A 144,179-nucleotide genomic window follows, 5' to 3' on the forward strand; every position below is an offset into this window, starting at 1 on the left:
CTGATTGTGTGCTCTTTATATTTTAGTGTCCCTTTATCCCTCGCTGCTCTCAACACCTCTTCTTTCTGTCGATAGCTGAGGAACTTCATGATCAGAGTTCTCGGTCGAGGTGGAGTGGCTGTAGGCGGAGTAGCGTTGGTGTCACTCTCCGCCTGAGGTTGTGGGCCTATTCGGTGTGCTCGTTCCAGTGTTAGCGTGGTATCCTTCATCTCTAAGATTGAAGGGATCCAGCTTTCTAAGAATTTTAGCGCATCCCTTCCTTCTTCCTTTTCTGGAAAGCCTACAAGTCTCAGGTTGTTTCTACGACTGTAGTTGTTCATCCCATCAATTTTCTCAAGCAGTAATGCCACCTGCGATTCCAACGTGTTAATGCGAGTTTTGAGTTTGCTCACCTCGTCTTCCGTACCCGAAATACGTTCCTCAGCTTCTTCAACTCTTTCGGTTATTTCTTTCACTCTTTCCAATACTCCATCTATCTTATCTGCAATTCGCTTTTCCATCCCTTTAATTGCATTCATGACATCCGACGTGCTGGGGTTTGTTGCGGAGTTATCACTGGGTTCAGACTCACACTCTTCATCCCCCATCTCCTCGTGTTCAGATTCTGAAAGTCTTTCGGTATCTTTTTCATGTTTCTGCTGTTTTTGAGCAGTTTTTTTCCTCCTCGTCTGTGACATGGCCCAAAATCTGTCAAAATCACCGCTGAAAGTTCGGTTTAGAGTAAAAAATATAATTTTTCAAGGATTTTCTATCAGGAGGGTTGGTGTTACGCAGCCTCTCAGCACCCCGCCATTACCGGAAGTCCAAAGGGTTTTAATTTAAAAAAATTAAAAATAACAACAATAATAATCCTTTGGCCACAGACATATCACTGTAGCCCTGGACTGTACCGTATATGTCTCTATAAAGGTATTATCATTGGGGAACTAATAGATGTTTGAGGAAGCCATGGCCAAATGGTTAGAGAAACGGCTTTGGGACCAAAAAGTTACTGGTTTGATTCCCTGAACCGGCAGGACTGGCTCAAGTGCCCTTGAGCAAGGCACCTAACCCCCAACTGCTCCAGCAAGTCTTGTGGTGTACCTTGTGTCTGATTGGCCAAAGAAAAACTGATGATGTGATCATCAGTTTGGGCAGGAACCAGGCCATAACATAATAGATCTAATATCAAGGTAGTGCTTATCATGTCCTTATTGTAAAATCTAAGTGCTTTGTTTCAACATCACCACCCAAGTAAGAGTCACTCTTGTTTCATGTTTTGTCTTGTTATCTCTAATCTTGTGAGACATTGTCTTTCAGTGCCAGGATTACATCAGTGAAAGAGATTTCATATCAGGTAACAGTACAGCACAAATAGTCCGCAGATTTGTTCAGAGTATGAATGTTGACTGTATGTTCTGTCTCTTCATGTGGTATTTCATGTGGGTGCCAGCTGACCACCTTCAGCACTGCTGTTGGATTTTTTAACAAGTCTAATCCTGTGTGGCAAACCTCTGAGTGTGTGTGTGTGTGTGTGTGCGTGTGTGTGAGTGTGTGAGTGAGTGAAGTAAATATGCACTCCCATCCCATCCTACCCTAAAACACAAGAACTGTGTTGTATTTGTGTAAAAACACAGCAGCCGTGACTACATAGCATTCAGTCCTTTACCTCTCAAACACCTGCAACAGGGCGGCACGGTGGTGTAGTGGTTAGTGCTGTCGCCTCACAGCAAGAAGGTCCGGGTTCGAGCCCCGTGGCCGGCGAGGGCCTTTCTGTGCAGAGTTTGCATGTTCTCCCCGTGTCCGCGTGGGTTTCCTCCGGGTGCTCCGGTTTCCCCCACAGTCCAAAGACATGCAGGTTAGGTTAACTGGTGACTCTAAATTGACCGTAGGTGTGAATGTGAGTGTGAATGGTTGTCTGTGTCTATGTGTCAGCCCTGTGATGACCTGGCGACTTGTCCAGGGTGTACCCTGCCTTTTGCCCATAGTCAGCTGGGATAGGCTCCAGCTTGCCTGCGACCCTGTAGAACAGGATAAAGTGGCTAGAGATAATGAGATGAGATGACACCTGCAACAGATTAATTGGCACCTTGGTTATATTTGTGTGGACAATATTGCTGGGTAATCAGTTACATTGTAAAGATTGTTATAACAAATATTAGAATGTAAAGGTTTTTATTAACCTACTGAATTAGCTTGGGTTTTAATCCAACAGCTGTCAACTAGCCCTGTAATCCTGCACAATTTCTGCACATGCTTTAATCCCCGCTTTTGGCTGCTCTTTATTCACCTACACCTGGTTCTTTTCTTTAGTGTTGTATAAGGGCATATCGGTATAGCCTAGTATGCATAAATAATTTAATTATGCATTTTGGTGGGTTCTTATTTTATTTTTGTAGTAAAATATTTAAATAATATTGGCCGGCATTGAGTGATATATCAGATATGTTCCATTCAGCTAGCATTATACTGAACGAGTCAAAGACAAGTCATGCTAGCTGAATGGAATATGTCTGATACAGTGGGGCAAAAAAGTATTTAGTCAGCCACCAATTGTGCAAGTTCTCCCACTTAAAAAGATGAGAGAGGCCTGTAATTTTCATCATAGGTATACCTCAACTATGAGAGACAGAATGAGAAAAAAAATCCAGAAAATCACATTGTCTGATTTTTAAAGAATTTATTTTCAAATTATGGTGGAAAATAAGTATTTGGTCAATCACAAAAGTTCATCTCAATACTTTGTTATATACCCTTTGTTGGCAATGACAGAGGTCAAACGTTTTCTGTAAGTCTTCACAAGGTTTTCACACACTGTTGCTGGTATTTTGGCCCATTCCTCCATGCAGATCTCCTCTAGTGCAGTGATGTTTTGGGGCTGTCGCTGGGCAACACGGACTTTCAACTCCCTCCAAAGATTTTCTATGAGGTTGAGATCTGGAGACCGGCTAGGCCACTCCAGGACCTTGAAATGCTTCTTACGAAGCCACTCCTTTGTTGCCCGGGCGGTGTGTTTGGGATCATTGTCATGCTGAAAGATCCAACCACATTTCATCCTCAATGCCCTTGCTGATGGAAGGAGGTTTTCACTCAAAATCTCACGATGCATGGCCCCATTCATTCTTTCCTTTACACAGATCAGTCGTCCTGGTCCCTTTGCAGCCCCAAAGCATGATGTTTCCACCCCCATGTTTCACAGTAGGTATGGTGTTCTTTGGATGCAACTCAGCATTCTTTCTCCTCCAAACATGACAAGTTGAGTTTTTACCAAAAAGTTCTATTTTGGTTTCATCTGACCATATGACATTCTCCCAATCCTCTTCTGGATCATCCAAATGCTCTCTAGCAAACTTCAGACGGGCATGGACATGTACTGGCTTAAGCAGGGGGACACTTCTGGCACTGCAGGATTTGAGTCCCTGGCGGCATAGTGTGTTACTGATGGTAGCCTTTGTTACTTTGGTCCCAGCTCTCTGCAGGTCATTCACTAGGTCCCCCTGTGTGGTTCTGGGATTTTTGCTCACCGTTCTTGTGATCATTTTGACCCCACGGGGTGAGATCTTGCGTGGAGCCCCAGATCGAGGGAGATTATCAGTGGTCTTGTATGTCTTCCATTTTCTAATAATTGCTCCCACAGTTGATTTCTTCACACCAAGCTGCTTACCTATTGCAGATTCAGTCTTCCCAGCCTGGTGCAGGTCTACAATTTTGTTTCTGGTGTCCTTTGACAGCTCTTTGGTCTTGGCCATAGTGGAGTTTGGAGTGTGACTGTTTGAGGTTGTGGACAGGTGTCTTTTATACTGATAACGAGTTCAAACAGGTGCCATTAATACAGGTAACGAGTGGAGGACAGAGGAGCCTCTGAAAGAAGAAGTTACAGGTCTGTGAGAGCCAGAAATCTTGCTTGTTTGTAGGTGACCAAATACTTATTTTACCGAGGAATTTACCAATTAATTCATTAAAAATCCTACAATGTGATTTCCTGGATTCTTTCCCCCCATTCTGTCTCTCATAGTTGAAGTGTACCTATGATGAAAATTACAGGCCTCTCTCATCTTTTTAAGTGGGAGAACTTGCACAATTGGTGGCTGACTAAATACTTTTTTGCCCCACTGTATGTATGAGACACATCACAGTGACACACAGCCTTTAGACAGGTACATCCTAGCTACACTGAAATTCCAATCCCAACATCATGGCCTGTTTTACACTGCTTGTTTCTAGCTATGATTTCTCACATTGTGCCAATTGTGTAAACATGTTTTCAGTCCTCCTTGCTGGTATGTCACATCAGTAAGTTAGTGATGAGTCACCCTTTACATAGCCTTGATTATTACCCATCTCATCTCATCTCATTATCTCTAGCCGCTTTATCCTTCTACAGGGTCGCAGGCAAGCTGGAGCCTATCCCAGCTGACTACGGGCGAAAGGCGGGGTACACCCTGGACAAGTCGCCAGGTCATCACAGGGCTGACACATAGACACAGACAACCATTCACACTCACATTCACACCTACGGTCAATTTAGAGTCACCAGTTAACCTAACCTGCATGTCTTTGGACTGTGGGGGAAACCGGAGCACCCGGAGGAAACCCACGCGGACACGGGGAGAACATGCAAACTCCACACAGAAAGGCCCTCGCCGGCCCCGGGGCTCGAACCCAGGACCTTCTTGCTGTGAGGCGACAGCGCTAACCACTACACCACCGTGCCGCCGATTATTACCCATGTTCTTCATTATTCAAAATAAATCCAAATTACCCAATTTAATTTGAATTCACCCAAACAAATTACTTTCACAGAGCAATTTGTTTAGGTGAGTCAACAACTGGGTGGTTTTTAGCTTTTGCAACTCTCATAAATAAAACTTTTCTTTTTAGCTTTTTTTTAATCATTAAACATAAGAAAACTTACATTTGATTATTTAAAAAGTGTTAACCAATCTAACATAATATTTTCTCAATTTTATAAGGTTTCATTGCTGAAAAGGGTTGCATTTTGTTCTTAAATGAGTAACAGCATTGAAACCAAGCATGAGATTTTAGGTTTTATACATTTTACATCATTCACCTGAAACATGCACTTAGGTTGGTATGAAACACACTTTCCTTGTGTTTAAAATGCTTTTTATCGTTTAGCTTTATTTGACATAACATATTAGTTAATATAACATCAGTGAAAAACAAATGGCACCCTGATCATGGAATCACCCCAGTACCTAGCATAATTCACATACACAGACTGTCACTGTCACTATAAAGCTTGCCAGATAAATCAACCATACAGGAGGCCCATTTCGAGTGAACAGGTTTTTATTATATTCAATAGCCAAATAATTGAGCCATAATTTACCAATTAATTCATTAAAAATCCTACAATGTGATTTCCTGGATTCTTTCCCCCCATTCTGTCTCTCATAGTTGAAGTGTACCTACGGTATGATGAAAATTACAGGCCTCTCTCATCTTTTTAAGTGGGAGAACTTGCATAATTGGTGGCTAACTGAATACTTTTTTTCATGAAAAAGACAGCCAATATTATTATTATTATTATTATTATTATCCATCCATCCATTATCTGTAGCTGCTTATCCTGTTCTACAGGGTCACAGGCAAGCTGGAGCCTATCCCAGCTGACTATGGGTGAGAGGTGGGGTACACCCTGGACAAGTCTCCAGCTTATCGCAGGGCTGACACATAGACACAGACAACCATTCACACTCACATTCACACCTACGGTCAATTTAGAGTCACCAGTTAACCTAACTTGCATGTCTTTGGACTGTGGGGGAAACCGGAGCACCCGGAGGAAACCCCCACGGACACAGGGAGAACATGCAAATTCTGCACAGAAAGGCCCTCGTCGGCCACAGGGCTCGAACCCGGACCTTCTTGTTGTGAGGCGACAGCACTAACCACTACACCACCATGCCACCCCAACATCAACATTTATAAGAAATACTTGATAAAACAACACATTTTTAAACGCATTTATTTTTTTGTCTTCAATTATTTGGAGCTCCTGCTGTACAAGTCCCTGTGAATGAGCTGTTATTATAGAAACAATAACAGAACCAACACATTAATATTAATTGTTCATGTCATGGCCTTGTGCTGTTATATGAAAACAATAGTGAACCAGTGACAGGGTCAAACAGGGTCCGACAAACTGATGAAAAAGTTAACGCTGACACCTTTCTGTTTCAGACAGCATTAACATTTTCAGCAGTTTGTGCTACAGTAGCTCTTCTGTGGGATTGGACCATATGGGCTAGCCTTCGTGCTTCATACGAATCAATGAGCCTTTGACATCCATGACCCTTGGACCCTTGGACCACTTTTGGTCGGTACTAACCACTGCATACTGGGAACATCCCACAAGATGTGCCATTTTGGAGATGCTCAGACCCAGTCATCTAACCATCACAATTTGGCCCTTGTCGAAGTCGCTCAGATCCTTACGCTTGCCCATTTTTCCTGCTTCCAACACATCAACTTCAAGAACTGACTGTTCTCTTGCTGCCTAATATATCCCACCCACTGACAGGTGCCAATGTAATGAAATAATCAATGTAATTCACTTTATCTCTCAGTGTTTTAAATTTTATGGCTGGTCGGTGTATGTATTATTAAATGCCATTATAACTGCACCAGCCATGAACCCCTGTGACGTCAGAGGGGGACACAACCACTCACTTCTCACAGGAATAATATAAATACGGCACCAACCAACAACTTATCACAATAATGTCTAAGCACATCACAAATATTTCAATATGCAGATATTTAATGTGTGTTAGGGTGAAGATTTGCTTTAAAAGTATAATGCCGGCGACAAATAAAATATGAGAAGCGTCCCCTTTAAGAGGTGCTATGGCAACCGGGCAGCGCGTGTGACCGTTCACTGCGTTAGCTGTGGCTGAGAGAGCAGCGAGCGAGCGAGCGAGCGCGCGCGTCTCTGAGGGGAAGTGGCGCGCGCGGGGGAGTGAGTTGGTGAGTTTCGCTTCAGCTGTTGTTGTAAATCGGACCGAACCGGTACCGGAGGCTCGTGTTTCTGCCGGTGTACCGCAGTCAGTCGGGTGTTCTCTGACGGTAAATGTGTTGAGTGAGTGACCGTGCAGTGTATTAGCGCCGTAGCGGTGCTAACGGTCACAGCCCGGGGTTTAAACCGAGCCGCCGCTGTGAGGGGAATACTGTACCGGCTGAGCCCCGGACACGGTGAGTTCGGTGTGAGAGGAAGACACGGGGGGCGATGTGTCTCTCTCTCTGTGTTTTCCCAGAGCTCTAGCTTGCTGTGAACTGTATGAGTGAACTGTGTGAGTGCACCTGTTAAAACCCCGGATAGTGAGGGGGTGTAGGCGTGAGGGTGAGGGTGTGAGAGAGTGAGGGTGTGGGCGTGAGGATGAGGGTGTGGGGGTGTGAGAGCGTGAGGGTGTGGGCGTGGGGGTGTGAGAGAGTGAGGGTGTGGGCGTGAGGGTGTGGGGGTGTGAGAGAGTGAGGGTGTGGGCGTGAGGGTGTGGGGGTGTGAGAGAGTGAGGGTGTGGGCGTGAGGGTGTGGGGGTGTGAGAGAGTGAGGGTGTGGGCGTGGGGGTGTGAGAGAGTGAGGGTGTGGGCGTGGGGGTGTGAGAGAGTGAGGGTGTGGGCGTGGGGGTGTGAGAGAGTGAGGGTGTGGGCATGAGGGTGTGAGAGAGTGAGGGTGTGGGCGTGAGGGTGTGAGAGAGTGAGGGTGTGGGTGTGGGGGTGTGAGAGAGTGAGGGTGTGGGCGTGAGGGTGTGAGAGAGTGAGGGTGTGGGGGTGTGAGAGAGTGAGGGTGTGGGCGTGAGGGTGTGAGGGTGTGGGGGTGTGAGAGAGTGAGGGTGTGGGCGTGAGGATGAGGGGTTGTGAGAGGGTGAGGGTGTGGGTGTGGGCGTGGAGGTGAGGGGGTGAGAGAGTGAGGGCGTGAGGGTGTGGGTGTGAGAGAGTGAGGGTGTGGGCGTGAGGATGAGGGGGTGTGAGAGGGTGAGGGTGTGGGCGTGAGGATGAGGGGGTGTGAGAGGGTGAGGGCGTGGGTGTGAGTGTTGGTGTGAGGGTGTGAGGGTGAGGGGGTGAGCATTAGGGTGAGGGTGTGGGCATGAGGGTGAGGGTGTGAGCATTAGGTTGAGGGGGTGAGGGCGTGGGTGTGAGGGTGTGAACGTTAGGGTGTGGGCATGAGGGTGAGGGTGTGGGTGTGAGGGTGAGTGGGTGTGAGAGGGTGAGCGTTAGGGTGAGGGTGTGAGCGTTAGGGTGTGGGCATGAGGGTGTGGGCGTTAGGGTGTGGGCATGAGGGTGAGGGTGGTGAGGGCATGAGGGTGGTGAGGGGTGTGGGGGCATGAGGGTGGTGAGGGGTGTGGGGGCATGAGGGTGAGGGCGTGAGCATTAAAGAGAACTTAGTCAGTTCCTACTCATTCACAGGCTTTAACACCTGCTGTCTGAGACTCACTGTTAGCTGAAGTAGTCTGAGAATGCGTTCTCTCTCTCTCTCTCTCTCTGTTGCGCTCTCTCTCCCTCTGTCTGTTTGTCCTTCTCGGTCGGTCTCTCTGTCTGTCTCCCTCTCTCTCTGTGTGTCTCTCTCTGTCCATGTCTTTCTCTGTATGTGTATGTCTCTGTGTGTGTCTTTCTCTGTCTGTCTCTCTGCCTCTGTCTGTCTCTGTCTCTCTCTCTCTCTCTCTCTCTCTCTCTGTATGCGTCTCTCTCTCTCTCTCTCTCTCTCTCTCTCTCTCTCTCTGCCCCCTCTCTCTCTTTCTCCCCTGTCTGTGTGTGTGTGTCTCTCTCTCTGGGAATGAACAGTGTTCTCAGCTGCAGCTACACTTCCCTCAGAATTAGTATTAACACCCTTCAAAAGTTCAAGAATTCATTCATGTATATTCAGTAAGCACTTTATCCTGGACATGGTGGATCTGGAGTCCATGGTAGGAATGCTGGACATGAGGCAGGAATACAGCCTGGATGGAATGCCAGTCAATCTCGGGTCACACCCCCCCCCACACACACACCCCTACTTCCATGGTTAATGGAAAGTGGGATGAAATCACAGAACATTGAGGAAACCCAAGTGGACACTGGGAGAACATGTATCACACAGAAACCACATGCAGACAGTAAGCTGAGCTCATGATCAAACTGGAGACCCTGGAGCTGTGAGGTGGCTGTTCCACCTTCTGCAACACCATGGCCATCCGTATGGACCACAAAGATTATACAAAATAAACATGACACACAATGATTCATGTTTTCTAGTCCTATAATTGGAGAAATTACTCACTCCCTTTCTGTCACCGCTATTTCCCAGTCAGCATTGTGGCAACTCCAGAGCCAGTTCCAGAAACACTGGATGCCAGTCCATTGCAGGGCACTTGGCTTTCCTCCAGCAAAAACCAGTAAATACTGGAGTTCTGTGTTGTGGGCTGAGACCAGAACAGTTTTGGCTGTGTTGTAAAATATGGTAGTGAATCATTGATGCTTCAGGGCTGTTTTTTATCTAGTGGTCCATGTGCTAGAGTGAATATTAATAGCGCAGTGAATTCTTCTAGGTGCTGCTGTTATTTTCTCCAGGAAAGGCTTCACTCAAGAGTAATCGTTGGGTGCCAGTAATTTTGAAATGTTCTGAAAAAAAAAAACCCATTTAAATTCCTTTCTGCTGTTTTAAATAAAGGTAAATATGTTTAAGCTCAAAGTATCACTTGTGGGCGGCACGGTGGTGTAGTGGTTAGCGCTGTCGCCTCACAGCAAGAAGGTTCCAGGTTCAAACCCAGCGGCCGATGGGGGCCTTTCCGCGTGGAGTTTGCATGTTGTCCGGATGGGTTTCCTCCGGGTGCTCCGGTTGCTCCAAAGACATGCAGGTTAGGTTAACTGGTGGCTCTAAATTGACCGTAGGTGTGAATGTGAGTGCGAATGGTTGTCTGTGTCTATGTGTCAGCCCTGTGATGACCTGGTGACTTGTCCAGGGTGTACCCCGCCTTTCGCCCGTAGTCAGCTGGGATAGGCTCCAGCTTGCCTGCGACCCTGTAGAACAGGATAAAGCGGCTACAGATCATGAGATGAGATGTTTAAGCTCAAAGTGTCACTTGTGGGCGGCACGGTGGTGTAGTGGTTAGCGCTGTCGCCTCACAGCAAGAAGGTTCCGGGTTTGAACCCAGCGGCCGGCGAGGGCCTTTCTGTGTGGAGTTTGCATGTTCTCCCCGTGTCTGCGTGGGTTTCCTCTGGGTGCTCTGGTTTCCACCACAGTCCAAAGACATGCAGTTAGGGGCGGCCTTGGGCTGAAGTGCCCTTGAGCAAGGGCGCTCCCCGGGCGCTCTGGTGTGGCTGCCCACTGCTCTGGGTGTGTGTGCGTGTGTTCACTGCTTCAGATGGGTTAAACGCAGAGGATGAATTTCGCTGTGCTTGAAGTGTGCATGTGACAAATAAAGGTTTCTTCTTCGTCATACTTTTTGATGCAAGGGTGCCAATAATTCTGGAGCGGACCGTATAGTGAATTCTGTCCAGATGTATTGTATCTGATGGATGCACTGAACAGTGTTGGGTGTCTGGTGTTTTATTACATGATGTTGTGCCAGGCGCTGAGTAAGCAGTAGGACAAGATTAGTGTGGCTTAAAGAGAACAGGGAGGCAAAATGACGCATGCAGCTTATCTGTGTCCTGAAGACACAACAACATGGTAAATACGCAGGAGTCGGGGAGTGAAGGATGGGCAACACTCGGCTCGACTTATGATGCCGCTGATGTTTGACCTCATTCAGGCAATGCAGTGTTTGTCATTTTGATGGCTGCTTGGACTTACGATACGCGGGAGGATGAGTGATGAAACAGGCTCCACTGTAATCACTTGTCCTTATGGTTTCATCATCTTTATCTTCTGCTGATGCGTTTAGCTGTGCAGGCTTATTGCTACAGGTATGACCATTAAGGCCCGGTCCCACAATACCGATAACTATATAAATAAATCCGTCCCCTGCAGGTTATGTGGTTGGTGCTCACACCAGACCGATACAGATAACGATCCCCATAGCCCAGGCCTGGGTTTATCCGTATCGGTGACGTTGCTTCTGGAGAGATTTTTCCAGGCTTGGACCTGAGCCCATAAAACATCTGACCAATCAGGTAATTGTTTACATCTGATGTTGTCTGAGCACGTACTATTTTTCCTGGGCATCTTTCTACATCCTTGTCGCATCATGAAGTCACGGAATATGAATTCATGGAAAATCTCATCTCATCTCATTATCTCTAGCCGCTTTATCCTGTTCTACAGGGTCGCAGGCAAGCTGGAGCCTATCCCAGCTGACTACGGGCGAAAGGCGGGGTACACCCTGGACAAGTCGCCAGGTCATCACAGGGCTGACACATAGACACTGACAACCATTCACACTCACATTCACACCTACGGTCAATTTAGAGGGATTCATGGAAAATAAAAAATATAATACAAAGCAAGGCTGTTCTATAGACCCCTTGGCATGTTTGTAAACAAACCGACCGTTGCCAGGATGCGCGCGCAGCCTGGACCCAGAAACAATGGCGCTGCCCATAGACAGGCATTATGAGCTGTCAGATTATGCCAAACAATTGTCGTTACAAGATCGAGAATGCTACATAAATAAGTTAACTCTAACAAGCGGACATCGCCTACTGGATCCGCATTTAATTAAAGAGTGGACGGACGATGTTAGTAAGTTCCCTGGTATACAATGGCCAGATATATACTCGTACCTTATTGACAAGACTTCAGTGTACACCCACGAAAAACTTCGTGCCTTCAAGTCTTTAGACGCATATGATTGTTATGTGCGGGCATGTACAACTTGATTAACAATGGGACATTCATATTCATTTTGTTTTAATCAAATCATGCCAGTGATGTGATGGCAATGTGGCTTTAGCTCCAACAGCAAATCCCAACACTAAACAGCAATTTGCAGGAGGTAATGGCATGAAAAGAATGATAGTGTAAAGGGTGCAGCTAAGAGAAATCAGAGCTGCGTAAAAAGCGAGAGGCAGAGAGCAGAAATGAAACTGAACGGGGCGGGAGCTAGGTTAGAGCAGTCAGCGTAAGTTGGCATTTAGGCCAAGTTTACATTAGACCGTATCTGTCTCGTTTTCTTCGCGGATGCAATGTCCGTTTACATTAAAACGCCAGGAAACGGGAATCCGCCAGCGTCCACGTATTCAATCCAGATCGTGTCTGGTCCGGTGCTGTGTAAACATTGAGAATACGCGGATACGCTGTGCTGAGCTCTAGCTGGCGTCGTCATTGGACAACGTCACTGTGACATCCACCTTCCTGATTCGCTGGCGTTGGTCATGTGATGCGACTGCTGAAAAACGGCGCGGACTTCCGCCTTGTATCACCTTTCATTAAAGAGTATAAAAGTATGAAAATACTGCAAATACTGATGCAAATACTGCCCATTGTGTAGTTATGATTGTCTTTAGGCTTGCCATCCTTCCACTTGCAAGTGGTAAGTGATCTGCGCTGGGATCACACACACAGCGGCTCAGTCCCGAATCACTGCTCGTGCGCTCCACTCGCGCGCTCTGTGAGCTGCGCAGGGCCGGAGTGCGCACCCTCCAGAGGGCACTCGCTGTTCAGGGCGGAGTGATTTGGAGCGCAGGATGCCTGCGGAGCCGAGCGTATCCGTGTATTGGTGTTGCTATGTGCACGCGAATCGTGTATTGGTGTTGCTGTGTGCATGCTAATCGTTTTAAAAACGTTAATCTGATGATCTGCTGATACGGTCTAATGTAAACCCCACCTTAGAGTGAGGGCACACAATTTTACCTGTCCATCCTTGCTTTAAAATTGTGATTTTCGGCATACGCAAATAATGATGGCACAAAATCTGGACTGCTTGAGTCAAGCGAGACCTCTCCTACAAACAAAACTGCATGCAAAGCTAAGTTAACATGCTAACAATATTCATTACATTGTGTAACTATGACCCAGCTAATCAGACAAACGTTACCAAAGTGTTTTGCTACATCAATAAACGAAGACTAGAAAGAATAAAAAAGAAAGATTTAATAAATAGCCTGATCTTACCTGTGATGAAGTGGGCGCTGCAAACCCGCACATTTTTGATGGTGCTTTCATCCCAGTCTACACGTTTGATGGCTTGTAGCCAGAGACGTCGGCGATTTTTTTTTTCTTTTCTTTTTTTTTTCTTTTTTTTTTTTTTTGGAATGGGTGAGATCCTGCTGGAATTCTGTACATTTTAACCCCATCACTGCTACGATTCTGACACCCGACAACACAACAACTAGGCATCGCTGAGTCTTTTTTGGGTCCAGGCTGCGCGCGCAATTTCCGCTTACGTATGAATGACGTTTTATTCATTACATGTGATTTTTTTTTTTTTTTTTGCCATGAACGAGTAATAGTAAATTAAAACATATAAATGTAGGTAAAATATTTTAATTATGAACTTTGGCAAGCCAAATATTTTATTGTTTTTAGACTTCTTAATTTTTTTTTTATCCATGATGCATCATCTGTATGAAATCGGTAACCAAACTGTAATGTACTGAAACATCCAGGACCAATCTGTAACCACTGCGTAATTCTTTTTTTATTATATTTCCATAATCCGTGACCTATCCATATTTTGTCAACCACCGGAGTGTGTGCATGGGTTGTTTTGAAGTCTAAGCTGTACAGTACGACCTGGAATAATGTGCTACTACGTACTTGGAAAAAACTTCCATGACTATTCCCAGGTTGCATGCATTTATTTCCCTAAGTAGCGGCACCAAGCGATGATATAGTTGTGGTGTGACGGCTCCAGACTGGAACTAAATTAAGGCAGAGGTATAGTTATAGGTGTAGTTGTTATAGGTATAGTTATAGTTAGTGGTGTTGTGGGATCAGGCCCTTAACAAGGGGATAGGGCTGCGTTTGAAGAAACCTCTGGTTAGCTTTGACCCCTGTATATGTACTGTTTCTCATGTGGTGTGATTATAAATGTCCAGCTTTTATTTTTGAGTGCTGGGAGTGTGATGTTTTTGTCAGTATGTGGATCAGTCATTAAGCCTTGTTTTACTGAATTTGAGTAATATTATTATCAAAATGTTTAATCTATTTGTCATCATTGGCTATCACTCGAACGAGTGAGGATGGTTCTCCTGTTGTTTATGGACCCGCAGATGACCGAAGAGGCCAATCCTAGAGTTGCAAGTCCTGTGACAATATGGACAAGTTGTCGTGGTCCCTGGATGAAGGGAAGCGCTGTTGCTGCTCTGCTGTTCCTTCCTTCCTTCTCTCCCTTCCTTTTCTTAGCTGCTTCTTGGCATAGGCTTACTTTGTGGCGTTGGGTGCCAACTGCCACTAGGCACCTCCAACCAGGACTGTTTAAGGCCAGATGTTCCCAATTGTCTGTCAATGTCACATCTCTTGAGATTAAGATTGTCTGTCTGTCTGTCTGTCTGTCTGTCTGTCTGTCTGTCTAAAATGCTTGTGTTGGGCACCCTGTGTTCTTTGGCCATCTTGCAACTGGGAAGCTGCTTAGGCAAACGGTGATTAGGCATCAGTAGGACGTATCCTTCCCAGCGCAACTGGTTGTGAATAATCATAGTTTCGATACTTGAACAGTTTGCCTCTTCCAGAACACTCACGTTTGTCCGTTTATCTTGCCAACCGATACCCAAAATCTTGCGAAGACAATGTTGATCATATTTTTCCAGGCTGTTTAGGTGACATCTAGAAGTTGTCCGAGTCTCACTTGCACACAGCAGCGTCAGAATAATGACTGCGTTGAGGACACGGATATTGATTTCAGGGCGAAGCTCCTTGTCTTGTCTTCTGTTTATGTGGAGCATCCAGCGTACGGTCAAGTTCCTGTGAATGACCCGTTACGACAGACATGATAAAGTATTAGAACAAGCGCATTTAATATAAACTTGATTTATTATGTATTAGTCAGTACTATCATCAGAGCTGGGCGGCACGGTGGTGTAGTGGTTAGCGCTGTCGCCTCACAGCAAGAAGGTCCTGGGTTCGAGCCCCGGGGCCGGCGAGGGCCTTTCTGTGCAGAGTTTGCATGTTCTCCCCGTGTCCGCGTGGGTTTCCTCCGGGTGCTCCGGTTTCCCCCACAGTCCAAAGACATGCAGGTTAGGTTAACTGCTGACTCTAAATTGACCGTAGGTGTGAATGTGAGTGTGAATGGTTGTCTGTGTCTATGTGTCAGCCCTGTGATGACCTGGCGACTTGTCCAGGGTGTACCCCGCCTTTCGCCCGTAGTCAGCTGGGATAGGCTCCAGCTTGCCTGCGACCCTGTAGAAGGATAAAGCGGCTAGAGATAATGAGATGAGATGAGATCATCAGAGCTGCTGTTAAAGAAAAGTAATCAATACCTTCTGACCAATCAGAATTGAGACTTCAGGCTTGCTCATTATGGATGAATTTATTAGTTCGTATGTTTAAAATCTTTATTTATTTTCTTTAAAGCTGCTTTGTGACAATGTCTATTACTCTTTTTACAAATTGACTTCAGCAGCGCTGTGGTATGTCGTCATATCACATTCTGAGTTCCTTTTGTATGATTTATATTGAAATTAGGGCTGTCAGTCGTTTTATTTATTTTTTTAAATATGTAATCATGATTTAATTGCACTATTGTCCATAGTTAATTCGCACTTTTTAAAATCTGTTCTAAATGTACCTTAAAGGGGTATTTTTCAAGTTTTTGGGGCGTGGTTGTGGACAAATACAGTGGTGCTTGAAAGTTTGTGAACCCTTTAGAATTTTCTATATTTCTGCATAAAATATGACCGAAAACATCATCAGATTTTCACACAAGTCCTAAAAGTAGATAAAGAGAACCCAGTTAAACAAATGAGACAAAATATTATACTTGGTCATTTATTTATTGAGGAAAATGATCCAATATTACATATCTGTGAGTGGCAAAAGTATGTGAACCTTTGGTTTCAGTATCTGGTGTGACCCCCTTGTGCAGCAATAACTGCAACTAAACGTTTGCGGTAACTGTTGATCAGTCCTGCACACCGGCTTGGAGGAATTTTAGCCCATTCCTCCGTACAGAACAGCTTCAACTCTGGGATGTTGGTGGGTTTCCTCACATGAACTGCTCGCTTCAGGTCCTTCCACAACATTTCCATTGGATTAAGGTCAGGACTTTGACTTGGCCATTCCAAAACATTAACTTTATTCTTCTTTAACCATTCTTTGGTAGAACGACTTGTGTGCTTAGGGTCGTTGTCTTGCTGCATGACCCACCTTCTCTTGAGATTCAGTTCATGGACAGATGTCCTGACATTTTCCTTTAGAATTTGCTGGTATAATTCAGAAATCACTGTTCCATCAATGATGGCAAGCCATCCTGGCCCAGATGCAGCAAAGCAGGCCCAAACCATGATACTACCACCACCATGCTTCACAGATGGGATAAGGTTCTGATGCTGGAATGCAGTGTTTTCCTTTCTCCAAACATAACGCTTCTCATTTAAACCAAAAAGTTCTATTTTGGTCTCATCTGTCCACAAAATATTGTTCCAATAGCCTTCTGGCTTGTCCACATGATGTTTAGCAAACTGCAGACGAGCAGCAATGTTCTTTTTGGAGAGCAGTGGCTTTCTCCTTGCAACCCTGCCGTGCACACCATTGTTGTTCAGTGTTCTCCTGATGGTGGACTCATGAACATTAACATTAGCCAATGTGAGAGAGACCTGCAGTTGCTTAGAATTTACCCTGGGGTCCTTGGTGACCTCGCCGACTATTACACGCCTTGCTCTTGGAGTGATCTTTGTTGGCTGACCACTCCTGGGGAGGGGAACAATGGTCTTGAATTTCTTCCATTTGTACACAATCTGTCTGACTGTGGATTGGTGGAGTCCAAACTCTTTAGAGATGGTTTTGTAACCTTTTCCAGCCTGATGAGCATCAACAACACTTTTTCTGAGGTCCTCAGAAATCTCCTTTGTTCGTGCCATGATACACTTCCACAAACATGTGTTGTGAAGATCAGACTTTGATAGATCCCTGTTCTTTAAATAAAACAGGGTGCCCACTCACACCTGATTGTCATCCCACTGATTGAAAACACCCGACTCTAATTTCACCTTCAAATTAACTGCTAATCCTAGAGGTTCACATACTTTTGCCACTCACAGATATGTACTATTGGATCATTTTCCTCAATAAATAAATGACCAAGTATAATATTTTTGTCTCATTTGTTTAACTGGGTTCTCTTTATCTACTTTTAGGACTTGTGTGAAAATCTGATGATGTTTTAGGTCATATTTATGCAGAAATATAGAAAATTCTAAAGGGTTCACAAACTTTCAAGCACCGCTGTATACTTGCTTTATGCAAATATATGTGGTCAGGAAGGATAAGGCTGGACACAGCAAAAATTATTTTTGTGGGTATTTTATTCCCTCACTACATAAGTGTTAACTTTATAATTTTGAGGGTTTAGTACAATTCAATGTGAAATAAAACAATATCATAATTTCCTCTCGTTCTGTCCTTAACTTCCAGCCTCAAACTATGCAGTAAACTAAAACTCGGTGATGTGGACTCTGGACAACAGTAGTGGCTATCTTTTAAATAAAGAAAATAAAAATACAAAACCCAAATAAATACATTTGTTTCTCCACTTAGCTCAAAAAGATGTTTTACCACATTTTACTGGAACTCGCTGGTAAATAGACAGTACATTCATGAGCAAAAACTGCATTTATGAAAACACTTTACATAATTCACAAATTTCTCACAATAAAACAAACTCTCTCACTCCTCCAGTGTGCAGCTTGCACAATTGGACAGCATGCACACACACACACACACACACACACACACCCCTGGACCTTAACACACCGCCTTTTCTTCCCTCTGGACCATCAAACGCATATAAAAATGCACATTTTATGTAAACTGTCAGAATACGACAATATAAGTTGATTCTGTACATAAGTGCACTTTATCACGACTTGCACCGACCAGCTACTTGCTACGTCGCTCGCTCACACTTCCTGATTTCCCAAACCAAGGGGGAGGGGCACAGAACATGCATGCGTTAATTTTGTGTCCAAAAAATTAGTGGTGTTAAAAAGAATTGAAGTTAACGCAAGCAGGCTTAATGGAAATAATTAGCCATATTAACCCCTTCAGTGCCCTTGGACAAGTCACGGCTGACACGGTGGTGTAGTGGTTAGCACGGTCGCCTCACAGCAAGAAGGTTCTGGGTTCGAACCCAGCGGCCATTGAGGGCCTTTCTGTGTGGAGTTTGCATGATCTCCCCGTGTCTGTGTGGGTTTCCTCCGGGTGATCCGGTTTCCCCCACAGTCCAAAGACATGCGGTTAGGTTAATATGGGACGGCTTTGGGCTGAGGCACCTAACTCCCAACTGCTCCCCAGGCGCTGTTAGCATGGCTGCCCACTGCTCTGGGTATGTGTGTGTGCTCATTGCTCACTTGTGTGTGTTTTCACTGCTTCAGATGGGTTAAATGCAGAGAGGAAATTTCACAAGTGTGTGATGAATAAAGTTGTGCTTTCTTTTCTTTTACTGCTGTGCCTTATGACGTATGCTACTTGTCATAAACCCCTCCTTTTATGTACCTTACAGTACATGGCACATTACTTTTACTTCACAGTGGCACATATAAATTAGTCAGTGCCTAGAACATTCTTCCAGTTGGATATGTTTTGGTATGGCGGTACAAAACAGTCACATGACCCTGTATTGGTCATGTGGTGTCCCGTCATTGTCTGACACAGTGCGTTATTTCCCTTTCTTTTTTTTTTTGCTCTTTTAGTGTGTTTTGGAGCAAATTATGGCAAGAAAGAGAGATACTGCAGGAGAAGTGAGGGACATAATATTTAGGGAGACACAGAACATAGAATTGGGAAGTAGTGATGAGGATGAAAGTGGAAATGAGAGCAGTGGAAGTGATTATCAGGGCAGTGTTGCTGATGGATCATCTAGTGATGGCAGTGAGGACAGCATACCTGATTTGGTCATCAGAGGTAGGAAGCGAGCTGTAGCTCGAGGCCTTGGTAGAGGTAGAACTAGAGGTGGCGGAAGAGTAATGCCGAGAGGGAGAGGGCCACGCAGGCGAGGTGGTCGGGTGCATGTACGTGGTGGTGGAGGACACGGTATGAGAGGAGATGGTGAGACTGAGAATGATGATGCTGGTGGAGGAGGTGATGGTGAGGCTAGGGATCGAAGTGGTGGTGGTGGTGGTGGTGATGATCATGATGATAATCAGGGAAACCAAAATGTATATCAGCCAATCTTTAGAGAAGCACATATGGAACAGCCAAATAAACACCGTTTCCTCACAGATGAACTGGTAGACCGTTTTGTTACTGAGACTAACAGGATGGCTCAGCAGTGGTTTGCTACCCATAACCCCAAAAAGTTCTCACGTACCAAAATGCGCGTACTCGCACGTTACAGTTAATTCTGGATGGCAGCCAAGGGGTTAATATGGCACTTTTTTTTTTTTTTTTGTAAATCAGCTTGCTTGTTTTATATGGTTTGGTCTCGTTAATGCAATGTGGAAGCTTGAATCAAATGGAGTTTTTCTCCCTCACATTCTCTAAAGTCCTTCACACTGAATCATTTGTCCAGAGGCCATGTCGAATGAGAACAAAAAGGCTTGTGTACCAGCTGGAGATAGCACGTACTTATTCAGACATCCCCTCTCTCTCTCTCTCTCTCTCTCTCTCTCTCTCTCACATACACTATACTGTACGCCATGAATTTGGCATCAGTCCATTTGGGTGACCTCTTTCTTCAGTCCTTTAGCACCCTTCTTTCGACTTTGGATGATGGTCCGTGTCCTCCCTGAAATCTACACCCGGTTCCCACAGAGCTCTTGCCACCTCCTAGGCTTTTTCCTGGGCTTGGTACATCCAGCCGTGTTTTAAAAATAAAATCAGTGCAAAAATTCTACATTTGTCACAGGCTTTTTCAGTAATCAGTCATGCTCATGTGACTTTGACTGAGAATATGGAGAACGTTGCCTCACCATGATACTGCACACAGATGGAAATAAGACACTGGAGAAACTGAAAATAATTTTCACACCATTTGTAACAATTATGCAAGAACAAGTTGTGCATTTGCTGAGTAAGCAGCAGTTCCTGAGCAAAAGTTGGCATTTTTCAGGTGTTGGACCTGACTGGCAAGAATCAATGCCAGTACTTCTATGGAAAAGAGAGAATCATGACAAAGCTTTTTAGCTTCTCGTTAATTAGCTGAGAAAACTGGGAGATTTTTCATAAGGCAATGGCACATGATTTGTAGGACAAGAAGTTTTAGGGTTAGCCATTTAAATACTTTCGGTCATGCTTTTACATCTAACCACAGCAATTTAAACAATAAACGCCTTAATGTTGTGCTAGCGTTACATTCTTCTTCTTTTTCTCTTTTCTTTAATTAAAGGTCCCATGGCATGAAAATTTCACTTTCTGAGGTTTTTTAACGTTAAAATGAGTTCCTCTGACCTTCTTAAGTCACCCCAGTGGCTAGAAATTTCATAATGTGTAAACCAAACTACGCCCAACATTTGAGAATGGCGCGTCAAAACGGCGCGTTGATAAGCTCTTCCCTTTACTACGTCAACAAGGGAGATGATCCCCACGCCCCCCCTCTGGATTCCCACCCACTGTATGGATTGCCCGCCCAGTTGTAGTTGGGAGACCATAGAGGACACAACAACATGGCATCACCTAAGCGAGCGAAACATGGAAGTTGCGCTGTACATGGATGTGACAACACAGAAAAGAGTCTGTTTTTACTGCCGACGGGAGAGCCCCTGAAGACGCAGTGGCTTAATTTTATTTACTCCAATAATACGCCGTCGAGTCTACCTAAGACGGTGTATGTTTGTCGGAAGCATTTTCCTGATGAATGTTTCCACAACTTGGGACAGTACAGGGCAGGTTTTGCACATCAACTGTCACTGAAGCCTGGGTCCGTACCAAGCATCCCTGCCGCATCAGCCACAAACACCGAACAAGTAAGTGTATAACTGGTCATTTTGCCATGTTTTAAAATCGGTGCGTTAGCCTAGCAATGGCTACATTAGCTGTGCAGCTAACCGCTTCCTGCAGTTAGCCAGGTAATCTGCGCTACAAAACTAAAGAGCATGCAGCATGCTCTGTTAAACTGAGTTTAGTCTGGAAATTGACTGTAACTTATGAGCTTATGTTTGACTATTGCTCCGCAATGCATGTCTTCTGTTGGATAAGCGATATGTTGCTGTAGTTGCTGCTTCTATCCTCTTTGGTTATGGAGTGCGTGTTCAAGCCTAGGGTATTATACGTTCGTAAACTACCACTCCGAACACTCTCACACTCTGTTCTCTGTGTCACGTTGAGTTTATGAAAGGAGTCCGAGGGAGAACGGGGTTTTGTCTTAACAGCGTGGCTACAGGCGCTGATAGCAGCGAGTATGTGTGCGTGCGCAGCTTGGTCAAGCCCCTCCCCCTCCCCCCATGGCCCGCCCCCACCCTCTACCCTTCCCCGCCTCCTGCTTCTCATTAGCAAAACGACGCACTGGGAAAAGCGCTGAAATGGGGCTTTCTCCCAGGAGGCTATATTTACGTGCCGAGGGTTCATTTCAAGAAAGGCTGCGGATATAACATCCGGAAGCCTCCATGAGCCCGTTTAAAGCATCAACAAACCACCATGCCATGGGACCTTTAAGGAATGCTGACCAAAGCAGGTCCAACTTCCATGAGCGTGTTCTTGGATGTTGTTAGACTTAAATGTAACGACTGTTAAATTCTTATTGGGTTACAGCAATTGAAATTGGCATTAAAGACCGTGTCAACTATGAAATCGTCCCTAACCCGTCAAAGACTAGAAGCCAGAGGACTTCCTGTTTTGTTCTGCAGTGCTTGTATTTCCATACTGTGGTTCAAAATGTTAAAGTTTAGGCTATATAACCCATCCGTAACTGCTTATATACAGGAATATCTATTTTGCATGTTGGGAAACATTTATAAAAAGTTGTGTTTTGGTCTGAAATGGTTAAAGAGCACGATCTGATCACCCTCTCCACATGTTTGACTTTTTATTTATTTTTTACTACGTTATTGCCGTGTGCATGGCCTGAATTACAGCTGGGTGCTAAATTGAAAGCACGCAACTGTTAAACCATTTCTTTGCCTGTTTTTTTTGCATTAAGCCTGCACAATATTTTCTTTCAGCTCAAAACCAGTAAATGCCAACCCCATTGTCTGAAAGGCATTGCATTAGTGTTTTTTTTTTTTTTTTTAAATGTCTAGCCTGGTTTTTAAATGCAAAGATGGAGCTGTTCCTGTAAACAGGAAAGCAAGATCAAGTCTGTGGGATTGATGTAAAAATGGAGACCCCACGTGTTGGAAAGGCCCCAAAACAGAGAGAAAGAAGACAATAAATTTGGATGCTTGGCATGGCGGGCTGCCTCACTTGCGTTTCTTTTGGAACTATTCTCAGGCCTGCGTTCCTTACACCCCCTTTTTTTTTGTATAGAGTGAACAGCAGCCCTGCTGTCATGTGACTTTTTGTCTCAACAATTGGCAGTGTTTGTCATTGGCCAGTTTCTTTAAAAGTGCATCAGTCTCCTGGGTAACAGAGCATGGCGGCACCACTTCACCGCACCCCCAACCTCTTATTTTTATGTCTCGCCGACGGTTTGTGCACCCGCAACACTTTTCCGGTAAAGATTCACCTCTAAGCTGATTTGTCTCATCATACAAATGATTGCCTCCTACAGAGTTAATAGAGGTGAGTAGATCTTCAGTATCGAATGCAAGGATAACATTTTATGTGTAGGTTTGTCTCTCATAGTGGCTGGAGGCTCAAGTGTTTTTTTTAAAGAGGTTTTGATTATTTCTTACCGAGTCCTTCAAAGTGTCCTCGGTCATAGTAAGGATAATGGAAAGTTCTTGTCTCTGTCACCATGGCAACAGAAACAAGTGGAATTTCCTTCAGAGGTGCATGATGAGTGATGTACAAAGATAACGTTTACTGAAGAAGCTTTGCTCGGATTTCCTAATGCTACTTTCACCTTGTTGAGACATTTAAATACTAATATAATTTACGATGTACTGTTTTTGCATTGTGGATTGTCTTGAACTTTTTTCTGTCTCAGTTTTTACTAGCATGTAAAAAGACGCACACTTTTTTTTTTTTTTTTTTTAATTGTGTCGTACACCTTTTGGTACAAACCCAGCTTTCTGTTGTTTCACAGCTCGAAGGGTAGAAATATGTCGGAAAATGTTTGGTTGTTTAGTTTTCTGTTACTTGTTGACATGATTGATTTAGTGCAGTATGCAGGGCCAAGCACTAATAGTTTTCACATATGCACTACACTGAGGTCTACGACATAAAAACACAAGGTTTCAGTTGAGAAGACAGTTTGGAAAACAAAATCCCAATTTACTTGCATGAGTAACCAAATATAATCCACCCTGCATTCATACGAGCTCAGACAACTGATCATTTTCTATGCAAGTGCACAACATGGAGCTGTGATTTTGACCTCGGCGGCATGGAGACGGAGCAACAAGCAACTGTGAGATTGAGATTTTTCTGGTTTCTATGCAAATTGGGTACAGTGCAGTAAAGTGATAAATTCAAGCATTCAGCTCATGTAAAGTCTTTGGATCAATCCTATAGTGTGATTTATCCCCACAAACTTTAGTTCCTACCGGTGAACTCTCGTATCTGAACAGCGCACACCCATAAACAACACGAACAATTTTCTAGTGTGAACTCGCTGTGAGATCCTGTGATTCACTCTTTTTTTTTTTTTTTGTGTCCACCAGAGGGTGCTGCACCGAGGTGCAAGGCCCTAATGTTTTCTTCTCATCTCATCTCATTACCTCTAGCCACTTTATCCTGTTCTACAGGGTCGCAGGCAAGCTGGAGCCTATCCCAGCTGACTACGGGCGAAAGGCGGGGTACACCCTGGACAAGTCGCCAGGTCATCACAGGGCTGACACATAGACACAGACAACCATTCACACTCTCATTCACACCTACGGTCAATTTAGAGTCACCAGTTAACCTAACCTGCATGTCTTTGGACTGTGGGGGAAACCGGAGCACCCGGAGGAAACCCACGCGGACACGGGGAGAACATGCAAACTCCACACAGAAAGGCCCTCGCCGGCCACGGGGCTCGAACCCGGACCTTCTTGCTGTGAGGCGACAGCGCTAACCACTACACCACCGTGCCGCCCTATTAGCATTATCATCATCATTCTTTTTCTTCAAGACTTGACCATTTTTGAGGTGGTTCCCATGGGCGAAAACTTGTGGAAATTGGTACACACCTCAATCCTGGCCACCACTACTCAGGGATAGAGGCTTGGCCCTGGGTGTGTCTGGGGTACTCCATTGCACCCCCACATGTCATTGAGACTTTTGCCTGGTATATAGTTTCACTTATCCATGTCAAATTTGGTAGGCATGTGGAGTGCTGCAAGACAAACAAAATTGTGATGTACATCGTGTTCGCCATAGTCAGCAAGAAGGGAGTTATTTTTGGTTTTCTGCGTTTTGACGTGTTACATTTTGACGTTCTTCTCCTAGGCAGTTTGTTGGATTCATGCCAGATTTGGTATAGCGGAGGTGCTCGGGCCCTTCATCGCTTCTTGCAGCTATTTATTTATTTATTTATTTTTTACATTTATTTTTTTCCCCCCTTTTATAGTAGCATTTGGTGAATGAAGGTTAGAGAAGCAGCTTTGGGACCAAAAGGTCACTGGTTTGATTCCCTGGACCAGCAGGAATGGCTGAAGTGCCCTTGAGCCCAAGTGCCAATTGTTTGGTAGTAATTGTCTGTAATAATGAAGAAACAAGCTAGCTTACCTGTTACTTGAACTTGCATCTTTCTTATTTGTCTCTTTACTGATTCTTCATTGATTGATGGCTCACAATAAAGAACCCATATTTTCCCTACAGATCTGGTAGGTTTTTACTTCTTTTGCTGATAAAACGCCTTCAACAAGCACATATCCCATGATGCTGGTTGTTGTTGTTGGTGCTGATCCAGGGCTGGTTTAGCTGGTCACCCAAAATGATCATGGTCACTTGCAAACCAACATTGTTGTGGTCATGGATGCATTTCTAAGCTGTTTTTAATCCCATCAGTCATCTCATCTCATTATCTGTAGCCGGTTTATCCTGTTCTACAGGGTCGCAGGCAAGCTGGAGCCTATCCCAGCTGACTACGGGCGAAAGGCGGGGTACACCCTGGACAAGTCGCCAGGTCATCACAGGGCTGACACATAGACACAGACAACCATTCACACTCACATTCACACCTACGCTCAATTTAGAGTCACCAGTTAACCTAACCTGCATGTCTTTGGACTGTGGGAGAAACCGGAGCACCCGGAGGAAACCCACGCGGACACGGGGAGAACATGCAAACTCCGCACAGAAAGGCCCTCGCCGACCACAGGGCTCGAACCCGGACCTTCTTGCTGTGAGGCGACAGCGCTAACCACTACACCACCGTGCCGCCCACCACTAAGCTTTTTGGATTTAAAAAAAAAGTGCAGAAAATTCTCCAGACAGAATATTCTCCACCATTTTAATATTTCCAGTTCTTCGAGCTAACCTTTAAGAAGCCCGGTCTTGAACCGAGACAGAATATCCGTTAAAAGGTGAATATTTAGGCTAGGTGTGGGCCAGCTGTTATTAAAACCTAAGCCAGTGCTGATTGATAAGATGTTACAAGCATGATGTCATCTTTGGCTGGCTGAACGGTCCGGATTTTCCTGCCTGCAGTGTGCCTGAGGTCCCGTGGTCCCTAAGGACTGCGTCTTTCACAAATCCACCCACGAGCCATCACTTAAACCGACATTCCTTCATTATTAATTTCTCCCTCTAATCCTGGACTTCCACCCCACTCCAAGGTCTCTGACTGTGCAAGTACTTTTTTTTTTTCCCCCCGATTTATTTTATGAGTGCCTGCCTTGTGTTTAGTTTACAACCTAAAAGGCACCTGATGTATAACAAAAGAAAGGAAAGTGAAGTTGGCCATGGTGAAGAGAAGCTGTGGTTTAGTCATTGTGTCTGTCAACAGAGAGCTTTGATGGAGGTTAGGCTGAACGTGAAGGCTTTTGAAAGAGTCATTGTTCTCTCTGGATATCTGCTGCGTCTGAGGGAAGGAAAAAAGTCTGTTAGAGATGAAGGGAAAAAACGCAGAGAGAGAGAGAGAGCGACGGTAGAGGTTTACCCTTTGAAGGTGGGTTTATGTTGTGTTTTTTGTTCCTCATGACCCCTGAACTACTTCGTTCACTTGACGGGCCGCGTTCCAATAACACACTTCCTGATAGAAAAGCTTTTTTTTTTTTTTTTAAATCACATGGACTGACTCATGCAATCTACCAACAAGACTCTCTGACTCCTCTCACAACCAGTGGGAGTGTCTCTCGATCTAGAAGCAGCATTTGGCCAAGAAATAAATAACAAGGGGAAAACGCTGTTCTTCGTCTGACTCGGCTAATCCAGACCAGAGTTGCCAGCCGCGACTCCCCCCAGATTTATGTACCAAAAAGGCCAAAGAGAGCAGATTTGTCATGTTTGTTCTGTAGGTTGTTTCTGATGTTTCACTCATTGATTTAAAAAATGGATTGGTGTGTGTGTGTGTGTCCTGCCTCATGTTTGTTGCGCTCGTGTGTGCCTGCATGTCAGGATGACACGTTGAGAGCTGTGGATGTTTTTTTTTTTTGCCTTGCTTTTCCTTTTCATCTTGTCGTGCCCTTGGTTTGACCCAGGCCACCATGCTCCTGAGAAGAATGAAAGCTGTCTGACCGTGACTGGCCACTGATCCATTCCAGCTGTCCTCATGCTCAGCTCCAGTGACTTTTTAACCGAATCTGCTTCCATTTTATGCACTACGTTCACACTGCAGGCTGAAGTGACTCAAATCCGATTTTTTTCACCCATATGTGACCTGTATCCGATCTTTTATTGACAATATGAACGACACAGATCCGATTTTTTTCAAATCCGACCCAGGCCGTTTGGATATGTGGTCCTAATTCCGATTCCTATCCGATCTTTTCATATGCGACTTCAGTCTGAACCGCCAGGTCGCATTCATCCGACTTACACGTCATCAACAAGCCACAAACGTCACTATTCTGCGCTGAAGTAGGCGGCGGGTCTCTCAAAAAAAGTTACAACAACATGGCGCATGACATCAATGCGACTCCGCACCCACACGTTCCTTTGAACGGAGGTTGCAGTCACTACCCCGCAGAACGCCTGAGCCAAAACCCTTGCCCTCTTCCTTCTCAACCTCCTCCTTAACATCAGGCTATTGTGCATGTTCTGGCTCCGTCGCAACAACAACTGCATCATCGCCAGGTACTCCATGCTGGCTACTGTCATACACAGGAAAGTTTAGGTTACTTCCGTAAACACTGGCCATGCTCACTGCGTGTGACGTCATCGTATCCTGCAATGCGCATGCGGAACACTTAGGTTGCTTTTCATTCATACTGAGGATCACATAAAAGTCGCATATATTTGTTAATGTGAACGATTTCACAAAAAAATCGGAATTGAGCATTAAGCCTTGCAGTGTGAACGTAGTGTTAAACACCACTTTCTTCCATTAAAGTCCCTGTCAGAACAGCAACCTGCTAATGTTATTAGCAGGGTTTTTTCTAGAAAAATTTAGTATGAGGGCGCTCACCATGGCGAGGGAGCGAAGCGGGGGGGGGATGGTGCCGTTGTCCCCCCCCCCCCCCCCCACCGTGCAAAGCCTTTGAAAAATGCTCCAATGGGACATTCTGAGTATCTGAGAGGGAAATTGTAACAAATTGTCTGTCAACATTGAAAAAGAGAGAAGTAATCTTCTTCTGCCTCGGACAGTCTTTGGCTTTCTTCCGTTTCGTGCCGCGGGATGACATCTTTAAATGCCCAAGTGTCAACAAAAACAACTCGCGAACTACTTCTGTCAAAAGCTCCCGCGCCGGTGGGTGAAAGGTCATTCAGTCTCAAGAAATCTCGCTCTACAAGTCAGCTGACCTTGTATGTAACCCATGTCAAATCTCGCGAGAGCAGCCGCGACAAGTAAACAACTAAACAATATGGCGCCTCAGTCTGGAAAACGCCAATTCGGATTGTTTTTGCACCGTCTGGCGGTGTATCTACTATGATTGGAATATTTTTGGAGCAATTATAACGTATTTGATGATCAGACACATTGTCACGTAGTGTTGCTGGGATGTTTTCACGGAGTCGGTAAGGGGGCGCACGCCGAGAGTAAGAGGGCGCAGCGCCCCTGTTCCCCCGTTTAGACGAAAGCCTGATTAGTACTAAATATTTCAAGAACACCCCTTCGGAAATATTTACCTTCTCTTTTTCACTTCACGTTTCAAGCAGTTTATTTTATTTTGGGGCTTTCTGGCTGGCCATCCGCTTAGCATGGAGAAAATGCCACATAACATTCCCAAAGTGAAATGCAGTGGTCTGCTGTTGTGCTTTTAAAAGACCGTCTGCTCCTGTAGACATGAGAGGGAAATTTTGGACTTTCATTGTTCAGGCTTAGCCAAGGTTTATATTATCATCACTGTTTTTGTTTTGGAAGCAAGAATGTAAAGTGCACGCTGTTCTGAAAGAACACACAGTATAATTTAGCATTATGCAGCAGTGCTATCATTGTGACCATAATGACAGAGTGAAGCTAAAATTATCTCCTCCGAGCATAAACAGCAATCACACGCCGCTACCTTGTTTTCTTCTTTTACTCGCACAGCTGTAAAAGCCAAGTCGATAAAAGTAAGAATGCTGTGAAGCCTAACCTGCTCTCATGCTTACGCCGAAGAGTTTTGGATTTTTGAGCTTGGATGGATGGGTTTACTTACTTATGAGGGTACTTCAAAAAGTTCTCGGCCTCACCCAGAACCAAGGGGCGTAACTCCCATTTTGGGGCATAACTGTATACTATAAAGCCTTATCACGGTCCACAAAAACTCAAACGAAAGAAGAAAGGAGAGGAAAGTTTGGAGCCGGTGTGCTGTTGCTCCAGAACAATGTGTCCGTCCACACAGCACAGGTGGCAGAAGCAGTCAAATGCTTTTTTTTTTTTATAAACCCCCCCCCATTTCGTTTCCGGTTGAGAGTACACCGTGCGCATTCTGGTTGCCGCTTCTCACCAGAGCATTTTATTTGTGACCCCTCACCGAACCCAGGGACACATGTCGGCCGAAACGAATCCGAGATAATCGCAAAAGAAGCATTTTTTTTTCGAAATTTGTGATTTTTGTTTTTTTCCATCATGTGCAAGTTGAGATCTTGAAGAATGCAATCAGTATTTCAGATAATAGATTGTTTTGTTGGAAAAGCATACATTTTTTTTTTGTTGCAAATTGTCTCGTTTTTGTCAGGACTGTAGCCTGCTGGGGGGTGTGGGTAAATTACCATATGGGCCATTCACATGATGATTTAAGTCTTTTGTTTTGTTTTTTTCCGCGAATCAGCTGTATGATCCGAGCTGAGCGCATGGCTACTTAACTGCATACAGGCGTGTGATTTCACTATGGAATGAGTTACTAAACAGAGCGCAGAGGAGCTGACACACCGCGAAGCAAACAGACACACGGTATTTACATTGGAGATCACCATTTCTAGCAAAAAAAACGCAACCTCGTTTTCCAGATTGAATGGAATACTTGAATGATCGGATGATACACGGACCGTTCTAGGACTACATTATTCCATCGGAGGCATTGGTGTGTGCAAGGCGCCGTTTCTCTTTCTGATGGGGTAAGTTTATTAATCTAAGGCTGTGTGCTTATTTTTGCATGTAACGGAGAGTGTTGTGGTTTGGTTAAGCCTAGGTCACAACCGGACGGACGATTTTTTGGCCGTGTGATTTTTGGCGTTTCCCAAATTGCTGCGTTTTTTTTTTTTTTTTGTTCATGGAGAAAGACGCGCATTGGCCGTAAGTTTGTCTTGCAACCTGAAAAAAACGTAAGCGCCCGTAGAGTTTGTTTGACATGACAAAGAACCTCTGCGGCTCGAAAATCCGCACATCACACGCGCACTCTCGTGCGTTTCATGCGCACTCTCCGTGCGTTTCTTGCGTTTTTTGCGTGTAGACCGGCCGTAGGAGCGCGTACCGTACGGCCGGTTGTGACCGAGGCTTTACATGAAACTAGTGTTGTGTTAGTTGTGTCATCATCATGCTATCTTCCTTTCTTACGGTGTGAGTAATTTTTCAACCACAAAACGTTAAAGTATACTTTAGGACTTATTTTTGTACTTCATAATTGCGTTGGGCATACTTTGCATGGAAGGAAAATTGACGTGGTGATCTTTTGTTTACATGAAAGTAGTATCGTGCTAGCTCGTAGGGGGTAGAGCTTTCCTTAATGCCATGCAAATGAGCACCATTATGTGCCCGCACTACACCCAGAGTAGCTGAGATGGAAAACTTTGAGGGCGATTTTCTCCCTTTTCTGTTTTAAGAAGTATACACTTTCAAAAGGCCACACATTCTTCAAATATTGTCAGATCTCCACATGGAAGGCATCATTGGAAAGCTTAGAAACTGTACTTTCTGAATCTGTCAATAACTCAAAATGCCCCCGGGCAGACATGTGTCCCTGGATTCTGTGATCTGCCACATTTTATTTTCTCTTTTCTTTTTTTGTGTTTGTGTAGTTTTTGTTTTTGTTTTTGTCCACCGGTTGTGGTGTTTGGGCGTCGGTTCCCTCCAGGCCTTGGTTCGCCGTGGGTGATGCCTGTGCTCCTTGCTATGGACTGCAGTGAGCTCGTTGCTCATTTTAACATCATGGTTGTCCAGCGCTCTGTGCAGCGGTGCTTTAGTGCTTGGCGTGATGTTCCGAGCGATGTTTCTCGGTGGTGTCGCGGCAGCTGTGCAGGCAGTTTGGGACATACCAGCACTCTGCGTGGCAGTGCGTCTGTGCTTGCTTTGTGGATCCATGGCATGATGTTCTGAGTGATGTTGCCCGATGGCATCGTGGCGGCTGTGCAGGCGGTGTGAGACTTGTTTTCGTGTGCCTTTTGGTGGAACTGTGGCTGCTACACCATTGGAATGACATCCTGACCTTTATTTGGTGGACTTTTTTTTTTTTTTCTCTTATAATTGTAAAGTGACCTTGGGTTTTGAGAAAGGCGCTATATAAATTGAACTTTATTATAAATCTGGCTTTGAACTGTTGCCCCATGCACCTTACTCACCCGACCTGGCACCGTCTAACTTCTTCTGCCTGTTCCCCAGACTGAAATCTTACTTGTGCGGTCGCCATTTTCAGAGTGATTATGAAGTCATCCGTGCTGTTGAGGAGGATCTGGAGGCTTAAGATGTGACCACCTTCCACGAAGGAATAGCGAAGCGTGAGCATCAATAGACCAAGTGCATTGACGTTAAAGGAGACTATACTCAAAAATAATGCAAGAGCAATCTTTCTCCTGTGACTTTTTCTGGGTGAGGCCGAGAACTTTGTGAAGTACCCTCGTACATACTTTACTTAAAGGCGCAATGGAATGGAAATTTGTATTTACCTCAGCATATTTGAAAAAGGAGAGTTCAGCATATGGAACTGACATACTGTGGAGCTCACACACTGTTGTCTCCTCTTTCAAATGCAAAACATGGATATGCAAAAGAGGGCGGTAAATCCTGGAGTGTTTCATAACAGTACAGACTCGTGAATAATCACGCCCCCAAAATTTGCATACACCAGCCCATGTTCAAGTTCAAAAGCGATATTACCACAGCCAAACCTTCAGATACAATGAGATCAAGTGTCATTGGCATACATGTCAACCTTTAGTTACCCATGCCCTTACAAAATCTGTACGTTTCCCTTACATACACCCATGAGCCCTTATACACGAGAAAAAATTCCAATATATAATCCGAAGCACTGATTTGTTTTATTCCACATTGTACACTCCTATTGTAATAGGCATATTTATCACACTGCATCAAATTAAAGGGATCAAATAAGCAGGGACTGAATAAAAAGAAATTTTAGATCCCAGAGAAAACAACTGAATTAAAAAGGACTGTACAGTCAGGTAAACAATTATCTACTAAAGAGAATGACTGACTGACTGACTGACTGACTGACTGACTGACTGACTGACTGAACTATAAACTTAATTATTTAATATACATTGTATCAGTAATGCCAGAATTATTGATGTAAATTTTGCAAATAAAATGTATTAATATTAAATAGTTCATAAAAATTACACAAAGTTCTATTTGACAAGTGTTGACATCACCTACAATATTACACTCCACCAAAGAAAATTACTTGAAATATCACAGCATTTTTTTTTTTTTTTTGCGGTGCGATTTCCATCAAATCCTGCGCTCTGATTGGCTGGCGAGCGGGTCCATATCCTACAATACAAACCCCAGTTATGGACCCCGGTTATGGACCTCAGGCGACTCACTCGTTCACAACAACAAACATAGCATTTTTTGTCAACATTTTTTTTAATAAGATTTATTTATAAGATTATCAAAAATCTTAAATTTTTGCCAGCATTTCTCAGGAGAACAGCATTAATTTTACAGCATGGATAGCGATAACGACAGTGTTCACAGCGAAAGCAAGTTTTACTGCCCTGAGGAAGAAGAAATAAAAGAAAACATTTCAGGAGAAAGCTAAAAACCTCTAACTGTTGCTAACGCCGAGCAAAAACATGGCTGAATCCTGAATGACTCAATTTTGTATAAATAGGGGACTACATAGGCAGCAAAATGTATTATTTTTTTTTCCTGCCATGGAAGTGCACTTGTATACCGAGGAGGAAGCCATTTGCATTACAGCCGTGAATGAGGATTCAAAATGGCGGCTCGCCTTGGCTCGGTTTTCCCTTTCGGGCGCTCTCGTTTTCTGTTAGAATTTGGTAAAGAAACAAAATAAATATTATTTACCAACTTAAGGTCGGTCCGTATGGTGAAGTTCCATGACCTTGGCCTTGAATACTGACCTCGGCCCAGAGGGCCTCGCTCAGTACTTTTCAAGACCTCGGTCACGGTATTTCACGATATGGACCTCCCAGCTGGGAAATAACACGTATGTACTAAGTAGGTATTTTAATTAAAATAGTAGGTTACATGTAATAAATTATATATAATCATGCCAAACAGTAAATGAAGGTTAGTAAAAGTTCCATTTGAGGAAAAAAAGTGTTGACACCACAAGCAGTGTTCGATCCAACTAAAGATGACCAAACCACATCAAGTATATTATGTAAACAAGGATAAGTGAAAATATTAATAAATTATGAAGTTAAATTGAAAATCTTCTCAGTAATTTATAACAAGAATTTAAATCTTATTCCTTTTTGGAGTGTTCTTTGTTGTACAAAGATGTTGCAGATTTGGCACGAGCATGGGCGATTGCTCTAAGACAACGAGGGAGGCTCAGCCTCCTCTAAAAATGCCCTTATAACTTTTTAATGTGTGCGTGAGTTTCTCCCCCTCGTGACAGCGCGATGCAGGCCAGCCTCAGTGCACTTCAATGGCATTTGGGAGCTCTGCGCTTTTCAGTCTCAAAATGCAAGAGGATTATTGGACAAATACTGCGAAAATGCCTGCCTACGGACTCCCACGGACTCCCAGCCTCAGTGGACTTCAGTGGCATTTGGGAGCTATGCGCTTTTCAATCTCAAAATGCAAGACGGTTATTGGACAAATACTGCGAAAACGCCCGCCCCACGGACTCCCAGCCTCACATGGGAGGGACATGGCAGTTTCCGTGAGGAGACTGGTGATTGGTGAAAGCGGCCGGATATTTTCTTTGATTGACAGCTCATTTCAAATACAGACAGGCAGCGGTGAATCTCAGTTCAGTCCCATGCGGATTCGCAAGTGCTGTGGTGTATTGTAAGAGATCAGCTTACATTTCGATTTCATTCATTACATACGGTTTCTACCAGCTTTTTTAGTTTGTATATATTTTCATTGTAAATAAAGTGTAAATATAGTGTTGTCAAGTTTGCTATCTTAGTTCCAGAAATTTCGTTTATTTGAGTGATTGAACTTGAGGGGGCTAGTCAGCTAGCAAGAAAGCTGCGCACGGATGCCAAGCATTGCTGATTTAATTTTGGCGAAGCCATTTGCCAGTCTTCCTTTCGAGGAAAAAATTAAAATTAAAGAGACCAACGCCTCAAATTGACTTGGTGAAAAAGGTAGGGAATAATACTCGTTCCTTTCAGCTCTCCTGGTACGAGAAAGTGAATTGGCTAACAGCAAGTGACCCACATCAACAACAGTAAATAGGCTACTTTAGTAATATGTCATGGATGGACCAAAAATATAGAATCTATTTAAAATGTTTATGCTGAGTATATTATATTGGAATATATATTTTTCTGGATATGAATTAAACACAGCTACAATTTGGAAAACATTTTTAAACAAAAACACAGCCGAGAACATTTCACACTACAGACCTGGATTAAAAGTGAAGGGTTATCAAAATTGTCAATAAAACATTTCTCAGTCAAAATAAGTAAAATATAGGGAAAGTGTCATTGAATGAAATGTGTGGCACCCAGCTCTACTGCTGAGGTTCCTGACAAAGAGCTGCTTTCAATAATGATCAATTTTTAAACAACATGCCACAATTTTAAAATATAAAATGTTAAAATATACCCCCCCCCCCCCCCCCCACACACACACACACACCACCATCATGTATATTGGACAGTAGGCTAATGGGCCAAAAGAACCTGTTATTTCACAGTTTGTGACCCTGCCAACAATCAGCCAGATCAGAGGCAAGAGTATGGGCAAAATTGATGTGTTTTCTTTTAAAATCTGGAAATATCGTAACCAACCAGCCTCCCCTGTTTGAAAGGCTACCAGCCACCACTGGGCACGAGCTATAATAGCACTGCTTGGGCAGCAGTTGTAGCTCCGCATCACAGTTCATTTTAATTTGCAGATACGCAGTTAATGTGTCTGCAGCCAGATTTTTTCTGTCCTCAGGATGAATTTTCCTAACCAATGAAAAAGCCCTCTCACTATCTGCATTGCTATGTGGGAGGCACAGCAAAGCAGTAAAAAGTTGTTTCAGCATTGGAAACCTGGCAACACCCAGAGCAGCTTTTGCATCAAAGACCTTTCCCCAATATACAGCTATTATTTTCCTGGTCAATAAAAGAAAATCAGAGCACGGCAAACACGTTAGATGGTGTTAAATTGCTTCCATCCCCTACTACACATTTTGGAGACAGGTTACCAACGGTCGTTACCACCATTACTCTTCGTTCAACACTTTTCCAGTTTACTGATGACTGATGGTAGTAACGGGTGTTGGTCATCTGTGTCTACATATAACGTCTATCAGCAATTAAAATGTTTAGGGAAGTGAAACCAGAAATCGCCGGGTAACTACAGTTGCCGTTGTATAAACGGCGACTCCCAGTATCGCCTCCCTAAATTATCATCATAATGGAGGAAGCTTTCCTACATGCAAACAGTAAAAACTTTTTTAAAAAAACAACACACAAATGCTTACCTGTGCAGTCTTTGAATCAGGAAACATATATATATATATATAAAAAATGGTCTGCCACAATCAGGGGGATGTTGTGTTCCATGAGAAATTGGCAGAACATAACTTCTACAGCCATCACAGAAGTCTGGGCAGTCCGAGCCGATGTACTTAAATGACCTGAGAAAACCACGTGCAACGAGAAAACCACATAAATTGAAAATGGTTCTGTTTCATTGGGCATGCGTGTTTGAAAAAATAAATGGTGGATGCTAAGAATTTTCTCGGAGTAACGGAAAAAAATCTCTGATACAAAACATAATTGGTGGCACGGTGGTGTAGTGGTTAGCGCTGTCGCCTCACAGCAAGAAGGTCCGGGTTTGAGCCCCGTGGCCGGCGAGGGCCTTTCTGTGTGGAGTTTGCATGTTCTCCCCGTGTCCGCGTGGGTTTCCTCCGGGTGCTCCGGTTTCCTCCACAGTCCAAAGACATGCAGGTTAGGTTAACTGGTGACTCTAAATTGACCGTAGGTGTGAATGTGAGTGTGAATGGTTGTCTGTGTCTATGTGTCAGCCCTGTGATGACCTGGCGACTTGTCCAGGGTGTACCCCACCTTTCGCCCGTAGTCAGCTGGGATAGGCTCCAGCTCGCCTGCGACCCTGTAGAACAGGATAAAGCGGCTAGAGATAATGAGATGAGACAAAACATAATTTTCCCGTATGAAAATCAGTGTATGCCGTATTGGCCAAAAAATTGCATTTTCCCGTATAAAATACAGGGAAACTGTATAACTTGACATGTATGCATTGGTGCACCAGTTATTGTTGGTATGGATATCCCTGCTCTTACTGGAGTCCTTTGTTCAGTTTGTGCAGGGCAGCATCTGGTTCGTTGGCTCCACAGCCCCATCAGGAACCAACGCATCTCTGTAAAAATCCATGCGCAGCCTTACTTTGTCCATTTATGAGGAAAACGCTTGGCAAAGAAGGTCTCTGTGGAGCACTTCATAGCCTGACCTGCAACCTGGCGCACTGTACCTGCTCTTGTGTTCCCTATGGCACTGTCTAGGTCTCCTGGCATAGTGATGATGCACAGAGCTCCCGGTGCTGGCTAGCTCTTTCGTAATGCAACTGAAGTTGTGAAAAACATGTTCACAACTTCAGCTGATGTTAAGCAGTTCCTCACAGCTATAAGAACGATTCACACTGGTGACTAAACTTGTAATAAAGATGATAAAGACCAATAAGATAAATGGCATCAGTATGGAGAGCTCAGAGCCGCTGTGTCTGGACGTGTCCTTTCACTCTGGACGGTTTTTCAAACATTGGATAATTATTGAGCAGGTTTCACTCTCAAGAAAGGTGCGGGTCCAAATTTATCATCGCATCCAGAACCTGTCAGCAGCCATGCTGTGTGATTTATCCACTTTTTATCCCCCCGGCATATAATGCGGGGGGTTATAGCTATTGCTCCGTCTGTCTGTCAGTAAACATTTTAGTTTCCGGAGCATAACTCAAAAACTATTAGGAATTTTATCACAAAATCTGACAATTATCCATCCATTATCTGTAACCGCTTGTAATCGTGGGCAAGCTGGAGCCTATCCCAGCTGACTATGGGTGAGAGGCGGGGTACACCCTGGACAAGCCGCCAGATCATCATAGGACTGACGCATGGAGACAAACAACAATTCACATTCACACCTACGGTCAATTTAGAGTCACCAGTTAACCTAACCTGCATGTCTTTGGACTGTGGGGGAAACCGGAGCACCCGGAGGAAACCCACACGGGGAGAACATGCAAACTCCACACAGAAAGGCCCCCGTCGGCCGCTGGGCTCGAACCCAGAACCACCTTGCTGTGAGGTGACCGTGCTAACCACTACACCACCATGCCACCCACCTGACAATTACAGTATGCTAAGTAATTAGTCTTTGTGCCTTTTGACATTTTGGGATTCTGTGATGTTATTTATTATTTTTTCCCTCCGTATGTCCATGGCAATTAATTAAATCTAGAAAAATTGATTGGGGTTTCATGTGGGGCCCAGGGGGATTTGTCATCTCCTGATGACTCTTGTTAATAGTTGAAGCCAGATCAAAGAAATTGCCTGTGCTATATGAATCTGGAATATAAGATGCATCTTTATCAGTCACTTTGTTAAGTAAATCTTTAATCAGTTTATTCATCAGCAAGACATAACTCAGAAGCTAATTAGATCAGTTGCTTAGAGAGATCCACTCTGTGCTATTTAGACATGTTGCCAGGAGCCATGGACTGGGTTGCCAGATTGTTACATTATTAAAGAATGGGTTAGAATGGGATATATATATATTTGTCATTTCACATTCACACTGTACAACGAAATTGGATGAAATCCTACCAGCGGAATATCTGCCTATAAAAATGTCTATGAATAACTCTAAAGACATTTCACACTTTTTTTTTTTTTTTTTTTTAATTGCACGGTCCCTTTTAAAACAAGCAGCAAATTTATTTTCTAATAACATTTGGACTGTGAAAATTAACTTTTTGAGCAGGAGTTGTTTTTAGGATTTAACAGAAGTTCACATTGCTTTGAGAGTTGCTTCACGCTGCATGCGATTTAAACGACCTACTTGATTGAGATGCATAAAAACTATCTGGCAACCCTGGCCATTGTTGTGCCTGGATGAGCCTTCGTGCATTGTTTAACAAGCACCTTATTCCAATTTTTTTTTTTTTTAAACAGAAGTAGTGTCTTTTGGCTGTTGGCCTACTTGGCAGTGGAAGTCTGAGGCTGTTTCTTTAAAGCACACCTGTGCACTCAGTAAAAATCCTGCCTGTTGGACGCCCAGAGACGTTTTTTCTACCGAGTGACATTTGTGGTCAGGTTTAAACATGTAGGATTGATCAAAGCTCCTCTTATGACACCTGCTTCAACTGCCATGGCACAGACGTAATTTTCATTTCTATTATGGTCTTGTTCTGCAAACATTATCTGTTACAGAGATGTCAGGAAAGCATTAGAGTTCCTGTTCACTGTGCCATTATGTTCTTTGTACACAAAGTAGATGAGAGGAGCTCTGAGATACGGTGGTTCTTTATGAAAGTAATATTGCTTTAATCCTCATTACTGCTGGTTTGGGTTTACGGATCACTTGTAGCAGGTTGGTCTTTGTAAAAATTGACCTCTCGTCCTAGGCTGCACTAAAAACCTTTATAAAAGCACATGCTTAATATATTAGCATTTCTTTGTTTTGTAATAGAAAAGGAAAAGCACACCGCTAACATTTAAGACGCAGAAGCAATCAAAAGAAAAGAAATTAGTAGTTAGTAGGAATTAAAATTGTGTGTGTGTGTGTGTGTGTGTGTGTGTGTATATGGCTTGTAGTCCTCAAGTCTGACTCATGCCCTAATTTTAAGGACTGCTGACTCGGACTCGTGCATTAACTACATTCGGACTTGTAAATTGGAGACGAGGACTCAGATTTTTTTTTTGTATTAATAGCACGCTGTCAAGTGCCCTTACTATCCAGCATGGCGTCCCGCAAGGTTCTATTTTGGGACCGTTGCTTTTCAATCTTTACCTGAACAATCTTCCCCTTGTATGTAAAACCAGCAACGTGGACTTGTATGTTGACGATTCAAGTTGTATTTATCCTTCCTGCAGAATACTATGGATGATAGCTTAGCTGATCTGAAGAAAGACCTACTGCATGTGGCATCGTGGTGGTGTTCTAACCGCCTACTCATTAACCCAGAGAAGACCAAATTTTGCGTTTTTGGATCAAGCAAAATGTAGAATCAAGTTTCGATTCCTGCAATGATTTTCCTCTGAGAGGAATTGATGGTAGAAGGCTCTGTGAAGGACCTACGTGTGATCTTAGACAAAGGACTCTCGTTTAAGGAGCATGTGGACGCTCTTGTTTCGTGTCTCATGGGAAAGTTGGGCATGATTAGCAGAGTCAAGTCAAGTTTATTTGTATAGCGCTTTTAACAATAAACATTGTCGCAAAGCACGTTTGCAGAATTTGAACGACTTAAAACATGAGCTAATTTTATCCCTAATCTATCCCCAATGAGCAAGCCTGTGGCGATAGTGGCAAGGAAAAACTCCCTCAGACGACACAAGGAAGAAACCTTGAGAGGACCCAGACTCAAAAGGGAACCCATCCTCATTTGGGCAACAACAGACAACATGACTATAACATTAACAGTTTTAACATGAAGTCAGTTTCGTTGATGTTATAAACTCTTCATTGATGGAAACTTGAGTGCAAAACTGTTCATGACAACTGCAGTCCTAAAGTTAGCAAGTCAACTGTAGTCCTCAGCCATAAAAGCATTACTGTAAGCGTCCAGAGCGTCTTCCAAGTGTGACTTTCAACTGTCCACATGGGGCCGTCCTCTACAGGAGCAATGCGATGAGACTCCAACCAGACACAGGGCACCAGGATGGATCAGGCAGGTCCGAGGAGCAGAAGAGGTCAGCATCTCGATCCCAGGACCGACATGTAACTCAGAGGAACAGATTTGGGGGGGACACAGGTTGTTAGGTATGCCCAAAGTCACCTGAATAAGTAGGAACAGTATACATATTGCACTGAGTGTAAGCAGGGACTCTGGCAACTAGCTATGACAGCATAACTAAAAGGGGAGAGCCAGAAGGTAACACAGGCATGAGGGAGCCCCGGGACATAAAGCAGCAGCCACTACACCGTCAACAAACTCGAGTGAGCAAGCGAGTGGGGGACTAAGGCGCCATACCATAAATCCGGGGACCCGGGTTCGATTCCGACCCGAGGTCATTTCCCGATCCCTCCCCGTCTCTCTCTGCAGCTCATTTCCTGTCTCTGCACTGTCCTATCCAATAAAGGTGAAAAAAGCCCCCAAAAAAATCTTTAAAAAAAAAAAAAAAGGAAAGCAGAAATTTAACCACATTCAGCCAACACTCACAGTTGAAACTTCTTCCTGTAGTGGATTGTCTTCATCTCAGAGATGGTATGCAAATGTACAAGTGCCTGAATGGATTAGCACCCAGCTATTTGTGCAACATGTTCAACAAGAGGTCATGAATTCACAACTACAACACCAGAAAAAGGGACTCATTGCACCTCCCTAAGTGCAGGACTGCTCTAGCTCAGAACTCATTTCCTTAAGCCTAGGTCACAACCGGACGTACGATTTTTTGGCCGTGCGATTTTTGGCGTTTCCCAAATCGCTGCATTTTTTTTTTTTTGTTCATGGAGAAAGACGCACGTTGGCCGTAAATTTGTCTTGCAACCTGAAAAAAAACATAAGTGCCCGTAGAGTTTGTTTGACATGACAAAGAACCTCTGCGGCCGGTCTACGGCTGGAAAATCAGCACGTCACACGTGCGCCCTCCGTGCGTTTCACGCGTGCCCTCCGTGTGTTTCTTGCGTTTTTTGCACGTAGACCGGCCGTAGGAGCACGTACGGCCGGTTGTGACCGAGGCTTAACAGAGGTGTAAAAATTTGGAGCTCGTTGCCTGATGAGACTGAGCTGCTCTACAGTAGCCTCTTTTAAGCGCCAGCTGAGACAACACTTGCTGAGTGATTGGCTTACGAGTTAATGTTTGCATATCAGAATTTATGGCAGTATTTTAACCAATAATCATAGTTAATAATAATAATAATAATAATAATTATTATTATTATTATTATTATTATTATTATTGATAAGTTGTTTTTAATGATTTCTTGAATTGTAAATGGGATTTATATATTAATTTTCTTCATTATATTGTAAATTGGATATGAAGATCCCATCTGGGAATCCAATAAAGTCTTCTGTATTTGTAACATGCCATAATAATTTTTGGCATAAGATATTTATATCTACATTAATTTTGTGCAAGAGTGTCAAACCTGCGCACCTTGGCGCGTGCATCAGATAGACTCTCGGGTGCACGCCGGACAGCGCGCGCGCCAAGCGGGCTCTCACGCTGTAAACAACTCACACTTGCACGGGATTAAGCCAGAATCGGCACACCTATACAAAAACTGTGAAAACGCACTTACTTTGCGAAGTATTGACTTGCATTGCTGATACTTACTGAGCCTTATTTTCTTGTTTGGTTTCCTGATCCTGGTTTTCCTGTTTCTTGTCTTTGATTCTGCCGAGTCTACAATAACCTGTTTGTGCCTCGCTCGACCTATTGCCGGTCTTATGATTTTGCCTGCCGTTCTGGATTGTTTACCATCTTCACTTGTATTAATAAACACAGCTTCTGCACTTACATCTGTCTCCCAGCCATCTCTGACAGAATACTTCACACTCCCTGACAAAGAGAAGCACATTCACCTGGTCATACGTCATGTTCAGGAACAAACTAATGTTAATAGGGCTCGGGGGCGTCGTGGCTCAGGTGGATAAGGCGCCATACCATAAATCCGGTGATCTGGGTTCATTTCCCGATCCCTCCCCGTCTCTCTCTCCCGCTCATTTCCTGTCTCTACACTGTCCTATCCAATAACGGTGAAAAAAGCCCAAAAAAATATCTTTAAAAAAAAAAAAAGTTAATAGGGCTAAAACAGCCACCGTCAAATGGTGCAGTTGGAGTCTTGTTCTCAGACTCGACTCAGATCAGTAGTGGACTCGACTCGGACTCTACTCAATAGGTTTTTTATTTTTTTTAAATGACTTGGACTTGAACACTGGGGACTTGAGACTGGACTCGAGGTTTAGTGACTTGACTACAACACTGATATATAATTCTATCCACATTCACTGGATATGATGGATATGAGCAACCACGTGCTCCGATTGGCTACTCTACTACTAGGAAATTGACTCGTATATCGTGAGTAGAGGAAAACAAAATGGTGGAACATTTTGCTGAACCAACTGAGAACGAAATAAAAAATCTACTCAAAAACAAAACCTCAAATACAAAAGAAGCCACAAAATATGGAATAAAAGTATTTGATGGTAAGAACATTTTTTCAAGAATTATTATTATTATTATTATTATTATAGCATTTTTTCACAAATTGTGACTATCATTTTGCCAGTTTGTTTACATTCTAAGTGGACATTATTTTGTTGATTTGTACAAAGTTTTTATTTATCAAATTTGCAAAAAAAATGAAAATGCTCTGTTTCTCAAAATCCAGTGAATGTGGATAGAATAAAACGGTTATTCCACTCAATCTCGTCGTACATGGCTTATAGTCAACTTGGCACCACGCGCCTCGTTGGCTATCAGCTCATGTACGACTCGATTTCGTGGAATAACTGTTAAATGTTAACATACAATATGTTCAGTATACTGACAACGAAGAAGCCTTTATTTGTCATATGCACACTCAAGCACAGTGAAATTCATCCTCTGCATTTAACCAATCTGAAGCAGTGAGCACACACAAGTGAGCAATGAGCACACACACACACACACACACACACACACACACACACACACACACACACACACACACTCTCTGAGCAGTGGGCAGCTATGCTAACAGCGCCTGGGGAGCATTTGGGGGTTAGGTGCCTTGCTCAAGGGCACTTCAGCCCAAGGCTGCCTCATATCAACCTAACCACATGTCTTTGAACAAGATGGGTCAATATATTGACTTGTACTCACCGCACACGTACACCTGCATATTCATGCAGTTATCCAGCTAGTCATGTGACTGCAGTGTAATGCATAAACGCATGCAGATTCATTTCAAGAGTTGCTCTTAATATTGACATCAGACTAGGAAAGTGTGATCTCAGTCATTTTTACCATGGCATGGTTGTTGGTGCCAGAGAAGCTGATGATCTCCTGGGGTTTTCGTACAGAACAGTCTCTAGAGTTTACAGAGTGGCATGAAAAACATTGAGCAGAACTTTGGTGGGTGGAAACACCTTGTTGATCAGCGAGATGAGGGAAGAACGGCAAGACTGGTTCAAGCCGATAGGATGGATATGGTAACTCAAATAATCAGGCTTTATAACTGTGGTGATCAGAAAAGCATCTCAGAAAGCACAACACTTCCATCCTTGAGGCAGATGGGATACAGCAGCAGAAGAGCACATCAGGATCCACTCTGTGATCCAAGAACAGGAATCTGAGGAATCCTGTGGTCACAGGCTCACTAAAAGTACCTAAGGGAATAATTCATATTATTCTATCCACAGTCACTGGATATGAGCAACCGTGCGCTCTGATTGGCTACTCTACTACTAGGCTATCAGCTCATATATTGTGAGTAGAGAAAAACAAAATGGCGGCGTGTTGCTGAAGCAACCGAGGACGAAATAAAAACTCGAAAACAAAACTCCCCCAAAAATACAAAAAAGCCACAAAATATGGAATAAAAGGATTTAATAATGGTAAGAGCATCTCTTTTCTTTTTTTTTCCAAGAATTATTATTATCGCATTTTTCACAAATTGCTACTGACATTTTGCCGGTTTATTTATATTCTAAGTGGAAATGATTTTGTCAGATGCTTTGTATAAAGTTTTTTTATTTATCGAATTTGCAAAAAAATAAAAATGCTTGGTTTCTCAAAATCCAGTGACTGGATAGAATAAGTTATTCCACTCAATCTCATCCATGGCTTAGAGCCAACTCGGTGCTACACGCCTCGTCGTCTATCAATTCATGTACAGTGGTGCTTGAAAGTTTGTGAACCCTTTAGAATTTTCTACATTTCTGCATAAATATGACCTAAAACATCATCAGATTTTCACACAAGTCCTAAAAGTAGATAAAGAGAACCCAGTTAAACAAATGAGACCAAAATATTATACTTGGTCATTTATGTTTTGAGGAAAATGATCCAATATTACATATCTGTGAGGGGCAAAAGTATGTGAACCTCTAGGATTAGCAGTTAATTTGAAGGTGAAATTAGAGTCAGGTGTTTTCAGTCAGTGGGATGACAATCAGGTGTGAGTGGGCACCCTGCTTTATTTAAAGAACAGGGATCTATCAAAGTCTGATCTTCACAACACATGTTTGCGGAAGTGTATCATGGCACGAACAAAGGAGATTTCTGAGGACCTCAGAAAAAGCGTTGTTGATGCTCATCAGGCTGGAAAAGGTTACAAAACCATCTCTGAAGAGTTTGGACTCCACCAATCCACAGTCAGACAGATTGTGTACAAATGGAGGAAATTCAAGACCATTGTTCCCCTCCCCAGGAGTGGTCGACCAACAAAGATCATTCCAAGAGCAAGGCGTGTAATAGTCGGCGAAGTCACAAAGGATCCCAGGGTAACTTCTAAGCAACTGAAGGCCTCTCTCACATTGGCTAATGTTGATGTTCATGAGTCCACCACACTGAACAACAATTGTGTGCATGGCAGGGTTCCAAGGAGAAAGCCACTGCTCTCCAAAAAGAACATTAGCAAATTGCAGACAAGCAGCAAAGATCACGTGGACAAGCCAGAAGGCTATTGGAAAAATGTTTTGTGGACGGATGAGGGCAAAATAGAACTTTTTGGTTTAAATGAAGCGTTATGTTTGGAGAAAGGAAAACACTGCATTCCAGCATAAGAACCTTATCCCATCTGTGAAACATAGTGGTGGTAGTATCATAGTTTGGGCCTGTTTTTGCTGCATCTGGGCCAGGACGGCTTGCCATCATTGATGGAACAATGAATCCTGAATTATACCAGCGAATTCTAAAGGAAAATGTCAGGACATCTGTCCATGAACTGAATCTCAAGAGAAGGTGGGTCATGCAGCAAGACAATGACCCTAAGCACACAAGTCGTTCTACCAAAGAATGGTTAAAGAAGAATAAAGTTAATGTTTTGGAATGGCCAAGTCAAAGTCCTGACCTTAATCCAATGGAAATGTTGTGGAAGGACCTGAAGCGATCAGTTCATGTGAGGAAACCCACCAACATCCCAGAGTTGAAGCTGTTCTGTACGGAGGAATGGGCTAAAATTACTCCAAGCCGGTGTGCAGGACTGATCAACAGTTACCGGAAATGTTTAGTTGCAGTTATTGCTGCACAAGGGGGTCACACCAGATACTGAAAGCAAAGATTCACATACTTTTGCCACTTACAGATATGTAACATTGGATCATTTTCCTCAATAAATAAATGACCATATTTTTTGTGACTAAAATTGAGTGATATGACACTTTTTGTGATTAAAATTGAGTGATATGTTAAATATTAAGTTATTACTGAAAAACTATTGATTAAAAAAAACAGACACTGAGAAATGGTCCTATAAACAACTTTACCAATATAAAAGATGACCAGGACTACAAAAATGCAGAAAAATAGGCTTTACTTATCCAAATGCACCTGTTGGTTCAAAAGTTAAAGTGCAGAGAACCTCACAGCACCACATGAAGTTACCTTAAAAGTCCTTCACTGTAAACATAACAAACTTTCAGAAACAGAATTTAAGCCTATATAAACACTGACTTGCACGTGCTGCTTCTCTTGAACGGAAACATGGAAGTAAGCAGTGTTGCCAGATACTGCTGACGTTTTCCAGCCCAAAATGTTCAAAACCTGCCAAAATGCACTTGAAACCCCCCAACTGGGCGGGAAACCGCCCAATCTGGCAACACTGGAAGTAAGGCGGAAGGTAGTTTGTCGACGTCACCTCAAAACGACGCCAACGATTGGTCAAATTTGCGGGAAAGTTGCGGTGATTGGATATAATTGCAACACCGCCCTGAATTCGCGGGGATTGGTTGAATTTGCGTTGAAGTTGCAAATCGCAACATCGCAAAATCCTGGAGGGTCTGTAATACGCCACGAAACGTTCCAAATAGGGTATAAAATGCTCACGTCCATATTGGCCCCTGCCCCTCTCGACAATGCGTTCATTATTCGAAATAGCGCGTCTTAGACGCGGGCGCGCCAACAATCTGAGTCTCTGCATTTGTTTAACTGGGTTCTCTTTATCTCCTTTTAGGACTTGTGTGAAAATCTGTTGATGTTTTAGGTCATATTTATGCAGAAATATAGAAAATTCTAAAGGGTTCACAAACTTTCAAGCACCACTGTATGACTCGTTGTTGTGTGGGGTTTTTATTTCTTTATTTATTTAAAATCCCCTGCTGGCTGAAAGGGCCTGAAGGGGGATTATGTTGTGGCGATGTCTGTCCATCCGTCCTGGGAAGGGTACTCACTTTCTGAAATTTGTGCTCAGTCCTCTCTCAATTTTCGGAGGAATTTCACAGAACTTGGCAGGATTCTTTGTTCTCTGACGGTAATACGCATATTATAATTTCGTTAAATTCGGTCACTTTTTGCCAGAGTTCCAGCCCTTGATTAACAAAATTTATAATTTGACAATTTCATGAGTGCGTTTTCCTTCTGAAATCAACTCCTCTCTCAATTTTTGGAGGAATTTCACCAAACTTGGTAAAAGGCATTATGTCTGTGGTCCGCTTTATTTTGTTCAATTCGGTCGGATTTTACCAGAGTTCTGGCCCTTGATTAACAACCTTGTCCTTTCACAAATTTCATGAGGGTGTACGTTCTTCTGAAATCAACTCTTTTCTCATAATTTTGTGGAGGAATTTCACCAAACTTGGCAAAAGGCTTTGTTATATGACAGTTATACGCATATTGAAATTTTGTTTAATTTGGGCAAATTTTACCAGAGTTATGCTCTTGATGATTATTAAGTTCTGTGAAACTTTGGCAATTTCATCAAGGTGAAGGGTACTCACCTTCTGAAATCAACTCCTCACAATTTTTGGAGGAATTTCGTGAAACTTTGCAGGATTCTTTGTTATATGTTGGTAATACGCATATTATAATTTCATTCAGTTCCGCTGCATTTTACCAGAGTTATGGCCTAGTTGCCAGTGGGGGATATTGTGCTCTCCGAGCACTGTTTTGAAATAACTAACATTTTCATTGCATATAGGAATATCTGTAAAGGTTTCTGTCTGAAAAGTTAATGAGATACTCTATTACAACATTACTATATTTCTTGTGCTACAGTCGTAAGTGAACTGTTTGTGTTAATGAGAAGTGGTGAGTCATGGGTTTGGGGAAAACAGTGTTCCTTCGTAAGGTTCATTCATAAAGGTTTGACCTTTTAGTGGCGTGGTTATCCTGCAGCTTGCAGACAATTCTGCTGTCTTTACCATCGCACAGATTAGAGCTGAAGTCTTATCCCAGCATTGATGGAGTTTGGGGGTCTCGCGGTGTATCGCTTCTCAGATCAAGTGGAGGAAGGGAGGAGAGAGTAAAGCCATGACTCCCAGGAATGCCCAGAGACAACTGTGAAATTTAACCAGTTAAATCTAATTAGGAGTCTGACTGACAGTTTGATTTTTCAGCAGTAAGGGCTGATCTTAATCCCAAAACATTTTCTGGAACTTTTAAAGGATATTTTATAAAAGCACTTAGCTATTTTTAGCAGTTCCACAAAGCATTGCTTGTTTACAGACCTTGTTACTTTATGAATAAATTATTTCTGCATTGCAAATCTCACTCCCTTAATGTGAAGTCAGTTGCATTTCTAACCTGAATATTTTAACCATTTTGCCTGGTGGGAAAAAATATCTGAGGATATGATACGAGACTAAAACATAATACCTTAATACTCTTCTTTTTAAAAAATTTTTTTAAATTACTTCAGACAATTCTAAACAAAGATGATGTTTAAAAACTGTGTCTTTGCAATATAAGTCAGGCAACATTTTCTGTTCTTATGTAAGCAGTGGGATATGGAAGTGTTTAGTTCCTCGTTTTTCAGTTTCGGCTTTATGGCTGTGACGGTGACACTACCATTTGTTCAGCTAGACTTCATGTAGAGGCAGAACTGGAAGAGAAGGCATCAGTGATGGGCTGGTGTGTGTGTGTGTGTGTGTGCGCGTGCGCTATTTATCAGGGTGTACAAAATGAGAAGTAAGTGCTAATGGAATGTGAGCGTGCGTGCGAGAGAGAGCGTGCGAGAGAGCAAGAGAGAGCGTGCGTGCGAGAGAGCGTGCGAGAGAGCGCGCGAGCGAGAGCGTGCGTGAGGGAGAGGGAGAGAGATAATGCGTGAGGGAGAGAGAGAGAGAATGCGTGAGGGAGAGGGAGAGAGATAATGCGTGAGGGAGAGAGAGAGAGAATGCGTGAGGGAGAGAGAGAGAGAATGCGTGAGGGAGAGAGAGAATGTGTGAGGGAGAGAGAGAGAGAGAATGCGTGAGGGAGAGAGAGAGAATGCGTGAGGGAGAGAGAGAGAATGCGTGAGGGAGAGAGAGAGAGAATGCGTGAGGGAGAGAGGGGGAGAATGCGTGAGGGAGAGAGGGGGAGAATGCGTGAGGGAGAGAGGGGGAGAATGCGTGAGGGAGAGAGGGGGAGAATGCGTGAGGGAGAGAGAGGGGGAGAATGCGTGAGGGAGAGAGAGGGGGAGAATGCGTGAGGGAGAGAGAGGGGGAGAATGCGTGAGGGAGAGAGAGAGAGAATGCGTGAGGGAGAGAGGGGGAGAATGCGTGAGGGAGAGAGGGGGAGAATGCGTGAGGGAGAGAGGGGGAGAATGCGTGAGGGAGAGAGAGGGGGAGAATGCGTGAGGGAGAGAGAGAGAGAATGCGTGAGGGAGAGAGAGAGAGAATGCGTGAGGGAGAGAGGGGGAGAATGCGTGAGGGAGAGAGGGGGAGAATGCGTGAGGGAGAGAGAGAGAGAATGCGTGAGGGAGAGAGGGGGAGAATGCGTGAGGGAGAGAGGGGGAGAATGCGTGAGGGAGAGAGGGGGAGAATGCGTGAGGGAGAGAGAGGGGGAGAATGCGTGAGGGAGAGAGAGGGGGAGAATGCGTGAGGGAGAGAGGGGGAGAATGCGTGAGGGAGAGAGGGGGAGAATGCGTGAGGGAGAGAGAGGGGGAGAATGCGTGAGGGAGAGAGAGGGGGAGAATGCGTGAGGGAGAGAGAGGGGGAGAATGCATGAGGGAGAGGGGGGAGAATGCGTGAGGGAGAGAGAGAGAGAGAGAGAATGCGTGAGGGAGAGAGAGAGAGAGAATGCGTGAGGGAAAAAAAATTTTTTTTTAAATTACTTCAGACAATTCTAAACAAAGATGATGTTTAAAAACTGTGTCTTTGCAATATAAGTCAGGCAACATTTTCTGTTCTTATGTAAGCAGTGGGATATGGAAGTGTTTAGTTCCTCGTTTTTCAGTTTCGGCTTTATGGCTGTGACGGTGACACTACCATTTGTTCAGCTAGACTTCATGTAGAGGCAGAACTGGAAGAGAAGGCATCAGTGATGGGCTGGTGTGTGTGTGTGTGTGTGTGTGTGCGCGTGCGCTATTTATCAGGGTGTACAAAATGAGAAGTAAGTGCTAATGGAATGTGAGCGTGCGTGCGAGAGAGAGCGTGCGAGAGAGCAAGAGAGAGCGTGCGTGCGAGAGAGCGTGCGAGAGAGCGCGCGAGCGAGAGCGTGCGTGAGGGAGAGGGAGAGAGATAATGCGTGAGGGAGAGAGAGAGAGAATGCGTGAGGGAGAGGGAGAGAGATAATGCGTGAGGGAGAGAGAGAGAGAATGCGTGAGGGAGAGAGAGAATGTGTGAGGGAGAGAGAGAGAGAATGCGTGAGGGAGAGAGAGAGAGAGAGAGAATGCGTGAGGGAGAGAGAGAGAATGCGTGAGGGAGAGAGAGAGAGAATGCGTGAGGGAGAGAGAGAGAATGCGTGAGGGAGAGAGAGAGAATGCGTGAGGGAGAGAGAGAGAGAATGCGTGAGGGAGAGAGAGAGAGAATGCGTGAGGGAGAGAGAGAGAATGCGTGAGGGAGAGAGAGAGAATGCGTGAGGGAGAGAGAGAGAATGCGTGAGGGAGAGAGAGAGAATGTGTGAGGGAGAGAGAGAGAGAGAATGCGTGAGGGAGAGAGAGAGAATGCGTGAGGGAGAGAGAGAATGCGTGAGGGAGGGAGAGGGAGAATGCATGAGGGAGAGAGAGAGAGAATGCGTGAGGGAGAGAGAGAGAATGCGTGAGGGAGAGAGAGAGAGAATGCGTGAGGGAGAGGGAGAGAGATAATGCGTGAGGGAGAGAGAGAGAGAATGCGTGAGGGAGAGAGAGAGAGAGATAATGCGTGAGGGAGAGAGAGAGAGATAATGCGTGAGGGAGAGAGAGAGAGAATGCGTGAGGGAGAGAGAGAGAGAATGCGTGAGGGAGAGAGAATGCGTGAGGGAGAGAGAGAATGCGTGAGGGAGAGAGAGAATGCGTGAGGGAGGGAGAGGGAGAATGCGTGAGGGAGGGAGAGGGAGAATGCGTGAGGGAGAGAGAGAGAGAGAATGCGTGAGGGAGAGAGAGAGAGAATGCGTGAGGGAGAGAGAGAGAGAATGAGGGAGGGAGAGAGGGAGAGAATGCGTGAGGGAGAGAGGGAGAATGCGTGAGGGAGAGGGGGAGAATGCGTGAGGGAGAGGGGGAGAATGCGTGAGGGAGAGAGGGGGAGAATGCGTGAGGGAGAGAGGGGGAGAATGCGTGAGGGAGAGAGGGGGAGAATGCGTGAGGGAGAGAGGGGGAGAATGCGTGAGGGAGAGAGGGGGAGAATGCGTGAGGGAGAGAGGGGGAGAATGCGTGAGGGAGAGAGGGGGAGAATGCGTGAGGGAGAGGGGGAGAATGCGTGAGGGAGAGAGGGGGAGAATGCGTGAGGGAGAGAGGGGGAGAATGCGTGAGGGAGAGGGGGAGAATGCGTGAGGGAGAGGGGGAGAATGCGTGAGGGAGAGGGGGAGAATGCGTGAGGGGGAGAATGCGTGAGGGGGAGAATGCGTGAGGGGGAGAATGCGTGAGGGGGAGAATGCGTGAGGGGGAGAATGCGTGAGGGGGAGAATGCGTGAGGGAGAGAGGGGGAGAATGCGTGAGGGAGAGAGGGGGAGAATGCGTGAGGGAGAGAGGGGGAGAATGCGTGAGGGAGAGAGGGGGAGAATGCGTGAGGGAGAGAGGGGGAGAATGCGTGAGGGAGAGAGGGAGAGAATGCGTGAGGGAGAGAGGGGGAGAATGCGTGAGGGAGAGAGGGGGAGAATGCGTGAGGGAGAGAGGGGGAGAATGCGTGAGGGAGAGAGGGGGAGAATGCGTGAGGGAGAGGGGGAGAATGCGTGAGGGAGAGGGGGAGAATGCGTGAGGGAGAGAGGGGGAGAATGCGTGAGGGAGAGGGGGAGAATGCGTGAGGGAGAGGGGGAGAATGCGTGAGGGGGAGAATGCGTGAGGGGGAGAATGCGTGAGGGAGAGAGGGGGAGAATGCGTGAGGGAGAGAGGGGGAGAATGCGTGAGGGAGAGAGGGGGAGAATGCGTGAGGGAGAGAGGGGGAGAATGCGTGAGGGAGAGAGGGGGAGAATGCGTGAGGGAGAGAGGGGGAGAATGCGTGAGGGAGAGAGGGGGAGAATGCGTGAGGGAGAGAGGGGGAGAATGCGTGAGGGAGAGAGGGGGAGAATGCGTGAGGGAGAGAGGGGGAGAATGCGTGAGGGAGAGAGGGGGAGAATGCGTGAGGGAGAGAGGGAGAGAATGCGTGAGGGAGAGAGGGGGAGAATGCGTGAGGGAGAGAGGGGGAGAATGCGTGAGGGAGAGGGGGAGAATGCGTGAGGGAGAGGGGGAGAATGCGTGAGGGAGAGGGGGAGAATGCGTGAGGGAGAGGGGGAGAATGCGTGAGGGAGAGGGGGGGAGAATGCGTGAGGGAGAGGGGGGGAGAATGCGTGAGGGAGAGAGGGGGAGAATGCGTGAGGGAGAGAGGGGGAGAATGCGTGAGGGAGAGAGGGAGAGAATGCGTGAGGGAGAGAGGGGGAGAATGCGTGAGGGAGAGAGAGGGGGAGAATGCGTGAGGGAGAGAGGGGGAGAATGCGTGAGGGAGAGAGGGGGAGAATGCGTGAGGGAGAGAGAGAGAGAGAATGCGTGAGGGAGAGAGGGGGAGAATGCGTGAGGGAGAGAGGGGGAGAATGCGTGAGGGAGAGAGAGAGAGAGAATGCATGAGGGAGAGAGGGGGAGAATGCGTGAGGGAGAGGGGGAGAATGCGTGAGGGAGAGGGGGAGAATGCGTGAGGGAGAGAGGGGGAGAATGCGTGAGGGAGAGGGGGAGAATGCGTGAGGGAGAGGGGGAGAATGCGTGAGGGAGAGGGGGAGAATGCGTGAGGGAGAGGGGGAGAATGCGTGAGGGAGAGGGGGAGAATGCGTGAGGGAGAGGGGGGGAGAATGCGTGAGGGAGAGAGGGGGGAGAATGCGTGAGGGAGAGAGGGGGAGAATGCGTGAGGGAGAGAGGGGGAGAATGCGTGAGGGAGAGAGGGGGAGAATGCGTGAGGGAGAGAGGGGGAGAATGCGTGAGGGAGAGAGGGGGAGAATGCGTGAGGGAGAGAGAGGGGGAGAATGCGTGAGGGAGAGAGGGGGAGAATGCGTGAGGGAGAGAGGGGGAGAATGCGTGAGGGAGAGAGAGAGAGAGAATGCGTGAGGGAGAGAGGGGGAGAATGCGTGAGGGAGAGAGGGGGAGAATGCGTGAGGGAGAGAGGGGGAGAATGCGTGAGGGAGAGAGGGGGAGAATGCGTGAGGGAGAGAGAGGGGGAGAATGCGTGAGGGAGAGAGGGGGAGAATGCGTGAGGGAGAGAGGGGGAGAATGCGTGAGGGAGAGAGAGAGAGAGAATGCGTGAGGGAGAGAGGGGGAGAATGCGTGAGGGAGAGAGGGGGAGAATGCGTGAGGGAGAGAGAGAGAGAGAATGCATGAGGGAGAGAGGGGGAGAATGCGTGAGGGAGAGGGGGAGAATGCGTGAGGGAGAGAGAGGGGGAGAATGCGTGAGGGAGAGAGAGAGAGAGAATGCGTGAGGGAGAGAGGGGGAGAATGCGTGAGGGAGAGAGGGAGAGAATGCGTGAGGGAGAGAGAGAGAGAGAATGCGTGAGGGAGAGAGGGGGAGAATGCGTGAGGGAGAGGGGGGAGAATGCGTGAGGGAGAGAGAGAGAATGCATGAGGGAGAGAGAGAGAGATAATGCGTGAGGGAGAGAGAGATAATGCGTGAGGGAGAGAGAGAGAGAGAGAGAATGCGTGAGGGAGAGAGGGGGAGAATGCGTGAGGGAGAGAGGGGGAGAATGCGTGAGGGAGAGAGGGGGAGAATGCGTGAGGGAGAGAGAGAGAGAATGCGTGAGGGAGAGAGGGGGAGAATGCGTGAGGGAGAGAGGGGGAGAATGCGTGAGGGAGAGAGAGAGAGAATGCGTGAGGGAGAGAGGGGGAGAATGCGTGAGGGAGAGAGGGGGAGAATGCGTGAGGGAGAGAATGCGTGAGGGAGAGAATGCATGGGAGAGAGAATGCGTGAGAGAGAGAATGCGTGAGGGAGAGAGAGAGAGAGAGAGAGAGAGAATGCGTGAGAATGAGGGAGGGAATGTGAGGGAATGTGTGAGGGAGAGAATGAGAATGAGGGAGAGAATGAGAATGAGGGAGAGAATGAGAATGAGGGAGAGAATGAGAATGTGTAAGAGAGAGAGAGAAGCCAGTTAAGCATATAAAACAGAAACCTCCAGAGCCGATCCTCCACAAAACTCCCACATTCAGCTGTGTGTCAGGCCAAATTTCTTCCGTCCTCTTTCCCGCTAGAGGAACATCACAGTTCTTCTTTTCAGTACGTGTTCAATCCTGTGTGCTTTAGGGTGGTTTTAATGGGTGTTTTTTATGTGGAAAGAGAAATAGAGAGGAGTAAAGTGTGTGAAGGACAGAAACTAGGCGAGTGGAAATAAGACACTCCTCCTACCTGGAGAGAGGGAGGGACCTGCAGTGTCAGCAGAGCTTATCAACGCTCAGAGAGAGAGAGAGAGAGGGAGAAAGAATCAACAGCTTCGGATGTGAGTGGGAAGTGCACTCGGAGGCATTGTGAGGACGCACACACACACACACACACACACACACACACACGGGGCTGCATTCTTCACAAGCCTTCCGGACAGCTAACCGCTACTGGGTGTCCTACAAATCACCCTGATCGTGACTAGCACACACCTTCACTGGACTTCAGTCTGCTCCATTCCAGCCTGCCTCCATTCCTCTGTGCAGACGTCTGTGGAAGTTTTGTAAAAAAAAATCATCCGTTTGTTTTACAAGGTAAGAGACGTGTGTGTGTGTGTGTGTGTGTGTGTGTGTGTGTGTGAGAGAGAGTTCCAGCTTGTCGTGTCAGACTCCAGAGTTTTATCAACCTGTTGGTAGTGTTGTGTTGGGACTGGAAGCAGGGCAGGGTGAAACTCGCGCCACGCTGCGCCTCTCGGTTTTCACACACCTGCCTTTGAGATGAAGAACCTCTGATAGAGACTGTGATAAAGCACAGTTTATGTGATGAAGAGCAGCTGATCGTAATCATCACGTTCTTTACACAACCTTTAACTTATCAAGGTAATGTCATGGATAACGGATGCCAGTCTCTGAACTTTGTTTATTTTCAGTCCACCTCTAATCTCTTCTTGGCCTGGTGTGTGTGTGTGTGTGTGTGACTAGGATTACAACTAGGACTGGGTTATGAAAGTTTTCATACCTTCATTGTGTCCTAATTTTTATACGGTTTTGAAGTACAGTGTACTTCCCAATACAGAAATACACTTTTTTTTCCTTTCTTCTGGTACATACGAGCTCGTTCTATTTAGTTTTAGTGCGTGATATATATATATATATATATATTTTTTGTACAAGTGCAACTTGTCATTTAGCCAACCAAATTCTTGTTTTGACACATCATTAAAGAGTTGCAAGCTCTAGCAGTCTTCAGAGTAAATAAAAATCAAGTCTGTTCGACATTTGACTGACCTGCTCCTGCAAACATGTAAGAGACCAATGAGGCCAGACCAGAAGCAGGTCTTTGGGGTTGGTACTCCAGGACTTTCTCATGAGTAGCTTGGTGATGACGGGCCATTTGGGACTCTTCAGTACCGGGCTTTTTAAACTGAAGTGAGCTGAGAACGACTGAGGTGACGTGCAGGCCGTCTGCTTGGTTCAGGCTTTATGATGATCACCGTGTCTCGGCACAGAGCCAGCCATTAGAGATGAAGTGGGGAGCTAAAGGATAAATTCAGACCACCTTCATCCTTTGAGAGCGAGAGAGTCGAGGCTTCACTCACTGAGCCTAGCCTGGAGGCAAGCAGCATACAACCCCGATTCCAAAAAAGTTGGGACAAAGTACAAATTGTAAATAAAAACGGAATGCAATGATGTGGAAGTTTCAAAATTCCATATTTTATTCAGAATAGAACATAGATGGCATATTAAATGTTTAAACTGAGAAAATGTATCATTTAAAGAGAAAAATTAGGTGATTTTAAATTTCATGACAACAACACATCTCAAAAAAGTTGGGACAAGGCCATGTTTCCCACTGTGAGACATCCCCTTTTCTCTTTACAACAGTCTGTAAACGTCTGGGGACTGAGGAGACAAGTTGCTCAAGTTTAGGGATAGGAATGTTAACCCATTCTTGTCTAATGTAGGATTCTAGTTGCTCAACTGTCTTAGGTCTTTTTTGTCGTATCTTCCGTTTTATGATACGCCAAATGTTTTCTATGGGTGAAAGATCTGGACTGCAGGCTGGCCAGTTCAGTACCCGGACCCTTCTTCTACGCAGCCATGATGCTGTAATTGATGCAGTATGTGGTTTGGCATTGTCATGTTGGAAAATGCAAGGTCTTCCCTGAAAGAGACGTCATCTGGATGGGAGCATATGTTGCTCTAGAACCTGGATATACCTTTCAGCATTGATGGTGTCTTTCCAGATGTGTAAGCTGCCCATGCCACACGCACAAATGCAACCCCATACCATCAGAGATGCAGGCTTCTGAACTGAGCGCTGATAACAACTTGGGTCATCCTTCTCCTCTTTAGTCCGAATGACACGGCGTCCCTGATTTCCATAAAGAACTTCAAATTTTGATTTGTCTGACCACAGAACAGTTTTCCACTTTGCCACAGTCCATTTTAAATGAGCCTTGGCCCAGAGAAGACGTCTGCGCTTCTGGATCATGTTTAGATACGGCTTCTTCTTTGAACTATAGAGTTTTAGCTGGCGACGGCGGATGGCACGGTGAATTGTGTTCACAGATAATGTTCTCTGGAAATATTCCTGAGCCCATTTTGTGATTTCCAATACAGAAGCATGCCTGTATGTGATGCAGTGCCGTCTAAGGGCCCGAAGATCACGGGCACCCAGTATGGTTTTCCGGCCTTGACCCTTACGCACAGAGATTCTTCCAGATTCTCTGAATCTTTTGATGATATTATGCACTGTAGATGATGATATGTTCAAACTCTTTGCAACTTTACACTGTCGAACTCCTTTCTGATATTGCTCCACTATTTGTCGGCGCAGAATTAGGGGGATTGGTGATCCTCTTCCCATCTTTACTTCTGAGAGCCGCTGCCACTCCAAGATGCTCTTTTTATACCCAGTCATGTTAATGACCTATTGCCAATTGACCTAATGAGTTGCAATTTGGTCCTCCAGCTGTTCCTTTTTTGTACCTTTAACTTTTCCAGCCTCTTATTGCCCCTGTCCCAACTTTTTTGAGATGTGTTGCTGTCATGAAATTTCAAATGAGCCAATATTTGGCATGAAATTTCAAAATGTCTCACTTTCGACATTTGATATGTTGTCTATGTTCTATTGTGAATACAATATCAGTTTTTGAGATTTGTAAATTATTGCATTCCGTTTTTATTTACAATTTGTACTTTGTCCCAACTTTTTTGGAATCGGGGTTGTATATTTTTATTATTTTTTTAAAACCTCGCTGACCAATGAAAGTCTAAGGGCAGTAATCCATATTATTATATGGCATGAGCTACTTCCAGTAAAATCGTGCGCTCTGATTGGTTCCTTGGTGGGCAGAATTTTCCTATAATGCCCATAGGCGATTACGGACTTTCTTTCCAAGGCTCCGTCTTTCAATGTTGCAAAAAACAAAACGACAAAAGATTAATTGAATATCAAAACCGAATCAAAAATGGCCAAAAGACAAGCAAGAATCAGAGTTATTCAAGAAATGAGCAACGAAGAGCGTTCAGAAACTGGTAACGGCTAACGGAAATTCAGTTTTGAAACCTCTAGTCGTTTATTCTGCATGTGTGACTCAACTATGTTGCAAATATAACGTGACTGAAAGCAGCGTCACACCTCATTATAATGATGGTCTGTTTTAATCTTAGAAATAAAAAAAAGCCATATAATAAACTCCTGATTAACCTCGCTTGCTCGGTCTTTACGGAAAAATATCAGCCCTCAGTCTTTTTGTACGGACCGAGCCGTAGGAGAGGTACGGACTGTCAAGACCTCAGTCTGATATTTTTCCGTAAAGACCTCTCGCTCGGTTAAGAAGTAGTTAATGATTAAATAAATTTATTATTAATTTTGTAAAATGCAAATTAAAAACCACAACTATGACTTGAACTTCAGGATGAAACTGACATGATGGAATGCCTTCCCACACAGATTTCCAAAACAGAAGCAATACAGTCAAATCAAGTTTGGTATATTTATTAAAGTTATGGTTAGTGATGTCCATGTGTTATCAGGCTGGAATTGAGGCACTCCTGTGTTCACTTTGAGCTGCAGCATCTTGGCTGCTTCGGTAGCACAGGAATTCTTTCAGCCAATCAATCAATGGTCTTTAAATAAGACAAATATACATATTTTACAGAACAAAGTGGAAGTAAAAAAATATACAATAATGAACACAAATTTATAGACGCCGAGAATCAAAAAACGCGTAGCAAATTTGATATGCTGGTAATTAAACAGCTAATACATATTTAAATATGATTTCTTGGGGGCGTCGTGGCTCAGGTGGATAAGGCGCCATACCATAAATCCGGGGACCCGGGTTCGATTCCGACCCGAGGTCATTTCCCGATCCCTCCCCATCTCTCTCTCCCGCTCATTTCCTGTCTCTACACTGTCCTATCCAATAAAGGTGCAAAAAGCCCAAAAAAATATCTTAAAAAAAAAAAAAAGATTTCTTAAAAGTATACAGCATTTCGATTTCATAAAATCTGTGAAATTTAGCTCCCTCTGAAATTTGGTCATTGTGATGTGTTTATTTTTGTAATATCTAAAAAACCCAGGCCATTCTGTAGCTGGGAAGTTGTTTAATTTGAGGAGATTCCCTCGCAAATAACATGCGTGAAATTGCTCTCTTTGCACAGTCAAGCAGACAGAGGAATCCGTGTGTGTGCGTGCGCAGGTTTACCTTCTTCTTTTGGATTTTACGCAGCTGGCAATCCACAGTGTCGCGTTACTGCCATCTACAGGTTTACCTTTGACCATGCACTGACAGTTCCATCATTCTGTCTCTAAACGAACAGCGGATCACACCGAGGTGCTCGCTGACCGCCGATATTTATTACAGTAGTTTGGTCCTGCGTTTCCTTTCCTTCACAACATAACGTCTTTTCTTCTCGCTTTCCATTACTGTAGTCGGTCTTTCACGTTTTATTCACGTCCTCTGTTTTTCTTAACTGCTCCAAATTTGTATCCCACAATGCCTTGCGCGAACTGGGAAAGCCCACCATGTGATGCATGACGTAGTATCTTGTATTGCGTCACGGTGAAGCAGGGAAAAAAATAGCGGAGAATTTGGGCTCACGTGGCCCTAAATTCATCGTTCTGTTAAAAAAAAAAAAAAAAACTAATAAAATTGGAAGTAGGGCTGTGCGATATATCGAATATACTCGATATATCGCCGAAAATTCTGTGTGCGATACATAAAATTATTATATCGTAACTATCGAGTATTTTATGGTCATCTTCCGACTTGCGTTCGTTTCGTGTTTGTTTAAAACACTTCCCGGTGGTTTTCTCCCTGTCCCTCAGGCAGTAACGTGAGAGGCTGCCTAAGGGTAAAGAAAACAATAACGTCACGCACTCGCCAACCAATGCTGGGCGACATCTCGGTGCTGAAAGGAACTTCCGGGAAGATTTTCTAGTTTCGGTTGTGTTGCCAGATTGGGCAGTTTTAAGTGCGTTTTGGTGGGTTTTGAGCATATTTTGGGCTGGAAAACGTCAGCAGTATCTGGCAACACTGCCGTACGGGAAGATTTCCTGGTTCCGGTTTCCAGCGCTGACTCAGTTCGTGCAATCGCTGGTGTTGCGTAGGCTACCGTGTAAGCTCTGTCAATTTCAGCGACAAATTAGTTCCTAAAAGAACTAGTAAGGGGTCAGTCATCTGGCGTTTTTTTTTTTTTTGGATATCGCGAGGAGGACGTGGAACAGCAAATGCCAGTTTGTAAAGTGTGCAAAAAAACCTGTCATCACAAAAGGCAGCAGCCGGAATTTTACACATCTGAGAGGCAGAGCCAGAAAACATTCAGTTCAAAAGTGTGCAAAGAGAGAAATGATGTTTTGCAGATCTCTCTCTTCTCTCCCTCAATCTCTCTCTCTATTGTGAATGTTCCAGTGGTTCTCAGTAGTCAGGTTAATAGCTTGGAGATCTATTTTTTAAAATAATTTAATGAAAGAGCACTTTTCTTATTTAGGCTAAATGTCTCTCTCAGTGTTGATCTTGCACTTTATTGATTTGAGCTCCGAGCAGCTCTGTATTGTATTGCCCCTTTGTTCCAATTTTCAAGATTGTTTTTGCAGTTTGTGCGACATCTTTGTTGAATAAAAATAGTCTTATTTCAACTCAATTGTGATTAATCACTAAAGGCCCAGTCACACAGCCAAAACTTACGATTTACGCATGAATTGCGCATAAATTTCGAGTCGTGCGCGATTCATCAGTGCTGTGCGTAACTCATAAGTTTTTTTGACATGGAGCATCAGTAGTTGTCAGTGGATGTTCGACGAATCGGGTTTGTGCGCGATTCCAGGTTTTGAGCGGCTCAAAAATATTGATCACGCACAAGTATGCGCGATTGTGCGCCGTTTAACGTAATTCGTGCGTCCTTTGCCGTAGTTCTGACGCGGACAATGCGCGACATATGCGTGGACCGTTAGTGGTTGATCGCAAGAAATTTACCGCTACCGCGCACGTCGATGACTTTTCACTGACGAATAACGCACATATCACGCATGTCTCGCTGTAGTAACACGTACATTTCACTGATATCCACTGACATGCGCGCTCTATGCGTCGTTCATCAGTACTAGTGTGCGGTTCATGCGTGCTTATACGTGGTTCATACGCAGTTTATGCGTGGAGTGTTCGTCAATAAAAACCAGAAATTGTCCCTCTTTTGACCCTATGCGCTGTGATGTGCGTGATTGTAAGTGATTTGTACGTAGTTCATGCGCAATTAATCGGTGATTTTCGACCATGCACACCCCCAAAAAATGGTCAATTTCTCCACCGACAATCACGCACAAGCCAACTTTATACGTGATTTATGCGTGATCGGCTGTGTGACTGGGCCTTAACATGAAAATTTAAAATGTGTTGTTGAAAACCACCTGTAAAGTTAACCAAGAATGTTATTTAATCTGCAGGGATTGTAGTGAAAACAGTAAAGAGTAAAAGTTAGATTTCATGGGGTCCTTTAGAGGAGATTTAAATATATCGAGATATATATCGTGAAATGGAGAAAATGTATCGGGATATTCATTTTTTCCCATATCGCACAGCCCTAATTGGAAGTCTGTGATTCGAATTCAGTAGCTTTCAGTCCACTAAACAAAAATAATTGGGTGTCAGGAAAAGTCTTTTTATGACCCACACTTGAAAAATCTGAAAGGCAGTACAGCTTTAAATCTATCTGTATTAACTTTAAGGCATTGTAACTGGTTGTTTCTTAAATTGTATGCAGTCGTCTTAATTCGTGGAGGCAGAGGGTAAAATGGGTGATTGTTCATCACTTTTAGTTTACTTTAGATATTCCTATCTTGTTTTTCTAACAGCACACATATATCTGTTCTCTCAATGATGTACTTTTGTGTGTGGAGTTTTTTTTTTTTTTCCTTACCCAGTGGGGGGGGGGAGGAATGAGTCCATTTTTCCAAAAGGACATTTTTAATAGACTTGGAGCTTAAATCTCATCTCATCTCATTATCTGTAGCCGCTTTATCCTGTTCTACAGGGTCGCAGGCAAGCTGGAGCCTATCCCAGCTGACTACGGGCGAAAGGCGGGGTACACCCTGGACAAGTTGCCAGGTCATCACAGGGCTGACACATAGACACAGACAACCATTCACACTCACATTCACACCTACGGTCAATTTAGAGTCACCAGTTAACCTAACCTGCATGTCTTTGGACTGTGGGGGAAACCGGAGCACCCGGAGGAAACCCACGCGGACACGGGGAGAACATGCAAACTCCACACAGAAAGGCCCTCGCCGGCCACAGGGCTCGAACCCAGGACCTTCTTGCTGTGAGGCGACAGCGCTAACCACTACACCACCGTGCCGCCCTTGGAGCTTAAATATTCATGAAAATATTTTACAAAATCTCTCTGTGTCATTTATGCAAAAATGGTTTAATGACCGTCACAACTAATGAGTGAGTTTGACTGAGTTTCGGGGAAGTGAATTTCACAGCGCAAGGAAACTTGTTGAAGTGATTATCACAGTCAGTCATTCACCATGTTGAAAATTGCTGAGTATTGCTCTAACATTCATCATCAGTATTTATAAAGGCGTTTAGTTCCAGTGAAAAGTACAAGACTGATTGAGCTGACTGGCAGTACTAAGCAGAAAAGAAAAAGAATTAAAAAAAAAAAAAAGTGTGTGCAGTTTCAGTAAAGAGCTGACATTCATACAGCTCGAGTTCCTTTGCACTTCTCGTCTCCAGCTGCAATAAAGCAGATTTCTGAAGGTTTTCATGAACGTGTAACTGTTTACGTTTCCTCTTTCCTCAGTCTAACGTTCTCACCTCCTCTTGATCTTATTCTTTGTTTCTTTGTGTTTTCATGACTTGTCAGTCTCACTCTATGACTCTCTGAGCATTCACACTCCATTGACAGTTTTGGCAGTGTGTGAAAAGCGACTTGCATGAAAGCAAGGAACATTTCCAAACAATGCAGCATCAAGGCAGAATCCTTTTTGTGAAAATCTTTGTACTATTGAAGAAAATTTGCTGGATACGTGCCACCCTGGCCCTGAGGACCTGGAGCTGGCTCGCTCCACTGGTCATTGAAGACGTACAGCAGTGTGAGACAGGAAAAATGTCCTCTTGTTCTTTATTAAATTCTGAAGAGCACACAGCCCATGGGGAGGCCTTACTTCACACGAGCTGTCATGAAGTGTGTGAGCATTCATTGATTTCTGCCAGTACAGAGCATGCCCTTGGATATCAGCCTGCTTGTGGGCATGGACGGAAAAAGAGGGAAGAGTGATCGATGTGGACGGCGTGTCTCTGTCGGGTAGTGAATCTGGTCTTCCTCTGACTGCGAGCAGAGCGGTGAGCGTGCTGGGCTTTCACCTGTGTGACAGCGCTCTCGTACGCGCACACATGCACAGAACAGTGGTGCAAGTCTGTACCAGATACAGCGTTTCTTCACTTTTTTTTTTGTGAAATTCCTCAGACTAACACATCATGACTAAATCACATTTCGTTTGCATATTTAAGAGCTTTCTGTCTGTTTGTCTTTGCGCTCCAACAAACACACTCAAGGAAACCGCTGACAACTCTGCGTTCTTAAAAGGCTTGCGATTATCATCTGTTAAGATCTCCAGTGTGAAGATGGATTGCATCCGCACAGATAGAGACATGTCGTGCTTGTTTTTGCATAGATAAGCAATATCGGCTACGTTTCTATGCTGGCGAACCTCCACCCACGATTTCACAGTCCACTGCAGCTCTAATGATTTTGTAAGCCAGTCACTGTTTGTTGTACATACAAAATTTGGCTTCATGGATTCATCTCCTAGCTCCTCCTTTTCTTGTTGGACCTGAGCCAGCGTGAGTACTGATACATTACAGCACCAGAATCACAGTTTGAAGTTTCAGAAGTTTAGATGCATGGACATGAATGTCATGGCAATACATTGTTGGGCTTCCAGTGCTTTCTTTGAGCTCTTTTTTTACTGAGGCAGAATGGTTGTACAACATATAGGGGTGATCACACGGCACATATTTGCATCGATGCTGCACCGATGTTTTTTGTTGCGATATATCTTACACCGGTATAAATTTTGTGGCGTGTTCACACGTCACAAACCTGCTTACTAGAGAGAAGCGTGTTAGCACCGGTGCAGCCCCACTTGCGTTCACACGGCAGTTTTTGCGACCGTGCTATACGATAGTAATCATGCGGAAATGAAATATGCGCATGCGTGAAAATGCACTTCCTTTTCCCGGTTGTCATGGCATCACCAAGCACTGGGAAAACAATGTGGATGAAGACACCAGTGTTGCCAGATACTGCTGACGTTTTCCAGCCCAAAATATGTTCAAATCCGCCAAAATGCACTTAAAACCGCCCAATCTGGCAACACACAGTTCTGTTGTTGTTGATATTCGCCATTTTGGAAGCACAAAATACCAGGATGCAAATTATGCAATGCCCGTATGTAATCAACTCTCCTCCCGCGTAGCGAGTCTACCCCTGTAGCGTTCAGACGTCCCATTTTATATCGGTGCTGCCCCACAAACTAGCATTTACTCCGGAGTAAATTTCTTAAACCACCTCCCGAGCAGGGTTAGATTTGCACCGGTTTAAGCAGCTTTCAGGGGCGACACCGGTATAACTTTGTACTGTGTGAACGCTCTACCGGGGCAGCCCCGGTGCTACACCGGAGTAAAAGTTGCCGTGTGAACACCCCTTATATTTAATAGGAAAATAACCCCAAGAATTTGGTTTCAATTTATTTTGGGTTTGCTGAAAGGAACACCGGGTCAAATTTATACATCCAGGGTCAAAAACGTACAGTCCCAAATCAGAAAAGTTGAGATGGTATGGAAAATGTGCCCCCCCAAAAAAACAAACCTAAATTTACTTGTATTTCATTGCAGACAGTATGAACCCAAGATATTTCATGTTTCTTTGGGTCAACTTCATTTCATTTGTTAATCTACATCCATTCCTGTGTTTCAGGCCTACAATACATTCCAAAAAAAAGTTGTGAAAGGGGCAATTTGGGGCTAGCAATAAGGCAGCATGAATGCACAAAAGTACATTGAGACTTTGGAGCAACATGTTCTGCCTTCAAGCTGACATCTTTTCCATGGATATTTACTTCACAGGCATTTAGCAGATTCTCTTATCCAGAGCAACGTACAATATACCCGGAGCAGTTGAGGGTTAGATGCCTTGCTTAAGGGCACTTCAGCCATTCCTGCTGGTCCAGGGAATCGAACTGACAACCGTTGGGTCCCAAGGCTGCTTCTCTAACCTTTAAGCCATGACTGACTTCCCCGGATATTTCAACAAGACAATGTAAAACCACATTCTGCACACAGTACAAAGGCATGGTTGTGGAAGAAGAGGGCGCCTTTCCCCTCTGTCCCCAATAGAACATGTGTAGCAGATTTTGAAATTAAAAATATGACCACGACCCCAAGCTGTTGCATACCTTAAGACCTGTTTGCAGGAAGAATGGGACGAAATACCACCTGAAATACTTAATCACTTGGTGTCTTCAGTCAATAAACATCTTTTAGGAGTTGTGAAAAGGAATGGCAAAGTTATAAAGGGGTAAAAGGCTTTACTGCCCCAACTTTTGTTTGAAATGTGTTGCAAGAATCAAAATTGAAAGGTTTATTTTGGGGGGAACCCCCCCCCCAATAAAATTCACGAAATAAAACATTAAATAATGTTTTTGTTGTTTTGAGTGCAATGCAGGCCAAAAATTTACAAATGATTTTCAGTTTTAATTTCAATTTCAATGTACCATCCCAACTTTTTCTGATTTGGGGTTGTACAGTTAGGTCCATAAATATTGGACAGAGGCAACATTTTTCTAATTTTGGTTCTGTACATTACCACAATGAATTGTAAACAAAACAATTCAGATGCAGTTGAAGTTCAGACTTTCAGCTTTAATTCAGTGGGTTGAACAAAATGATTGCATAAAAATGTGAGGAACTAAAGCATTTTTTAAACACAATCCCTTCATTTCAGGGGCTCAAAAATAATTGGACAAATTAAATAATTGTAAATAAAATGTTCATTTCTAATACTTGGTTGAAAACCCTTTGTTGGCAATGACTGCCTGAAGTCTTGAACTCATGGACATCATCAGACGCTGTGTTTCCTCCTTTTTAATGCTCTGCCAGGCCTTTACTGCAGCGGTTTTCAGTTGCTGTTTGTTTGTGGGCCTTTCTGTCTGAAGTTTAGTCTTTAACAAGTGAAATGCATGCTCAATTGGGTTGAGATCAGGTGACTGACTTGGCCATTCAAGAATATTCCACTTCTTTGCTTTAATAAACTCCTGGGTTGCTTTGGCTTTATGTTCTGGGTCATTGTCCATCTGTATTATGAAACGCCGACCAATCAGTTTGGCTGCATTTGGCTGGATTTGAGCACACGGTATGTCTCTGAATACCTCAGAATTCATCCGGCTGCTTCTGTCCTGTGTCACATCATCAATAAACACTAGTGACCCAGTGCCACTGGCAGCCATGCATGCCCAAGCCATCACACTGCCTCTGCCGTGTTTTACAGATGATGTGGTATGCTTTGGATCATGAGCTGTGCCATGCCTTTGCCATACTTTTTTCTTTCCATCATTCTGGTAGAGGTTGATCTTGGTTTCATCTGTCCAAAGAATGTTCTTCCAGAACTGTGCTGGCTTTTTTAGATGTTTTTTAGCAAAGTCCAATCTAGCCTTTTTATTCTTGAGGCTTATGAGTGGCTCGCACCGTGCAGTGAACCCTCTGTATTTACTTTCATGCAGTCTTCTCTTTATGGTAGATTTGGATATTGATACGCCTACCTCCTGGAGAGTGTTGTTCACTTGGTTGGCTGTTGTGAAGGGGTTTCTCTTCACCATGGAAATTATTCTGCGATCATCCACCACTGTTGTCTTCTGTGAGTGTCCAGGTCTTTTTGCATTGATGAGTTCACCAGTGCTTTCTTTCTTTCTCAGGATGTACCAAACTGTAGATTTTGCCACTCCTAATATTGTAGCAATTTCTCGGATGGGTTTTTTCTGTTTTCGCAGCTTAAGGATGGCTTGTTTCACCTGCATGGAGAGCTCCTTTGACCGCATGTTTTCTTCACAGCAAAATCTTCCAAATGCAAGCACCACACCTCAAATCAACTCCAGGCCTTTTATCTGCTTAATTGAGAATGACATAACGAAGGAATTGCCCACACCTGCCCATGAAATAGCCTTTGAGTCAATTGTCCAATTACTTTTGGTCCCTTTAAAAACAGGGTGGCACATGTTAAGGAGCTGAAACTCCTAAACCCTTCATCCAATTTTAATGTGGATACCCTCAAATGAAAGCTGAAAGTCTGGACTTTGTCCATGTCCATTATATAACTATAACTTGAATATGTTTCAGTAAACAGGTAAAAAAACACAGTTTGTGTCAGTGTCCAAATATATATGGACCTAACTGTATATATGGCGACTTAGATTATTAATCCATTGGTGCTGAAAATGTCCTCTAAAATGTCTTAACTTGCAAAGGCCTCTTAACTTCCTGTTAGTGATCATGATCGACTACAGCTGGTAGCTTCTCTGTGCCAACATAGTTTGTTTGACAGCACTCATTGGATTGACCAACACACAGTACAGTACAATGGGAAAGTGCAAGGAGCTCAGTGCAGATCTGAGAAAGATCATCATGGATTTACACTCAGGAATGTCTCTTGGAACCATTTTGAAACAACTGCAGATTCCAGGATCAACAGTTCAAACTGTTGTTTGTAATTACAAGTTATTGGGAGGTGTAGCCACTTGTCTAAGCCACTTTGCTGGAAGAAGACCCAAACTGTCACCCTCAGCTGAGAGGAACTTGGTTTGGATGGTCAGGAACCACCAAGGCACAGGCTTGCCAGGAACTGGAAGCTGCTGGAACATTGTCGAGAGTCAAGTGAGTTTTACACCATCATGGATTGAGAGGCTGCCATACAAGAAAGAAGCCTCTTAAGCATGATTGTGGTAGCATCATGACCCAGGGCTGTTTTGCTACCAGTGGAACTGGTGTAATACACAAGGTTGAGGAAATAATGAAGGGGGACTACCTCAGAATTCTTCAGCATAACCTCAAACCATCAGAAACTTTGACACAATTGGGTGTTCCAACAGGACTATGAAACCAAATGCACATTAAAACTTTATATGAAGCTTAACAATTTCTGACCTTGACCTTATTGAAAATAGGTGGGCTGTGCTTAAAAGTTGGGTCTGTGACAGGAAACGCACACATTTTAATTGAGCTCTCCCAATTCTGCCAAGAAGAGTGGTCAAATATCCAACCAGAATTCCAACACAACCTTGTTGATGGCTACCAAAAGCATCTGGTTTAAAGTTGCTAAGGGACAATTAATTAGTTAATGCATCGCTACTCTCTTCTGCATAAACGAGTTCCTGGACACCTACAATTAACTAGTGTTGCTATGATTGACACCCAGACATCACTGCCAGTTTTGCTCTCTTAGACTCCAGGCCACCACCATCATAGTTTCCCACCTGGCATGAGACCGGCCTTGGGGTGCGGTTGCTTGGAGCAGGGAAATATGATCTCCAATAACCGCTTGAAGTCCTGCTTGACCATCGTTGTCTTTAGTGCCTGCTTTTTATCAACCCTGAGCAATTCTTCCTCCTCCTTCCAACTCCTTCTCTTGTCGAACAGTACAACTTTCTGTATTGCATCATTTGGCACACGCGTGCTATGTATTTGAGGTGCTGGATGTGACCGAAATCCTCAACTGATTGTGATCGGGTTATTTGATGAAGCTTAGCGTTCGATATTTTCAAGGCCCAGTCCGGCTCACTATCCACTAGGGATGAAGGGTTAACACCCTTTTTACGTTTGCTTACAGGAGGTACATTTTTCTTTGTATAGCCCCCAGCTATCATTTTTCTTCGGATTCTTTCTGAGCGCTATATAATGACTGAGAGAACACACATGCTGTTAAGCTTTTCATGCGAGTACTGAGGTGGATTTTGCGATCGGTAAGTACACGTTTCAGCTCGTTCCACTTTGCATACAGTGATGCGATCCTGCGATTGTAGAAACATTCATGGGTGCCACTTTTTTTTTTTTTAAATAGCGTTTTACTGTTCCCACTAGCGTTGCATGAAGAATGATTGATTTTAAAAAAATAAAACGGTTCATAACTTCTATTGAAGTTCTCCTCTAGTGAGCAATGGGAAGCAGACATGGGTCCTCACCCATAGTACAGACAGTTCTGAACTCTGATTAGTAACTGTACTGTGCCATACCCCACTGTGTGATGGAAAAGCACAATTTCTCTCACACTTGGCAGCAATATAGCTCACTTTTATCTGCACTTCCCTTGTGCAGAGATGTCTTAGCTGTGAGAAATCAATCTTCACCCGCTGTAAACTTCACTCTCCTATATACACGACAGGCCTGGGACCCAAAGTAAATATACGACCTTATTCCATTAGGTGCACCATGAATATACGGAACAGAGCTGTAAATCCAAACGCCAGCGCCACCCCTGGCCCTGAGACCTCTGACTAATCCTTTATTGAATCTCTTGTAATGAGTGTACCGAGACTGGCACTTCTCCCACCTCCACTCCAAATATTCTCCTTTGTGAGCCCCCAAAGCACTTAACGGCCATAGCTTGGTGCATTTGTCTCATGTTTCTGTCTGTCCCTCTCTTTACTTGTGCAACTTGCAGCAACTTGAACATCCAGCTCCAACAGCCTAATTATTACTGGTGTGATGTGATGTTTTGCATTCTCATAATATTTAGGAGAAAAAAGCATTCCGCGCTACTATAACTTGCATACCTAAAAAAGTCATGATAAGGCATGTAAAAAGAGAGGAGAAACTCTGTGCATTTCAGAGGCAGTTTGTCGACTAGAACAGGCCGTGGGATGTCTGGAATGTACTCGTGTTTTTAAGCTCCTACTCCTACTGAAATGTGCCGTTTTGCTGTGCACGTTTGTTTGTGTGTGGATGAATCCACTCTCTGGATTCAAAGTGTGTGTGATCAGGTGGGCCACCTGGAGCCTTACGTGTCCTGTGCATTCCTTGTGGACTCCAGATCCAAGGCCTGGAAGGGGAGGCACATTTATTTATTTGTTATTTTTTTAAAATAAGGGGCGGCACGGTGGTGTAGTGGTTAGCACTGTCGCCTCACAGCAAGAAGGTCCGGGTTCGAGCCCCGTGGCCGGCAAGGGCCTTTCTGTGCGGAGTTTGCATGTTCTCCCCGTGTCCGCGTGGGTTTCCTCCGGGTGCTCCGGTTTCCCCCACAGTCCAAAGACATGCAGGTTAGGTTAACTGGTGACTCTAAATTGACCGTAGGTGTGAATGTGAGTGTGAATGATTGTCTGTGTCTATTGGCCCTTTTCCACTACCCTTTTTCAGCTCACTTCAGCCCGACACGGCTCGCATTTCGACTACCTCAGGGCGGCACGACTCAGCTCGCTTCAGCCCTGCTCAGCACCCAAAACTCGCACGGTTTTGAAGTGGGGCTGAAGCGAGCCAAACCGAGCCGAGTGGGGCTAGGGGCGTGAGCAGACACTCCCCTGTGCACTGATTGGTGAGGAGGAGTGTCCTCACATGCCCACACACGCCCCGCGAGCACGCTGGGATCTGTAAACACCGTAAACCCGGAAGAAGAAGAATTACGAATTACGAGAATTTCTGAAGCCTTACGCGCCTCGCCTCATCTATACGCTCTTGCCAGTATCTGTTGGCGTTGTCGGTGACAACAAGCCACAGCACCAAGACCAGCAACACTAACGACTCCATGTCCTCCATGTTTATTGTTTACTATTCGGGTCGTGAGACTACCGCTTAAAAGATCACTGATGTCACTGTTTGCGCCGCCTAACGACATCACGTGACATCCACCCACTTTCGGTAACTCCACCCAATGTGTCCACCCACTTCCAGCCAGCACGGTTCAGCGCGGTTGTAGTCGAAATGCAACTCCAACAGCCCCGCTCAGCTCGACTCAGCCCAACTCAGCCGCGTTGGTAGCAGAAAAGTGGCATATGTGTCAGCCCTGTGATGACCTGGCGACTTGTCCAGGGTGTACCCCGCCTCTCGCCCGTAATCAGCTGGGATAGGCTCCAGCTTGCCTGCGACCCTGTAGAACAGGATAAAGCGGCTACAGATAATGAGATGAGATTTTTAAAATACATAACATAGGGAACACATCAGGGCCAAGAGAGTAAGCAGTAGCTTATTAGTGTATGTCTTTTTGTCCATTTTAGATAAATCTTTAACTTGTGTCCACTTCTGACATATAAGGCTACATTTCCTGAACCATCTACTATAACTATTTTCCAAACTTTAAACCCCCCCCATCTACATGGCTATTCTGAAAAATAATCACTGTAAAATAAAATATTAAAATGTTTTTCTAACTTTTTCTCTGCTTTGCAAATGAGTAAACGGGTCCATGCTCCAGACTGCTCATCTTCCCAGTAAGCGCACTCTTTATTTATTTATTTATTTTTGCCTCAAGCCTTGACATGGACCATTTACATAAATTTGGAGCAGCCAGCAACATTATACACTAGTGCAGCAAACATTTCTAAATTATTCAAAACAGCAGAAATGGAAAAAAAAAAAAAGAGCGTAAATAACTAATGAGCCAAGCCTCTCCAAGCCTGTTAATGCAGTCTCTCTCACTGTGTTCACACTATTCCTGGACTGCGTTTCCATTTGGTGTGTGCTTAGCAACTGAAGACAGAATTGCATCGTTGCAAATTGTTACTGAACTGCGTTAAGGAGAACTCACTAGACGTTCTAAGGGTAAACACGCTTGCCTAAACTGAGTGCAGAGAACGAGCCATCATGGCCGTCTGCACAGTTCCTGTAATGTAGGCCAGTCCAGATTGTTATCTGCACCACTAAAAGGTACTTTTAGTAGGAAACCCGGGATGCAATTACCACACAGGACACTGTGGAGAGTGCTTCACAAGCAACAATTTGTGTGTGTGAGCGAGAGATTGTACTTATTGGTCCTTGGAGTAAAGGCAGAGATTTTTTTTTTTTGCCCAGCCCAAGCAGGTTTGACCTTGTTAGAACCAGCCCTGAGTGCCCACGGAAGATTTTTCTGTTTGAAGACTTGCCAAGTTCCCATAATCACCGATACTGAGGGCTATTAACTTCTTAGTTTAGTGTTAACATTTTTCTGTATTTTATTTTATTTTATTTATTTATTACCTTTCCCTTAACATCCATTTTCCATCAGCATTTTACTGATTCTGAGGCATGTTTTTATACTGGAACAGAATGTGAAGATGTCATTTCTCATAATCGTATCCTCGCTCTCTGCACGCTCGGTGAGTTTCCGAAGCATGGAGGAAAAAAAAAAGCAACGGGAAATGGTAGCTCAGTGATTTAAGATGCTGATCGAAAGGTCATGAGTTCAAATCCCAGCACTGCCGCTGCTGGGCCCTTGAGCAGGGCCCTTTACCCTCAACTGCTCACTTGTATCAATGAGATGAATGTAAGCACTTCTGGTTAAGGGCATGAGAAACATATTTTCTTTAAATATTTGCTAAACGATTGTACTGTGGGGGCGGCACGGTGGTGTAGTGGTTAGCGCTGTCGCCTCACAACAAGAAGGTTCTGGGTTCGAGCCCCGTGGCCGGCGAGGGCCTTTCTGTGTGGAGTTTGCATGTTCTCCCCGTGTCCGCGTGGGTTTCCTCCGGGTGCTCCGGTTTCCCCCACAGTCCAAAGACATGCAGGTTAGGTTAACTGGTGACTCTAAATTGACCGTAGGTGTGAATGTGAATGGTTGTCTGTGTCTATGTGTCAGCCCTGTGATGACCTGGCGACTTGTCCAGGGTGTACCCCGCCTTTCGCCCGTAGTCAGCTGGGATAGGCTCCAGCTTGCCTGCGACCCTGTAGAACAGGATAAAGCGGCTAGAGATGATGAGATGAGATTGTACTGTGAAATGCTCGGTTTATTCACAATGTGAGTGAGTGTGTAGTTTTTTTTTTGTTTGTTTTTTTAAAGATGCAGCCAAGTAACTGCTGTCCCTAATTAACAAGCTGTATGAGTTTGCATCATACGACTACCAACATTATACATGCACGCTTGCCTGCCTCTTTACAAAAAAGGACACACACCATTAGAGCCGTGATCATTGCTTCATAATGTCCTTGCTCGTTGCTCGCCCACTGGGTTGATCATAGATGATGAATTTACGTATCAATCTTGTGCAAGACAAAATGGAGCAGGGTATAAAAACAAGTTTAACCCCGTCCTTCATGTACAGTCCCGTTTCTAGTAATTTACGGGTTTTTGCCTGTTAACTTTTGATCCTAAAAAAAGGAAATTGTGGAACACATCACAGGAAATGCATCCAATTCAGCTGCACCCTGGGTAATTATCAGTGAAAGATTATAAGTGAACTGTAATGATTAATTTGGTGCCGGGGCATGTTCAGGATGCGTTTGTCAGCGGCTCATCACGACGCAGGAAGCGTGAGCTGTTATTGTTGGCATGTACTCTATAGCTGCACAGCTGTTCTGTTGGCTGATTGTTGCAGGAGGTGGGTTGCGTTTTAGTGCTGTCGAGTTACAGCTTAGGAACATGTGTCCATGCGGGACTTTCTGCTTGTCCTTGCTCATTTACCTGCAACGGTGAATAAATCAATGTGCGTTTCTTAGTTTCGTATTTGTCCATCATTGTGCATTAGCCCTATTCAGCATGTTATTTTATTAAGGTGATATCGGTGTTAAAATACTCGCATACTTCCTCTATGATAGTCTTGCATCCAGCTGTTTCTGTCAGCTTTCCCTGGCATACTTGTGTTAAACATGGTCATATGATCACACTGCTGGAGTCTGAATTTCTAATAATGCACTCTGCATTGTGCATTTTTTTTTCTTTTTTTTCTTTCCCTCCTCTCAGTAAATGGGCTCCCACTGAGGAGAGCGCAGAGACAAAATAATACAGCCCATTACATTTTTGAGAAACTGTTTGAAAGCATTTTGCGGTGATGTGTTTTCCTGAAGCGAATTCTGGATGCATGCGCAAAGACGAATAAACGCCCAGCAGCAGAAACACAAAAGGCAACATCTGTTTGTGAAATCGGAGACCTCTCTGCTCTATCCTGACCAGACTGAAATTGTCAGACCACCCATACGTTCACAGAAAAGCAGGAGATAATTTAGACTGGAATTTTCTCGGGGGCAGAGACTGAAAAGCTTTGACATTTGCCAGTCCAGACAAAGTAAACTGACCAAGTAGAACCTGTAGGAGTGGGGAATTACCCGAGACCTCATTGTAGAACTAATCCTTCTGAATAGGGTTTTAGTCAAAGTCCAGTCAAGTTGCTGGAGCAAAATGCTGTTCTCATCACTTTACTGGAGAAGGTATACATCAGCGTGTACATCAGCAAGACGCCCTCTGATGCACAGGATGATGAATGGAACCCAACATCCTTGAATAGTGAATGTTATTGGCCTGCGTTATTCAACCAGATTGGCACTGCCCATTGGTGCTTACTCAAACCCTGCTCAGCAACGGCGTCCTAAATGAGCACAGTGTGACTGTAAAGTTCGGTGGAGCAGGACGTCATTACTGAAGACATCGCCTCAAACAAAATTAAGTAGACAGGTTATCACACTTCTCCTGTAGGCTGCAATCTAATGAATGTTGAGTCAATGATGTAGTCATCCAATATGCAGTCTAGCAGCTTGTGTAGAGCAGTGTAGATATAATCTTTATTCAGCTGTGTTTGATACAGAAGGTGTCTTCGACATCATGGACACACTGTACTTTATTAGAGTTTATTGGAGCTCAGTTTGGCATCACGCGGCACGGTGGTGTAGTGGTTAGCGCTGTCGCCTCACAGCAAGAAGGTCCTGGGTTCGAGCCCCGTGGCCGGCGAGGGCCTTTCTGTGCGGAGTTTGCATGTTCTCCCCGTGTCCGCGTGGGTTTCCTCCGGGTGCTCCGGTTTCCCCCACAGTCCAAAGACATGCAGGTTAGGTTAACTGGTGACTCTAAATTGAGCGTAGGTGTGAATGTGAGTGTGAATGGTTGTCTGTGTCTATGTGTCAGCCCTGTGATGACCTGGCGACTTGTCCAGGGTGTACCCCGCCTTTCGCCCGTAGTCAGCTGGGATGGGCTCCAGCTTGCCTGCGACCCTGTAGAAGGATAAAGCGGCTGGAGATAATGAGATGAGATGAGATGGTGCCATTGGAATCCTTGGAGCTAGACGATTCCAACGCACCCTATGACGTCATTCTCCGCCTAATTAGATTTTCCGCCATTTTGGATTTTGTCCAAAGTGAAGGTAGAGTGACCCTGGCCGCATGTTTTGTCCAATCATCACGAAACTTGGCACACATGATCTCCAGTCCATACCTAATGAATGATATTCATTTCGCTCTCATACGTTGAAGCGTTCGCCCGTGGCAGCCAATCAAAATCGATGGCGAAGCCACCAAACAGGAAGTGAGCTCATATCATGGAAGCGCTTTGACGTATCAAGACCATATTTAGTGGCATGACTTTCGACACCATCCAAACTACCCTCATCAAATATGGTGTCATTTGGCCACTAGGGGGCGTCACAATTAGCAAAAATGTATTTTGGCTCATATCTCAGAAACGCTTTGACGTATCAAGACCATATATGTTGAGACGACTTTCGGCACCAGTTCATGTACCCTCTTCAAAATTGGTGTCATTTGGCCACTAGGGGGCGCCACAATGAGCAAAACCGTGTTTTGGGTCATATCTCTTTACGGATTTAGAATTACATCTAAATTTTGATGTTAGTGATGCTCTGGGATGTCCCTGTAAAGAACCTTGCCAGCCTGTCATCTCCGTATGAGAATCCGCCTTGTGTCTCGGCCAAACTTTCGCGTGTTGAGACAAAACTTGTCGTGTTGGCGTGCAGTTGCCTCTCTTGCCAGGTCGCCATGGCGGCGCACCTGAGCAAGCACACTTTCGCATTTTCTCCAGAAATGCATTCTAGTTATTATTTTTACCTCCGCCAAGGAGGTTATGTTTTCGGTAGCGTTGGTTTGTTTGTTTGTTGGTTTGTCTGTTAGCAACATTACGGAAAAAGTAATGAACGGATTGCTCCGAAATTTTTTCCAGAGGTGTGACTGGGCACAAGTAACAATCCATTAAATTTTGGCAGTGATCCGGATCACCTTCTGGATCCCGGATTTTTTTTAAAGGATTCTTGGCGGAGGTCTGTGCTCTGAGTGCTTTTCTAGTTTCATATAAACTTTGTTATATATTTCTATTTTATGACGTCTACATTATCAAGTCAGTCCAAAAACATTTTAGAGTCCAAATATTTGTTTTCCAGCACAGAATTAAATGTTACAGGGAAAAAAAACTTTGTATCTGAGCAGCATATTACATAAGAGAGCACTTTTCAGATTAAAAAAGAAAACACAATGAAGGCTGTCGGGTTTTACTGAAAAATGAAGACGCGAGTGTGACAAAGTGTCCAGAAGAACTGTGGCTGGTTCTGTAAGATGCTCAGTGAAACCTACAGCTCATTTCCTTATACAACTGCACTCATTGTACCCGAGACTGCTATTTTTATTAAAAAAAATTTTTTTTAAAGCAAAGGGTCGTCTCACATCAAATATTGACTTTGTTTCGTTTATTATGGCTCACTGCTGGGTTTTTTATGTGCCTAAGACTTTTGCACAGTTGTGTGTGATTTATATATATATTAAAAAAAATCCCCTTGACGAACAATTTCTCAATAACCAATAGTGATTTCTGAGATGAGAAATCTGTGACTGCCCACAACCTACTGAACCTTTTCAGTCTTCAGGGTCCCCCCCCCCCAATCCTATTAAGCTGTAAGATGAAGACGATTCCCATAATCTTGGCTTTAGAGGAGTCTCCGGGACCGCAGAGGATGGGTGGGACAGGCTGCTCTCGGGTGCATCTGTCTGCATTTCTTGACTCTGCTCGCACATGTTCTAGCCCACAGTCTGAGGAGCCTCACCCTGAAGATCAAAGCAGGAGTTTAGCATCTGAGCTGTGATCAATAACCGAGAAATCTCAAGGGATGAATACATAATCATTTCTGAGAGCGCACAGTGTGACTGAACTGTGAGTTTCCTTAGATAGTTGGGAGTGGATATATTTCTTCATAGTAATGGCTTTGAAAATTGCGTTTTCATTTCCTGCCCTGAAATATATGAAAATGAGCAGCTCACTTGGGAGGGGTTCATCTCCCATTAGACTTAAAGATGTGACATTTGAATTGTACGGATAGTATTTCAACAAACACAAAACATCATGCATGCATACATAAATAATGGGTTGTTTTACAATCAGGGTACGCCAGCTAAAAATCACATTTAACACTTATTATCCTCAATATCAAAAGGCTTGACTAAATAAACTTGGTTGTTTATTGTAGCCCTGTGATAGCTCTATTTACCATGCAAAAAAAAAATGTGGTGATAACGTTATTTTTGGTGAATGTATGTCATATTTAGCAAAATTACTCATGTCATTTAGAAAAAGTGCTTTTTTGACCACAGGTAGCTACGGAAGCCGCGAGAGGCCCTTCATATAATCTTTTTTTATTCACCTTGTTATCCCGAGATAATGACATAATTAATTCAGGATCTCGAGAAAACAACACAACTAATTCGAGATCTTGAGAAAACAAAACGGTTATTTCGAGATCTCGAGAAAACAAAACAATTCTTTCATGATCTCAGCTGGATCACTGTATCTCCGTCGGTAGAGACGAAGCCGGGCCAGTCTTCTGCGGAGGTGCCGCGGACTAATTTTGAAATTATCCCTTATTAAAAGACTTAATGCAATCTCTCCCTGTGACAACCCCTGATCAAATTATTGCCTTATTAGGTGATCGATTATTCCAGACATTCTAATGACCAAGTTGCGTCTATACAGAATGAGAAATCGCCCCAAAGTCAGCATATCACAAGTCTCTAGGCGCACCTGAATGAACCATTTCTCAGCTGTTTTCTTGAGATCTTGAAATAACGGTTTTGTTTTCTCAAGATCTTGAATTAGTTGTGTTGTTTTCTCGAGATCCTGAATTAATTATGTCGTTATCTCGGAATAACGGTTTTGTTTTCTCGAGATCTCGAATTAGTTGTGTTGTTTTCTCGAGATCCTGAATTAATTATGTCGTTATCTCGGGATAACAAGGTGAATTAAAAAAAAAAGGATTATATGAAGGGCCTCTCTCGGCTTCCGCAGGTAGCTCCAAAAGGGATGCACTTAAATCATTCTTTATACCATAAAACACATATTTGGTTCCATATCATTGGAAACATAGTTAAGTTTTAATGTTGAATGCCAGTAAGTTTTCAGACTATTTTGATCAAATTAGTATGTAATTGTGTTAAAAAATGTCCTCTCTGAGACAGCTAATTTTTCAATATAAAATAACATATCTAAAATGATTATTTTCATCCTAAAATGTGGTCAAGATATTGGGACATAAATATTAGAAACAACTAACACAAAGCTTACAGCCTTATATTTAAAAGCACTGTGGAAGTCGTGGATTCTGAATTGTCAAAAAAAAAAAAAGTCCTCTCCGAGAATCACTTCATTTGTTTCTCCCATCTTATAGTAGATTACACAAAACTACCATACACGTGTCAAAAAACTACCTGAAATCTGTTCTTTAACTTGTCCTTCACTTAAAAACTGCTACAAGAACCAGTTTGAATCAATTTGAATTTTGTACCCCTGTGATACAAACTTCGTACCCTGACTGTAAAACAACCCTAATTTAAGAAATTTTAAATTAATTCAACAGTTTAGGTGGAAAAATGTGTTTAAGTATATTAAAAACTGTTTGCTTGTCCGTGTATATAGACCCTTTTCAGTCACGTGACCTTCGTAAACGCGACCACCATTTTGGACATGTAGCGGACTTCGGCTCGAATTGGTTTGAAGGCGACAAACGGAGAACATACAAGAAAAAGGAGCGAGATGCAGAAAACACCTTCGCTATCCAGCGACGTAGGGCATTTACAGGGCGAGCAGAGGGAGAGATAACAACAGTAACAACACATTAGCAACGCCGTACAGAAATAACGGTTTATGGCACAGACCCTTTCGGTTCTCGCTCATCTAGCTGCTACAATGACTGCTTAGACTGCAACAATAATACCTAACACACATTTAAGTATCCGTTGTAAAGACGTGAAACTCATCGAGTGACGAGTGTGCTCATTGATAAGCTAACACAATCTAAAAGTAGACATACCATCACACTGCCCTGGCGCTGTGTACAGTTTCCCTTCTATGGTTTGTGCACTCACTATTTGCCATTACTTTCTCCAACCGTTGTTACAGATTACAGGGAACGGCCTGGATTTAAGAGACAAATACATGTTCCTCTTGTTTTGAACACTTATTTGTAGGCAGTGCTTAATTTGTAAAGTGGGAGGTCCCGGAGCGCAGAGGATGAGCAGCTCCGGTGCGGAAAAAAAGAGGGGGGAGGGGGGCTCTGCGCTGCGCTTCTGGGCATGTTTTGTAATAACACTGCAAATTAAGTTCATCTGCAGATATTTTGTGGATGTCGTTTCATGAGAGAAATCACCAACAAGACAGATATCAAAATCAGACATTAACACTAAATAAACTTGCATTTTTTTATTTAATTATTTGTTGTTGTTTTTTTTTGTTACATAGTCAAAAGAGGTGTCGGATCACCGGATCCAGTGTAAATAGCTGCCGGAGCCAACGCCCGAGGTTCCGGAGCGCGCTCCGGCTTGCTCCCCCTCAAATTAAGCGCTGTTTGTAGGACACTGCCTCTGATCTGTCCTACAGTCTACCAACAGCAAAGGAACACAACGCTAGCTAATGTTGCTAGCTAATAGCTACTACAGAAGAACAAAGAGGTTACAATGGGTTATTTTAGCCTATTTGGTTACACACTCGCCGCCACAGAATGTTAACAGCAATGTAATGCCTTTTCTGGCTAATTTTATTCATCTTACCTCCAACAAAGTGGTCACTACACAAGCGTTGGTATGCCGAGGGCTGCCAATCTTTCCTGTTTATGGCCGCTATCCATCTTCTCCGCCGGGATCCGATAAAATGATAACCCTTGCCTTGTTTGTGGATGGTTACTACATCCAGGTGCACAACAATATAGTGGCATGATGGAAGTCTTGCTGAAAGTAAAAACTTTCTTTGCTGCCGTTCCTCAATGCTGGCTGTGGTAAACTACTGGTAGTACACGTCCAAAATGGCGGCCGCGTTTGTCGTGACGTCACGTGAAAAGGGTCTATACCAGAGACTCTATGGACGTGACGACGTCTTGTTGTATGAAACGTGAAATTGGTTTACAAATAAAAGTTGAAGACATGTACTGTTTTCGTGACGACAAGATAAAACCCACTTTTTTTTTTTTTTATTATTGTAAGGTTTATCATTTGCATGGAATTACCCATATTTACCAAGTGACACTTATCGATTCCACTTTGTATTTGGTTTCAGGAGCTGGTAGCTTTAGTAACCGTCATGCTGTGTAGAAAAGTGCACCCTCGGGCTTTGACCTTGATTTATTGCTCAAGCCTGTCCAAGCATCGACGACAAAAGACTTGTTTTAGTTTCTCACACAAGCCTGTAAGACAGCATTCCTCTTCCAGCTCATGGAGAATAGTGGGGGATCCAACCTGACTTTTTAAAAAAAAATTTTTTAGAGGCAGCCTACTATTATTTAGTGGCATTTCTTCAGTAAAGTCATGAATGAAGGTTTGAGTACCGAGCTCCAAATCGGGACGGCAACTCCTTTCAAAAAATAACAGCGACTAAAAGTAATAGCAGTCAGAGAAAAGTACAAGGAGTTTATTAAATGAATGTACTTGTGTGGGTACTTTTGAGTTATTTCAGATGATTGTGCACCTGTATCAGTACGCGCCAAGAACCGTTTGAGAGCATGTGAACGAGTAAAGATGAAAAAGAGAACAAGCTGGTGGACGTTTTAACCTTAAAGTTTTAAACGTGTCCATGTTGCCAAAGAGACAGCTCTTTGTTCGTCATTACACAAAGGGTGTTTATTTACAGCCTGAATGTCAGATGACTCCATGTAGTGAACGGTCAGAGTGTTTCTGGGAATGTTGTGATCAGCACATCGGTTTAAAGGAGTTTACGGGATGATGAATGAAGTCACAGCATTCCACTGGTTCCCTCCTTTCTGATGCTGTGCAAGTCCTGGTACCTCTCGGTTACTTTCTCTTCACGTATGTGATGACTGAGAACGACCTCCCCAGACAGGACTATTTTTGTGACGTTGCCGTCCATTCCTTCTATTAAAACCTGTTTTTCCCTGAGCATAATTATTGTTAGGTGAACCGGCCGTTAATTTTAACGGCAGTTGCTGATTGAGCATTGCCGAGTTCCATTAAAAGAGGTTGGTCTCAGTAAATGCGTTTGACTTTTGTCTGACTGTGTGTTTACAAAGTCTACAAATAAGTGCAGTAAATGTGCACACAGCCACCATCCATCAGCCCCCGTTCATATTAATCTCCTGCCTGGGGCCTCATTTGCTACCTGCTGCACTGCCAAGCTTTCCAGTGTTACACTCTACTGAAGCTCTGCAATCTGTTCTTGTTGTGAGGTTTTAAAGTAGAGGCACTGGCACATATTCATTCAGACGTGCTTACACACACACGCACAGATCTCTCACTCATTCACACACACGCCACCTCTCACACACACTCACTCACACACACACATCTCACTCTCTCACACACACACAGATCTCACTCTCACACACGCACGCACAGATCTCTCACTCATTCACACACACGCCACCTCTCACACACACTCACTCACACACACACATCTCACTCTCTCACACACACACAGATCTCACTCTCACACACACACGCACAGATCTCTCACTCATTCACACACACGCCACCTCTCACACACACTCACTCACACACACACATCTCACTCTCTCACACACACACAGATCTCACTCTCACACACGCACGCACAGATCTCTCACTCATTCTCACACACACACACACACACACACACACACACACACACACACACACACACACACACACACACACTCACTCACACACAGATCTCTCTCACACACACACACACACACACACACACACACACACACACACACACACACACACACACACACACATCTCTCTCTCTCACTCACACACACACATCTCTCTCTCACTCACACACACACATCTCTCTCACTCACACACACATCTCTCTCTCTCACTCACACACACATCTCTCTCTCTCACTCACACACACATCTCTCTCTCTCACTCACACACACATCTCTCTCTCACACACACACACACACACACACACACACACACACACACACACACACACACACACATCTCTCTCTCTCTCTCTCTCTCTCTCTCACACACACACACACACACACACACACACACACACACACACACAGATCTCTCTCACTCTCTCTCTCACACACACACACACACACACACACACACACACACACACACACACAGATCTCTCTCACTCTCTCACACACACACACAGATCTCTCACTCACTCACACTCTCACACACACACAGATCTCTCTCTCTCACACACACACACACACACACACACACACACACACACACACACACACACACACACACACACTCCCTGTCACTCTCTTTTACACACAGACACAGACTCTCTCGCTGTCATACACACTCTCTCTCAGCAGAAGTTTGTCTGTTCCCTTCAGCACAAATGTGCTGTAACTTCTTAGAAGAGAATAAACTGTGTTTAATCAGAACGGAGCTATGCTTTTGAGCCAAGAGGTACTTGATCATTTTAGAAACTTGTTTATCTACTGGAACAGTTTGTCACAGCTTGAAATTCTGGAAAACCTATCCATTTGATTTACCAGTATATTTTGGAAAAAGCATAATTATGATTTGGGAATATTGTGGTGAAAGAGAACTTTTCCCTTTTTCTTTCCATTCTTAACACTTTTGTCTTTGCAGCTTTTGCATCCTTCTTCATGTGTATTCTGTTTGTACTGGTCTAGAACCTGTGCTGGGTCATGCAGTGCTGAGCTGAGGTCCACTGCCACGCTGATGGAGCTCAAGGTGTGGGTGGATGGTGTGGTACGGGTGGTGTGTGGCCTCTCCGAGGAAACGTCCTGTCAGGATGTCGTCATCGCTCTCGCCCAAGCCATAGGTATGTTCACACATTACACACCAGCTTAATAGTGTGTGGCATAATTTCTGGGGTCAACAAATTAGTTCATAGTTACCTGGCAGAAAGTTGTGACAAACGAAACCCTACTCTATTTGTTTTACCAAAACAAAAAGTTTCATTTAGTATACAGAGAGTACCAGCCAAAAGTTTGGGAACACCAAAGTCAATGTTTTGGTTTTTTTTCCCCCCCTTATTTTCATTAAGTCACTTCATGTCTTAAACTAATGATGGATGTCGTTTCTCTTTACTTAGTTGAGCGGTTCTTGACAAAATATAGATTGCTACAGTTGTGGAACAGGGCTATTTACTGTTTGAGCTCAAACGCATTTAAGAAGGCAAGAAATTGCACTAATTAACTTTTGACGAGGCCCCTGTTAATTGAAAATCATTCCAGGTGACGACCTCATGAAGCTGGTTAAGATAATGCCAACAGTGTGCAAAGCGTCATCAAGATAAACGGTGACTACTTTGAAGACTCTAAAATATGAAACGTTTTGGGGTTTTTATCACTTTTTTTTTTTTTTTTGTTTCCCACATAATTCTCCAGATGTTATTTCATAGTTCTGATGTCTTCAGTATTGCTCTACAACGTAGAAAATGGTCATAATACAGAAAAAACATATGAATGAGTAGGGGTGTCCAAACTTTTGACTGGTCCTGTAGTTTTGTTAATGTTTTGTATTTATTAATTTGCTTCACTGTGGTGCGACATGCCTCAGTGCTGCGACTATAGTGCATGTTGCTTCTGAATCCCACCATCTGCTGCACTACACACCGGCTAAAACACAATCCACTGGTGATTTGAACTGTTTTTCTCAGCAGGTTAATTAGCATGTACAGACGAGACAGTCTTTTTTGATTTGGAATCATGCAGATGTGTGGAAATGCTGACAAAACCAAGCAAAATGCAGATGTGCAGATAGAACAGTACAACTTATAGATGAAAATTTGCCTGGCATTTTTTTAGGATACAAATGCAGTGTGATCCATCCATCCACCCACCCATCTATCCATCCGTCCACCCATCTATCCATCCGTCCACCCATCTATCCGTCCGTCCACCCGTTTGTATCCATCCGTCCATCCACCCGTTTGTATCCATCCGTCCATCCACCCGTTTGTATCCATCCATCAATCCATCCATTTGTATCCATCCATCCATTTGTATCCATCCATCAATCCATCCACCCGTTTGTATCCATCCATCTACCCACCCGTTTGTATCCATCCATCCATCCATCCATCCATCCATCCATCCATCCATCCATCCATCCGTTTGTATAAATCCATCCATCCACCCGTTTATCCATCCATCCATTTGTATCCATCCACCCACCCGTTTGTATCCATCCATCCACCCACCTGTTTGTATCCATCCATCCATTTGTATCCATCCATCCATCTGTTTGTATCCTCCATCCGTTTGTATCCATCCTTCCACCCATTTGTATCCATCCATCCACCCCTTTGTATCCATCCATCCGTTTGTATCCATCCATCCACCTGTTTGTATCCATCCACCCGTCTGTATCCATCCATCCATTTGTATTCATCCATCCACCCACCCGTTTGTATCCATCCATCCACCCACCCGTTTGTATCATCCATCCGTTAGTATAAATCCATCCATCAGTTTGTATCCATCCATCCAACCATCCCTCCATCCATCCATCCGTTTGTATCTATCCACCCGTTTGTATCCATCCACCCATCTGTTTGTATCCATCCATCCATCCATCCATCCATCCATCCACCCACCCATTTGTATCCATCCACCCGTTTGTTTGTATCCTCCATCTGTTTGTATCATCCATCTGTTTGTATCCATCCATCCACCTGTTTGTATCATCCATCCGTTTGTATCCTCCATTCATTTGTATCCATCCACCCGTCCATATCCATCCATCCACCTGTTTGTATTCATCCACCCGTCCGTATCCATCCATCCATCCATCCATCCATCCATCCATCCATCCATCCATCCATCCATCCATCCGTTTGTATCTATCCATCCACCTGTTTGTATCCATCCATCCATCCATCCACCCACCTGTTTGTATCCATCCATCCATCCATCCATCCGTTTGTATAAATCCATCCATCCACCCATTTATATCCATCCATCCACCCACCCACCTGTTTGTATCCATCCATCCATCCATCCATCCGTTTGTATCCATCCATCCACCCGTTTGTATTATTACGTCACATGAGCTACAGGGCAGCATATTCGAGCTTTCACTTGCCCAGTGAGCTAGCTAATGAATTTTGATTTGTCCACCCTTGTATTTATGGCAAATTGTCCTGCAAGTGTTGGGTTAGTTGAAACTTGATGAAAGATTTTGTGTGGCCTCATTGCTTCCTTTGCCTCCTGTAGGCCAGACGGGCCGTTATGTCCTCATCCAGAGACTGAGAGACACTGAGCGGCAGCTTTTGGCTACTGAGCGTCCTCTGGAGTCCTTGGCTAAGCTTGGGCAGCACAGTAACGAGGTGCAGTTCTACCTTCGGCGTACTGGCCCCAGCAGCAGCACCAGCAACAGTGATAGCCACGAGCGTACACTATCTCTTCATAAACCCCCCAAAGCAGAGCCCCCAAAACGCAGCGCACCCAGAAAATCCCTGACCTTCAGTCTAGGCCCTTCATCATCTCCACGCACCCGACCCAAACAGAACCGCAGGACTCCGAGTACCAAACTCCTGCCTGAGTCAAGAGCATCTCCGTTGCCTCACACCTCCCATCTGCCCAGTCTGACTAGAGAGGATGTGTTCCGGCACGTTCTCCAGCAGCAGGAGCGACTGCAGGAACTGGAGGCCCAGCTCGAGCTCCTGGAGCGGGAGACTCAGGCATGGGATCAGCAGGAGGAGTTGGCTGCCACAGAGCAGACGCTGCTGGAAGATGAAGAGCAGTGGGAAGAGGCGCTCAGGACTGAGATGCAGCGCGAGCGTGCCATGAGGAGGCAGCTGGCTGAGCTACACGCCAAGCTGGAGGAGTGCGGCTCCAGCCTGCACGATCTCACCACAAGATCCACACAGCTTGAGCAGGACATCCAGAGGGAAAGGCTTGAGGCTGAAGCCCTGCCCACACAGACACAGCCAGAAGACTCTGTGGGTGTAGTACAAGTGGAGCTCCAGAGTCAGCAGAAACAAAGGGAGGAGTTGGAGTCGGAGCTGGTGGAGATGGAGAACGCTCTGGGAAAAGCAGAAATGCTGCTGCAGGTGAGCAGAGAGGACGGGGTCTTGTGGTAGCATTGGCTGTTCTTTCTCAGTTGGAGACAAAGCAGCTAACGTTATGTCTTAAAGAGGCTGTCACGAGAACTAAAATGATGCTCGCAATGTGGACGCCATTGTGATTTCGTCCAAAAGTGTTTGGTCTTGTTTCTACTCAACAGTTAAGTGTTTCGCAAAAACAATAAAGTGTTTTTGGGAAGAGAAACAAAATAATGCTTAAATTACCTCTTGTTCTTGTTAGCCAATGGCCATCTCTGATTGTTCAGATTACTGATTGATAATCCAAAGAAAAACCTTTACGAATTAACAGTAGTTTGGACCAAAATAGCTTTCAGTATACTGAATGTTGTAAATGAAGTGCAGTCTGAAATCATCCTCATTGCCTCAGGCCTTTGTCTCAAACGCCGTTAATTATCATACATACCAATGAAGCTGGAATTTTCCTCATAAAAGCATAGCGTTCCCTTAAGTACAGAAATCCCGAGAGGAACATTCCCGCAGCAGAACATTTAATTATCACGTTTTCTTACAGAGCATCAGGTGTCAGTGTCTAGCACATCGACGGTTGTTAGTCTTGACTTGTCTGGCTTTTGACTTTCACTAATTTCACGAGTAGAAAACAGACTATAGGTGCAGAAACTCACCCTTGGAGAACAAATCCCTGGATTGCTGTTAAGAGAGCCGCAAGGCATAAATTTAGGGATGTAGGAGTCCTTATGAAGCATGTCGTCCTCTAGTGGAAGAATTGAAGAATTCCTCCTGCAGTTTCCGCCGCAAGTACAATCCGTTTCTGAAGATCTGACCATGCCCGACAAGTCTAATTTACGTGTCTGATTTAGTAATACACTGTTCAACAGTTTGATGTTTTGACATTATTTAGTCACACAATATCTACCCCTTTTGCTCCAAGAGACATTTGTGTTCGTTCTCCAGCTCATGTAGTGTTAAGTTAATCAAAGCCTGTAGAATGAGTTCCTACTAAAGGATTGCCTTCCTGGCTCGAGAGGCTTTTAAACTATCCTGAGTAATTTCACATTAAAACGAGCGCTGCCAGGCAAAACTAACCTCGCCCGGTGGCACTTATGATGAATATGAAGGAAGCTTTTGCGTAAAAAAAAAAAAGGTACCCTATGGGTACATGTGGCTACTGATAATAAATAAAATTGTTTTCTGATACCATGTCCATACAGCCCTGCAATAATCTGGTGACTTGTCCAGGGTGTACCCCACCTCTCACCCATAGTCAGCCGGGATAGGCTCCAGCTTGCCTGCAACCCTGCACAGGATAAGCGGCTACAGATAATGGATGGATGTCCATACAGTAAATATAGCATATGAGTGATTCCACGCTTATGGGCACTGAAATGGGGACATAAACTTATTTTTAAAAATTCACCTAAAACCATTTCTTTTTTTTACCATCAGGTCACAAAACATGTAATCTTTAATGAATGATATGTTAAAAGATAACTTTAATTTTCTGAGATGTAATAAAAACATATTTATATGCCAAAGTCAAGCCTATGAGTTCCAAAATGATGTCTGTTCCATTACTTCTGTTACGATTGTCCATCTCGCGTCTGTTACAAATTAATTACAATCTAGCTATATACCATGTTAATCTTATTGAAAGAATGTGTATGTTTATTCTACTACACATGTTTATTAATTATATTTGCTAAAACATCACCTTCCTATGTTTCAAAAAGTAATTCTACATTGTTAAAATTGAGAATATATATGTCCACAACAGGGCGGCACGGTGGTGTAGTGGTTAGCGCTGTCGCCTCACAGCAAGAAGGTCCTGGGTTCGAGCCCCGGGGCCGGCGAGGGCCTTTCTGTGCGGAGTTTGCATGTTCTCCCCGTGTCCGCGTGGGTTTCCTCCGGGTGCTCCGGTTTCCCCCACAGTCCAAAGACATGCAGGTTAGGTTAACTGGTGACTCTAAATTGAGCGTAGGTGTGAATGTGAGTGTGAATGGTTGTCTGTGTCTATGTGTCAGCCCTGTGATGACCTGGCGACTTGTCCAGGGTGTACCCCACCTTTCACCCGTAGTCAGCTGGGATAGGCTCCAGCTTGCCTGCGACCCTGTAGAAGGATAAAGCGGCTAGAGATAATGAGATGAGATGAGATGTCCACAACACTTCTGTTACGTTCTGACTTTGGCATATAAATATGTTTTTATTACATCTCAGAAAATTAAAGTTATCTTTTAACATATCATTCATTAAAGATTACATGTTTTGTGACCTGATGGTAAAAAAAGAAATGGTTTTAGGTGAATTTTTAAAAATAAGTTTATGTCCCCATTTCAGTACCCATAAGTGTGGAATCACTCATATATATATATATATATATATATATATATATATATATATATATATATATATATATATATATATATACTCTATGAGGCAGTAGCCACAAAAATGAAGCGTAATCCAAAAATGTCCAATTTAAAAAAAATCACAGAAGTAAAATATACCAAGTGTCTGTACTTTATATTATTCTACTCTTACCTCTTACAGTTTACGAAACTGAAACCTCCGAACCGAGGCTGACATACACACGCTGTCAGCATGACCCAAACTCTTATTTCCCGGAAATGGCCCGGCGCTAGAGCTCAGTGGAACACGCTTTCCCTCTGTAATAAGCATAAACATGTCTGAAAGCGATTTCTTTAGTCTAGTGCATTTATTTCGAATGGTGAACTGAATTGTATACACTCACCGGCTATTTTAATCAGAACACATGTATGTGCATGCGCAGTGTGCCATCGTTACACTCTTACAGCGCCTCTATATGAGGCAGTAGACACAACAAAAACGATTTTGACCTTTTTGGTGACCTTGACCGGATGACCCTCAAAATGTTGGAGGTTCTATTTGAGACCAATGCCCATCTATCCTGAAAGCTTCATGAAGATTGATCCAGCCGTTTTCCCGTAATATCGTTTACAAAAAAAAAAAAAACGACCGAAAACAATACCTTGCCCTGCTTACTCCATAGTGGGCGAGGTAAATATTTGCATACTGAACTCCACTCCACTCCACATTTTTGTCTAGCAGTGCTAAATAATACAAAAATATATATAATTAAAACAATTATTTCAGAAATTTTTGAGAGCAAACACACCAGGTATAGAAAAATGACTTCCTTTAGTAAGATTTATTATTATAAATTGTCAAAGGGACGTGTGTTATAATGGCATAAATCTATGAATTACAATTACTATAGATTTATTGTTGGTAGTTAAAAATGATTCCGAATAGGAATTTTTATATTAATAACCCCCCCCCCTTTTTTTTTTTGCTTTTCACCTTTTAATTTCCCTTATTGTTCATCATAATAGGTTTTGATCTGATCTAGCCATTTTACTTGTCCAATTAAAATTTGGCTCCAAACGGTTGATTAGTTCACACGTGCACAACTGGCTCTAAATACTTTTTAGTGGAATAAATATTTTAATGATCTTGCCCAGGCAGCACGGTGGTGTAGTGGTTAGCGCTGTCGCCTCACAGCAAGAAGGTCCGGGTTCGAGCCCCGTGGCCGGCGAGGGCCTTTCTGTGCGGAGTTTGCATGTTCTCCCCGTGTCCGCGTGGGTTTCCTCCGGGTGCTCCGGTTTCCCCCACAGTCCAAAGACATGCAGGTTAGGTTAACTGGTGACTCTAAATTGAGCGTAGGTGTGAATGTGAGTGTGAATGGTTGTCTGTGTCTGTGTGTCAGCCCTGTGATGACCTGGCGACTTGTCCAGGGTGTACCCCGCCTTTCACCCGTAATCAACTGGGATAGGCTCCAGCTTGCCTGCGACCCTGTAGAACAGGATAAAGCGGCTACAGATAATGAGATGAGATGAGATGATCTTGCCCAGTCTATTTGTTTACATTTAAACAATGGCTTAAATCCTATATAAAGTCATGAAAGCGCTGTGTTTGTGTAATGTGCTTTGCTCCTCTTGTGTGTGTGTGTGTGTGTCCAGGCTAAACAGGAGCAACTGGACGAGCTGAATAAGGAGCTGAGGCAGTGTAACCTGCAGCAGTTTATCCAGCAGACCGGCGTGCTCCCAGCCAGTAACTCCTCTCGTACAGACCTCCACCAGCAGCTGGACCAACAGGAACTGGCTCAGCTATTACAGAGCACGTCTATAGACAGTGGTACAGCATACACAGACCCCAACTCCCACACATGGCACACGTCATGCAAATTAATACTCATATTTTAGCTTTATACAAGTGGTTTGCTATAAATAACAAAATACTATATCGTGCATCCAAATAAGATTGTGATCAATTTAGTCCTGTATGGATTTTGGCCCGTAATCAGGTTATTCATCACTGTGATGTTTTTCACTACACTATTAAAGTGCATATTCTGGACCAATTTCGTTTTTTTTTTATATGAAAGTATGTGCCTTTAGGCGGCACGGTGGTGTAGTGGTTAGCGCTGTCGCCTCACAGCAAGAAGGTCCGGGTTCGAGCCCCGGGGCCGGCGAGGGCCTTTCTGTGCGGAGTTTGCATGTTCTCCCCGTGTCCGCGTGGGTTTCCTCCGGGTGCTCCGGTTTCCCCCACAGTCCAAAGACATGCAGGTTAGGTTAACTGGTGACTCTAAATTGAGCGTAGGTGTGAATGTGAGTGTGAATGGTTGTCTGTGTCTATGTGTCAGCCCTGTGATGACCTGGCGACTTGTCCAGGGTGTACCCCGCCTTTCGCCCGTAGTCAGCTGGGATAGGCTCCAGCTTGCCTGCGACCCTGTAGAAGGATAAAGCGGCTAGAGATGATGAGATGAGTATGTCCCTTTACACACTCATCCAGAAGGGTAATTGTGCACAAGGCCATCTGTCTACAGCAGAAAAAAATAAAATAAAACGCGTCTGGAAAAATCCCAAGGGAGTCTGGAGCCAGATTCGTGACGTCACCTGCGGAAGCGCCAGCAGGCTGTGCGAGCTTGCACGGTTTCAGTGCACAGCCTGTGTAGACCAAGCGCTCCCATTTCTCTCTCATTGTCCGGTCTTTTGGGAAACGATGAGTGCTAATCCCATCATGATTGGTGTTGCTACACCCTCCTACGATACATCTGTTAACCATTTTAATAATTACGCGATAATGTTGAAGAAATTTGCAGAAAACCACCAGGTCATTTTCTCATAAACAAACCAGCGCTGACGTAGGATTCAGAGGGAGGCGTCCCGCATGCGACGTCATGAAAATCAGCGTTTGCTGGGAAATTCAAATGGCAGGTTTTTTCAGAGGCGGACCAATTCAACTCAAATGGCTCGATTTCAACTGAATTTTTCTGGTATTGCGCAAGGTCAAAAAATTGCACAAAATGTGACCGATATTTGACCAAAGTTTCATAGGAGAATTACATTGATCTTGCTCCTGAATTTACCCGTGATATGCACTTTAATATCGTTATGTAGACACTGTTTTTCCCCATTACTGGATAAATTATTCTAACTCCCCCCACCGTTCACAGATTCTCTACAGCGACCCACAGCTAAGCAGTTTCTGGGGCATCCACGCAACCTGCAGCACCCCCTGGTGTCCAGCCTGAACCCTGAGGGTGTGTATGTGTGAGAGTGTCCTGCTCATCCACCCTGGCCTACCATGGCACCTCTCTCAGCCATGCCTGGTGGCAACAGTGCTCTCTGGGTGGAGGTTCCCGCATGGTGCCCCCTTCTCATCCAAGCCTGCTCTAATAAAGCTTATAACCGTGTGTCCATACTGACACCTTATCTGGCTGGCATCATACAAGGCTGTAAAAACATATCTATAAAACCAGCATGAATAGCAGTTAGGATTATGATATTCAAATCTGTGTGTACGCAGTCTTTGTGCAGTATAGGACGTGCGCCGTGTGCATAGAACTAGTCCGCTGAAGAAGCTGCAAAGGAATCCACAGACCGATTTAGTTTTACTCGAGGAAATCCATGTTTTACAATCGAGCATGGTTTATTTAAAATGCTTGCATCTTCGAGAAAAGGGTCACTGTGTGAAACCGATTACGAACGATTTCTGGATTGTGCATTTGAGAGAAAAGCGCAGCCCGGCCTCCTGTGAACTTCCTCCTCCTACATCTTAAAAGTAGGTCCTGTGAATTTAGGATAGCAAAGACGCAAAATCATAGATTTGAAAAGGAATAGCTGTTAGGCTGTAATCCTTTTGAAATGTTTGAAACTCAAACAGTAGAATTAGAAACCTCAAATCAGGGCTAAGAACGTTTAAGCTCTTAAGCTTTAGGTTTTTTTTTTTTTTTTAATGAAACTCCGAGCTGGGCTTTGTTACTTGTATACCGAACATGGGCGTAAACAAAGCTCTTAAGTCAAAGGAGTAGAGCTTTAATGCATGTGTGGTTAGATGACGGATCTCATTCAGTCAGTTATCTGCCAAATGATTTCTTAATGCAACATTCCATTTTTTGCGAACGTTGTAAAGTCCTTGTCTGGTGCCTTTCAAATAAAGTGTTGACTTTGTGTCCTTCAACACTTTAGTTTAAGGAACCGAGAGCCTGATCTGTACAGCATCTTCAAAAGCTACACGTTCAAGCCATCGTTAATCACTGACTAAGCTGCTGCGTCATCACATTACTGTAAGTCATTTGGCTTTTGGATGAGTGCAGTGTTTGCACAGACACGGTAGAAATTTTTATATGAAGGTGTTTTCATGGCTCTGGTTTTAATAATAAACTCAAGTGTTTTTCTCCTTTTGTATTTTGCAAAAACTTGCTAAGTCAGTTTTTGTCCCCCCCCCTTTATTTTGTTTGCCTTTTTGCTGCTTGTTTGCAGTTTCCTTGGTCCTCTGTATCTATGTATGTCTCTTGGTTGAAGTAAACGGTGATGGAGAATCAAACAACGAACTATAGGTGAATTAATTATCCAAACCGTGTGACGAGATGACTCTTATTACAGTGCCACTGATAACAGTTGACTTATGAGCAGAACAAGACAGTGTGCCTGATGAGGAGTGTTGTAGTTAATAATTATTATAATAATGATGATCTGCCATTATTGTATGTTATGCCTTACAGTTAATACATTATTAGTTCAGAGATAAAGGCATGTGAATATTTAGATCAGCTATCTCGTGATATAAATAATAGAATCATTGGGGCGAGAGAGACAGTGCTGCGAGTTTGCATGTTCTCCCCGTGTCCGCGTGGGTTTCCTCCGGGTGCTCCGGTTTCCCCCACAGTCCAAAGACATGCAGGTTAGGTTAACTGGTGACTCTAAATTGACCGTAGGCGTGAATGTGAGGGTGAATGGTTATTTGTCTTTGTGTGTCGGCCCTGCGATCAACTATTTAGTGATCTAAATAATAGTCATGGGGCGAGAGAGAGACGGCACTGTCGCCTCACAGCAGGAAGGTTCCAGGTTCGAACCTCATGGCTAATAGGGCCTTTCTGTGCGGAGTTTGCATTTTCTCACTGTGTCTGTGTGGGTTTCCCTCACAGTCCAAAGACATGCGGTTGTACAAGACGGTGCATACTTGGCGCCAGTCCCAAGCCCGGATAGATTGGGGAGGGTTGCATCAGGAAGGGCATCTGGTGTAAAACCTCTGCCAAATCATATATGCAGAACAGATCTGCTGTGGCAACCCCTAACGGGAACAGCCGAAAGATGATTAGAGAGGGGTATTATTATTATTTTTTTTTTTAAGTATTGCTATGAATTCATCCCTCGCTGCTCTTACAATGAATAAGAATTAAGGAACGACTCCGTTAATATTCAAAACGCCGACTCCTTTAATTGTAGAGATGTCAACGAATTGACGTTTCCTCATTTTCGCACCAATCAAACAAGGACCGTGCTGAAACACTGAAATAACTGACTCCGTTTTCTGAAAGGGGGCGGGGCGGTGGTGTAGTGGTTAGCGCTGTCGCCTCACAGCAAGAAGGTCCGGGTTCGAGCCCTGTGGCCGGCGAGGGCCTTTCTGTGCGGGGTTTGCATGTTCTCCCCGTGTCCGCGTGGGTTTCCTCCGGGTGCTCCGGTTTCCCCCACAGTCCAAAGACATGCAGGTTAGGTTAACTGGTGACTCTAAATTGAGCGTAGGTGTGAATGTGAGTGTGAATGGTTGTCTGTGTCTATGTGTCAGCCCTGTGATGACCTGGCGACTTGTCCAGGGTGTACCCCGCCTTTCGCCCGTAGTCAGCTGGGATAGGCTACAGCTTGCCTGCGACCCTGTAGAACAGGATAAAGCGGCTACAGATAATGAGATGAGTTTTCTGAAAGGGAAAATGTATCCGAGGAAATTGATTATCAACTTGCTCTGTTACGCCCTTCTTAAAACCCTGCCTGTGGGAATGTAAAGCCTGCTGATTTGCTGATCTAAAGAAGTCAACATCTTGTCCAATATAAGCTATACAATAATAGACATGCTATACAAGATCTCATTGTGTTTAAATCCCCCCCACCACCACCACCAAAAAAAAAAAAAAAAAAAATTCTAATTTTTCTTTTTTTAAACTTTGCTTCCCTTTGGGTCTCTTTCTCTCCTGGTTGCTGTGTGATTCCAGGTTTCTTACATAAATTGGCTAAACCGGAATGGCTCACAGTGCATGGATTTCTTTTGTCCTAACTTCCAAACTCAAACACTGAGCACATCACTCCATATCTCATTCTTCTGTCTTACAGTCCTGACATCCAGAGAGTCATCTTGGAGGTAAAACCTGAAGGGCCAACGATCTCTCTTATTACACCTATGTACTTAACCGGCTACTGCTAACGGTCCTACTCATCTCATCAATGTAACAGTATATATTATATCATATATATCTGCTGTGTATATACAAATATATGTTTACATTTTTGTTACATTCCAAAACATTTTATTTACTGTAAAATATTACCATAAAGATTTATCTAGAGAACGATCACTTTTATGTATTTAAGTCTAATAAAGGCAGCGCTTGGTGTTTATATACCTTTTGGTCCGTGTGTGGTTGGTTAAGCCGGTGTTATTTACCGATCTTTAAACTCATTCAGGTTAAGAAATGTTTTTAATTCATCACGTTAAAATCAGCATCTCAAGTGGTCCTGTGATTAACATGTCAAAGTGTAGAGCAGATATAAAAAGATTTGTTCTGACGCTAAAGGAAACGCATGCCATCCAGCTGGGAAAGCGTCCTTTCGGTATGAGCTCATATATGATATCGATCTTGTGTGCATTCCTTATCATGGCGCATGAGTCTCTTGAAGATGATATAATACAATAAGCATCATGTGATAAGAGAGACGTGGTGCCTAATATTCACTGTCTGTAATAAGAAGCAAGCAAATAATGATCAGTTTCTCACTAGGGCTGCAACAATTCACTACAGTGCACCGAAAATCGGGTTCATACCTGCCGTACTGATTATGTAGCTGTATTTTCAATTCGATTCAGCGACATTTATTTCAATTTTTACTGATTTATAAAACGCACTTTTACCGCGTAACCGTTACACTTACATCGATGTGAGAAAGCGATCAGCCAGAACAGAACACAGCTTTGCTTCTAAATAAAACGTGCAATTTGATTGGTTTGGGTCCTTGCTCTTGTCCAGTCAGAGTAGCCGACGCTTTACGTGGCAACGCCATTGCTGGGCAACAAAATGGTGGAAGCCAAGCTTAAAGATCCTTCGTCTAATCTTAAATCGAAAGTTTGGCTACATTTTGGGTTTCGAGAAGACACGAAGGACACTGCGATGTGTCGGACATGTTACATTGATGTGAAGTGTAAGGGAGGGTCAACTACAAACCTTGCAAATCATTTAAAGCGTGGATGTAAACGAAGTAAGTGCTGCCGAATTGAAAACTAAAAGTGTGACGAAAAACCAGGTACGTGGGGACGGTTAAAACTGACTGATGTTTAAAGTTTAAAATCTGAGGTTCATTTGTCCTTTATATTTAGGCTGTTTTCACACTTGGTCCCTTTCAGCCATCTAACCGAACTCGGATCGATGACTCAGCATTTTTTGCGCATATGTGAACACTCCAACCGTACCCAGACCCCTTTAAAGCGAACCGAACTGAGACCACCTCAGGAGGTGGTCTCAGTACGGTTCGTCTAATCTGCGCATTGTGAACAAAAAGCGCACCGGGTTCACTTCGCCTTTTTCACTGTAGTTTAACCTTCTTCGTTTGCCATAGTTGGTCACGTGACTGTAGCAGGGAAACTCAACTTCCTTTTGGAACTTACCACAGCCGCTTTACAGTTCTCTGAACTTAGTGTTATTTTCCTTAATCCGCACTATTTTGATCAAAGAATACAGCAGGGCAAGCATGGCAACAGACATTTTGATTCAAGAGAAAATTACCCAGAATTCCATGCACTGGGGGTCTGAGGGCTCTAGAGGACCTGGTGTGAACAGAAAGAGGACTGAGGCCCCATCAAAGCTTAAAGGAACAGTCCACCGTACTTCCATAATGAAATATGCTCTTATCTGAATTGAGACGAGCTGCTCCGTACCTCTCCGAGCTTTGCGTGACCTCCCAGTCAGTCAGACGCAGTCAGACGCGCTGTCACTCCTGTTAGCAATGTAGCTAGGCTCAGCATGGCCAATGGTATTTTTTGGGGCTGTAGTTAGATGCGACCAAACTCTTCCGCGTTTTTCCTGTTTACATAGGTTTATATGACCAGTGACATGAAACAAGTTCAGTTAGACAAATTGAAACGTAGCGATTTTCTATGCTACGGAAAGTGCGCACTATAATGACAGGCGTACTAACACCTTCTGCGCGCTTCGGCAGCGCATTGATATCTGAGCTCCGTATCAATGCGCTGCCGAAGTGCGCAGAAGGTGTTAGTACGCCTGTCATTATAGTGCGGACTTTCCGTAGCATAGAAAATCGCTACGTTTCAATTTGTGTAACTGAACTTGTTTCATATCACTGGTCATATAAACCTATGTAAACAGGAAAAACGCGGAAGAGTTTGGTCGCATCTAGCTACAGCCCCAAAAAATACCATTGGCCATGCTGAGCCTAGCTACATTGCTAACAGGAGTGACAGCGCGTCTGACTGCGTCTGACTGACTGGGAGGTCGCGCAAAGCTCGGAGAGGTACGGAGCAGCTCGTCTCAATTCAGATAAGAGCATATTTCATTATGGAAGTACGGTGGACTGTTCCTTTAACTGGACCAGAAAGAGAACCCAGTCCTCTTTGTAATAAATTCACAGTGTGAACACAAAAAGAACCAAGTTCTTTTTCTGTTGGTCCACTTTTTGGTCCACTGAAAGAGGACTGAGTCTGGTTCCTTTAAAGGGGACCAGGTGTGAAAACACCCTTAGTTGCAGAATCGAATCGAAGGGTCTGAATTGTGAATTGCGAATCGCTGCAGCCCTGCAGGGTGTCTACAGGTTTGTCCAAGTTAAATTTAAGACTTAAGACTTTTTCATACCATGTTCCAAAAAAAATTAAGACCAAATCTAAAGTCACGCAAAAACGTACTCTTTTGAAAAAAAAAAACTATATAATTTAATGTAACTTATTGTTCTTGTAAACATTCACCAGAAAACACTATTCTAGTAGAAGTACTTCATTTCTTTTCCTTGACAGGCATTCACACACTCAGAACGCAATATAAGGATCGGATAAACTTATAACTACGTGACAATCAGAATGCAGTCACAATGTTTGAATCCAATGTGAAAATGTGAATGAAGTCAAACACACACAGAATCCAATGCAACAGTTTTTTTTTAAATTATTATTTTCTCTGCTTGGGGAGTCACATTGTAAGCAGAATTGTTCAATTCCATCTTTGGTCAAACAACAATGCAGAAAACAACAGTTAAACAATGTGAATGCACATACTGTACACCTGAAACTTCGGCTCACTCACTTGAAAGGTATGCTCACTTGCACTTCTTAAAACACTTGGAACGACACCCACACACAAACAATACTATTCTCTCACATGCACGCAATAGAACATATTCTCTCTCTCTCTCTCTCTCTCTCTCTCTCACACACACACACACAATATCCTCTTCCATCTCGCAGATCTATCCTCTTCTCCACGACCGTCAGTGGTGGCTGCGCTGAAGTCGGATATTCGAGGCTGATGCTCGCGGCCTTTAGCAAAAGCAACGTGCTTGGCGCTCTTCATATGAGAGTCCACTGCTCTTATCCCCATTGTGCCCAACTTAAGTCTTACAGCATGCTACACAGTATGCCTCGCTGGCATCTTTGGGTACAGCTTTCAGCCACCACAAGTATTTTGCATCTTGCAGCCAGTTATCATTAAATTTGCATTTACCCATTGTGGCTCGGACTACCCTCCATCAACAGATCAGGCAGTGTCTGTTCAACTTGCGAGCCAGCTGAGAACCAGTTTGCTTTTCCATAGCTCGCGGTGCTAAGGGAAGACACGTCATTACGTCGCTGTATACGTCAGTTATGTCGCTACGTTTGCATAAACCTTGGCGTGAACATCGAAGCAAAAACAATGCGGAAGAAGCAGCAGCAGCAGCAACAATAATAATGGATGACTTCGCGTTTGTACAGCTGCTGCTTCTCGGCGCTTAAAAATGGCGATCTTTCGCGGTCTTGTTATTGTTGTCGGTCTTAACAACTCCGCCCCCCCGCTGACGTAAGCGGTTCTTTCCTCTGGCCCAGCAGAGAGTTGGTGCTAGCCTGGAACCGGTTTTTCTGGCCCCAGAGCCAGTTCTTTGTCAGTGGAAACAGAAAACCCGGTTCCAAACTAAGCACTGGCCCCGAACCAGCCCTGGAACTGCTTTGGTGGAAAAGGGGCATGAGTGGTTGTCAAGCACGCGTGTGTCTAGCAACCGGTGGATTCGGAGCTTGCGCGGTATAATTGTGAGCATTAAAAACGATTAAACTTTTTCCCCATCCAAAGTGTACCATGTTTTAGCGATATGACTGAGTAAAATCTCCATAAATTTAAGATTGAAAATTTAAGACCACGGGGTTTGAAATTTAAGACAATTTAAGACTTTTTAAATGGCCTTATTTTAGGAAAATTAAATTTAGGACTTAAGGACCCGCGGCCACCCTGTAAAGTTCCTGCAAAACGCATCACTTTCGGTTTGTTCATGAATTTGCGACACACGCAGAAGAAGGTTAGTCATGCCCCTTTTCCACCAAAGCAGTTCCAGGGCTGGTTCGGGGCCAGTGCTTAGTTTGGAACCGGGTTTTCTGTTTCCACTGACAAAGAACTGGCTCTGGGGCCAGAAAAACTGGTTCCAGGCTAGCACCAACTCTCTGCTGGGCCAGAGGAAAGAACCGCTTACGTCAGCGGGGGGGGGGGGCGGAGTTGTTAAGACCGACAACAATAACAAGACCGCGAAAGATCGCCATTTTTAAGCGACGAGAACCAGCAGCTGTACAAATGTGAAGTCAGCCATTATTATTGTTGCTGTTGCTGCTTCTTTCATGTTGTTTTTGCTTTGATATTCGCGCCAAGGTTTATGCAAACGTAGCGACATAACTGACACATACAGCAACGTAATGACGTATACAGTGACGTAATGACGTGGCTCCACTTAGCACCGCGAGCTATGGAAAAGCAAACTGGTTCTCAGCTGGCTCGCAAGTTGAACGAGTTGTGAACCAGCACCAGCACTGGCTCCGAACCAGCCCTGGAACTGATTTGGTGGAAAAGGGGCATCAGTGATTCTTTATGAATCCTTTCTTACTCAATAATGCATATCACAATCACACCATCTGGACTGATGCACATGTTCTTCTGCTTGATCCGTTCATAAGTGGCCGTTTCGCTATTATGATCAATTATGGGAAATCGGATTAGAGTGATAGCATCAGGGAGCTGTCTGATGGCTAAAGGAAGCAAAATCTTAAATCCCTCCATCTCTGAGAATTATAGCATCGTGCCAAACACCACTCACACTGTCTACACAGGATACAACAAACAGAGGAACAGGACGCACAACTCCTCTCCCATGGAAAAGTAGATTAATGTATTTGTGTCAGATTTGTGAAGTCTTGCTAAACAGGAAGGTCAACAGTTCAGTGAGTTTTATCTTATCGCACATTCCCTTTTGTGCACTAGCTATTCATGGTGCTAGTCATACACGCCTATCTGCTTACATGTGGACATCACACAAAAGAAACTAAATGGAACATACTATAATCAATAGCCATAAAAATGCACGCTTTTCTCAGGTTCCGAAAGGTCAAAAGAATATGTGAATGTTAACGTATGCGTCTAGAGATGCATAAGCTGTGTGTTTGGAATGATACCTGAAAATGCTGTGACGGACGTTCTCAAGAAAAACATCCCAGGTGTGATAGCGGTCTAATGTTTATTTGCATGATCCATAAATATTACACATGTTCACAGGATAAAATATGTCACTGGATCGTATAAAAATTAAACTACATCAAGTACTGATCTGGAACTTCAGCCCCAGTACTGATATCAAGGGAGTAAGGCAAAATATAAACAAAACAAAGTTGATACAGAGTTCATTCATGTTTATTATACAGTGGAACAGCAGATTACATCTTGGTATGTACGCTCTACCTCTTCGTACCCAAATCAAAATGAGTTACACTACTGTATTATGCAGTAAAGTACTTGGAGTCATATGTAAGCCATTTCATAGTTGCGAAACTGTTTGTCTGAATAATTGAATTCTACTACAATACGTATCTGTAATAGAGCTAAAGAATTTTACAGCCACAGGAAAGTTACAGTACAATAATAGACTGTCATTTATGGCTAATGGTAGGTTATAGTCCAGTAATGAAGTCATTTAAAGCCATAGGTAGGCTATACTACAGTAATAGATATTTAATTAGTTAACAGCCACACAAGTTGTACTACTGTAAGATACAGAGCCTAATCTAGGAATTTGAAAATAGGGGACAGATCCCTCACTAGTTGTAGAAACAGGGGACAGAAAATATTAACATCAGGGATGAGAATGGGACATTTAAAAAAAACTCTGAAATGTCTGCCAACTATATATGTTTTCAGGTGGCACGGTGGTGTAGTGGTTAGCGCTGTCGCCTCACAGCAAGAAGGTCCGGGTTCGAGCCCCGTGGCCGGCGAGGGCCTTTCTGTGTGGAGTCTGCATGTTCTCCCCGTGTCCGCGTGGGTTTCCTCCGGGTGCTCCGGTTTCCCCCACAGTCCAAAGACATGCAGGTTAGGTTAACTGGTGGCTCTAAATTGATCGTAGGTGTGAATGTGAGTGTGAATGGTTGTCTGTGTCTATGTGTCAGCCCTGTGATGACCTGGCGACTTGTCCAGGGTGTACCCCGCCTTTCACCCGTAGTCAGCTGGGATAGGCTCCAGCTTGCCTGCGACCCTGTAGAACAGGATAAAGCGGCTAGAGATAATGAGATGAGATGAATGTTTTCAAATTCAATGATGGTTTAAAACGTTTATAAACTTACTTTTATAACATTTAATAATCCCTAGTACTTATTAATCACTAATTCATAAGTAGTAACGATTAATAATCAATAATAATTACTATTACTACTAATTATTATTTGTGGTTGTTAATCTCATCTCATCTCATTATCTGTAGCCGCTTTATCCTGTTCTACAGGGTCGCAGGCAAGCTGGAGCCTATCCCAGCTGACTACGGGTGAAAGGCGGGGTACACCCTGGACAAGTCGCCAGGTCATCACAGGGCTGACACATAGACACAGACAACCATTCACACTCACATTCACACCTACGGTCAATTTAGAGTCACCAGTTAACCTAACCTGCATGTCTTTGGACTGTGGGGGAAACCGGAGCACCCGGAGGAAACCCACGCGGACACGGGGAGAACATGCAAACTCCGCACAGAAAGGCCCTCGCCGGCCACGGGGCTCGAACCCGGACCTTCTTGCTGTGAGGCGACAGCGCTAACCACTACACCACCGTGCCACCATGGTTGTTAATATTATTCTTATCATATTAAAAAACACTGTTGTAGACGATAAGTAATAAAACTAAAAAACTTTTTGTGCAAATTATTTATACTGTACTATATTTAGAATTATTGTATTTTCTGGAGTTCTTTTTAACTGAGTTTTGAAATAAAGGTTGTTTATATATTTATATTAAACTTGGTACAATAAACAAATGTTAATTATGTAAAAAAAATGATGCTAATCATTATTATTAGTATTTCCTATAAGCCCCATTTTCCACCTGACTCTTGTGCGCATGCATGAACCCCCCTGCGTTTTACTCCAGAGCGCTTGACCTCTAACACGCGCGCGCGCCTCGTGTCCATGAAAAACCAGTTTCCCAGTCCGCCGTGTCCCCAGCGCTGCGGTACCGGCTTTAAACACATTTGTGCGATCCAGTGCTTTTTATCACAAATGATTCTTCTCCTTATTTTGGGGGTATTTGTCATCCCCCAACCACTTATCGTTAAACAGACATCTTCCCATAATTATCAACGCTTTCTAGCGCCGACGTAAGCTACCTGCGCATCTCTCACTCTTCACAACCACCGCACCGCACCACACCACACTGCCTCCAGCAGCCTCCTAACGTTAGTTTTTGATCTATGGAATGCATAGAAGACGCACAGAACCAATGCTGCCCCCAAAAGGTACGCTGGTCACTTTTAAAATTACAGTTAAAAAAAAAATACCCCAAACCGGATGGAGACATTTCACTCGTTCGGTCCGATATTAAATTTAATACCTCCCTTTCGAAAATTCCAGTCATTACAAACAATGTAAGACGTTTTTAGGCCTTGAAAACCGAAAGTTGTATTTAAGACTTTTTAAGGACCCGCAGGAACCCTGGCCTCGCCTCGCGCCGACCCCCCGAAATTTTCTCAACGGATTTACACGTTTCACAAAAATGACATTTTCAGCAGGAAAAACTCGGAATTCCGCGGATTCGCGGAAAATTCTCAGCCCTGTAACATGGGTAAAAATATCCCTCATTTGTTCCAGTTAGTGGGGACAGAAAAATAAGTAATACATTGGTAGATATTTTCAAGAGTACATCTATAAACAGAACAGTTTTATTAACAAAACTAAATACATGTAACAAACATTCATATCAGATGTTAATCTATATAATATCATAATTATGGCACTATACATATCCTTTAATACAGTGATATGAAAACCATATCAGCAAACACTTATCCACAGTTTATAGTATTGCACAAACATTATGATCAGATCTGAACTTTAAAAATTTAAAGATTTTAGATCAAAAGCTATATGAAGAATTATATACTGCAAAACCTTACAAATATGACTAGTTTTCTGTTATATGACTACGTTACTGTTTTACTATAAATCATGTGACTAGCCTATTTTTACCAATTTGACCACCAGTAGTATAATGCTGCATTTCAAATATGACTAGGTTAATATTACATCATTTGATATAGTTAAGTCTAAAATCCATGTAGTCTTGCCACTAGGGCTGGGCGATATGAGAAAAAAATTATATCACGATATATTTTTTCAAAATTTTCGATAACGATATATATCACGATATAAATCAAATCGCCATTTTTGTATTTTCTTTAATTTTCTGCTCAAAATATGAACATTACAAATTAGTAGTTCCTTCCTAATTAACAAAAATAGCTTAACAAGCCTTCAAGTTTCACAGAACCAAAACAAACTGGATGCACATTCTTTTGTTCTTTTTGTTCAAATGAATAAACTGAAACTGAAAAATAAAAACTATATACCATTTGTTAATCATTTGTGCAAATTCTAGCAGCTTTCAAATAAACATAAAAGACATATTGACTTGTAAACCTTATGCTGCAAGGAGGAAAAAAGTGCAATCTTGTACGTCAGTGTGTTTAAGGTTTTGTGTAACACTTTGTTGTATGTCCGATTTTAAATATCCAAAATACCTCCACACAACCGAAGATCTCTGGCCCTTCTTTTCAACGATGTCCTCCAGGGCAGTGCTCTGACTTTCCTGTTCAGAACTCCGCTCAGTCGGCTTCTCGCTCATTTTTATAATCGCTTTGTTGGAGAAATGCCGCGCTCCTGCAAACTTCACCACAGCCATGCTGTGCATTGCTGCTACACGTGTGTGTGTGTGTGTGTGTGTTACGCAACCTAACTTGACGTGGCTCTCTTCCAACTGATTGGTTACGTGCGGTACTGTTTAGTTATGATTGGCTATTCGCGTGCCTGTCAAAACTTCGGATGAAGTAATTTTATTGAAGGCGTAGGCTTATCGTACGTGTCTAATTTCTAATCGTAGAGATTTTATATCGTGAATAACATCGTAATCGTAAAATCGCCCAGCCCTACTTGCCACGATTAATTAATAATAAGATGAAAAATCTGACTTTCTGAATAAAATAAAATCACTATCAAATATTTAAAAATGCTATCATATTTGTTTTGTTCAGACCGCCTTTCATCAAAGTGAAAAACATTAAACAATCTATCTATGTTTAAACTAGATTTTGACATAAATGACTGGAGATAATCTCAAAATTCAGACTTCCTAAAAAGTATATAACCTATCATTTACAATCTTACAGTACCTACAATTACACAAGAACAGATTCAATATATTTCATAATATTTTTAAATAAAACTTACATAATACCAAACATTATCAAACTAATTGTATATTGGCATTAGGAAAATATCAAATTCAAACTTCAAAAACCATCATCAATCAGAATCAAATGACTTAGTATGTCTTCACACTGTCATATAATTACTCTAAGGCTACGTTCACACTGCAGGCTGAAGTGACTCAAATCCGATCTTTTCGCCCATATGTGACCTGTATCCGATCTTTTATTGACAATATGAACGACACAGATCCGATTTTTTCAAATCCGACCCAGGCCGTTTGGATATGTGGTCCTAATTCCGATTCCTATCCGCTCTTTTCATATGCGACTTCAGTCTGAACCGCCAGGTCGCATTCATCCGACTTACACGTCATCAACAAGCCACAAACGTCACTATTCTGCGCTGAAGTAGGCGGCGGGTCTCTCAAAAAAAGTTACAACAACATGGCGCATAATCACGGGCGCAGATAGAGGGTGGGACTCGTCCCACCCAGATTTAAATTCACCTCGTTCGGTCCCCCCCCACACTTATAGGGAGGAAAAAACGTCTATGCTGTCTTTCTTTGCATAAGGCAAACCTCACGGAAAAATCAAAAGACTAATTACCATTCGGTTTATTGAGGTGCATGGCAGTGTATACATAGTTGCAACAACTCACATAAAACAAAACAAAGACTGATATTCGGTTGGTTGAGCTGCGCAGACTGCACAGGTTGCGAGCTCGAGCTTGGTTGCTATAGTAACCCACAACAAGTTTGACAGGCATACTGGGGTCGGGGTTGGTTTGCTGGCAGCTTTGTCCCCCCCCCCCAGTTCAAAAAACGTATCTGCGCCCCTGCGCATGACATCAATGCGAGGGACGCTTCGGGCTGTGAAGGTTCTGAATCTTCTCAATGGAAGGATGCAGAGGTTAGGGAGCTGATTTCCATTTGGGGAGATGCAGCTATTCAAGCTAGATTGGATGGGTCATACCGCAACCGGGCGGTTTTACTTCCGTAAACACTGGCCATGCTCACTGCGTGTGACGTCATCGTATCCTGCAATGCGCATGCGGAACACTTTTAGGTCGCTTTTCGTTCATACTGAGGATCACATACAAGTCGCATATATTTGTTAATGTGAACGACCTCACAAAAAAATCGGATTTCACAAAAAAATTGGAATTGAGCATTAAGCCTTGCAGTGTGAACGTAGCGTAAGATCATATTTGTACACAAACTTATATACGTCTTATAGATCAACTAAGCACCTTTACTATTTGAATATGATTAATAACATAATACTCACTTCTGTGTCACTTCTGTCTTCATTTTGTTTCCTTTTGTCTTTTTTCGTCCAAAGGTCTTTCAACGTGACCACGCGTTTTGACATTATGTTTGGATGAGACAGAACGATATGCCATGTGCTTTTGGGTATTTTTAAAACACTTCACACGATTGGTTGAGATACACTGTCTTCCGGTTCAGTGACCAATGATATAATAGTTCACAAAACTGTTTTACCTGCTAAATAAACCATTCGGAATACTTCGGTCCTTTCCGATTGGTGTGTAAACAACGCTATATTTACCGCAGTGCTTGCTAGCTGGTGCTGACAAATTGATACGCACAAGATTCAGTAAAACGCGACTACACGCTCTCTACTTATAAATGCGCGACAAAATGAAGAGATACGCGATATCACTCTCGTGCCCAAAAAGTGGATGTGCGACAGACAGATAAAAAAAAGCGTATTACACGCCCTAGATTAGGCTCTGAAGATATATAACCTCTTAAAAATTTAACGTATCGGCACACCAGTACTTACATTCCTCATATACCTTGCTTACTATTCACTATAGCTGCTGAACAAAGTAATAAAAGCATATTCAGATGCAGCTGATAATACAGTATGGTCACATGTAGTCTATACCAGCGTTTCTCAACCTTTTTTCAGTCAAGGCACCCCCATATAAAATATACGCAGTCACGCTGACCCCGGCAGTGACGTTGTGACATGGGAAAGGGGGCCGTGAGACAAATTTTGATGATGCATGAGGCGGCGATGATCTGCATTAGTGTAACTATCGTTTTTTGGAATTTTAATTCATTTTATTTATTTAAATGCTAGAATATATAATTTTTTGACAGCACCCCGGTTGAGAAAGGCTGGCCTATACTGTTGTAATAATGTATAGCCAGACAGTCTATACTACTTTAACAATGTACAATGTTAACATGTAGTCTTTACCACTGTAATAATGTAGGGTCTCACAGACTACGTTTACATGCACATCCAAATCGAGCTGCTGTCGGCAATCGAGCTGAAGGTCCCAGCAGGGTGCCAGAGAAATCCAATCCTACATGCACACAATGAAATCGGGCTATTGTGTGAGGTGCACTGTGCACCCGAGCCACAGGTGGCGCTACACACCCCATCGTGTTGGTACACTTCCGGTTGTCGTCATGAAGAAGAGCTATTCAAGAGTGTAAACAAAGTTATCAGTTCCGTGTTCTCCATTGCGCGTTTTTCTCCCGTCCATGAATTTTAATATATTCAACTCCTTAAGCTGAATGAGCATGAACTCTGTCTCCTCATTGCTCCAGAAGTGCACGTTTCTGCTTGCCTGTGGCAGTGGGGGCGTGGTCAAGCGCCAGTCTGTGACAGGAGGGCGGAGCCAGGGAAGGTGAGTGGCAGAATCACTTCACCTGACGGTAATTAACCTGTGTTTGTGTGACTTCCCAATGACCGCGCCCTATTTAAGGAGGCAGAGGGAGAGCAGAGGGGACAGCTCATCCCGGGACTAGAACACAGCGCGCGCGCGTGTGTGTTTGTTTTTCTCTCAAGAATAAAAGTAGGCTGTTAAACTGAAAAGTCTGACAATAAAAAGCCTATTAGTACCAGAAGCTTTGTCCTGCCGTCCTCTGTGCTCCACCCACACTTCAGAGAGCTCTACATCGCCATTTTCTCTTCTTCGTTTGTTCCTCCTGACCTCTTCTGCTGCTCGCTACTACTGTTGTCATGCCGACTGAGGCTGTTGTGTTTCCCGCTTGTGGTCTCGTCACTTCCGGAAGGGGCAGTAAGTAGCTCGACAACTAGCTCAATAGGGTATACATGCACAAAGTAGCTCGGCAGAAATCGCATAATCTAGGTCGTGTAGCTCGATTCCGAGAAATCAAGTTCGGTTCAATTTCAGCCGAATTAAGGTGTATACATGGCATTTTGAACTTCGATTTCAGTCGAGCAACGGCAGAAATTCGATTCTCTCTATGTGCATGCAAACGTAGTGACAGACACATCACACTACACTGCTGTGATAATGTGGAGTAAAATATAGCCTATACTACTATAGTAAGGTATGGCCAAATCGAGGCTATACCACTGTAATAATGTAGGGTCACGTAGTCTATACCAGGCGTTCTTAACCTTTTCTACTTTAAGGCTCACCTATTCATACTGTAACAAGTCGGGGCCCGTTAAAAAAAAAATCCCCAATTATTCTGGCTCATCTATTCGATTAGAATCTAATAATCTACTGTAGAGTGTATTAATGCGATGCAACATCACTTCCTGTTACAGATGGGAGCCCAGGAATTAAATGAATACAATTAAAACAAGCCGTTTTTAATTGTAGGTATTGTATTTAAAACTGTATGGATGTGCCAGAAGCCAATATTAAACCCTGCATGCAGGGCATTCTCACTCAAAAGGGATTAATGATCCAAAAGTGGAGTCTGGTCCATTAACACAAGAACTTATTGCAATGTTTTGTGTACAGCAAACAAGCAAGTTATTAAAACCAAGAAGTGGATATAGAAACCACTCAATGGGATTAGATCCTTACACGCTAACAAAGAAGGATTTTTCCTATGAGTTGGAAAATTATCCATCTGTTCAGTTCCCCGACATCTCAAACTACCTGGTGCTGCAGACATCGTTCTACACGGGGACACAGACGAAAACCTGGAAGAGCATAGAGGCGTACAACTTTTTATATGTGGCTGGGTTAAAGATCTGGGGATCAGGACACTACAAGATAGACGGCGACAGACGGAGCTGATTGTTTATTAGTAGGTGTGATATTTACAAAAACAAACCACAAATGAAAGCAGAATCATAAAGCAGAGTATATGAATAGCGTTATAAACATGGCAAGAAACAAACATGACCATAATAATGATATTTCGCAACGCCTGAGTGAAAACAGCGTACATGTCCGTATCTGCTGATCGTGCTCAAATCGGTATCAGGTGTTTCCCATAACGACTGCATCCTAAGAACGAGCACAATGTGCTCCATGAGCGTGCGCGGCCACTCGAGCTGCGCCAGACTCAAGAGTGCGAAGGCGTGACAGAGTTTGCCTGCTGTGTGATCACAACTTTTAGCTCACGTGCATATCGCCATGGATCACTGACAAAATGCCTCAATTTCATCGATAACCCATCGTAAAACATTGCAAGCTGTAATGTGACTGTAGCTTAATCAGGCAGATGTGATGTCGGATGCAACCCAGCAATTGTACCCTACTACAAGTAAAAAATTAGCTTCACCTTAGAAAAAAAATTTGCGGCCCACTAGATGGCACTTCGTGGCCCATGAAGGGGCTGCGGCCCAATGACTGAGAAACACTGGACTACACTACTGTAATACTGTAGCGTTACATATAGACTATACTACTGTAATGTAGTTATATATGGACTACACTACTGTAATACTGTAGCGTTACATATAGGCTATACTACTGTAATGTAGTTATATATGGACTACACTACTGTAATACTGTAGCATTACATATAGGCTATACTCCTATAATACTGTAATACCATAGTTACATAGACTAGACTCCTGTAATAATGCAGCATTACATATAGACTACAATACTGCAATAACAGTTACATATCGACTATACTCCTGTAATGATGCAGTCACATAGACTATACTCCTGTAATTAGGTAGTTACATATAGACTACACTACTGTAATAACGTAGAGTTACATATAGACTATGCTCCTGTAGTAACAGAGCTACATATAGACTATACTCTGGTAATGACACCGTTACATGTGGACTGTATCCCTGTAGTAATGTGGAGTTACTTACAGACTATACTCTGGTAATAACAGTTACATATAGACTACACTACTGTAGTAATGTAGAGCTACATATACACTACCGTTCAAAAGTTTGGGGTCACCCAGACAATTTTGTGTTTTCCATGAAAAGTCACACTTTTATTTCCCACCATAAGTTGTAAAATGAATAGAAAATATAGTCAAGACATTTTTCTGGCCATTTTGAGCATTTAATCGACCCCACAAATGTGATGCTCCAGAAACTCAATCTGCTCAAAGGAAGGTCAGTTTTATAGCTTCTCTAAAGAGCTCAACTGTTTTCAGCTGTGCTAACATGATTGTACAAGGGTTCTCTAATCCTCCATTAGCCTTCTGAGGCAATGAGCAAACACATTGTACCATTAGAACACTGGAGTGAGAGTTGCTGGAAATGGGCCTCTATACACCTATGGAGATATTGCACCAAAAACCACACATTTGCAGCTAGAATAGTCATTTACCACATTAGCAATGTATAGAGTGCATTTCTGATTAGTTTAAAGTGATCTTCATTGAAAAGAACAGTGCTTTTCTTTCAAAAATAAGGACATTTCAAAGTGACCCCAAACTTTTGAACGGTAGTGTAGACTATACTCCTGTAGTGACAGAGTTACATATAGACTATACTCTGGCAATAATGCAGTTACACATAGACTATACTCCTGTAGTAATGAGTTTCATACAGACTACGCAGTTATTATATATATATATATATATATATATATATACACATATATACACACACACACACACACACGACTATACTCCCATAGCAACATAGTTATATATAGACTATACTCCTATAGTAACGGAGAGCAACATATGGACTATGCTCCTGTAGTAGCGCAAAGTTACATATAGACAATACTCTGGTAATAACACAGTTACATATAGACTATACTCTGGTAATAATGCAGTTACATATAGACTATACTCTGGTAATAATGCAGTTGCATATAGACTATACTCCTGGAGTAACATGGAGTTACGTACAGTCCTGCTCACCATTATTGGCACCCATGAATTTTAAGTACATAATGTGGAATATCTCCTGAAAAAAATGAATCAAGTGAAACAACTTTTTTCTATAGAGAACTCGTGTTTGATACAAAAGAGCAAATGATAAACAACAATTTAAAAACAACCAATGAGGGGAAAAAATAGAAAAACTTAAAGCTTGCTGTGTCACTGATATTGGCACCCTTTGCTGTAAATCAGTATGGAAACACATTATGACACCTGTGATAAATCACAAATGAGAATCACCTGTGATAAATTGTCTGTGCCTATGTGACATGAATTAGCCAATGAATGATGACTTCCGTGTTTTTAAAAAGCCACCTTTATTCCCTGAAAAAACACCACGTCAAACATCCAAAGACCTGAAGGCCAACCTGGAAGAGTCTGGGGTCATGATTTCAACAAGTGCCATACGCTGCACACGAAACCAAACAGGGCTTTATGGGCGAAGGCCAAGGAAGACACCATTGCTGAGGAAAAGACATAAAAAGGAATGACTGATCTTTGCCAAAGAGTACCTGGACAAACCGCAATCCTTCTGGGAAAATGTTCTGTGGACAGATGAAACAAAAATAGAGCTTTTTGTCAATGCACACCAACAGTTTGTTTACAGACGGCGCAATGAAGCCTACAAGGAAAAGAACACCCTACCAACAGTTCAGCATGGTGGAGGATCCATAATGCCGTGGGGCTGCATCTGGTACTGGAGGCCTTGACCGTATCACAGGAATCATGAAATCAGAGAATTATCAAGAGATTTTAGAGCGAAATGTCCTACCCAGTGTAAGAAAACTTGGTTTGAGTCGAAGATCATGGGTCCTCCAGCAAGACAAAGACCCAAAGCACACATCCAAAAGCACGCAGGAATGGTTGAAAAGGAAAAAATGGACTGTTTAAAAATGGCCAGCAACGAGTCCTGATCTCAATCCGATCGAAAATCTTTGGGGTGAGCTGAAATCTGCCACTGGGGAAAAGAACCCTGCAAACGTTCAAGAGCTTGAACAAACTGCAAAGGAAGAGTGGGAGAAAATACCAGCTGAGAAGTGCAAGAAGCTTATAGATGGCTACACGAAACATTTGGAGGCTGTCATCACTGCCAAAGGGTGTGCAACGAAATATTAAAGAGGGGTGCCGTTATTGCTGCACATGGTGTTTTTTCTGTTCTTCTTTGAAATTAGAATATGCAAGTTGAAAAAACAATTTCTTTGTTAAATGACTTTGGACCTCCAATTAGAAGATCCTGACGATATAAATTTGGCACATTTCCATTTATTTCTGAAGATATTGTACAGGTTATGCAAAAAATGAAGGGGTGCCAATAATGGTGAGCAGGACTGTATAGACTAAACTCTGGTAATAACGCAGTTACATACAGACTATACTCCTGTAGTAACGTAGAGTTACATACCGACTATACTCTGGTAATAACGCAGCTACATATGGACTACACTACTGTAGTAATGCACAGTTACATATAGACTATGCTCCTGTAGTACCGGATAGCAACATATAGACTATGCTCCTGTAGTAATGTAGAGTTACATACAGACTATACTCTGGTAATAACGCAGCTACATATGGACTACACTACTGTAATAATGCACTACTGTAATAATGCACAGCTACATATATTCCTGTAGTAACGTAGAGTTACATATAGACTATACTCTTGTAATGACGCAGTTGCATATAGACTACACCCCTGTAGTAACATGGAGTTACATATAGACTATACTCTGGCAATAACGCAGTTACACATGGACTACACTACTGTAGTAACACAGTTACATATAGACTATACTCCTGTAGTAACATGTAGTTGCATATAGACTGTACTCCTGTAGTAACGTGGTGTTACATGCAGACTATACTCTGGTAATGACACTGTTACATGTGGACTATACTCCTGTAGTGATATGGAGTTACATGTATTCTCCTGTAGTAATGTGGAGTTACATATAGACTATACTCTGGTAATAATGCAGTTACATATAGACTACACTACTGTAATAATGCACAGTCACACATAGACTATACTCCTGTAGTAATGTCGAGTTACACATGGACTATACTCTGGCACTAATGCAGTTACACACAGACTATACTCCTGTAGTAGCACAGAGTTACGTATAGACTATAGTCTGGTAATAACATAGCTATATATAGACTATACTCTGGTACTAATTTAGTTACATATAGACTATACTCCTGCAGTAACAGAGTTAAGTATAGACTGTAGTCTGGTAAAAACGTAGTTATATATAGACTATACTCTGGTACTAATTTAGTTACATATAGACTATACTCCTGTAGTAACAGAGTTACATATAGACTATAGTCTGGTAATAACGTAGTTATATATAGACTATACTCTGGTACTAATTTAGTTACATATAGACTATACTCCTGTAGTAACGTGGAGTTACATATAGACTATACTCTTGTAATGATGCAGCTGCATATAGACTGCACCCCTGTAGTAACATGGAGTTACATACAGACTATACTCTGGCAATAATGCAGTTACACATGGACTACACTACTGAAGTAACACAGTTACACATTGACTATACTCCTGTAGTAACGTGCAGTCACATATGGACTATACTCCTGTAGTAACGTGGCGTTACATGCAGACTATACTCTGGCAATAACACTGTTACATATAGACTATACTCCTGTAGTGATATGGAGTTACATGTATTCTCCTGTAGTAATGTGGAGTTACATATAGACTATACTCTGGTAATAATGCAGTTACATATAGACTACACTACTGTAACAATGCACAGTCACATATAGACTATACTCCTGTAATAATGTAGAGTTACATATGGACTATACTCTGGCACTAATGCAGTTACACAGACTATACTCCTGTAGTAGCACAGAGTTACGTATAGACTATAGTCTGGTAATAACGTAGTTATATATAGACTATACTCTGGCACTAATTTAGTTACATATAGACTATACTCCTGTAGTAACAGAGTTAAGTATAGACTATAGTCTGGTAAAAACGTAGTTATATATAGACTATACTCTGGCACTAATTTAGTTACATAAAGACTATACTCCTGTAGTAACAGAGTTGCGTATAGACTATAGTCTGGTAATAACGTAGTTATATATAGACTATACTCTGGTACTAATTTAGTTACATATAGACTATACTCCTGTAGTAACGTAGAGTTACATATAGACTATACTCTTGTAATGATGCAGTTGCATATAGACTACACCCCTGTAGTAACATGGAGTTACATATAGACTATACTCTGGCAATAACGCAGTTACACATGGACTACACTACTGTAGTAACGCAGTCACATATAGACTATACTCCTGTAGTAACGTGTAGTTACATATAGACTATACTCCTGTAGTAACGTGGTGTTACATGCAGACTATACTCTGGTAATGACACTGTTACATATAGACTATGCTCCTGTAGTGATATGGAGTTACATGTATTCTCCTGTAGTAATGTAGAGTTACATATAGACTACACTACTGTAATAATGCACAGTCACATATAGACTATACTCCTGTAGTAATGTAGAGTTACATATGGACTATACTCTGGCACTAATGCAGTTACATATAGACTATACTCCTGTAGTAGCACAGAGTTACGTATAGACTATAGTCTGGTAATAACATAGTTATATATAGACTATACTCTGGTACTAATTTAGTTACACATAGACTATACTCCTGTAGTAACAGAGTTATGTATAGACTATAGTCTGGTAATAACGTAGTTATATATAGACTATACTCTGGTACTAATTTAGTTACATATAGACTATAGTCTGGTAATAACGTAGTTATATATAGACTATACTCTGGTACTAATTTAGTTACATATAGACTATACTCCTGTAGTAACAGAGTTATGTATAGACTATAGTCTGGTAATAACGTAGTTATATATAGACTATACTCTGGCACTATTACTAATATAACATACAAATTAAAATAGAATAAAGTAGTTTACACACGCAGGCTACACTATCATTGAAATGGTCTGGATGAAGTAATACTGTGATATGTTGGCTACACCCTTGTACTGTATTTAATCTGTGTTACTGACTTGTAGACTATCCTGTGGCCATAGAGAGCAGTAAGTCATACTGTATTAGATTCCCATGTACATATCACTACCAGGACTGAGATGATGAAATAACTGACTGGAGTGTACATGACACATTCATCATGAAGAAGGTATACATGTGACCTGGAGCACGTACACACTCCACAGCATTAACACTGACAGGGGGAAAAAAACCAATAAGGGAGAAGAGGCTTCCGGTGAGACATGTTCAGAAACTATCCAGTGGGGTTTTTTCTTCAGTGCTGAAGTGAAGCTGAACTCTGAGAAGAACCCAAAGGCTGGTTAGCCGCTGTCACACGCACAGTGGGGCAGGGAACAGACGCAGTGTGCGTTAGTCAGTGGCTTACCTGCCTTCAGAAAGTCCGCGCAGTGTCACCAGAAAACCTACAGGGAACCACAGGGCAATAAAAGACTCGAACAAATAACACACACAATGATACTGAACATTGGGGGATAAAAGACACTATCAAATCCAGCATAATGGCTGAAATGACACGGTTAAGTATTAGGTTTCATAATTAGTCTGGTTTATATTTCATCCCAGCATATATATACACACACACATTAATAATAATAATAATAATTATTATTATTATTATTATTATTACTATTCACATCAATAATAATGTAATGTAATAATAATTCCTTTTCAATAATAATTGGCTGGACGTGAAACCACTTGAACAGTAATAAGTGTTTTATGTGGGAGGAAAAATAAATGATCCCAGACTTTAAAGTGCTTCTTTAACTTACACTTAGTAAAATAATCACTGCACTTAGATATTTAATTGAATATTAAAATTATACTCGAAATATACTGGGAAAAGTTAACCACAATTATAGAACAGTATTTCGAAATTAAACGTTTTCTTTACTTTCCACAAACAAATATAAATAAACAAAAACAGTACTGGCACTGAGTGATTTATTACTATAATTAAGTCTGTTACTCACCACTCAAGTTTCCCATTAAACACCGTCAATCAAGTGCAGAAACTGCTATTGCTAAGTGGTCGGTCCCGATAAAACGCCTGAAGCCTTGCTGTAGGTTTTTTTTTTCTTTTTAAACAAATTATTTGTTAAATAAACTAATACATTAAAAAAAGGTTCACAAAAAGAGCGCAAGAAGTTCAGCTCACTTGCACTCCACCAACCTTGCCCACTCCTCTGCCTCTGCAACCTGACCTGCTTATGCAAATTACCATTTATCAGCCCTAATAATTGGCCAATAGTAAGACAACGTTTCTTTATTAGCCACGCCCTTGAAATAAAATTCGCAAATGATGAGCTTTAGGAGGCGGGCGTTATAACTCATAGGTTAGACGGATTCTGCCTGAGTTATAGTTGGGGTGCGGTGCGTTCGGTTTTGCACGTCTTACTTTAGGACTGAACCATTTTTATTATGTTCGATTCTTGTCTTTGGCGATATTACGATTTCTTTAATGCACTGTTAGTTGACATTTGGTTTTTAAGTGTAATATATGGTGTAAAATCAGCAATAGGAGGCAACGTTTTAAGAAACTTATTTGTTTTATGAAAAATGACTCCCCTCGCCGCCTAAGCAAAGTGGTTGGGCTCAGTTCGCTTGTGTATCGCGTTGCCATGAAGCTGGTGTGGATGTGCACGTAGCAAGGATGCAGGAGAGAGAGAGAGAGAGAGAGAGCTCCATGAAACGAAATAAATGAATTATTTCATGACCCTCCAAACACTGTTTAGAAATGAGAATTTTCAGATAAAAATTGACTTTGATTTTAAATTTAAAAAATGATCAAATATAGTAGCCTAAGCAACTATTCATTCATTCATTCTATTTTCATAGAGCATGAAACAAAGCCAAACGTTTAAAATTGAATATTTCACAGAGAAATAAATTTAAAGATAATTAAAAATTTTAAATTAACATTGATCAAAACATAAAGCTAAAATATTATGTATTAAATCAAAACATTAAACTTTAAAATGTACTTTTCCCATACATTATTTATTACACATCAGGTTCATGTTTTTTTTTTTTTAAATTGTTGATTTATTTTGTTTCAGGCAGCACGGTGGTGTAGTGGTTAGCACGGTCGCCTCACAGCAAGAAGGTCCGGGTTCGAGCCCAGCAGCCGGCGAGGGCCTTTCTGTATGGAGTTTGCATGTTCTCCCCGTGTCTGCGTGGGTTTGCTCTGGTTTCCCCCACAGTCCAAAGACATGCAGGTTAGGCTAATTGGTGGCTCTAAATTGACTGTAGGTGTGAATGGTTGTTTGTCGCTATGTGTCAGCCCTGCGATGACCTGGCAACTTGTCCAGGGTGTACCCTGCCTCTCACCCATAGTCAGCTGCGATAGGCTCCAGCTTGCCTGCGACCCTGTAGAACAGGATAAGTGGCTATCGATGGATGGATGGAGGTTCATGTGTTTGTTTGTTTTTTAATTGCTGATTTGTTTTGTTTCAGGCGGCACGGTGGTGTAGTGGTTAGCACTGTTGCCTCACAGCAAGAAGGTCCTGGGTTCGAGCCCAGTGGCTGGCGAGGGCCTTTCTGTGTGGAGTTTGCATGTTCTCCCCATGTCCGCGTGGGTTTCCTCTGGGTGCTCCGGTTTCCCCCACAGTCCAAAGACATGCAGGTGAGGTTAACTGGTGGCTCCAAATTGACCGTAGGTGCGAATGTAAGTGTGAATGGTTGTTTGTGTCTGTGTGTCAGCCCTGCGATGACCTGGCGACTTGTCCAGGGCAGGGGTGGAGCTAAAGGGGGTGGGCGGGGCCATTGCCCCGGGCCTTGGGCCCTCCCCCTAGCCGTACAGGGCCCCACCCTTTGATTAGATTAGATTACATAAAACTTTATTGATCCCTTTGGGAGGGTTCCCTCAGGGAAATTAAGATTCCAGCAGCATCATTACAGAGAAAAGAAATAGAGAAAAACTTCTCGAGTGGGGTTAGGGTAAGTGTGTCTGTGTGTGGGGGGGGAAGCAGGAAAGATATTGCACTTTATATTGCACATTGTCCGGTATTGCTTATTGTTAGGCTAGGCTAGGCTAGGCTACTGCTCCTTCCCATCCTCTGTCCTCCTGTTACCCCTCCTCCCCCCCAGAGAGGAGTTGTACAGTCTGATGGCATGAGGGACAAAGGAGTTTTTGAGTCTGTTCGTTCTGCACTTGGGAAGGAGCATTCTGTCACTGAACAGGCTCCTCTGGTTGCTGATGACGGTGTGCAGAGGGTGACTGGCATCGTCCATGATCTTCAATAGTTTGCCCATAGACCTCGTCTCTGCCACCGTCACCAGAGAGTCCAGCTTCATGCTGACCACAAAGCTGGCCCGCCTGATCAGTTTGTCCAGCCTGGATGTGTCCTTCTTGGATGTGCTGCCCCCCCAGCACACCACGTTGTAAAACAGGACACTGGTGACCACAGACTGATAGAACATCCACAGGAGTTTCCTGCAGACGTTAAAGGACCGAAGCCTCCTAAGGAAGTATCGCCTGCTCTGTCCCTTCCTGTATAAGTGATTGGTGTTGCAAGTCCAGTCCAGCTTGCTGTCCAGCCACAGCCCGAGATACTTGTAGGAATCCACAGCCTCCACCTCGACTCCCTCGATCAGAACTGGTTGTGACCTTGGTCTGGACCTCCCAAAGTCAATGACCAGCTCCTTGGTCTTCGAGGTGTTGAGCTGCAGATGGTTCCTGTTGCACCACACAGCAAAGTCCCTCACCAGGCTCCTATACTCCTCTTCTCTGTCGTCACTGATACACCCAACGATGGCTGTGTCATCGGCAAACTTCTGAATGTGACACAGCTCCGAGTTGTAGCAGAAGTCCGCGGTGTACAGGGTGAAGAGAAGAGGGGCCAGCACCATGCCCTGGGGTGTTCCAGTGCTGCTAATTACAGTATCAGACGTGATGTCCTTCAGCCTGACGTACTGCGGTCTGTCAGTGAGGTAGCTGGAGATCCAGGCGACCAGGCAGGGGTCCACTTGCATCCTGTTCAGTTTGTCCTGAAGCAGTAGGGGCTGGATGGTGTTGAAGGCACTCAAGAAGTCCAAGAAGAGGATCCTCACTGTGCCATTTCCCTTATCCAGATGTGAGTGGGCTTGGTGTAGCAGGTAGAGGATGGTGTCTTCCACACCGGCACCTGCCCGGTACGCAAACTGCAGACAGTCCTGGGCATGTTGTACCTGGGGTCTGAAGAGGCTGAGGAAGAGCTGCTCCAACGTCTTCATCAGATGTGAAGTGAGCGCCACCAGTCGGAAGTCGTTCAGCTCGCTGGTCCGATTCTTTTTGGGAACTGGAACAATACATGATGTCTTCCAGAGGGTTGGCACTCTCCCCAGCTGCAGGCTGAGGTTGAAGATGTGTTGGAGTGGTTCACCCAGTTCAGCAGCGCAGGTCTTCAGTCTCTGAGGGCATCTTCCATTTCAGGGGACCACCTCCTGATGGAGCTAGTTGTTGCAGGCTGCCTTTGAACCAGGGGGGTGTACTTCAGCTGTAGAAGAACCAGGTTGTAGTCAGACTTCCCTAGTGGGGGGAGGGGTCTGGCTCTGTATGCATCCCTCACATTAGCATACAGCAAGTCAATTGTCCTGTTGTTCCTTGTTGGACAATCCACACCCTGGTAAAAAGCAACCAAAGTAGAGTCCAAAGTAGCATGATTAAAGTCCCCAGAAATGATGATAAATGCCTCAGGGTGCTGTGTCTGCAGCCTTGCTGTGACAGAGTGAATCCCCTCACATGCAGCATCTGCGTCTGCCCTCGGAGGGATGTAAACACAGATGGTGATCACATGACTGAACTCCCTCAGCAGATAATATGGCCGCAGGCTAACAGCTAGCAGCTCCAAGTCCGGGCAACATAAAACTGTCTTTACGGAGATATGTCCCGGGTTACACCAGCGATTGTTAACATAAATGATGAGTCCCCCACCTTTGCTTTTCCCACGTGTTAGTGTCTCTGTCAGCTCTCACAGCAGTGAATCCCCACAGGTCCACGTTAGCGTCCGGTACAAGGTGTGTTAGCCATGTCTCCGTAAAGATAAATAAGCTGCTCTCCCGGTAAACCTGCTGGTTGTACAGAGCGGAAAGCTCGTCGACTTTATTCTGCAGTGAGTTCACATTCCCCATGATAATGGAGGGAATGGATGGTTTGTAGCGCCGCCGGTTGTCCGCTAGCCTAGCCTTTAGCTTAGCTCCGTCTTTGCAGCCCCTGGGTTTCCTCCTCAGCTCGGCCGGGATGGAGTGTCGTATCCCGGCTCGTCCCATTGTTTTCAGGGCCAGCAGCTCCTCTCTCGAATAAGTGAGAAAACTGGCTCCTGGTTGCGTGTTAAAGTTAAAAATATCCATGTTATACTATGTCTTCGTAAGAAGAGCAGAAAAGTTAAAAAAGGTGGAAAAAAGAGGTTTAAAGAGCTAAAAACTACAGAGCTACTGGAGAGGCAGCCGTCTCACACAGCGCCCATATAAATATATATATATATATATATATATATATATATATATATATATATATATATGGCATTATATTTGCCATTCAGACCCTCCCAATAAATGTACCTTATGCAATTTCATTGGAAATTCCTTGAAACCTACAAGTTTTCACATGATTACAGACTAGTTGACCTACCGGTATATATCTCTCATTTTTGCTACACATTCTTATCATGGTTAAAAAAAATAAAATAAAATAACCCCTGTGAAATCCCTAAACAAACTTAAAATATAATAAATTGTAATGTTTTCAAGCTAAACTAAGCTGTTCCTTTTGTATTTAATTGTTTTTCGTTTGAGGAATTTGCAAAAAAACCGCAATGCATGATGGGTAGGATCTAAGGCTGCCTCACGTCCTCATCCATCTGATTACATACAACAAGACTAGGAAGGTGCATGCCTATTTGCAGTTGTTGGTTGTCTACTAGAAACGAATTCAGCATGTTTAAAAGTAAAAGTGGGGCACAAAAGAGGAAGGAAAAGAAAAAGTATGTTTTCATTGATCGAGACGAAATGGGTGTTGCTACAGATATCAGGATAGTTGAGGCTTTTCTTGCATTCGAGATAACTGTGAACCAGGGGCGATTTCTCAGAGACAACAAGGGAAGCCGAGCTTCCCCTAAAATTCTCTCCCCAAACTGCGGCATCTACGACGTTGAATTCTCATTAAAACAATAACTTGCATAACATAATATATGCCCAAGATTGTATTTACGTTCATAACTATCCTGTAACTTATTTGAGTGATGTCTGACGAACTTGCAGTTCGCTATGAGAATCACCTTTGCTGCCAGGCTGTAACCAGCATTGCCAGATACTGCTGACGTTTTCCAGCCAAAATATGTTCAAAACCCGCCAAAATCCACTTAAAACCACCCAATCTGGCAACACTGGCTGTAACCTTTCTTATTTCAATGGGCTCTATGGCTGGCAGCCGGGTATCCGTTGCAGTCTATGAGACGGCTCTGAACAGCCAATTTCGGCCAGTTGTTATTGGTTAAAATCGACAAAATCGTCACTTCCAGGGAAGCCGGGCTTCTCTGGGACTAAACGAGACAGTGGGAGGGGCAAGAAGCCGGGCTGATGAAGGATTATTGGAGGTAGTGTTTGAAAGACATGAGGAGGGCGGGCTCTGTACTTCGGTGTCGGCGAGGAACACGGAAGCATGATCAGTCCCTAGCGGATGTTGAGAAAGTGTAGTCGTGTGCCAAAGTGCTGTCCGAATTTCTTTTCATATAAACGTTTCTTCTCATTGATGTCTCTGTACATTACTCTGTAAATAAATGTAAATATTACTCGTTGTGCTCCGTTAACTTTCATCCATTCTATCAGTTTGATCATTCGTGAATTCACTCGTTTATTTCATTAGTTCAATCTGGTTGTAGGCTAGCTTGAGCCTTATTGGGATCTGCAGTGCTAGCTGCTAACATAAATTGGTGAAGTCTCTGGAAAGCACAACCAGCTGGTATGACAGGGTCACAGACCATTTTCTGGAAAAGGAGCGGAGGGCAGAATTTGTGTATAAATAGTGTTCATGTTCATGAATCTGAAGTGTGTATATTGTTCAGTAATGTTAAGAGAATGGTGGGCTCTGTGTTATAGGTTATACCTGGGTATAATATTCAAGGTTCTGTGTGTTGCATAGCCTACCTGGTTATGGATTTCCAGACTGTGTTGCAGAAGATGTTCAAGGATGTGTTGCACAGCTGGGTGTTGTCTTAAAGACTCTGTGTTGCATATCAGGGTATGATGTTCAAGGCTCTTCGTTGAATAGCCAGTGATTTTTGGATGTTTGATATTTTTGATTAAGGATATGAGGCACTAGCCTGGCAAGCCAGACTATAACATGAAATGTACAAGCAAAAATACTTTCTGCCACTAGGTAGGGTTGTCTAGTTCACTATGCTAATGGGGCACACCTTTCTATGCTTTGATATCCGGCCTACAGGTTTTACGATGAATGCGTAAAATGGGCTTCCCCTGTTTTAAAAACCAGCAGCCGCCACTGCTGTCAACGCATCCGCTTCTGAACTGGAGGGCCGAATTATTAGCTGCATTGAAGGGAATGGCTTAGATCTCTCCAGATGCCGTGGACAGGGTTATGACGGCGCAGCGAACATGAGCGGAATTTATTCTGGTGTTCAAGTGAGAATAGCGGAGCGGGAGCCCCTTGCTTTGTACGTGCACTGTGCGGCTCATCATCTGAAGTTGGTACTGAATGATTCTGTCAGGGGCGGCACGGTGGTGTAGTGGTTAGCGCTGTCGCCTCACAGCAAGAAGGTCCGGGTTCGAGCCCCGTGGCCAGCGAGGGCCTTTCTGTGTGGAGTTTGCATGTTCTCCCCGTGTCCGCGTGGGTTTCCTCCGGGTGCTCCGGTTTCCCCCACAGTCCAAAGACATGCAGGTTAGGTTAACTGGTGACTCTAAATTGACCGTAGGTGTGAATGTGAGTGTGAATGGTTGTCTGTGTCTATGTGTCAGCCCTGTGATGACCTGGCGACTTGTCCAGGGTGTACCCCGCCTTTCGCCCATAGTCAGCTGGGATAGGCTCCAGCTTGCTTGCGACCCTGTAGAACAGGATAAAGCGGCTAGAGATAATGAGATGAGATGAGATGAGATGATTCTGTCAAAACTATCCCAGAGATTAGACAGTTTTATGATGTGGTTGAACAACTGCACAACGTTTTTGCCAACAGTGTTAAGAGATGGGCATTACTTGGCGACTTATTGAGCCCAGAGAGCAGGGACATAACCTTGAGAGCCTCTGCCCAATTCGCTGGTCCTCCTGCTACGATGCGCTTGTTGCATTAAAGTACAGATATGGAGATGTCATTAAAGCTCTCGACAAGCTCTCACTTACAAGTGAGAAAACGAATGAACGAGATGAGGCAGATGCACTTAAAAAGGCCATTACTAAATTTCAGTTCGTATTTTTAATCAGCCTTCAGACAAAGATTTTGGAGTGCACTAATGCCATCTCAAAGTTACTGCAGGAGAAGACCACTGATCTCCTCAAAGCGTCTGCATTATTGCAGAATGCTGTACGAACTCTACAGGAGTACAGGGAGCAGTTTGATGAGGCAAAGGCTTCCACTCTGGCATTGGCAGTCAAACGCAATTTGTAGCCACCAGGTTGAAAAAAGTGAAGCGCCACTTTGATCACCTTCCGATGCAGAACATTATTTTCGGGTGACTGTGTTCTATGGATGCCTTGATGTAATCATTCAGCAGCTGTCACAAAGGTTTGTCAGTTTAAATTGGACTGCTCATTTGTTTGAGGCTATTCATCCAAATACGCTCCAGCATGCCAAGGACGAGGAGCTATACGAAGTGGCCCGTCGACTGTGTGATCACTATAGTCGGGATATTGACTACAGCTTTCCTGGTCAACTAGTGTCATTTAAGGCTTGTTTCAAGGAGCAGATAGCGAGACACACATCTGTGCTTAGCCTGGCCAGGTTGCTGGTAGTAGATCATCCAGCAGTAACTTCTACATTTAGTGAGGTGTGCACGGCCTTCTTGCTTTTTCTCACTCTCCCCGTCTCAGTTGCGACAGCAGAGCGCTCTTTCTCCAAATTAAAATTGATAAAAAATTATCTCAGGAGTGCAATGGGTCAAGAGATACTCTGTGGATTGGCCATTTTATCAATTGAGAATGAGCGAGCAAGAGCGCTTAACATCCCTCAAATATTCGACGACTTTGCGGAGCACAAGGCGCGTCGAATGCCTTTTTAATGACGAACGCAGGTTTCCATGTCGGCTTTGTAGTTGAAGATGTGCTTACACAATGAGGGTGTATCATTCATGATTGCTGGATTTTTTTTTTGTTGTTGTTGTTTAGTGTCTATTTGGAACATAATAAAAAATGAATGGAAAATGCAGGCTATGTAGGCCTATAAAAAATATAATAATAATCTCATCTCATCATCTCTAGCCGCTTTATCCTGTTCTACAGGGTCGCAGGCAAGCTGGAGCCTATCCCAGCTGACTACGGGCGAAAGGCGGGGTACACCCTGGACAAGTCGCCAGGTCATCACAGGGCTGACACAGAGACACAGACAACCATTCACACTCACATTCACACCTACGCTCAATTTAGAGTCACCAGTTAACCTAACCTGCATGTCTTTGGACTGTGGGGGAAACCCGAGCACCCGAAGGAAACCCACGCGGACACGGGGAGAACATGCAAACTCCGCACAGAAAGGCCCTCGCCGGCCACGGGGCTCGAACCCGGACCTTCTTGCTGTGAAGCGACAGCGCTAACCACTACACCACCATGCCACCCCAATAATAATAATAATAATAATAATAATAATAATAAAACTTTGAGCAAGTTCTGTTCTAATATAGCCTGATTATATGCCGCAGGCCTTCTGTTTGTTTGCAATTTCACCATGGCTAGGTCCAAAGGCTACATTCTTAAAAACTGCTTTTTGTTAGATATAGCCTGAGTAGGCCTATATGCCGCAAGCCTTCTAATTTGTTTGTTTGCAATTTCGCCAGGGGGGCCCTGCTTGGTGTTTTGCCCCAGGGCCTCGTGTGCAGTTGTTCCGCCACTGGTCCAGGGTGTACCCCGCCTCTCGCCCATAGTCAGCTGGGATAGGCTCCAGCTTGCCTGCAACCCTGTAGAACAGGATAAGCTACCAGATGTTTTGTTTCAAAGCTACTTGTTGGATATTTGATTAAAAAGTTTGGTGTGGTGTTAGACCTCCCACTGTGGATGTACTCGTGTACTATACAGTGTGCTGGGTGTAGCAAGTTGGCATGCCATTTACTAGATTAATAGCATTTGATTATACAAACACACACTTTACGTGCACAGCTGCAGGCAATGAAGCTTCACTGGGAGGCTGTGTGCTTCATGATATTGGATTACAAATTAAATAATGACTCTGAGCCTTGTGATGACCTAGTGACTTGTCCAGGGTGTACCCCACCTCTCGCCCGTAGTCAGCTGGGATAGGCTCCAGCTTGCCCGCGACCCTGCACAGCATAAGCGGTTACGGATAATGGATGGATGGCTAATGACTCTGATTTACTGTAAGTGTAAAGTGTCAGTGTTTATGTGATATGTTTTATATCTGTATGTAGTAGAGAAAGCTCTACACTGCAAAAAATGATCTCTTGTTGAGAGAAAATATCTTTAATATGAGTGAATTTATCTATTATTTCTTATTAGAAGTTTACTAGAACTCAAATATAAGATTATTTAGCTTACTTTGAGACGCTTTTACTAATTTCAAGCCTTAAATTTTCTTATTCTATTGGCAGATAATTTTGCTTCTTTCTAGAATTGAATGCTTAAAATGAGCAAAATTATCTGCCAATAGAATAAGAAAATTTAAGGCTTGAAATTAGTAAAAGCGTCTCAAAGTAAGCTAAATAATCTTATATTTGAGTTCTAGTAAACTTCTAATCAGAAATAATAGATAAATTCACCCATATTAAAGATATTTTCTCTCAACAAGAGATCATTTTTTGCAGTGTATTTAAACATATTAATACCTCTGGTTCTTGAATTTAAAAATTGCACTGAGGGTAAATTCATTGACATTTCTTTGTAACTGAAGACAACAAACATGACAGACATCGATACAGACTCTAGTTATCTTTTTTGGCAAGGCTCTGCAGGAACTGTAATGTAGCCATTTTTAGTTTCTGTTTCACTGAAATGCTTATGTGGTCTTCAGACTTCTGTGTAGTGAAATGCATGCTTATGTTCCATCAGGACCAGCTAATCCAGTCAGGGAAATATGTCACTGTCAATATGAAAATGTAATTGTCATTTCTTTTATTAAACGTTTTATTTATCTTTTATTAAGTTGCATTTAGGCGGCACGGTGGTGTAGTGGTTAGCGCTGTCGCCTCACAGTAAGAAGGTCCAGGTTCGAGCCCTGTGGCCGGCGAGGGCCTTTCTGTGCGGAGTTTGCATGTTCTCCCCGTGTCCGCGTGGGTTTCCTCCGGGTGCTCCGGTTTCCCCCACAGTCCAAAGACATGCAGGTTAGGTTAACTGGTGACTCTAAGGCCCTGTCCACACGGCAACGGATTCAGGTGACTCCGATACAATTGCTTATCGTTTAGGCCTGGCGTCCACACGGCACCGGCGTTTTGGGTGCCCAAAATGCAATCTTTTTGAGAACGGGTTCCAGAGTGGAAAGATCTGGCAACGTTGCCGTTGTGAAGTCATCTGGATGAGTAGAACGGATTTGTTTACGATGACGTCACAACCACATGACTGTGAGTGCTTCACGCCGGGTAGAAGTGTAACGAACTCGATGCGAGTTGTCAACAAATCCTATAACTTGGTTCATGAAACGCGCTTACAAAATATTTTCACTGTGAATATTTATTGTGTAATGGTGCAAAGTGAGAGAGAGAGACTCTGCCCTTAGGGCAGAGTCAATCCCGCCAGCAAAAATAGGGGAAAAAAAAGGAGCGATCTCACCTCTTCAGATGTGGGTTTAAGTCCGACAATACATTCCTCAAAAAGGGCGTAGAAGAAATTAATCCATCAACATGTATCATTCAATTTATTCCGGACCATTAAAGACGCCGCCTTCCGCGTAGAATCATACGTCATCCTCGTCGCCATATTGGATAGGTCAAAGCGGAGAATAAAGATTCATGTGCTGCGTTTAACTGTACCAACAGGTTTACCGTCCAAACGAGATCACATGGGATTACCTTTCACAGGTGAGAAACAACAAATTAATCCATCAACGTGTAGCATTCAATTTATTCCGGACCATTAAAGACGCCGCCTTCCGCGTAGAATCATACGTCATCCTCGCCGCCATTTTGGAGAGGTCAAAGTGGAGAATAAAGATTAGCTGCGTTTAACTGTACCAACAGGTTTGCCGTCCAAACGAGATCACATGGGATTACCTTTCACAGGTGAGACTGGAAAAATACTTTTCATTGTATTTGGTCATTATAATGTAATTTTACGAACAGATTTTCCTGACTTTGTGGCTAATATGAAGTCTCGCGCATAATAGTTTATGCGCATGCGTCCTTACTTCTATTGTTCTGGTGTCTCCGAAGGGACCGTCTTACAGCGCCCCTAGAGGTGTGGCATGTGTATTGCATCGTTTTCAGTAAGTGTTGCGTTGCCATATGGACCTGATATTTTACTGATTGTTGCCCATTTGGACGCGATATATTTTTAAATAACATCTCGTTGCCGTTGTCGTGTGGATGTAGCCTAAATTGACCGTAGGTGTGAGTGTGAATGATTGTGTGTCTATGTGTCAGCCCTGTGATGACCTGGCGACTTGTCCAGGGTGTACCCCGCCTTTCGCCCATAGTCAGCTGGGATAGGCTCCAACTTGCCTGTGACCCTGTAGAACAGGGTAAAGCGGCTAGAGATAATGAGATGAGATGAGTTGCATTTAACTTTAACCCACTGATCTTCCAGAAAGAGCAAGAATCCTAGGTTACAGCATTAAGGACCTAAATTCTAACCACTAGCCCTTAAATGCATTCATTGGTTCAGTAGTGATCCATTCATTTCCCCTTTATCTCGTCCATTTTTGTCAGTCAGGCGCCTACCTCTCTAGTATTCCTCAACCCTTTTGTGTTGAACTATTTAACAATATCTCATGCTTAAGAAAAAAAAAAGTACCTGTACATATCTTTAAACAAACGATGAACTTCATCAGTAACTACACTATTCTGCCCGGAGTTTCCCAAAAGCATCGCAGGACAAAGATAATTATTAAATGGTAGACCGAGCAGCACAATGAACACTCTCTCTTCTAGTTAAGATGCTCTTAGCGTTAAGAGGCTTTTGGGAAACCCACCCCTGGTCAGGTTTCCCCCCAAGGATCTGGAGCCTTTCCTAGGAACAGTGGGGGTGAAGTGGGAATACACCACACAGTGAACCATGAACAATCACATTCTCACACAAATTCACATATAGGGCAATTTATTGTATTCAGTCCCTCTACTGGCATGTTGATGGGAAGTGGGAAGAAACTGGAGAAGCTGAAACTCCACACAGACAGTAACCTGAGCACAGGATCAAACCAGGGATGCTGGAGCTGTGTGGTGCCCAAACCCAACCAAATATATTAAAATACAGATTTTATTTATTATTTATGTGCATTTCTTGAACTGTGCTGTGTTCAATTTTTTTTAAAGTCGCGACTGGAGCCATTATGAGTAAAACAATTTTCAGTGCATTTAAACTAAACAGAAACTTTATTTATGATTTAAAAGTATTTTGATTACTGAATGTGTAGGCACTGGTGAAGTGAGAAGTTATCAGTGAATTCATGTACATAAACAGTAATGTAATTTATTGTTCAGATTATGCCTCTTTAAAGACTGGAATCTTTTAGAAAGCAGTTAAATGGACATCTTATGTGTTATTAAAACATAGTATAGCAAAGCCCAATAATTGCATTCATATGAATAGAGGTGATTTGAGGATTAAAGCCTCTGTCAACATGATTTCAAATGTTAAAAGTCTTTGTAATAAAGATTTGTCACCTATTTGAACATTCACAAAGAGTAGATTCAAGAGATATATCTTCTATACTGCAATCTGATCATAATCCACCTCTTTAAAGCTCTGTAAATATGACAGATTACGTAATGATCAGCAGTGGCATCTCCCCACCATATAAAATGCTAAAAATATATGAAATGTTCATTGTAGTCATTTCCTGTTTGTGTTTTTTTTGTACGTGAACAATTTTTGAGGATTTTTTTTAATGTGTCAGTTAAGAGGGATTATAGCTGTTGAATAAGATTATTGTTCAAGCTACTTTATCAAGGCCATGCTGGATCAAGAGCTGAGATTTTTCCTAGTTGTATTTAGTCATTATTGTAGTTATTCCCATATGATGTGAATGCAGAATCTGTTTCTAATTTTGATAAGTATGCAGGATAAGTATGCCTGACATCACCTACTTCCACTGTAGCCATGCACGCTGCAAACCAGTGGTTTTTTTTTTCTATTATACTACAGCAAATTGCTGACATTTTTTATTATTTATTAAATAACAGCACCACATTTTTAAAATAATTTTAACTAGAAGGGCACGCAGTAGAGTGAATACCTGTGCCAAGCCACATGTTATCAACATCAAATACAAATCACTTGAACCTAGGGCGCCACGGTGGTGTAGTGGTTAGCACTGTCATCTCACAGCAAGAAGGTCCTGGGTTCGAGCCTAGCAGCCAACAGGGGCCTTTCTGTGTGGAGTTTGCATGTTCTCCCCATGTCCGCATGGGTTTCCTCCGGGTGCTCCGGTTTCCTCCAAAGACATGGAGGTTAGGTTAATTGGTGGCCCTAAATCAGTGTTTCTCAACCTTTTTTCAGTCACGGCACCCTTCAGAAGTATGCAAATTCTCAAGGCACCCCCATATAAAATATACGCAGTCACGCTGACCATACGCTGACCCCGGCAGTGATGTTGTGACATGGGAAAGGGGGCTGTGAGACAAATTTTGATGATGCATGAGGTGGCAATGATCTGCGTTAGTGTAACTATCGTTTTTTGGAATTTTAATTCATTTTATTTATTTCAATGTTAGAATATATAATTTTTTGATGGCACCCCAGGGTGCTGTGGCACCCCGGTTGAGAAAGGCTGCTCTAAATTGACCGTGAGTGTGAATGGTTGTTTGCCTGTCATGCTCCGCCCCAAACTTCCACTCCGGAGATTACTTATCTCCCAGGTCAGCGCTAATCTGGATCTGGGACAGGAATTCCATCTTGCCTGCATTCACTTCCTGTTTTTTCTGCTGTGTATATAAACGCCGTTCTCAGAGTGGGACCTTGCCAAAATGTCTTGCTTGTTACTCTAGCTGGTTCTGTGCCTCTTATGCTTCTCATGGTTTTTCTCTCTAGCATTTGTTCTTCTTTATGGTTTTTTGCAGAAAGCATTTTTTCTTGTTCATGGTTTTTTTGCACTAGTGTTTTTTCTTGTTCATGGTTTTTTGCACTAGCGTTTTTTGTCCTTGCCTGCCTCGTTGTTTTGTCAAAGTTTTTTGTCTCTTTGTACCTGGACTATTTTGCTATTTGTTTTTTCATCCTGTTTATTTACCTTTTTGCCATGCCCTTTTCCCTGGATTAAATCACCTTATTTATTGGATTACTGTCTGTGTTCTGCTTCTGGATCCTAATCTCACACCTCATCTCGCCACCCTTAACAGTACATTCTGGCCAACATGGATCCAGCAGAACTGACCCAGCTGAGAATGGCTATACAGCAGCAAGGAGCTCTCCTTGGGACCCACCAACAGGAGCTCCAACAGATTACCCAGAACCTCTCCACCCTGTCCAATTCACTCAACCTTCTAGCCACGCAACTCCAGCACTCCCAAGCCATGCCTACCCCTGCCCAGCTGCCTCCTTCTTCACCTTCTGCCACTGCCGCTCTCCACGAACCGAGACTCCCTTCACCTCAGCCCTACAGTGGAGAACCAGGTATCTGCAGATCTTTTTTGTCTCAATGTTCACTGATCTTGGAGCTACAACCTCTGGCCTTCCCCACAGAAAGCTCCCGGGTAGCCTATACCATCACGCTCCTCACCGGCAAGGCCAGGGAATGGGGAACAGTGGTCTGGGATGCCGATGCATCCTTTTGTTCCAGCTTCAAAGAATTCTCTGAGGAAACGAGGCAAACATTTGACTGCTTTCTGTCCGGCCGGGAGGTGGCTAGGGAGCTCATGGAGCTGCAGCAGGGGTCCTGATCTACCTCTGATTATGCCATCGAGTTCCGGACATTGGTGGCATCATGCGGTTGGAACGAGAGTGCCCAGGTCGCCGTGTTCCTACATGGCCTGTCCAACGCCATTAAGGATGAACTAGTCTCTTGGGAACTGCCGTCGGACCTCTCCAGCCTCATGGACCTTGCCAATCGCATTGAAGCTCGGATACAACAATGGAGGAGAGAGAAGAACTGCCCCAGCTTCACCTCCTCTCCACCTTCCACCTCATCTGTCGAACCCATGCAGGTAGATTGGTACAGGTGTCAGCGGAGGAACGACTGCACTGGCAGAGCACGGGGGCCTGCTTCTACTGTGGTCAGCAAGGACACATCTGCTGAGCCTGCCTGCTAAAAGGACGAGCCCACCAGTGAATCGAGGGGCCCTGGTGGGCAATGCTCGGAACCAGTCCCCTGCTAACTGACCGTTGCTCCCTGTTATCATCACCCACAAGAACCGGCATTACCATCTTCAGGCACTCATCGACTCGGGGGCGGACAGGAACCTGATCCGCTCCACCACCACCAAGGATCTCGGAATCCCGTTACTCGCCCTCGAGGTCACTCTCACCGTCCTGATATTCAGTGGCACTGGCTTGACCACCATCACTCACCTTACCGCCCCACTCACCTTAAGGATTTCAGGCAATCACTCTGAAACTATTCAATTTCACGTCATGAATGACCCTCACGTTCCCGTCATTCTAGGACTACCTTGGCTGATGCAGCATAACCCTCACTTAAATTGGACTAATAACACCATCCTAGGCCGGAGTCCTTCCTGCCTGGCCTCCTGCCTGAACTCCACTCTGCCTCCCGCCAAACCACCACAGCCCTCAGCCAGCGAGTTTCCCGACCTCTTTCATGTGCCTCCGGAATATCTGAACCTTAAGCTAGTTTTCAGTAAGACCCGAGCAGTGTCCTTCCCTCCTCACAGACCCTACAACTGTGGTATTGGCCTCCTGCCCAGGACAGCGCCACCCAAGGGACACCTCTACTCTCTTTTTCCCACCGAAAGACAAGCCATGGGAAAATACATCACTGAGTCGCTGGCAGCTGGGATCATCCGCCCTTTCTCCTCCCCAGCAGGGGCGGGGTTCTTCTTCGTCGAAAAGAAGGACAAGTCACTCCGCCCCTGCATTGACTGTCAGGGTCTCAATGGTATCACAATCAAGAATCGTTATCCATTACTGCTCATGACCACGGCCTTCGAACTACTCCAGGGAGCCAAAGTGTTTACTAAACTGGACTTACGCAATGCCTACCATTTCATTAGGATCAGGGAAGGGGACGAGTGGAAGATGGCCTTTAACACCATCACAGGCCACTACGAGTACCTCGTGGCCCCTTTTGGCCTGACCAACGCGCCCGCGGTCTTCCAGGCACTAGTAAACGACATCTTGAGGGACTTCCTTAACACCTTTGTCTTCATGTACCTGGATGACATTCTGATTTTCTCTCGCTCCCTGGAGGAACATTGGGGCCACATCTGGCAGCTCCTCCAACGCATGCTAGAAAACAGGCTGTTCGTCAAGGTGGAGAAAAGCGAGTTCCACCAAAGCTCTGTCTCGTTCCTGAGGTTCATCATCTCTCTGGCAAAGATTCAGGTGGACTCCATCAAGCTGGAGGCAGTCGCTGACTGGCCCACCCCATCTTCGAGACGAGAGCTCCAGCGCTTCCTGGGGTTCGCCAACTTCTACAGGCGCTTCATCCACAACTTCAGCGCAGTGGCTGGACCTCTCTCAGCCCTGACCTTGACCAAGACCCAATTCAAGTGGGGGGAGGAAGCGGAGAAAGCCTTTTCCATGCTCAAGCCCAGGTTTACCACAGCACCCATTCTCACCATATCTGATCCAACCAAGCAGTTTATCGTCAAGGTCAACGCTTCCGAGTCAGGGTTCAGAGCCATTCTCTCCCAGAGAGCCAGTGACAGCAAGGTCTACCCGTGCTCCTTCTTCTCCCGCCGGCTGTCCCCAGCCGAACATAACTATGACATCGACAACAGAGAGCTACTGGCTGTCAAACTAGCCTTGGAGGAGTGGAGGCACTGGCTCGAGGGGTCTGATCTTCCCTTCCTAGTCTGGACTGACCATAAAAACCTGGAGTACCTCAAGTCCGCCAAACGCCTCAATTCTCGACAAGCCTGATGGTCTCTCTTCTTCTCCCGGTTTAAATTCACGTTCTCCTACGGCCCAGGCTCCAAGAACGGCAAACCTGATGCCCTGTCCAGGATGTTCTCTTCCTGCCAGGAGGAGTCCAAAATGCCCGTAACCATCCTCCCTCCACGCTGCCTGGTGGGGGCCGCCATACTTGAGGTTGAGACACTAGTGCAGAAGGCCCTGAAGCAGGACCCCAGAGAAGGTAACTCCAACGACATTCCACGTAATCATCTGTTTGTTCTCTGTCCTGTGCGAACCCAGGTGCTGCAGTGGGGTCATGGCTCCAAGCTGACCTGTCATCCGGGAGCTGCCCGAACCCTGGCACTCATCCAGCAGCGCTTCTGGTGGCCATCCATCAAGGAAGACATTCAGGAGCTCGTGGCAGCCTGTGACACATGCTCCCGAAACAAGACAGCCAATCGACCCCCTGCCGGCTTGCTAAGACCCATCCCGACTCCGCATCAACCTTGGTCTCACGCCCTGGACTTCGTCACAGGACTCCCCAACTCAGGTGGCAACACATGCATCCTCACTGTTATTGACCGTTTCTCTAAGACCGTTCATTTCATCCCTCTGCCCAAGCTCCCCTCAGCCAAAGAAACCGCTGAACTACTCATCCAGCACATTTTCCATCTACATGGACTGCCCACTGACATTGTTTCTGACCGGGGTCCTCAGTTCACTGTGCAATTCTGGAGGGCCTTCTGCAAACACATTGAGGCCACCTGTAGTCTCTCCTCAGGCTTCCACCCACAAACCAACGGCCAGGCAGAATGGGCAAACCAAGCTTTGGAGGTTGCACTCAGGTGCATGGCATCCAGGGATGCCAGTTCTTGGAGTAAGTACCTACCTTGGATCGAATATGCTCATAACACTTTCCCTTCCTCTGTCACAGGTCTCTCTCCATTCCAGTGCTCCCTAGGTTACCAACCACCACTGTTCCCCAGCCAAGAGGAGGAGGTCGCCATACCCTCAGCCCAGCTCTTTATATGTCACTGCAGGAGGATGTGGGCATTGGCCCGGAGAAGACTCATTCGCTCTGCCCTTGCATCCAAGAGGCAGGCCGACAAACGCCGCTCCAAGGCATCCACCTACCGGGTAGGACAACGAGTCATGCTCTCCACGTGCCACCTGCCACTTAGAACGGTCTCCCGCAAGCTAGCACCCAGGTTCCTTGGACCCTTTCCCATCAAGAAGGTAATCAACCCATGTTCCATTAGACTGGCATTACCACTCACCATGCGACATGTTCACCCCACCTTTCACGTATCACAGCTCAAACCTCTGGTCTCCAGTCCTCTGGATCCTAATCTCACACCTCATCTTGCCACCCTTAACAGTGTCTCTGTGTCACCTGGCGACTTGTCCAGGGTGTACCTTGCCTCTTGCCCATAGTCAGCTGGGATAGGCTCCAGCTTTCCTGCGACCCTGTAGGACAGGATAAACGGCTACAGATAATGGATGGATGGATGGATTGAACCTGGGGGGGAGCTGTACACCAAATTTCATCAAAATCCATTCACAACATTTTGAGTTACGTTGGAAACAGGCAAAAAAAAAATCCCAAATCCACATACATATCCAGATTTGCATCAAAATATAATCGAGTGTTCCTTGGTCCATGGCTCACCTTTCCTCAAAAGTTATGGGAACAAACAAACAAACAAATGGAGGCAAAAACATAACCTCCTCCAACACAGTTGGTGGCAGTAAAAATTGTTTTATCGTTATACTTAATGTTCACTTTCACAGTACAGGTTAGCTCATGTTATCACTTATGTTATAACAGCCAATCACCAGTGAATGTTTATTCCCTGTCCTTAAATTTAAACCCCCCCCCCCCCCCCCCCCCCCGATAACAACATTCCCATGACTATTACAAAGCACTGACACTGGAGACCCTTCCAACGTCACTAAATATTCTCATAATTTTATGGAAAACTTCATCATAGCAACAATTACACACATTTTACAAAATCAGTTTATGAGAGGATGATCTCATAGACATTATATCATTAAATTTAATTATAAATGGTTAAAAGTACAACTTAAACAAAGTACAACCGACATTTTTAAAATTGTTGTAGTATAAGAGTAATAAACCATTGAAGGAAAATAAGCCACTTTACACCACCCCATCGTTGATGTTTTCAGTATAACCACATGTCCCCTCATGATTTATTCCTTAATTATTTTGCAGTGAGCCCCTAAAGTCCTGAAATGTGATTTTTAAAATATTATATATACAAGTTATTTATCTACATGTTGTTTAAATAACTTGTGTGCCCAACGTCTGCCCTCAGGCAAACGTTACAGGTCAATCAAAGCACGCACCACAAGATTCAAAAACAGTTTCTATCCCAAATCTATCACCACACTGAACTCAGCTCTGAAGTCTCACACACTACAATCAATAACGTCAATCTACCCACACTTTGTGCAATATTTATATTTATACTATGGTTATTTATCTATTTACCTATTAACAAGTGCAATATACTTCACAAGTGCTCTTCACTTTCCTCAAGCATATGTTATGTGAATGTCTGTACATTTGTACATCTTTCATGTTTGTAAATCTTGAATCTTTTACATAAATCTTGAATCTTTTATTTATATATCTGAGGACCATTTTGTAAGGCAGTGCACTGAATTTCGTTGTGTATCTTACACAATAACAATAAAGCAATCTTGAATCTTGAAGTGACCTTGTGAGGAATATATATATAAAATGTGTGTATACAGTACTTTGCAAAAGTCTGAGGCACCCTATTTCTTTTTAACAAACTGTTAGGGTTTTGCTGGGATTCGAACCTGGTTCGTTGGTGTGATAATCCAGCAAACCCCCACTAGGCCACCAGGGGGATGACTCAAATGCAGAGGCGTGAGGCGGAAGTAGAAAAAGAATCAAAAGGTTTATTTAAACTATATACACTATATACAGGGCAAAACAAAAGACAAAAAAAACCAAAGAGTATAATCCAAAAGAAAAGCAAAGTGCAAAAATACAAAAGCTAAGAAGATCAAAAACACAGTACAAAGGAAACTGGAGATAAACATAACAGCACAAAGACTCCGTGACAAGAGGACTGAACTCAGGGGTATAAATAGACAAACTAATTAAGGACACAGGTGAAGATAATTAGGCAATTAACACAAACACAAAACACAGGAACAGTGGCGGCCTCTAGAGGCCAAAATAAACACGACATGAAAAGGAAATAACAGCGGCCTCTAGAGGCCAAAACAGTCCTAGTCCTAACAGGACCCCCCCCTCTAGGAGCGTCTCCTGACGTTCCCAGGGCGATCCGGATGGGCCGAATGGAAGTCCCGACATAGTTCTTTATCAAGGACATCCCGAGCAGGAACCCAGCAGCGCTCCTCAGGACCATAGCCCTCCCAGTCCACCAGATATTGCAACCCGCCGCGGACCCGGCGGGAGTCAAGCAGGCGATTCACAGTGAACACAGTCTGCCCCTGGAAGATGCGGGGGGGTGGGGGGTTCCTAGGGGCAGGGGCATACGTAGACGTCAGTACGGGCCGTAACAGGGAAACATGGAAAGTGGGGTTGATCCTCAGAGTCCGGGGCAACTGGAGCCGGTAGGAGACAGGGTTCACCCTGCGCACCACCTTGAAGGGGCCAATGTAGCGAGGAGCAAGCTTGTGGTTCTCCACCCGCAGTGGAAGGTCCTTAGTGGACAGCCAAACACGCTGCCCAGGGCGGAAAGCGTGTGCAGGTCTTCTATGGCGGTTGGCCTGAGTCTGGTTGGTTCTGGAGGTCTGTATGAGGGTCTTCCTGACCTTGCTCCAGGTCTTGCGACACCGTCTCACATATTGGTTGACCGAGGGCACCCCCGCGTCCTCCTCCTGGTCCGGGAACAGAGGTGGCTGGAACCCGAATTGGCACTGGAATGGTGACAGCTTGGTGGCCGATGACTGCAGGGTGTTGTGGGCGTACTCCGCCCATGGCAGCCAGGTGCTCCACGATGTCGGGTTATCCATAGCCAGGCCTCGCAGGGTGGTTTCCAGGTCCTGGTTGAGCCTCTCCGTCTGACCATTGGACTGTGGGTGAAACCCAGAGGAGAGGCTGGCAGTGGCTCCGATGACCTTGCAGAACCCGTGCCACACTCGGGAGGAGAACTGGGGCCCTCGGTCTGAGACAATGTCCTGTGGAAGACCAAAGACTCGGAAGACATGATTAAACAAAAGTTTCGCAGTTTCAAGAGCAGAGGGGAGTTTGCATAGTGGTATGAAGCGGCAGGCCTTGGAGAATCTGTCAACTAAGACCAAAATGACCGTGTTACCTTGTGACTCAGGGAGACCCGTGATAAAGTCGACTGCCACGTGGGACCAGGGACGCCGGGGAATGGTCAGAGGATGCAGGAGACCCTGGGGACGCTGTCGTGGGTTCTTGGTTCTGGTGCAAACCTCACAGGACAGGACAAATGACCTTACTTCCTTCTCCATGTTAGGCCACCAGAAGCGTCTTTTCAGGAAGTCCAGGGTCCTCCGAGCTCCCGGGTGGGCGGTGAGAGGGGAAGAGTGACCCCACTGGAGAACCTTGGCCCGGGCTTGATGTGGGACGTACAAGAGGCCTGGTGGCCCCGTCCCAGGACCGGGGTCCTGGCGTTGGGCTCGTCGGACAGCCTCCTCAATACCCCAGCGGACAGGGGCCACAATCCGGGACACAGGGATAATAGGCCCGACTTCATTCTCCCTGTTAGTGGCAGAGAACAGTCTGGACAGTGCGTCAGGTTTGGTGTTCTTGGAGCCGGGGCGGTATGAGAGGGTGAAGTCAAACCGACTGAAAAACAGGGCCCACCTAGCCTGTCGAGGGTTCAGTCTCTTGGCTTGCTGGAGGTACTCCAGGTTCTTGTGGTCAGTCCAAACCAGGAATGGATGTTGTGCTCCCTCCAGCCAGTGCCTCCACTCCTCAAGGGCCAGTTTGACCGCTAGCAGTTCTCGATCCCCCACATCGTACCGGGACTCAGCAGGACTCAGGCGGTGGGAGAAGTAAGCGCAGGGGTGCAGCTTTCCTTCCGAACGTTGAGAGAGCACCGCGCCGACACCACTGTCCGAGGCGTCCACCTCCACGATGAATGGTTGGGAGGTGTCCGGGAGAACCAGAATGGGTGCCGTGCAGAAGCGGTCCTTGAGGTCTTTGAACGCCTTTTCTGCCTGAGGAGACCAGCCATAAGATCCACCTGTCCCTTTGGTGAGGTCAGACATGGGTGCTGCCACAGAACTGAAGTTCCTGATGAACTTGCGGTAGAAGTTAGCGAATCCTAAGAACCGCTGAACCTCCTTAACGGACTTGGGAGTAGGCCAATCCCGGACGGCCAGGGTCTTGGCAGGGTCCATTTGGAGTTGGCCTGTCCGTACAATAAATCCCAGAAAGGAGACCTCGGGAACATGAAATTCGCATTTCTGGGCCTTGGCGAACAGATTGTTCTGTAGCAGCCTCTGGAGAACCTGGCGGACATGGTGGCGGTGCTCCTGCACGGTCTTGGAAAAGATAAGGATGTCGTCGAGGTAGACAAAAACATATAGGTTAATCATGTCCCTTAAGACGTCGTTGATTAGGGCCTGAAAAACAGCTGGTGCGTTGGTGAGTCCGAAGGGCATCACCTGGTATTCGTAGTGCCCAGACGGGGTGTTAAAGGCAGTCTTCCACTCGTCTCCCTGTCGGATACGGATGAGGTGGTATGCGTTCCGTAGGTCCAACTTGGTGAAGACGGTGGCGCCTTGGAGCAGGTCGAAAGCTGTGGACATCAGCGGAAGGGGATATCGGTTGCGCACAGTGATCTTATTCAGGCCCCTGTAATCAATACATGGTCGGAGCCCCCCATCCTTCTTGCCGACAAAGAAGAAGCCGGCTCCAGCAGGTGAAGTGGAGGGTCGAATAAACCCAGAGACCAGGGCATCTTTGAGGTATTCCTCCATGGCCTTGCGTTCTGGCTGAGAGAGTGAAAACAGTCTGCCACGAGGAGGGGTAGTCCCAGGGAGCAAGTCGATGGCACAGTCGTAGGCCCGGTGCGGAGGAAGAACGGCGGCCCTGCTCTTGCTGAATACCTCCTTGAGATCCCAGTACTCTGTGGGAACTTGAGATAACTCGGTGAGATCAGGGGGCTCGGCAGGAGACACAGGAGAGCTAGAGAGCAGACAAGAGGCATGGCATGCAGGGCCCCATTCCACAACCTGGCTTGTTACCCAGTCTATGTGAGGGTTGTGGCGAGTAAGCCAAGGAAGGCCTAGAATAACTGGGAACTCAGGTGAAGGAATCAGGTGCAGGGATATTTCTTCCTTGTGACCTTGAGACTGGAGGAAGACAGGAGAAGTAACTTGGGTGACTCTTCCATCACCTAACGCTTGGCCATCGAGGGCAGACACAGACAGTGGGACTTCAAGAGGTGCAGTCGGAATATTGATGCTTTGGGCGAAGTGAATATCCATAAAGTTCCCAGCCGCCCCTGAGTCTATCAAAGCTTGACAAGAGTGGACAGACTCACCCCAGGAGATGGAGACCGGGATGTAGATTCCTTGGCCAGGGAGTCCGGGAGAGAGGGTAGGCCCCGTCACAACCCTCCCTCGGCTGGACGGGGCGGTCCTTTTCCCAAGAGTTCGGGACATGATGCTCGGAAGTGACCAGGCTTGCCACAGTAGATGCAGCACTTGTCCCTCCTTCTGCGCTCCCTCTCAGATGCGGACAGGCGAGTACGACCCACTTGCATGGGTTCTGGACAGTCACTGAAGGAGGTAGATGGTCTCCAGGTAGAGGTAGGGAGGCTGGGGGGGCTCAAGGCTTGGTGGCGTTCTCTCATCCTGTTGTCCAGACGAATAGCATGTGAGATGAGGGTTTCGAGGTCACTTGGGCATCCAATAGAGGCCAGACCGTCCTTGATGGGGTCAGACAGACCATGGTGGAAGGCTGACACCAGGGCAGTCTCGTTCCATCCACTTACTGCTGCGAGTGTTCGGAACGAGATGGCGTAATCTGCGACGCTTCCTCCTTGCCGGATGGACATGAGCTTTCGGGCTGCGTCGGTACTGATGTCTGCCTGATCGAAGACCCGAAGCATCTCTTCAGAAAACATCTGGAAATCAAAGCACTCAGGTCCCTGTCTTTGCCAGATAGCAGTAGCCCAGGCTCGCGCCTTACCAGCTAATAAGGTGATCACAAAGGCAATCTTGCGGCGATCCGTAGTGTAGGTGGTAGGCTGAAGCTCAAAGGTGAGTTGACACTGGGTAAGGAACTCTCGGCACTCACTGTGCTTGCCGTCATACCTCTGTGGTGCAGGAAGGCTGGGTTCGCGAGGTGAAGAAGGCAGCATTGCAGGAGGCACTGGAGCAGGAGTGGGAGCTGGATCAGGAGCAGGAACTGGATCAGGAGCAGGAGATGCAGGCAGAGATGTCAGCTGTGCCAGGGTTTTCCCAATTTGCTGAAGCAGTTCCTCGTGGCGAGCGAGGGCCTCACGTTGGCTGGTGAGCGTACGTCCATGAGCGTCCATGGTCGCTCCGAAGCGTGTCAAAGCTGCCATAATTCCCTGAAGGTTGGCCGGGTAGACAGTTGAAGCAGCCTCTGCTGAGTCGGTCATGACGGAGTCTTTCTGTTAGGGTTTTGCTGGGATTCGAACCTGGTTCGTTGGTGTGATAATCCAGCAAACCCCCACTAGGCCACCAGGGGGATGACTCAAATGCAGAGGCGTGAGGCGGAAGTAGAAAAAGAATCAAAAGGTTTATTTAAACTATATACACTATATACAGGGCAAAACAAAAGACAAAAAAAACCAAAGAGTATAATCCAAAAGAAAAGCAAAGTGCAAAAATACAAAAGCTAAGAAGATCAAAAACACAGTACAAAGGAAACTGGAGATAAACATAACAGCACAAAGACTCCGTGACAAGAGGACTGAACTCAGGGGTATAAATAGACAAACTAATTAAGGACACAGGTGAAGATAATTAGGCAATTAACACAAACACAAAACACAGGAACAGTGGCGGCCTCTAGAGGCCAAAATAAACACGACATGAAAAGGAAATAACAGCGGCCTCTAGAGGCCAAAACAGTCCTAGTCCTAACACAAACTTTATGGATTTCTATTTTATGACTTCTACATTATTGAGTCAGTACAAAAACATTTTAGAGTCCAAACGTTTGTTTTCCAGCACAGAATTAAATGTTGCAGAAAATTTTTTGTATCTGAGCAGCATATTACATAAGAGACCATTTTTCAGATTAAAAAAGAAAATAGTCAAGTCAAGTTTACTTGTATAGCACTTTTAACAATAAACAGTTGCAAAGCAGCTTTACAGAATTTGAATGATGTAAAACATGAGCTAATTTTATCCCTAATCTATCCCCAATGAGCAAGCCTGTGGCGACGGTGGCAAGGAAAAACTCCCTCAGACGACATGAGGAAGAAACCTCGAGAGGAACCAGACTCAAAAGGGAACCCATCCTCATTTAGGCAACAACAGACAGCATGACTATAACATTAACAGTTTTAACATGAAGTCAGTTTCGTTGATGTTATATCTCTTCATTGATGAAAACTTGAATGCAAAACTGTTCATGACAAAAATATAATGAAGGCTACTGGGTTTTACTGAAAAATTAAGAAGCAAGTGTGACAACAAGTGTGTCCAGAAGAACTGTGGCTGGTTCTGGAAGATGCTCAGTAAAACCTACAGCTCATTTCCTTATAAAACTGCACTCATTGTACCTGAGACTACTTTTTTTTTTTTAAAGCAAAGGGTCGTCTCACACCGAATACTGATTTGTTTAATTTATGATGGCTTACTGCTGTTTATAGTATTTTTTTATGTTGAAACATTTCATTTCATTATTTTTTCATTAGAATTAGAATGAGAATTAGAATCATGTTTATTGGCCAAGTATGTTGACACACACAAGGAATTTGGTTCTGGCAGTTTGTGTCTCTCTAGCGATACAGAAAAAAAAGTTTGACTATGTATATGTAAGATATGTATATGTAATATAAGAAAATGTATATGTAATGTACAATATGGACAATATAGACATTATACAATATAATAATATTGTCAGATGCGAGGTAGGAGGTAGATGTAAGTGCAGAAGTATATTTATTATTATTGTAAAAACACACAGGCAAACAGTCCAGATCAGCAAGCAAACTCATAAACGTTAAGATATGCAAAAGGTTGGGCAAGGCACAAACAGGATATCACGGGCAAAGAGCAAAACGTAAACTAGGAAGAGGCACAGAGATCAGGAAACCAGTCACAGGTAAGCTAAGGCTCAGTAATACATACTGACATCGCGTAATACTTAGCACTATAGGTGCACATATTGCTCCTCAATCATGTGCAGGTGTGCGTCGTTAACGGCGCACGTGCGAGAGGTCGCTTGATATGTGCACAGTCCGGGATGCGCCAGAGAGTTCTTCAGGTACGCGCGACAAAGCATGCCAGACTGACAAATATGCAATGTACAATAACTATTATAACTATTATATACCATATAGATAATATACAATACCTATATTATAGACAATATGTCTAAAATATCTGTATTATGCAATATCTATCTATAATCTAAATATATCTACAATAGACAATATCTATACTATGCATAAAATATCTATATCAATAGTATACAATATCTATAATATACAGTATACATTGTAAATATGTATGCTATTAACAATATAAACAGTACAGCATATACAGACAATATATACAGGATATTTACAGACACCAAGCAGCACGGTGGTGCAGTGGTTAGCACTGTTGCCTCACAGCAAGAAGGTTCCAGGTTCGAACCTTGTGGCCAATGAGTAGTCTTTCTGTGTGGAGTTTGCATGTTCTCCCCATGTCTGCGTGGGTTTCCTCCGGGTACCCTGGTTTCCCCCACAGTCCAAAGACATGCAGTTAGGTTAAGGTAGGGTTTACATTAGACCGTATCAGCGGATCATCAGATTAACGTTTTTAAAACGATTAGTGTGCACACAGCAACGCCAATACACGATTCGCGTGCACACAGCAATGCCAATACACGGATACGCTCGGCTCCGCAGGCATCCTGCGCTCCAAATCACTCCGCCCTGAACAGTGAGTGCCCTCTGGAGGGTGCGCACTCCGGCCCTGCGCAGCTCACAGAGCGCGCGAGTAAAGTGCACGAGCAGTGATTTGGGACTGAGCCGCTGTGTGTGTGATCTCAGTGCATGTCGGGCATGCGCGTCACTTACCACTTGCAAGTGGAAGGATGGCAAGCCTAAAGACAATCATAACTACACAATGGGCAGTATTTGCATCAGTATTTTCATACTTTTATACTCTTTAATGAAAGGTGATACAAGGTGGAAGTCCGCGCCGTTTTTCAGCAGTCGCGTCACATGACCAACGCCAGCGAATCAGGAAGGTGGATGTCACAGTGACGTTGTCCAATGACGACGCTCAGCACAGCATATCCGCGTATCTGCGTATTCTCAATGTTTACACAGCACCGGACCAGACACGATCTAGATTGAATACGTGAACCCTGGCGGATTCCTGTTTCCCGGCGTTTCCAGGCGTTTTAATGTAAACGGACAGTGCATCCGCGAAGAAAACGAGACAGATACGGTCTAATGTAAACTTGGCCTAAGTGGCAACTCTACATTGCCCATAGATGTGAATGTGTGTGAATGGTTGAGAGGAGAAAATAATTCAGTAGAAGGCAATGGGAAACCACTACTGTAATTCTTTCCTAGAAACTTGGAAGAACACTGAAGAAGAAGAATTTACAGACAAGACACAAAATAATAAAAATATACATGATAGTCAAAGTGCAGTGAGGTAGTGCAAACGGGGGGAGGGGGAGCCATGGCCTAATGGTGAGAGAAGCAACTTTGGGCCCAAAAGGTTGCCAGTTTGATACCCTGGACTTGAGCAAGACACCTAACCCCCAACTGTTCCCCAGGCTGTTCTGGGTATGTTGTACATTGCCCTGGATAAGATAATGTAATGTGATCCTGTAATGTAATGTTGATCGCTGTATCAAAAGGCACTTTCAACAAGATGAGTCCTATTTTTAAAAACAGAAACATCATGCAAAGTACACCGTAGGTGCCAAAGAAGGTAACTGGACTTGCTTGAACTTCTTGAAGACATTTCACCTCTCATCCGAAAGGCTTCTTCAGTTCTGTCTGACTAGTGGGGAGTTCCAGGTATTTATTCTCTTCACTTGACTCATCTGATGCTTTGAGGTGACGGTGAAACCATGAAGAAGTTGAAGCACCAAAAATTCTTATCAGTCATTGCGGTTTTCAGTTCTTCACAATCAAGATTTGTTTCTATTTCTATGATCTTCTTCAAAGT

At 44.0% G+C, this 144,179-nt stretch overlaps 1 protein-coding gene and 1 long non-coding RNA gene across 4 annotated transcripts; one reads left to right on the top strand and one right to left on the bottom strand.

Moving 5' to 3' along the window:
- Positions 1 to 6,884: 6,884 nt before the first annotated feature.
- rassf7a (Ras association domain family member 7a) lies at positions 6,885 to 94,690 on the top strand. 3 transcript variants are annotated; one of them, XM_060915097.1, is made up of 6 exons: positions 6,885 to 6,972; positions 82,389 to 82,540; positions 84,939 to 85,777; positions 89,767 to 89,941; positions 91,263 to 91,349; positions 94,417 to 94,690. In XM_060915097.1, exons 2-6 carry the CDS (start codon positions 82,438 to 82,440, stop codon positions 94,446 to 94,448), a joined length of 1,236 nt encoding a protein of 411 aa, XP_060771080.1. In that variant the 5' UTR covers positions 6,885 to 6,972; positions 82,389 to 82,437; the 3' UTR covers positions 94,449 to 94,690. The 3 variants fall into 3 exon arrangements, with proteins under 3 accessions (XP_060771080.1, XP_060771081.1, XP_060771079.1); XM_060915098.1 differs by lacking the exon at positions 6,885 to 6,972 and adding an exon at positions 7,011 to 7,197; XM_060915096.1 differs by lacking the exon at positions 6,885 to 6,972 and adding an exon at positions 54,123 to 54,424.
- A 15,351-nt stretch (positions 94,691 to 110,041) lies between these two features.
- Positions 110,042 to 115,627, bottom strand: LOC132881972 (uncharacterized). Its single transcript, XR_009654091.1, has 2 exons — positions 115,459 to 115,627; positions 110,042 to 111,393 (listed from the first exon to the last, which is right to left on the bottom strand). It is a non-coding gene; the product is annotated as an uncharacterized LOC132881972 (long non-coding RNA).
- Between the last annotated feature and the right edge of the window lie 28,552 nt (positions 115,628 to 144,179).

This window comes from Neoarius graeffei, chromosome 2, assembly GCF_027579695.1.
Source record: "Neoarius graeffei isolate fNeoGra1 chromosome 2, fNeoGra1.pri, whole genome shotgun sequence".
Taxonomy (NCBI): domain Eukaryota; kingdom Metazoa; phylum Chordata; class Actinopteri; order Siluriformes; family Ariidae; genus Neoarius; species Neoarius graeffei.

Bases quoted from the DNA above. Each gene is read 5' to 3' on its own strand.
- rassf7a (XM_060915097.1), top strand. From the start codon at position 82,438: ATGGAGCTCAAGGTGTGGGTGGATGGTGTGGTACGGGTGGTGTGTGGC. The intron at 89,942-91,262 runs GTACAGCATACA...CACCGTTCACAG, and splicing joins GAGCACGTCTATAGACAGTG to ATTCTCTACAGCGACCCACA. The intron at 91,350-94,416 runs GTGTGTATGTGT...TCTGTCTTACAG, and splicing joins GTCCAGCCTGAACCCTGAGG to TCCTGACATCCAGAGAGTCA.